We start from the raw sequence: 144,179 nt of genomic DNA on the forward strand, positions 1-144,179 counted from the left end.
CATTGAGGCCTCTCTGCCACTGTTGCTGGAATGCTGGTATCCCTCCTTCTCTTTCTCTGAAATGTCCTTCAGCACTCTCTGTAGGGTTGGGTTGGTGGCCACGAACTCCCACAGTTCCTCCTTGTCTTGGAAGCATCTTATTTCTCCATTAATTTTGAGAGAGAGTTTTGATGGGTATATGTGTTTTGGTTGCATATTATTTTCTTTCAGGACTTGGAATATTTCTCCCCATTCCCTTCTTGATTTAAGAGTTTGTGTTGATAAGTCTGTTGTTATTTTGATAATTTTCCCATTGTAGGTAATCTGCTTTTTTTCTCTGGCTGCTTTTAATATTCTGTTCTTTTTGTGGATTTCTGGAATCTTGATTATTGTATGTCTGGGTGTAGATCTGTTTTGGTTGTAGGTAGCTGGTGCTCTGTATGCCTCTCTTATCTGGATATCATTTCTTTTTGCTATACCTGGGAAATTTTGCTTTAATAAATCTGTGAATATTCTTTGTATTTCATTTTTGGTTGCTCCTGCTTTCTCACTCACATTCTTTATTTTTAAGTTATGTATCCTTTTGTCATCTTCTAGCCTTTGAATTGTTTCTTTCTGGTTCCTTGTTATTTTTAAGAGGTCTTTTCTTTCACAATCATATATGTTAAATCTCTCTTCAAGTTTCAAAAGGCTGGCTTTAGTTTCTGTCAAGGCATTTTGCCAGTGTTTAATGGAGTTTGTAGTTTCCTGGAAATCTCTTTGGATCTGTTTCATGTATTCTAAGCTATGTTTAAACTCTTCTTCAGAAGTTTCTCTTTCTTTTCTGATTTCCTCAGTTCTTCCATCTGTGTTCCCTTGGGCAGGGCTTGTCATTTCTTTAATTAATCTCTCTATATCTTGCCTCACTTGGATCAGGAGTACTGTTTTAAATTCATCTATGAGATCATAGAGGTATTTTTTTTATTTTGGCTGATGCTGTGTCCATTATTGGATGGTTACTGTGCTTGTTCTCTTCAGTGTTTACTTCTCCTGGTCTTATTTTCTCATGTTGGGCAGCTGGAGATTTTTTTTATTTCTATCTCTTGTCATGTTTCTGGTTTCCTTCAGACTGGAGTGTTCTGGGAGTCTGTGGCCCTCTCCATATTGCTTAGGGCCTTTCAGAAGTGTGTTGACTTGAGTTTTTTGCTGTCCTCCCCAATTTGCTGTTATCTGGAGTAGGCAGGGATGCAGGGACAGTGCAGGCTAGCCTCCAGCCTCTGTGCCAGTCAATCTGCAAATTAGGCTGTACTTTTTGGGTGTCACAGAATCATGACTATTTTGTATCTGCTTACTGGGTCCCAGCCAAAGGCTTGGTTCAGCTCCAGCAGGTCCTGCCAGTTCTCTCTGTGCCAGAAGCAGCTGGCTAATGTCACCGTGGCACAGGGCTCTGCCCAATTCCCAGCTGTCCTCTTCCAGACCTCTCTGTGCCAGGAGTGACTATGTAATGTCCCTGTGGCTGCAGGTCTGCCCAATTCCAAGATGTCTTCCACTAGTTCTCTCTATGCCGCTGATGCCAATACAGCGCCGGGCTCTGCCCACTTTCAAGATGTCCTCCACCAGGCCTCTCTACGACAGGGGTGACTGTCTGATGTCACTGAGCCACGTGCTCTGCCCAACTCCAAGATGTCTTCCGCCAGAGTCTTCATGTTATTGATGTCACTGTGGGGGTGGGCTCTGCCCAATTTCAAGATGTCTTCCAGCCAGCCACAGCAGCCACGGGACCCAGTCCCCAGTACTCACCAGGACTCAGTGCAGGTCTTCCTCTTGAGTCTACTGCACACTATGCCGCTTGCCTTCACTGAGTTCCCGACACAGCACAGAACAGTCAGAAAACTGCATGGTGCCCAGCTTCGGAACTCCGGAGCTTCTCAATCTCCTCTGGCGCAGCCGGGCAGCCCTGACTGCTTCGCAGGGTCCCGAGTCTCAATTTCCAGCAGTCACCAAAAGCCAATACACTTTTCCTCTTGGGTCCACTGGTCAGTTTGCTGCATTGAAGGCACGGGATTTGCAGACTCCCGTTATCAGCCATCACAGTCTCAGCACAACCTTAAATCCTCCAGCAATGCTGTCTTGGTTAAAAAGAATCTTTATCGATTTGTCTGGCTCTCTCCATGTTGTCATATTCTAGCATCTAATACGATTTTTCCAGAGAGACTCTCCACCCAATCCCCTAGCAAGCCGCCATTTTTGAAACTCAATGCTATACTTTTTTTCACACCATTTCTGACGTGCAGTCATGAACCATGGACAGCACTCACTACAAGTTGTGACACAAACAATTCTCTCATTTTTTAGTTTCTGGGTGTCAGGTGTTGTTTTTAAGCAACCAGAAAGTTGAATAATACATCATCTCTTCAATCTGTTGTTTCTTGTGTTATGGTTTTAATTTGAGACAGTCCCATTTGTTGATTCTTGATATTATTTCCTGTGCTGTCAGAGTCTGATATGGGAAGTCTTTGTCTTTACCTTTGGCTTCAAGTGTTTTCCTGATATGACGTTCAAACACATTTAGTGTTTCTCATTTTATAACTATGTCTTTCATCTATGTGGATTTAATTGCAGTATGGAGTTAGAAGGATCTCTTTCAGTTTTTGCATATAAATATGCAGTTTTCAGAGAACCGTTCGTTAAAGAAGCTGTCTTTTCTCTACCATGCATTTTTTGCCCAATTGTAAAAAATCAGAGGACCATAGAGGTACATGAATTCATGTCTGTAACATGTATTCTATTCCACTCTTTTATGATTCTGTTTTTGTACCAGTATATTGCTTTTGTTACTGTGTCTTTGTAGAGCAGTTTGAAGTCCAATACTGTGAGACCTTCTGAGTTGCTCTTTTTGCTTGGGGTTGCTTTGCATATCCTGGGTCTTTTTTAATCTCATAGGAAATACAGAATTCTTTTTCTGTACTGTGGCAAATATTGTAGCTAAATAGGGATTGAATTCAATTTATAAGTTGCTTTTGGTAATATGGCATTTTTATATAGTAGTTCCAATCCATGAAGAAAGAGTGTTTTTCCGTTTGCTAACAAATTCTTAATTTTCTACCTTCAAAATGATTTTGCATTTATCATAGAGCTCTTTAACCTCCTTTCTTTGCTTGATTCCTAGGCCTTTAATTTTTTGAAAACTATCATGAATAGAATTTACTTCCTAATTTTTTTCTCAGTGGATTCATTATTGGTATACAGAAATGCTATTGACGCTTGTTGACTGTATCCTGCCACTTGTTTGAATTTGCTTATGTTATCTGGAAACACTTTTTTGGGCATTTCTGTTTAAAGAATTATGCAATGCACAAATACTGATAATTTGAAGTCTTTTCCTATTTATTGTCCTTTCTTTTTCTGCCTGATTGCTTTAGCAAAAGTTTTAAGTACTGCACTAAACATGACTAATAAGAACGGACATGTCATTTCATACCTCATAGATCAAAGGTGGATCCTCAGTGACGATCTGCACACTGGAAAGATGGAAGATCCAGTAGCTGCTTAGTCCAAGAAGCTGAAAGCCGCAGCACAAGTGAGATCAAGGATGCCGCACCAGTCTGAGATCAGACGCCTAAAAGCTTCCTGGTATGAGCTGTTTTGAGAGGCTAAAAAAACTAGAGTCTGATGTCCACAGTCTTGAAGGCAAACAGGAAATATTTACAGACTCAAGCAGCCTGGAGATTCCCAAAAGGCAGCAGACTTCCGCTTTTTTCCTTTCATCCACCTGGGCAGCAAGCCCATTGGACAGAACAATCTCACAACTCAGGGAGGTGCTGTCTCCTATCGTGCTGGCCTGCATGCAGGCACCTGTGGACACAGCTTACTGACACATCCAGAAGCATGCTTTACTAATCTGCTAGCGTTTCTTTATTCTGTCAAGTTTTGCATATCACGATTGACAGTTACACTACATATAAACATATAAAAAGACCAAATGTTGTTATACAAAATAAACTATCAGTATAAAAGAAAAAAGGAAAAATGAAACATGGTGTCTTAGTTACTTTGTGCTCGTCACTGAGACAAAATACCTGATGCCCAAGTTGGGAAAGGAAAGGTTTATTTCTTACAGTTTTTGGAGGTTTCAGTCCATACTCAGTTGGCTCCCAGGCAGGAGGGCATGGCAGGGCCGCAGTTCACAGCGGCTGCAAACAGCAAACTCGGAACCAGCAAAGAGCAAGACACATCTTCTTCCTACCATTGCATCCCATCCTGTCTCCACCCCTATGTGGGTGGAGCACTGATATCATCAATCCAAGCACTAGACAATGAGCCAATCACAAATACACAATGCAAACTCATGAGGCCTGGGGGCCACAGACATAAACCATGACACATGGAAAAACTATAAAGACAAAAGGATAATTGTCCCTGTTTTGTTTATTCATATGAATATCCCAGCATAGTTTTCACTTTTGCTGTCTTTAGACTCCTGTGCCAGGCACTTCTAGTGCTCTCAGGGTTGGTGCTAGGAGTTTATGCTGCTCCATCCATTGATTGTCAACCTGAGTTTCCAGTCTATGTTCTGTGAAGGCCTCAAAGCAACCTCCACCTGGTTCCCTGGCCTTTGGAACTTCTGGCTGCCAGATGGCTCTCAGACACCTCAAAATGTTTAGATTCCCAGGGGGAAATAATGTGGCGGAGGAGGCTGTTTCTCTGCATCCCCAGAGCTCAAGGTGCCCAGCTGCCACAGACGTCTGAATCTCTCTCTGGCACTTGCTTCACATTGTGTGTGGTGCCAGGGAGACCAAAGCCCAAGATGCGAATGTCCAGTCCATCTGTCACTGCTCCTGGTGCTCTCTCATCCATTAGGCCTGATTCTTTTTGGTCTGTGGTTCACTTAGAGTCTGGTGCCAAGGAGAAGGAAGTCCAGGTGTGGACTGTCCGGGTTCTCTCCCTTACCCCATCCCTAATTTCATCCCACAGCAGCCCTCCAAATTTCAGTGTGGTTAATGGCTCCCATGTCTTCTTCCAATTTCAGGAGGCCCGTGCAGGAAGAAATTTGTTTCTTCAAATTTCTCAATCAATAAGATTCATTTTCAAAGCACTCATTAATGTTGCTTGGGATTTGAGTAGTATCTGTCCTGATACTCTTCTTTGACCTTTAATTCCTCTGTCTCTCTCTCCCTCTCTCATTACTTTTTCTAAAGGATACTTTAAATATTTGTGTCATTCTGGCTAAGCTGACATAAATGTTTTAGTTTGTCCTTATTCTGTGACATCTTTATTTCCTCTGCTTTCTAACTTTTACTGGACATAGTTATCTATGTTGGGAATTATTTTCTTTCAGGATTTGAAGACTATTATTCCATTCCCTCCTGGAATTTATATACCTTTTTCCATGAGAAATCGCTGTTACTAAGATGAGTTTATGGGCTGACATTTTTCAATTCCAGATTTCAATATTTGACCTAAACTCTTTACAATTTAAAGATATTATGAGAGGAGGAGATTATTTTCTGATCATGTGTGTTTGGGTTCTAGTTGTCTTCTGTCTATATTTGTCTGAAGATTTGAGAAATTTTCTGCTATTATTTTACTGAATAGATTGTCTTTGACTTTAATCTGTATCTTAGTACCCTGTCCCATTCTAAAACTCACAGGTTGGTTTTTAATTTTTTCTCAGAGGTCTTGGATATTTTGTTAATAATTTCTGCTTTCTCTTTTGCTGTCTGAATGATACTTCATTTACCTTCAAGTTCTAAATTTCTCTTTTTTGGTATCATGTAGCCTATTGGTGGGGCTTTCCACTGAATTTTTAAAATTTGTCTTACTGAAATTTTATTCTAACATTGTGTTTGCTTTTCTTTAATGGCTCCATGTCTTCATTAAATTACCTTTTAATACCCTACATTGTCTTATTTATTCTATAGAATTGTTTATGTCAAACTCTTTGAGATTATCTCCATAATAATTTAAAAATTCTTTGATATGTTGTCAACTTCTATATCATTAAAATCAGTTTGTGTGAAGTATTAATTTTTGGATGATCCATGTTCACCTCTTTTTTTCATATTTCCTAAGTTTTTATGTAGAGATGTGCACATCTGTTGAGATGAAATTCTCTTACTCTGTTATGTGAGGGCTTTCTTAGAAGGGCAGGCTTCTCCTGGTGATGTACCCTGGCATACTGATCTGTTGCATAAAGCTGACTTTAGCTCTAAGTGAATTTTTCTGCATGTTTCTCCCAAGGCTTCTTTGTGCATAATTGGTAGGGACTGACACAGTGCATTCTGCTATAGCCTGAGTGCTCTGTTTCTCTGTAGAGCTCTCAAGAGGAGGCTATTTCTGGTAGCTAAGTCAGATGTAAAGTAAAGTGTGTGTGGGCCCTCTGTCTATAGTTTTCCAATTTTGTCATCACAGTGTGGTTTGAAAAGTTATAGACAACTTCTGTTAGGGTAATTTGTAGATATGGTACCTACAAAGATTTTTTTCTTCTTCCTCTTCCTCTTTTTCATCTTCTTTTTCATCTTCCTCTTCTTTTTCTCCTCTTCCTCTTTTTCTCCTCCTCCTCTTCCTCTCCCTTCTCTTCCTCTCCCCCCCTTCTTTCTGCTGAATTATATGGATAAAACTGCAGAAGGAAGAATTCAAACCTTCTGTATGCATTCCTACTTTGGGTCACTGTTGTTTGGCTAGGGGCTTTCATTTCTCCTATTATTTAGGTCCTTGTAACCAACAAGATTGAGCGGGATTACACTGTGGCTGGACTAAGGTAAACTTCCTCTCAGCTCTGTTGAGAGTGTAGCTCAGACACACAGCACTTTGCTACCACGTTTCTGGCACCTGAGTGGATCCCCAGCACGTAATGCTTGCAGACTGTTTTCCCTGGCCCCAGGCAAGGAGTCAGAGTTGTAGGTATCAATTTCTCTATGTTCTCTGCATCACTTTTCCAAATCTCTGCTACTTACATTTCCTTTTTCCTTTCCATTGTTTCTCAAAACGCTTCCTGAAGTTCACTAAAACAGTTTCTTCTTTGTTTGGCTAAATCTTCTCAGTCACAGAATCACAATCATCTGTCTCCCCACCCTTACATTCCCTTTTGATTTCCTTTAATGTGGCAATAATGCTCTATTGTCTGGATGTACCAGTTTATCCATTTGCCTATTGAGGGACACTTTTGCTGTTTCCAAGTTTTAGCACATTTGAATAAAGGTGCCATAAACATCTCCAGGCAGGACTTATGTGGATGTGTTTTCATATCCTTTGATAAATAGGACTATGAATTCTGGATCACATGTCAAGAACCTGCTAACCTATCTTTAAGTGGTCACACCATTTCCATTCTTACCTGTGTTAGTTACTTTTCTTGTTACTGGGACAAATTACCCTGACACCAAAGTTAAAGGAGGGAAGGTGTATCTCAGATCACAGTAAGTAGACGTTTCAGTCCATATTCAGCTGGCTCTGAGGCAGCACAGGCCAGCAGAGGGTGTCACAGGTGAGAAACAATTCATGGTGTGGCAGGCAGAAGGAATCAAGCAGCAGCAGCAGCAGCAGCAGCAGCAGCAGCAGCAGCAGCAATCAGCCAGCCTACCTGCCTGCTGTTCCCTTTTATCCCATGCAGGGCAGCAGTCTTTTTGGTGGTGCCACTCAGAACTATTGAAATTTGAAACAGTGGATTGATTTACTACCACACACTCTTAATTTCAGTGTCACATTCCAGCTCCAAAAAGTCACACCTTTGAGTGCATGAATTTTGAGGGGACATCTAGATCCAATCCATAACATCACCAAAACTAAGAATTTCTATTGTTCTATATTTCCACTAGCAACTGACTTTGTGTTTTCCATTTTTGTCTTTTTAACAGGTGCAAAGTGCTACCTCCTTGTTGTTTTAACTTGCGATTCCTTAAGCCTATCTGTCATGTTAATAATTGTGTCTTCCTTGATGCAGCAAGAGTACGTCAGGGTTCCATGGCATCTGGGGATTGATGAAGAGCACAGAATTAAGGAAGGCTGTAGTGCCAACTCACTCTGTGGTAATTACCTTGCATGTTCAACTGAGATTCTCATATAAATCACTCTTTTCAGTCAAGTTTGGGAAGACCTATCAAAATGCCCACAAAGGTAATTAAAATGTTAATCTGCATGTGTAGATTAAGAAACCACCTTTGTTGATTATCTATATAATGTCTTTCAAACACATTTGGAGTAGTGGAACATTTTTTCTCAAGGCGAAAGCTCACTCAGAAGTGCATTACACATGCAGGGAAAGTGGCCTATGTCTGGCTGAATGAGTGGGGCTTGAAATGAGTTCCTTGCCCAACAGGCACCTCTCATGCTTTCTGTCCCCCAAGGTGGTACACAAAAAGACACCTGTGACACCCAGAGCTCCACAGAGCAGATCATAAGTCACAGGTTAATCCCTTCATTCTAGAATCAGAAACCTAGAGAGCTGATGTGAGTTTCCCATAATCCTAATGTTACTGGCAGCAACAGGGCTAAATTCCAGCTCCTTGAACAGTAGTACAGTAGCTTTCACCTGTATTCACCTACAGACCTGAATACTGAAAGCCATAGAATCAGTTTAGAAAATAGCAGTGAGGGTTCCCAACTGGGAAAGAAAAGTCAGGGGATCTGGAAACAGAGACCTTGCTTAGAATTTTGCTTCTCCTCCAACAGTGTGGACCTCTCTTTTCATTTGGAAGCCATTTTCAGCCTATCTGTTGTAATAGACATAAAGAGACAAGACTACTTTCTAAATGTATTTATTTAACAACTAGTTTATTGATTTGAATTTTGAAGCATTAGAGAAAAGTTTTACCCACAGGCATCATAGATTCTCTTGGTGAAGAGCTACATGGTTCTGTCTGGATATATAAGACTTTTTATACATATACTCAGTCTCATGTCTTCAGTGAAATTTAGTTTAAATATATCTTATCTGGCACAACTACTAGTTCCATATCCATATGGATCCATATCCACCATAGCTCAGACAATCTTCTCAGTGCAGAAGGGAGTTACAGCAATGCACCACCTGGCATCCTAGCACACGCTCAATAGATCCTTTTAGTTAAATAAATGATCTTCAGATATGAGGTATCTAGCAAATATAGTTTAAGAATATATTAACTTGATTTTCAATAACATATTGAGGTGGGTGGACTGCATTTGAGCCATATGCAATTGTTATATCCCAGGCATCAATAATTCCCACATTGAGATCCTGGAAAATGTCCTTTATAACCAGATACTGAATGTAGCCATGAAAGTCACTAAATCTTTCCACATCACTGTTCAGCTCCCTGGTGTTTTCCAGCTTGATGATAACCATAGTGTCTGGGCTTCTCAGAAGAAGACGCTCAACAGCTTTGCGGACATTGAGGGCTCTTCGGATGAAGACATCTAGGGGAAAGGGTCTGAAATGCTGGCCCAGAGAAATTACAATCACGGTATTTTTATCTCCTCCAGTTCTGTCAATGGCCCGGGCAATGTACTCAATCTCTTTGACTGAATAGACCAGTGAGCCAATCAAGGGGAAAGCATGTTTTTGCCACTGGATGTTAATATTTCTATCCAAGTCCACGGCGAGTTGATGTTGCAGTTTTCCAGATTCATGTAGATCTACTAACCGCAGTGCTGATGACAAATCCGCAATCCCAAGAAAGAGAATAATGTTACAAAGATTGACCAGTTTTAAAGATAAGAGAGAAGATTTGTTTTAGAATTAAATAGACTAATCATGCCTGATTTATTATAGGGTTAACTGAAGGGATAATTTTGAAAATAACTCAAAAAATTAAAAATGTTATACAAATGTAAGAGATCTATGTATGCCTTCTTACAGAATCATGCAGACCAGCTGAGACTAGGAATGTTAGGACACTGAGATACCTTCACTGGAGAATGATACAACCAGTTTTGTAAGCATTTTTATAGTCTGTGTTAACTATAAACTAAGCTCACTTGAGAATAGTTCTTGATTTTATTTACATTTTAAAAATAGGGCTGAAGATATATAGTTCAATGAAAGACCACTTGCCTAACGTGTGAGACTCTGGCTTTATTGCTTGTAAAACATACAATGAATAAGTCAGTGAATGAATAAACAAATAAATACATAAAATTTAAAAAGAAACAAGTGAGCCTGATTCCTAAAACACTGCAAAATGCTATATTCTGTGTTTTCTTTCATGTGCATGGGATGGTAGTATATATACTTTATGATATAATAATACTGTTACCACTCATTTAAGAAATATGTTACAGTTTATAAACCATTTATTTTAATGGGCAATCTACCTTAAATATCCTTTTGTATTTTTCAAAAGAAAAGAGAACATCACCTGTTCAGTATTACAGTTCATGATGAAATCACGTAAGACTGAAGTTACTCCCAATTCTTGTGAACATGGTCAGTCTGATCTTTACACTTCTGAAAATAATCTCCTATGAACAAACTAAACTCAAGCTCTTCCAGTTTTCATCAGTTTAATTTCATTCTTACCATATTATGAAGGTCATGTATTTTCTAGCTAGAACTTCTGAGGAATGTATAGCCAGTGATTATAAATACTTTATAGCATGTGTCATCTTAAAAATAAGTGGTTAGATTTAAACTCTTATGCCAGTAAGGTTGAAAAATAGAGATGCTGGAGAAATAGTTGGAGGAAAATGCAGAATTATTTTCTGCACTCTGTTTCCAATTTACTTTCGTTTCCTTCTCCAAAGCACACTCTGATCAAGAAGTTAACTTTTAGCAAAATGCCTTAGATTGATTTTCCTACCAGAATTTACAAGATAAACTCAGGAGGATCAGTAGCATAGTAACTCGGGACTAACAGAATGTGACCCGGAAGGATATCTGTAGCCTTTCATTTTGTAGCTGAGACAACTGAGGTCCAAAAGAGCTCAGTGACCTTTTGGAGGTCACGACTGAAAACCTTCTCCTGTTGAGAATTCTCCTTGTAACTAACCTGTAGTTCAGGTCTTACCAATTTTCCAGTTTTTATGGAGAGGACCAGCGGGAGATCACAAAAGTGGCCTGATATAGAAAGGCCAAGAGTCACTGCCTCTTGGTTATTCTTAGGCATAAGAGTTGGGGCCCAGGGGCAGAGAGGGATAGGTAGTGATAGTTTTCTACGCTGGACTGCTAAGATCTATTATTGATTCTGAGTTATTACTGTTGCCCTCTTGGGTTTAGGAAATAGGGTGAGTTGACTAGGATTGTCATAAACTGCATTCTAGCCCTAAATCTGACACTAATGAAAATCATTGCTGTTGTTTTTTGGGCATTTTCTATGTGCCAGCGTGCCTTACTATGTGTTAAATGCTTTATATCAATTACTTCAAATCATCTTCAAAATCCACAGCATTTATCCAATTGCTGTTTCTGGTTGAAAAATGAGGAGACTGGGTTAGAAAAAATAAGGTGCTCAAGATCATTGTTTCTGAGTAGAGCCCCACAGATTAGATCTGTTAGACTCTAACATGCTTTTAGCACATTGTGCCTGCCAAGTGCTAAGTCTGTCCCATTATCAGACAGTGATAACAAAGCGAACTTACTTTGCAACACACAGTATTGAAAATATACCATATGTACCATTACCGTTTTACTAGATGGGTGCCCTTTAACCTCCAGGGGATAGAGGGACAAAACGGTTTTGTAACTTATCCAAATATAACAAGATAGGATGTGAAGTCCAGTTTTCAACCCAGGCCATCTGAATATAAAATTTATACACTTAATCACTGTGCCAACTGTAGGAGAGAGGAAATGCAATGTCTTACATCATCTTTAGCTCTATTGATAACTTTCTAAGGCTGTTGTGCAAATAGTGAAGTATGAATTCTGCAGGGCGGAGAAGTAATGTTTTCTATACTGGCCCTGTTCTAGTCAGATCCGTGTGTGCTTTCAGAGAAAGATAATCCTTTGTGAATATATGTGGTATTTCATGATTAAGTAATATATAAATATGAAATGACAAGTCTCTTAAAAGGATATATATATATATATACATATATGTGTGTATATATGCACATATGAATAATAGCTTAGAGTGAGGCATACTTTGCATTCTGGTTTTGAAGTACTCTATCCACTGGCGGACTGTGGAATCTCCCAATAGATATATGAGTTTTCCGCTCAGGCAGTCTTTCATGCTGACTGGAGTCAGAATGCAGGACACAGGATTCCATGTATATTTCCAGACATGTCCACTGGGGACTGTGGATATCAGTCCAGGCTTGCATTTCTCTTTCACTGCTTCTGTTTTTGCTGCAAAGAAACCAGGAAGACAGGATCCTCTAAAACATCAGGTTGGCCATCAGTATTTGTTAAGAGACGTATGTCTTTCCTAAAGTATCCTCTTAATATAGAGTAAACGTGGCAGTGGAGGAAAAGCCACACTGAAGTATCTTCATAGTGGAACAGCTAGTTTCCAGTAAATTTTTCTGTGATTTTAGTTTCCTAACTGATAACCATTAATGTTCATTACAAGAACACATGTATTTCCCAGAAGAAAAAAAAAAAACGACCTTCTGGTAGAATTTAAGTACTTGTCAATGTTGCTTTCAAAGCAACATCATCAGTTCTTACAAAGCTGAAAGGTCATTCATCGTATCACTTTAGCCAACTCTGCCCCTCTGTTTGTCACACACTATCACAGTGCCTTAAATGTCACAATTAAACTATCCATTGTTTTAAGTAAAATGGTGGGTGATACAACACATATCACTTGGAAACTGGCCAATATGAATGCATTTGCATGTAGGTCTGGAGGTCCACAAAGGGCCAAGTATTAAACCCTTAGTCACTGGCTTATGAATAACTGAGGCGGCTGAAATGGTGAGGTGACAGCTTTGGGGCAGTGATGGTTCATCATTCGAAGAACAGCACTAAGTATTAAACAACTGCCATGAGTTTACCCACATATATTTCTACATTTGATGCAGAGAAGTATAATTAGCAGTTAGCAAGATTTAAATGTTGAGCTGATGTAAATACAAAAGATGTTTCCTTAAATCATCTTAGATGGAACTTCCCTGGGCTGTTTAGAGTCAAATAGTTAAAAAATGGTAAATAGGGGGCAGGGATTTAGCTCAGGGGCAAATGCACCTGCCTGGCAAACACGAGGTCGTGAGTTTAATACTCAGTACAAAAAAAAAAAAAAAAAAAAAAAAGAACCAGTAGATACAAATGTAGAAGTTCTACATTGGATATTAAAGCTGAAAACTGACAGTCATAAGGTGAGAATCAACTCCTACACATCAGGTTTGATCCCTCTAGATGCTGATGCTTGGGCTGGAAAGGGAGGAGGAGGTAGCCATAGTGGTAGCATGTGGAAGTAAAGAACTAGGTAAAGAACTGGGAGAAAGAGTTTTAATGTGCATAGGTTACTGTATAAGGTGGGCAGGCAATCAGTTCCTGCCAAGTAGATTGCTGATGAGAGAGACAGTTACTCCCATAGGCTACTCAAGTACATTTTAATGATTCTAATCATTCACCTTCTTAGGTACCTTAGACAGCACAGATGAGTACTAATAGGCCCAAAGGTGAAAACCCCAGGAGGAAGAGGAAGGCCTTTGGCTGGGTCTGGTCCTAAGCACCTAGCAAATTCAGAACACTTACTGTTACATTTTGTCACACGGATCACATTGGAGTGTTTCATAATCTCCACAGCCATATTTGACCTTAGAGAGACAATATAGAAATGAATCTGCAGGTGGCCCCAAATAAGGAAATAAGAAGCCAGATTATGCAATACTTCCATTATTTCTTGTTAAGTTGGTTACTGTGCCCACATGTTCACATCGTTTAGTAAATTTCCATCTTTTGACCTATTATTTCTTAGGATATAGTTACTCAGAGGATGTGCAAGGTGATGTATTGAGGAGCACAGATCACATATCTGCACATATGTGCAGAGTCTGCCAAACACATTTACACACACTTCAGCAGTTTTCCCTACTCATAAATGTCTGGAGGCTCCTGGTCACCACTTTGAGCACCTCTTATAATTATAGAGGCCAAAGGCAACTGTATTAATCTCATGATATCTCAATATATTTAGTATCAAAATGTTTATGCAAGTTTTTCTTTTCCATATATATATATATATATATATATATATACTCTCTATTCAATTTTAGTTTTTGTTCTGCCTATATTTTTTTATTTCTTTGATGAGAATTAAATATCCAAACCATTTGGGGACTTCTGGAGACACTGTCTTTAAATGAATTCATAGTTTCTTTCCCAAATGATTGTTCTTACAGAGAATCAAAGGTGATATATTTACAGGACTTTTCTTTAGATTGCCATATCAGATAAACACCATAATTGCTCAGATAGTCACCAGCAATAATTATTTACCTTTCAAAGAGGTTCATTTCTTGATGGCTAAGATAGGAAACTTGCTTGTTCTTAGAATACATGTGAGTAAGTGCAGCACAGGACACATGAGAAGGTTTCACACAGTAGAAGGCTTCTTGGTCTTCAGCATTCAGGTATCTGCACAGTTCAGCACTTGAGTTCAAAAACAGCCCACAATCAGTATCGACCCGGGAGCTGCCATTGACAAACTGGCCTTTGAAGACCACTCTGTCGTAGCCTTGGTTCCGGGCCCTCCAGAGAGCCGAAGCCCCTTCACTGGGGTGCATGAGCAGCACAGACAGGGAGACCTCGCCCTCCCAGAACAGAGTGAAGCTGACGAGGTAGGTGCCATTGTTGAAGTCTGTCACCTTCCCCGATGCACCTGCCTCCAGGTCTGGGGAGGACATCCTGGCCCTGAGGAAGTCCCCACCATATTCCTTCCTGCGTCCCAAGTGGTCCTTCATCTGTAGCAGGACATCCAGCTGGTCGCCCCTGCAGTACGTGATTTGAGGGTTGAGGATGGAAGCTGTGCTCTGCTTGGCACTGCTTGTGGTGTATATGTGGGTGAAGGGCCTGGGTGGGATCAGCTGATCCATCTTCTTCAGTATTTTCCTGATCTTCAGGTCAGTCTCTGCTGCAGAAACTACTGAACATGGTGATGCTTCACTATCCACGGCCTTCCTAAAGGAATTCCAGTGAGGGAGGGAGTCGGGCCACTTGAGTGCAGTCCACTTCTGAAATGATGAGAGCTAGAATAAGGAACATGTAAAGTGTTCCTGCTTAATGTAACAACTTTGTTTGGTTAGCCAAATTTTGTCTTTTATAAAAAAAGCCTGGCCAATTTTCATTGGCTAGTTTATTTTGGAACACCTGTTTAACCCCCAAAGAGTTCTGGGGTCATCTTCTGAACACTGTTAATAAAATCTACCTTACTGGCAACTGTGAAAATCAAATGAAAAAATATTTTAACTGCATAGTAGAAAATTAGTGCTTATTGTTCTTTTATTTTTATCTTACAACTAAATTTTGATCAAAAGTGTTTAATCTTAGACAAAAGTCTGTGCTGTTGAGAAATGCTAAAGATCAGTTTTCAAACTGAAATTAAAAGATGCTAATTAGTATCAAAAAACATAGGAAGCATGAACTCATCGACAAAGTTAAATGCATAGTCAAAATTACAATACTGTAGTGGTGGCATATAAACCAGTTGTATTTTTGTATGAAGGCCTCCAGAAAGCTGATGATGCCCTTCCCTGGGGTGCATGACAGGAAAGACAGTGACACCTGGGCTTCCCAGAACAGAGTGAATCTGACAAGGTAGATTCATCAAACATAATAGCTACAGTAGTTCATTAATTATTAAACTACACAACATAAGAGATGTAACACCAAAAATTTAAAATACAGCATGGGGTGGAGTAAAGGTATGAAGTTTTTCATATGATCAAGCATTAGTTATTATCAGCTTATAATAGGGTTTTATAACTGTAAGATTCCTTTATAGGACTCACGGTAATGAAAAGAGAACATCTGTAGTGGATACATAAATTATAAGAGTATGGTATTAAATTATACAGCCAGAGAAAGTTATTTGTTCAGAAAGGAAAAAAACAAGAAGGCAAGCACAGAAAGAAAGAATAAATAACCCATGAAACAACTAGAATGCAATTAATAAATTGGTAATAATAAAAACTTTCCAGACAATAATGGCCTTGGGTATAATGAATTCATCAATTAGAAGACATACAGCAGTTGATCTGAAGAAAAAAATATAGTGAGACTCAACTATATGCTGCCTTCAAGAGAGGCACTTTATCTGTAAGAACACACGTAAGCTGAATGGGACAGAACAGGAAAAGACACTCGATGCAAACATAAATACAAACTGAAAGAGAACATGAGTTGTTATATCAGGCAAAATAGACTAAGGCAAAAACTGTAAAACAAGAAAAAGGTTATTATCTGATACTAAAATGGTCAATTCTTCCTCAAGAGGAAGATGTATGCATCGCCAATGCTGAAGCAAACGTTAATAGATTGGAAAGGAGGAATTGATTGCAACACAGTAATAGCAAACTCTATACTTCATTTTCACTGATCACACAGGCAGAAATTCAATAAACAAACATCATAATGAAACTGTACTTTACCTAGATTGGGGATGTAGCTCAAGGGTCAGAGCTCTAGACTCCTGTTCTAAATGCCTGGGTTCAATCCATAACATCAAAAAATATAAAGCGAGAGAAGATAACAACAACAATAACAACACACACACACACACACACACACACACACACACACACACACGCATGCACGCACAGCCCAAAGCTATTATTGAAACCAAATGAACTTATGTACCAAATATACACATAGAATATCCCTTCCGTATTCTCCATGCTAGATGTATGGTAGGCCACAAACAAATCCTAACAAATTAAAATTAAAGTCACATCACGTATCTTTGCCAACCACAGTGGTATGAAATTAGAAATCCATAATTGGAAGAACTTCAGAAACTTTAAAAATACATGCAAATTAAATAACATGCTCCTGAACAACCAATAGGGCAAAGAAGAAATTTAAAAGATATATTGAAGCTGTGTGTAGTGGTGCGCTTCTATTATCCTATTACATGGAGGCTATAAGGGGAGAATTGCAAGTTCAAGGCCAGTCTGGCCAGTGTGAAAAGACCTTGCCAATAAATGAAAAAGACAAACCAGAGAGAGAGAGAGAGACAGACAGACAGACCAACAGAGACTGAGACAGACAGAGACAGAAAGAGATTGACAGACAGAGACTGAGACAGGCAGAGAGACAGAAGGATAGAGAAACTGAGAGACAGACAAAGACAAAAACAGAAAACAAGACAGAGACACAGATAGAGAAATGAAAAAGGACACACTGTGTGCTGGGAGGAGAACCAAGAAGCTAACCACTCCCGTGAATTAGACAATAAAAAGTAGTCACTGAAGGTAAGTGTTGAGTTTTGCAAATGTAAACTGAGAAAACATTAAATAGGCTAAGACAGAAAAAAAGAGAAGATATAAATAACTAAAATTAGAAGCACAAAAGGTATAATTGGGAAAGGTTACATTACAAAGGATATCACAAAGTTCTACTATGAACAATTAAATGCCAGCAGACTGTATAATCTAGAAGAAATGAATAAATTCCTAGACTCATGCAACCTACCAAGCTGGAATCATGAAGAGAAAATCAGTAAGTGAGGAGATTTTATCACTAGTATATCTTCCCAAAAGGATGATTATGTTCACCACATCTGATCACACAGTACTGGAAATCCTAACCAGGCCAATCAGTCAAGAGAAAGAAAGAAAAGACATCCTAGATGGGATGGAGAAAGTTAAATTGCCACTATCAGCAAATAACACAATCTTATGTAGAGAGAGCCATAAAGGCTCCACCAAAAAATTTTAAAAATTAATAAACAAATTAATTGAAATTATAGTAGGATATAAAAACAATCTACAAAAATCAGTAGCATTTTCATATACTACCTGCAAACTATCTGCGAAAGAAGCCAAGGAAACAATGTCATTTGCAAAAGCTAACAAAAAGTTAAATATTAGGAATAAATTTAACCGCAGATGTAAAGACCTGTATGCTGAACACATTATAAAACACTGACGAAGCAAATTGAGCAATATACAAACAAGTGGAATGATAATTCATGTTTATGGACTGGAAGAACTAATATTAATCTGCTACACAAAGCAATCTGCAGATTCAGTGAAATTCCTATCAAAATACAAATGACATTTTCACAGAAATAATAAAACCAATCTCAAAACACACAAGAAACTATGAAACATCTTGAGTAGTCACAGCAATCTGGAACAAAAAGAACAAAGCTGTAGGCCATGGTACTTGACTTCAATTACATTCCAAAAGTCTAGTAATCAAAACAGCATAGAACAGACACATAGACCAATGGAATAGAGATCCCACAAATAAATCCTTAATAACAGTCCCTTGACATGCTAAAACACACATGGAAAATTATTGTAATTTGCTTGAATAGTCTATTTTTTAGTATTTTCTCACAAAAGCTGAATTATTTCTCGGGTTCTTTAAAGTACATATAATTATTTAAAGTAAAGACTGTAAATTTGTAATAATACGACAAGAATAGCAGAGAATAGGGTGAAATATACATAGGACAAAATAGATTTTGAAAATTATACATTAAATGAAGTGACATTTTAATAATTCTAAAAACTAAGACTCGATATAATGTATAGAGAAGTTGCTAACAACATATAGAAACTAAAAGAAAATACTAAAAATTTAAAAATTCAGTTAACTCAAAATAAACCACCTATATTAAAAGGTTAAATGTCAAAAGCAACATTCTAAAGGTTTAGTAGAGTGCTTACACAGATCTGATGTTGGAGTGGGGAGAAATTTTCCTTCAAAATGCACTAAATATTTTTTAAAAGATAAAGTTTGCTACATAAAAATGCTTATTTTCAGAAAGTCCATTAATAAATGTTTAAGAACTACCAATTATCTTATTTTTTTAATGCTGTGTAAACTGCTAAAGCTAGACTGAGGACCAAATGCAAGACCATGCACTTGCCAGGCAGGCCACTGAGCTATACCCCTAGCTAAAACTAATCTATAGGTCTCAGTTTGGACTTTCCCAGAACAGAAGAAGTGAAAATACAAACATACTTTTATAAGACGAAGAAAATAAGCAATTCCTACCTTTATAGGGCTGCGGAAAACTGTAAAACTGATCCACAAGGTGGATATAAGCAACAGTACCAATAAGGATTTACGGTTAATCATAGCTGTTCTCATAATTCAGGCCCTACAAGAGGCAAAACAAAATGCACACTCTTAAAGCAAAACAAAACCAAGAAAAACATGGAAACATATCATATTTTCTACCTCTGATTGTTTTTATCCTCCATAAGTTACTCCCAGGAATTAGCCTTGGCCCTCTGGGCTGACCCTGATGCTCCCCAGCTGCTGTGGTTGGATACTGACTTTACATTCCACAGCAGATAAACTCCCAGAGCTAACTGTGGACTCTACTAACCCAGAACAGGAAGCAGGCAGGGTTGCTCACGTGCTGTTAATGTCATCTGGTATTCCCATTTTTTCTCTCCTTTAAGGCAAAAAGCAGAGATAATGTTTCAGCAAATACTGATGCTGAGAAACATGTTATTACTGTGCCCTACTAGCATAACTGATCTTACAGTTTCCTTAATCTCTGTCTGTATATATTTCACTTTCTTGTATTACTAACCTTTCTAATACTCTTCAACCTTGAAAAACTTATTTTAAAACTCATTTATCACTTTATTTTAAATATTATTCAGGTTTTATCAATGTTTTGTCTTTAGTTAATATTAATATTTATCTTTCAATTGGAATTTCAAGTTGTCTTTTCAAATTGGTTGGTCTAAGGTTGTAACTCAGTGGTACAGCACCTGTCTAACTTGTATAAGCCTCTGGGTTCAATCACTGGACCATCAAATAACATAAATTAAAAACAAGGTAATGTAAGATTGAGTGAATGCTGCCTTTTAAAAATTTTCCATCTCTTGAAATTTATTTCCCCTAAAAGCACCCTCTGCCCCACACTCCCATTTTATACAAGACAGAGATTTCAGCACTCAAGAACAAATATTACCACTTTCCCTTACCCATTGCATTTTGTCAATATTTGCATACCTTAGTGTAAAGTCTTAGTCCAATTCCATATCTAAGAACTTCAGTGAGCTGAATGTGGAGGTTCGATTCCGAAGCCATGAATATGCTAATAGGGTACTCCTTCTCTATATCAAAACAAACCACAGCCATACATTGCAACTTCCATAGCTTGGATCTGCAGCTTTCTCCAAGTTTCAGCTCAGAAGTGTCAGGTACACCTGCTTTAACTTAAGGAAGGACCTGAATCACACTATAATTATGAGGTCAAGTAGATTGAGGAAGAGGAATGAAATGATTTACGTAGCAGACACACTGATTTCATTATCTCAAGCCTTAAGGAGTCCAATTTTAGTAAGCATATGATACATATCCAGTAAGAAAAAATTGAATAAAACCAAACGTTTGAGTGATTGTGAGTTGTCATCTGCGAAGAGTTGAACTTTTTACTTTCCATCTCAGTTCTGTTATCAAAACCCAGCTGCCGGGATTCAGCACATACTGCTTCATACATAAACACACTCAACACAATCTGCAAGGAGGAACCAAATGAAGCACAAATATAACGAAGGCAAAAAATAATACTGATTACCTTTTTCAGATAGGGAGCATGTCCGCTTACGGTCACAGGTTGAAACCATCTGGAGTTTGTATCCCTGATCTGATAGAAACAGTGCCAGAAAAAGCAGGTACACACAGGAAGCTGCAGTGGGCTGGCTCCTCAGATGGTTTCGTCAGTCTCATTTATTCTGTCCCATACACATGTCCATCAGTCCTTCATGTCTTTCTTGTAAGCACGAATGGAGAGCCATTTCAAAAGAATCTTACAGATTTTAATCCTTCCCATATCCTTTGCCATGCTATACCAAACTAGCCATAAGAAGCATATAACTTTATATGATGACGGTTAAAAAGGGTGTGTTGACCTTGTATGACTGGATCTAGGGAAGGTTCAATGCCGCTCTAAAAACCCTGTAAAGGAGGAAATACTTGCTGTGGGTTTGGTTTGGCTGTTCCTTGGGAGACGAATGCCAACAACCAACCAAGTTCACGTCCTACACTGAGAGACAGAGATTTACGGATTTTACTTTATTTCAGTTATACAGATACTGGCACTTAATGTGACTCTGGAAACTTTTCAAAAGGCAAGTGTACTAGTTGTGCTCGACAGAAAGAACTGAAGGTGCAGAATGGAGTTTTAATACTTAGCCCAGATCATCTTGTGAGATATAGAACTGGGCAAAGCGCAGGAGTCCAGTCATTTTAACCTCTCATTCAACTACTTTCCAGTACTCAGCATGACTCCAACATCTGTGATATAACCAAATACAGGTGCATCCTGTGGTCCATGCATTTATTTCCATTATAGTTAGTAAAAAGGGCTCCTCTTCCTTTTGACCATATTTTTCTTCAAATGGTTCCAAAAGTTAGTGTGAACAAGATAAATGGTCCTCCGTAGTGTGCCATCCTTGAAGTTAACGTGTTTCATCATCAGCTTCGGTAGTGTGGTTTCCTTTCCCTTAAATTAGTCTCAATAATAAGGGAGTCCACACGTGGGAGCTTAGTCACAGACAGGACCACAAAGCTCCGAGTTCATGTAATTAAATAAAATCCAGGCCGTCAACAGTCCTTTGATAGAATAAATAGAGTAAGAGCAGTGCTGCCCAGATTCTAAAAGAGCACAAGCAAGATGAACAGAGCTCACTGGGCAAGTCAAAGAGCAGGTGTTCAGAGAACAAGCACTGCAGTCTAAGACATAGTTAGGAAGATGGTTCCTGTGGTTTCAGGAAGCAAATAGGGTGCGCTGTGTTAGCAAAGGCACCCCGCATTTCCATGGAAAGGGAAAATGGGGCACAGGATGCTGAAACCACCAGCTAAAACTCATTGCTAAATCCATGGTCACTAAATGGGGGAGGCAGACCTTGAACTGAGATCTCCAGAGCTGCATTTTTTAGCCCCTGTTAGGTTTTGCCAGAAACCATGAGGCAGCAAAATCACGGGAGGGAGAGTAGAGATTAGATGTTAACAGCAGAAATAGATGAGGCAGGGACGGAGAGTGTCATGTGCCTAAAACAGTGGACCCCCACAGTACCCTGGGTGTGCACAGAGGACATCGCAGCTCTCACCAGAGCCCCAGCGCTGCTTACATACTCTTTGCTCGGTTCCTCAGCAACACTTGAGGTCTGGGTGAGACCTACAGCATGCTGCGGGCGGGAGAAGAAGCATTTTATCTTCCTCCCTGATTCACAGACAGAACACTAACCTGCAAAAATGATCACAATTATGCATTCCAGCTACATGTATTGTACACACAAGTCATTATTTTAGTTTACTGACTATATAAAAGAAAATATTTCCATAGCAATGAAAAACGAGACAGGAATACTGCTAGGAGCATATTCAAACCCACTGGACTTTAAAACTTTAATAACATTAACAGCACAGATCTGATGTTTTCTATTATTCTGCAAAGGTACATTCCTTACAAATAGGTCAAGAAATATGCTTTTTTCACAGTGATGTGATTGGTCCCTTAACCTTAAAGAATGTGCACCTTGAAATGAGAACATGGACACCTGGCCATCTGGTCAACTTCCAACCAAATTTTGTATAACAGGTTTGCCTAACAGATTTTTATCCCCGTGACTGAAGGAGGAGGAACTTATTTTTAGAATTCCCAAGCAGTCTTGCCCTTCAGGATTGACTGGACTGCCTCAGACACAAAGGTCCTTCCGGTCATGTGACTGTGAAGCAAGTGTAGGCTCCTCATTCCTGCAGAAAGGTGAGTTAAGTGGAGTAACTCAAATGCAGGACTTAGGGTGGAAAGTACTCCACTTCATATTGAAAGTGGGCCCATAGTTAAGGTGCATCATTGCTCCACAGAACATATCACTGCTCCAAAGGTAACCTTGTCTGGTTCTCAGTTTGGACCTGAATTGTTCCATATGTGTAAATTCCTGCTTGTTCTTTAAAGGTTTTTTTCTGTTCTAATTCAGACATCTGCTCAGGGTCAATTGGGAATGGAGATCCTGGTCAGCAGAAAACAGAAATGCAGCTCAATTTTCCAGCCACCTCTGACTCACGGATTAGGTTTATCTAACAGAAACTGAATTGCACTATAGATGCTTGTGATTTTGTATATAGTTTGTGACTGAATAAATCAAATTTTACTAATGTACTGGTCATGCATTCTTGTGCAACCAACACAATAATTAGGAAACGAAGTAAGTCAGGTACCTGTCTATAGAGTCTGGATTTTATTCAAGGTAAAATTTTCCACTCTCATTTATCCTAGAAAGAGTTCTATCCTATGACAGGAACGTGCAGAGCCTTGGATTTTGGAAGGAGGCAGCTTCCTCTTCTCAGTGGGGCCTCAAGAATCAAATTGGTCTGTACTTCTAGGAAAGGAGTTTCAGGAATTCGCTTACTTTTGAAGGGTAAACTTATGTTGAAGTGTAAACTTACGTGATGGTGAATGCAAAAGGTCTAGTTTGGGTTTTGAATCTCTGAATGTAGTAATATTTAGTAGAACTTAGGAATTATTTTTACTTTGTAATTCCTTGCTGTTAGTTCTAAACTACTAACAACCTCTTTTTTAAAATTATAGGCTTATCTCAGCTATGCTTGGAAAAATGCAGGTTGTGCACGAGAATGAGCAAACCACAAAGAAAGCGCTCCAAAGCTTATTGAGAACATCTAAGCCATGATGTCCCCTGCCAAACACACACATCAGGATCACAAACATTGAGCAAGAACAATCTCTACAAGTGAATTGGTGAACATTGAAAATGGAAGACCCTCTCTGCAATGCAGCACAAAGGGAAGACCTGATTAATGGAACAAACTGCCCTTCACTTTAAACATTTTATGTTGCTAAAGGGATTTGAAGCCGTTGCTAGACTGTGATCAACCAGAGTAATAAAAACTTCGAGCCCATTGTCAGCCATGGTGGCACTTGCCTGTAACACCAGCACTTGGGAGACTGAGGCAGGAAGATTGTGAACAGAATGTCAGCCAGAGCTACATAGAGAGGTCAGGTCCAGCCTGGATTATGTAGCAAAATCCTATCTCAAAAAAACAAACCCAGACAGAAGGTTCAGGTTCAGTCCAATTCTTGCCTGAATTAGCTCCCTGCACTAAAGACCTTCCAAGAGGAAACACATATATATTTTAACACATATCTCTGTATAAAATATCCCAATTTTAACAACAATAAAGAAGTTTAAGGAAAGATTGGCAGCAATATGCCACATTCTGGGATGGCCGTGTAGCCTAGGAGTAGAGCACTTGCTTAGTGCTAAGGCTCAAATGTACAAAAAAGGACACATTTGTATAAAACAGGGAAATTAACAGAACAAGACAGGCAACCAGCAGCACATACTGGAATTATCAAGCAGAAAATTAAAATAACTATGATTAATAGGATAAAGTATAATACTGAAGACAGGCAAATTTAAACTGCTGAAAACTAAAACAAAAATCGCAAAAGTGGCTAGGGAAAGAGACAAATTATAATAAAAATTACAGCAGGATATTTATCAGAAACCATTCAACTGCAACGAAATCTTTAAAATGCTGAAAGGAACCTTATGAACTGAATCCTAAATCCAGCAAAAAAACTCTTTCAACAGTAAAGTGTAAATACTGTCTAAAATGAACAAAATCAGAATTTATTACCAAACGAAGTTGTTCCTTTAATATGAAGGAACATGATACAAAAAGAAACAATCTGCACAAATAAATATAGTGTTGAAATTAAATATGTGAAAGTAAAGTTTAATTAATTTCCTATGCTTTTTTTTTTTTTTTTTGGCTTTTTGAGACAGTGTCTCATTATATAGTTCAGGCTGGCCTCGAACTCACAGCGATCCTCCTGCTTCCCAAGTATGTACATTACAGACATATGCCACCATGCTTGGCAATTTTCCATTCTTTTAATTGCTCAAAAAATTAGATGACTCCATCAAGTAAAAGGAGTAAGCACTGAACTATGTGTTTATAGTACACACTAAAATAAAACATGTGATAACAAAAAGCACACAAGATGGAAAGTAGGAAGTTGGAAAGTTGAGCCGGGGATATGGCTCAGCAACATAGCCCCTGCATGGCAAGTACGAGGTTGTGAGTTCAATTCCTGATACCAAAAACAAAACTAAACTAAACAAAACAAAGGAAGTTGGAAAAATCTATCTTAAAGTCCTTGTACCATAAATGAAGTAGTAATATTAGTTGACAGTTTATTAAGTAAGAAAAATGGTGCAGGGCTCTGTATGTCTCACCATGATGTTCTGCACCACATCGGGACCTGGCAGGCAAGAAACCCACTACCAAATGCAGCTTCTCTACCCAGGACCAAGCTCCTGCCTTCACCCTTGGTGCCTTCATCTTAGTGGCACATGTGGTCTGTGGCTAATTATCCCAAAGGATAAGAAACAAAGCCAGGTCACAGATTGATTTCTGAACATAGTTATAGGCCACAGTCTGATCGTATTTACCCATTTCAGTGTCTCTGATGACTTTCAGGCCAGGACATCAGATCAAAGTCACTTTGTAAGGCACCCATTTAAAGGCTTTGCCTTAGAAGCTCGTGACGCTGAGGATTTGAATTGGTTCTTTCACCCTGATGTACTGTCAAGGATCACGACTTCTGACCTGTGAAGATATGTAGGGAATCAGCAATGGGTCCCGTAAGTTTTTTCAAAAACTCATAAATTTAAGTCCACTTCAGATTAAAGTCTATTTCAATTTAAAATCTGCTGCAAACACTGTGTCAGATGGCATATAATATATGTTGAGAAGCATAAAATCTATTGGGTGAAACCACCTGATCTATAACCAAATAGAATTTTGTAGCACATACAGCTGTAATAATACTTTTCTTGGTGTTATCTCTAGTCTCCTATTTAATCAGATTAGCCAGTGCCTCAGGTGGTTGGAGTGTTAGACGTTCTTTGGGTGTGCTCATAAACGGTATATACCTGTGTCTTTTTTGTCTTTCATAAGAGATGACCAGTTGGTGATGATTGAAAGAACAGTAAAGTTTGTGCATTAGTCACATTTTTTCATGAGTCATGGGTGAGCAATGATGCACGTACATATATTTTTTTTAAATTTTATTTAAAGAAAGACTAAACAAAACAGAAAATAGGTAGAGATAATACATGCATTCAGAGAAAAAATAAACAGTAAGAAATCACTGGTTGATGTTTACATATTGTCATTTTACAAATAGTTATTCAAGATACAAAAATGGAACATGTAAAGTGAGAATTCAAACAGCGAGACTGCAAACAGTTCTGTTCAACTGTCCAATAAAAACTTAGAAATATGGTTATCAATCCTATGCACTTAAACATACATGCAGTTATCCATATCTTAAATTGTGTTGAGATAGAAAAAACCCAAGCAGGCTAATATCACTCTGAACAGAGAATAATACTATTGCTGGGTTTCACATTATGACACACCAGAATCAGCACTGGGTTCTTTAGTGACTCTTTTTCCTCAAAGTATCTGTTCATTTCATCATGTGTCATAAGATCAGCTCTCATAAACTGTTTATAGATTCTACACATGCATGAGTCTTAACATGTATTTCTGTTCTTTCTATAATAGAGGTAGAAACGAAACAAAGCAAGACAGAACAAAACATATTCCTATAAGCACATGAAACAAAAAAGACATATAAGACCATTGTGCAAGGACTTCTACTATAGTTCCTGTGTTGTCTCTTGTTATCTTCAATAGAACTGGCTATATCATCAGACATAGTATAACTGAATATATCAGTATATCAAAGTATTAATAAAAACACAACTTTGTATATAGTGTAGAACTTCAAAAACGGGCAGTTATCAAACCAGAATGTATATCGTAGGGTCTTGTCTTCTTCGGTGTAGTTGTCTATAATCCCAAACTCGATACTATCAATCATATTAGTTTTTTATTTTATAGAATCTGAAAATGATTTTATAAGTTCATATAAATTGCACAGAATAGTGGATTACATTTTGGTGTACTGCAACTTACATATAATTTACATGGATTTTTTTTTTCCGGAGGTATTGGCTTGGCTTCCCAGAGTCCTACGTTCCAACATGGCGTGGATCTCAGGAGACACTGCTAATTCTCCTCCTGGAAGGGCTGCAGTGGGCCATACTACCACTGCTTACCAGGGAGGGCAGACGCTGGCTTGGCCTCCCAGAGTCCTAAACTCCAATATGGCGTGGATCTCAGGAGACACTGCTAGTTCTCCCTCTGGAAGGGCTGCAGTGGGACACACTATCTCCGCTTACCAGGGAGGGCAGACGCTGGCTTGGCTTCCCAGAGTCCTAAGCTCCAACATGGCGTGGATCTCAGGAGACACTGCTAGTTCTCCCCCTGGAAGGGCTGCAGGCTGCCACCCTGCCTCCACTTACCAGGGAGGGGAGGTGCTGGCTTGGATTCCCAGAGTCCTAAGTTCCAACATGGTGTGGATCTCAGGAGACACTGCTAGTTCTCCCACTGGAAGGGCTGCAGGCTGCCACCCTGCCTCCGCTTACAGGGAGGGGAGATGCTGACTTGGCTTCCCAGAGTCCTAAGCTCCACCATGGCCTGGATCTCAGGAGACACTGCTAGTTCTCCCCCTGGAAGGGCTGCAGTGGGCTAAACTACCACTGCTTACCAGGGAGGGGAGGTGCTGGCTTGGATTCCCATAGTGCTAAGCTCCAACATGGCGTGGATCTCAGGAGACACTGCTAGTCCTCCCACTGGAAGGGCTGCAGTGGACCACACTACCGCCTCTTACCAGGGAGGGGAGGTGCTGGCTTGGCTTCCCAGAGTCCTAAGTTCCAACATGGCGTGGATCTCAGGAGACACTGCTAGTTCTCCCCCTGGAAGGGCTGCAGTGGGCTAAACTACGGCCGCTTACCAGGGAGGGGAGATGCTGGCTTGGCTTCCAGGAGTCCTAAGCTCCAGCATGGCGTGGATCTCAGGAGACACTGCTAGTTCTCCCCCTGGAAGGGCTGCAGTGGGATAAACTACCTCCACTTACCAGGGAGGGGAGATGCTGGCTTGGCTTCCCAGAGTCCTAAGTTCCAGCATGGCATGAATCTCAGGAGACACTGCTAGTTCTCCCCCTGGAAGGGTTGCAGGCTGCCACCCTGCCTCCGCTTACCAGGGAGGGGAGGTGCTGGCTTGCGCATGTACATATATTTATGACGACCGCATTGTGCATATATATCTTTTGACAGGACAAAGTTACCTAGAATGAACACTAGAGACATTCTCGAGGCTATAGATAATGGTGATGAAATATATACATATATATATATATTCAACAATTTTTAATTATACATAAGAATATGATGTGAAAGACTATCCAAAATAAAATGATGACGTTGCCTTTACTCCTTGTAAAAATGATGTTGCCTGAATGTTTGGAATATGGATGACTACTGTTAGCATTGGAGGAGTCCCAGTTCTTCGAAGATGTTTGATAAAAGCTTTCCTTTTTTGGTAAACTATTTGGTTTCAGTCACATCAGATATTCGTGCTCACTGTGCCTGTGCTCATTGCTTTGCTTTTGTTATCTTACCTGTTATATACATAGGAAGCCAGAGATGGTACGCAGCCTGTCACCCATACCTCACTTGTTTAGTGATGGCTTGAATACTCTCCAGCCCCTTCTGGCAGTCTTCAGGGACCTTTACACCCCGCCCCCCCAAGGGGAAATGTTTCCCTGGGTTCATTGGCACTTATGGGAAAGGGTGTTAGAATAACAGCAATGGCAACAATGTTATTGGGAATTTACTAAGATTAAATCTTTCTGATCAATGGAAAAATCTATGTGATAACTGAATTTATAGTCTAGCACATGAGGACTGAGATTGTTCTAAAGATACACATTTATTGACTGTCTCAACATATTGGATATGCTTAGGATTTAGGGCCTATCCTCATTTACTCTAGCTGAAACAGAGGATCACGCTTGAAGAAGAGAGTTGTGATTTATGTTTGGAAATGTGCCTTTTTCCACCATATTATCTGCTGTCAACCACCTATGTACAAGCAAAGGCCTTGGCTTTCGCAGGTTAGGTAATAATTATCATCAAAGAAAAGCAACTTGAAGCCTACACTAATTCACTACCTGGAGTACAGTCATGAATTCTCACTTGGAAGCCCAGGACCATGTCTACAGAGGAGTTCTGAAGCCTGGTCTCTAGAGACTGTCACAGCTGTATTCTGGCTCATAGTTTCAGAAGTTTTCAGTCCCTGGTGAGAAGGCTCAAATGCAAAAATGGCAGGTGGAAGGGCTGGCCATGGAGGAAAGCTGCTCACATCATGACGGCCAAAACGCAGAGAAAGAGACACAGTTCATCCTTCCAGGTCATGACCCCAGTGACCCCTCTCACCAGGCCCCACCTCCTAAGAGCACACTCAGCTATTGAAATGATTAGTGGGTGAATCTGTTGATGAATATCATGCCCTTGTGATCCAATTAACTTCCAAAATCCCAACCTTTGAATGCATGAGTTTGTGGAATATTCTAGATCTTCATAACAGATATTTGACATCAGTAACACATATCAAAATCATTTCTATAGTGTATAAAGTTATGTCAAACACTTGTGTAATTCTGGGTCCTCACAGAAGTTGTGCTTGAGGGGGAAGTGACTTTCAAGTATTCTTTGCTGAGATTTTAAGAGCATTAACACTTAAGAAAAACCAGGCATGGTGGCACACATCTATAATCCCAATACCGAGGTGACAGAGGCCAGAGGATCACTGCAGAATCGAGGCCAGCCTGAACTACACAGCCAGACCTTATTTCAAAAAACAAACAAAACAAAATGAGAGTTAAGAATATGAGCCTGAACAAAATGGAAAAATATTAAGGTAAATACACTTAGACTTCCATATCTGTTGATTGTGCAGCTATAGATTCAATAAAACATTGATCATAGTTTTGAAAGAAAAAGTATTGGATCTATACTGAACACATACAGACTTTTTTCTTGTTATTGCTGTGGAAATCTGATATCAACTCAAATGGAAGACCCTTTGCACCAAGGGGTTGGAAGACATCTATTTATTATGCTAATGGACTGGTGGGATCAAGGCAAAATTACCAGCAGCAACTTAGAACAAAAACTGATACAAATTATGTAAGCAGGAAGTACAAAAGCTGATAGCTGGTTGACACTTACTTGATAACATGAATCAGGTCATAGGTTGTCAGATAGGTTTGTTCTGGACAGGTTAGACAGATGGGTTGTTTGTCATAAGGCTGGAGAAAATGGGGATGAATCTGGGGCTGAGGGGTGATTGGACTAAGCATATCCCTGACTAGTTTATTGCCATTGGACAGTCCTTGAAAATTGAATATATTTATACGTCAGACAGTACAGGCAGTCCAGATGGACGTGGTCACATTGAGTCCGGACCATCTCCCAGCTGCAACTGAAATGTTCCTTAAAGGTTAATTCAGTGTAATGGTTTATTTGGCAGCCTGGGTGAGTACATTCTGTCTTAACAGAGCCTTAGACTGTTGATATCTAACTTTTCTGTTACATTATCATTACCATTTTTTAAAGTATATTGTAAACCTTTGTTCAACCACTAAATTTCTTTTTCTTATTTTTACAACTTTTTTGTTAAAAGTGGTATAAATTATATATAAAAAACAGATTAAATGGAACAATGGAAAATGCTCAATTAACCCAAAGAATTGAAAGAAGGGAATACAAAACAAATAAAAGGTAGAAATCACCTATCTAGCTAGCAGTTTTAAATTCAGAGATAGGCATAGAGAGATAAGCAAACGTACTATATAAAAAACCAGATAATAAACATTTTAGGAGAAAAAAGTTTCAAACAAGAAAACTGCTATGGTATATTAAAATGAACCTCGTGGCATTTGATTGTAATTAGGTTTTTACCTTTCCTCCACTCAATTTCATGTTTATGTATCTCAAAAGCATTTCCTCTGCCACAGATTTTGTCAGTCCTTTGGCATACCAGTGTAACATTTTCCTAGTTTTCTCTCTCTTTATCCCCCACCCTCCACACTTGCTATGTAGTTCGAATTGACCTTGAACTTATTGTATAACCCAGGATGGTTTGGAATTCAAACTCACAGCAATCCCCCTTCCTCAGCCTCCTAAATGCTGGTACTATATGCGTGCACCAGCACGTCCAGCTGTCCTCATTATTTTAAAAATATTCCTGGTGTCCCATGTACTATCTCTGCTTCTGTAATAACTTGAATTATTTAAGTGTTATTTTTCTCTTGACCAAATTTACTGGAACGTTGTCAAGTGTTTAGTTTTGCTCCATGAAACAGCTCTTCATTCTGTTGATCATTTTGTTGTTTCTTTGTTTTACATGATGTTCATATTTTATTCTACTTGTGTGATCTCACTTCTATTTTCAGACTTACTATGTTCTGTTTCTATTCTTGATTAGTCTTCATTTTCTTTATATTTAAGAGCTGCATTTGTAGTCATATACTCAGTATAATTGATCGGCATCACATAATGGTTGATATAAAGTACTTTCATTGCTATTTACTGTCCAATATTTTGCAATTTCATTGTGATTTACATTTAAATGATGAAAACACAAATTAAGATTTTCTTTGTGCCTCAGTATGTGGTCTATATTTTTATTTTTACATGTACTGGAAGATAATACATTGCTTCTCATTGTTTCCTTGGTTTTGCCCCTATCTTTCTGGAATTCATATTAAATATTGACATTGATTTCTTTTATTTTGTTGCTTCAGATCTTTTAACTTGCTTTTCAGATTCTTTCAACTCTGCATTTCTTGATAATTCTGGGAGAGTTAATTCACCTGACCTCCCAGCTCACTAGTTTTTATATATATTTTCTCATGTATGAGACTATTATTTATTCCAGTTGTAAATTTCAGATTAAGAATTTTCAATCAATGTTTTTCTGACTGTTTCTTTCTGCTTTACTTTGTCTATATTTCTATATTATCTTTCTATTAATGTTTAGCCTTAATTCTAATTCTTGCTCTGAACAGTCTATTACTTTTTTCCTTTCTTATATAGATGTTAGTAGTTACATTCTTCAGATGTCTTTTTTTTTTTTTTAGTTCACCTTCACCTGGAATTTTCTAATACTTTAATGGTATTGTATTCCAAGGAGAATGAACCAAATTCTAAGCTTTATATTTTGTCATCGCAAATGAACTTACGGAACTAGAAGGATTTCTCACTGCTCAGAGCCTGTTTTGTTCTGATCGGAACCATTTTCTGTGCTTTTACTCCCTGACAAGTGACACTGACCTCTAGTCACACATCTGTATTTCAGTCCCTGAAACTGAGCTCTCCTTTGTTTTCCCAAGGGCTGTTATCTTCTTGATATCTAATCATGTAGGTCATAGGTTCTCAATCAAAGGTGGTATTTAGAAATATGTGAGGAAAAATTGAAATTGCTATGACAGCTCTGGGTTTCTACTGGCATTTAAGGCAAGAGGCTTGATAAGCTAACCATCCCATAATGCATGGAAACCCCCACAAAATAAAACACTGTATCAAACAAAATGATGAGTCCTTCAAGGTTGTGATGAGAGAGGAGCTGAAGTTTAGGAATGGCTCGTTTATTTTCACTTGTAGATTTCTTCTCTCTACTCCCAACATGTCTGATGGTGACAGAGGCCAAGACATTGCCTCCAGTTGGTACTGCAAGAAAAGGACATTTCTCTGTCCACCTGACAGTGGCGAGGTGGCAATAAGTGTTCCCACTATCAGGGAATTAAAAAACTCAGAATACTCTCTAAGCCCTTTCCTTATTCTGCTTCTAAGATTTTTCTTGTGTTTATATTGACTTGCTCTTAAATCTTTACTCCATTATGCACAACTGAGCCCAGTCATCTAGCACCTCCTGGGACTTCTCATTTTTGTAAATATCAGAAATGTATCTCCTCCTTTTCACTCTCTGGCATCTCAAAGGTAAGATCAAATGAAGACATTAGCATCTTCTATTAATATACCTCTATCTTGATACCTTACTAAGAGTGCTTTCTTAAAGCATATAAGACAAAAGGTACATGGATTTGAAAGAGCAACAAGAGGGTTTGCCATAAACCAACCAGACTGAAGAGCTAAATTCATGTGGAGATGGTAACTTGATGCTCTTAAAAACATTTTTGAATTTACACTAAGCTATATCCACAAGCATTAAAAAAATGTTGTTTTGTGATGATATCTTTAAGTGCCCCAGCTGGACTCAAACTTGCCATCTTCTTGTCTTTTGGTTCCCTCTTGACTCAGTCTCCCAAGAGTGTTGGGATGACAATCTGGAGCCACCACACCAGTAGAACCTTGTCAAAGGTTTTGAGTGGATCCTGCATTTGAACTTTACTGTATGGTGTTTGTGAATCTAACAGTTACACATTTTGTGGAAAATGTTAAAGAAGCCAGTTGTCTTAGATTTCAAAATAGTATATGGAAAAATCAAGGGCAGAAAATTGAGTTTTCCATCCTTTGTAAGTAGTTTTGGATCCATTGTCACCTGTCTGAAGACTGAACAAGCCAATGGAAAATGATCTGTCTGTAACTAAGGCTGCAATTAAAAACATATCCGCCCTTGAACATGAGCTAACTTTTCTTTGCCCTCAGATTGCTTCCATTGTGAAAATGTAGGAACTGAGAAATGGTTGAAATTCTGACTCCTTTGACTTGAATAATGTGCTCAGTGGTGTGGGACAAATTCCATCATCAAGGTCTGTTCAATTGTATGTGGAACCAACAGAACTGTTTCCAAACTCAGTGTGGTTTTCCTTATTTTCTGAGACAAATATCCAGGTTCAATGACTTAAGGAGGAGGCATTTATCCTGGCTAATATTTTGGTTCATGGTGGGCTGACTCCAGGCAGGAACAGGATGGCAGAGAAGAGGAAGTGATACTCAGTTCATGACGGCCAGGAAGCTGAGACAGAGAGAAAGGAAGAGCCAAAAAGGGAGAGAAACCCTTCCTATCACATCCTGTGACTCATTCATAACCAGGTACAGTCCCGTAACAACAAGTGAGCTATGAACTCTCTTGTAGACTAGTTCACTGATGGGTGCAGCTTCCGCATAATCCAATCACCTTATAAACGCATGAAGCTTTCAGGACATTTGGATCTAAGGAATAATGCATGTTTTCTGCTTCTTCTTCACCAGCTCATCCTTTAATCACTAGCAATTTCTTTCATTGACTCTTGTATGCATAGGGTAAGCCTCTTTTTTCTGTAAATCTGTCATTTTTCTGTTTAAATTAAAATCCTCTGGTTAATTAAGAGAGTAGATTAAAAAGTGGTCATTTCAACTGATGCTAAAAAGTGTCAAAAACATGCAGCATTCATTCAACATTTTAAGAAAACTAAAAATAACCTTTCAATTAGCTAAGAAACAATCATTATAATTCATAAGAAAGACATTAAAATTCTACATTAGAAACATTACACTGATTTGTGAAAATTTAAAAGAATTCATAATAAAATTAAGAACAAATTAAAGTTGTTAATCATTACAATTTTAATTCAAAGTTTTTCTGCAGTTGAAGAAAAGCTAGAAAGGCCAAGAAGACAAAGGAATGAAAGAGAAAGAAAATGAGGAAAAACCGTCATTATGTGGTGATGACATGAAAGTCTACATATATGACTCACCAATTATTAGAAATAATGAAACAGATCGAGTTGTTTGATACAGATTGGAGGTTAGGCACAATGAGGACCCCTGCCATTCATGTCCGTCCAGATCCATGCCATGTCTCTGGAGATGTGATTAATTGAGGATCACAATAGAAAATTACCTTCAAGGTTGCATGGTCCCTAAACCCAATGACTTATCTCCTTATAAGAAGGAAAGAAGACACAGAGAAATAGAGAAATGCAAGAATGGTGGCAGATACTGGAATGATGCTGCCACAGCCAAAGAATGGCTGAGGCCACCAGACAGAGAAACTCCGGCTAGGACTGCACCAATTTCTGATGTTTTAAGTCATGCAGCCTGGAATCTTTGTCATGACAGTCCTAGCAAACTAATATAAAGATCAGTATCAATACAAGTTGCTCACAGTGAAGAGAAAATTTAAAGACAACTTAATGTGAACTCCTTGAACGTGGAGGGGCTGCTAGACTTGACTGCCTTTGGTGGCTAACAAAGCAGACACCCAAAATCTATTCAGTTCAGTTTTTCCCACTAACTGGACTCCTGACAAGTTTTTACATGTAGATAACAATAAGCAAGCCACTTTTGATATCAGTTTGATTGATAGATAACTTAAATCTTTTATGTAAATTAGCCCACTGATAAACTGCATGAACCAAGATCATTAAGCCATATACCTAAATATTTAAACCTATGTAGAACTATTATCCATGGAAAATCCCTACACCCCCCCATCCAGTAGACACAATAAAGGAAGAAAAAGAAATTATTGAGCTAAAAAAAAAAAAAAAACAACAACCAGGATTTTTCCTTTTCTTTTCAGACAGAGCAGCTTCACGTGTTGTGACCGGTCACTTGCACTGATTGAGCAGACAGATAAGAATACAAGACAACAGCATTCAAATCACAGTGCACGTTCAGGCACATACTTGCCATGACTCTCTTTAACTGTAAGAGCACTGCAGTGCGTTTCTTTTCTTTCTGACAACTTTGTCCTAATTTTGTGTAGGTAACAGGCTGAACTCTTGTTTATTCTGAGTCTCTCTTTGATGCAATAGAAGAAGCACAAAGGCACCTTTCTTCAGGATGTGTTTCACAGATTCACTGAGGTTTGGGCGAGGAGCAAGCCTCACCCCCTATGGGGCTATTTACTTTGTTAGCTGTAGCTATCACCCCTAAAAGCCCTTTTCCTGTCTTCTTCATTAAGAGTTGTAGTAAGGAGAAACCTCACACCATCCCAAGTTAACCCAATAGGGAAGTTATGCTTTTAAAAGCTCTTCTATAGTTATCTGAGTCAGCAGTTGGACTTTCCCGGTCTCATTTGATTATTCCCAATTTTCAGTAGCAATGAGATCTATCTTGGTCTCTCTCTCAAATTGTTTCTAATGGGCAGCACCCTACCAAGAGCTATGGGGCTTGTCTCAGAGGAAGGGGAAACAGGGCCTTGGCTCCCCTGTCCCCAGGTAATTCTTTCACCTTGACCCCTGGCCCTGTATGAATCCTGGATTCCTAGCAGTCAGTCTAATAAAAGATCAAAGACTTCACCTTAAGGAACTGGAGGTCTAAATTTTTCCATGGTTGGAGAAGACTTTCCAGAGGAGAGTGCAGTAGAGTAGCTGAAGATTAACTCCACTGTAGCAGGGTGAGAATAGGCAAAAAAAGAAGAAGAGACTAAATTTTTTAAGCTGAAGCCTGTCTTCCAAGTGGCCAACGGAGGCAGCCCTTTGCCAAGCATTCCTGAACAAATTGCTCCCTCACTGGCATCTGCCAGTGGCCACTGACTGGATGAACCTGGACCCAGGAAACCAGATCCTACCTGTTTCATGACTTAGCTCCACTGAAGCCTATAGCAGAGGAAATTCCCTTTATTTCTGCCAGGGCTGGGACTGAAATAGTTTTTCTTGTATTCCAAATAACACTGCTGCTATCAGTTTTCAAAAACACATAATTCTCAAATGGTTCTTACGGGCCATAACCCAATATTCCAAGAGGAAACAAATTTATCAAATCTCTAACACCTGAGGCAAGTCAAAGGGGTCTCCTGACACTGCCTTCTCTAGAACTCAGAAAGCCTTTAATGTCCTAACTGAGACAAAATATCTGGGATTGCTGGAATATGGCAAAATAGGTGACAAATCAAAGGGAGAAAATTGTTCTGAGCAAACCAAGGAGCTGTGAAGCCTAATGGTGGCCTGACAAAAGGGGCAAGTAGACATGGAAACCCTGCCCTAAAAATAATATGTCCCCATGTGAAAGTCAGGTTAGAAACAGTCTGAAGGAAATGTTGTCCTCAAACGTGCAGACAGAAAGGTCTCTGGGGCATGCTGGGATTCCTATCATTCCTCCCTTCTCACTGAGGACACTGACTGGAACTGGGTCTGAAAGATCTCCTCTTAGCATAGGTGTTTGGGAACTTTACTGGATCCATCACTAGGTTATAGGAGGGCAAAGTTCAAGTCCCGCCCTTGAAGAAGAAGGCTGCACTCAATTCTCTCAGGATTCCCAGCTCCCAGTTGGAAGCCCAGCCGGAAGACTCTCCTCCCACTTCACTTTCCTTTAGGCTGGATATATTGGGCAGGTGGTCTTGGATGGTGTTGTTTCCATCTCAGGTGAGTCCCCAATTTATGTTATATCTGGTGGGCCTGGGGTCTGGGTCCAGGAGATCCCCAGACTCATACTTTCTGGGCTGTCTTGTGGAAAGAACGGAAATCAGAGAAGACCAGTGCAAAGTGAAAGCCTTTTATTATGGGCACTGCAGGAAGCTGTACAAAGCCACTCTGGGGAAGAGAGGGGTACTCAGAGCTGAGATACCACTGAATCTGGGTGGTGGTCCTGTGTTATGGTTTAGGGGTCCCGGCTTCACCCCCTTGAGGGTTAACACTTGACTGATTGAATAGTGTGCCTGTAACACTAGGGGTATGGTCTTGTGAACTTTATAGGTAAATTTGGCAGGCAGGCACCCTGTACTAGGTGGGTCATTGTTACCTACAGAGAGGGAGGTGCCAAAATCTTAGACTGTCAGTTTCAAACCACAAATCTGCTGAAAACTGCTTGCTGATCTTAGCCATACAGAGACTGGATTTCCCATCCTCTAAAAAGAGCTCAGACCTTTTAATCCTTCTGAGGGTCCCTTCTGACCTTAGATAATGTTTCACTTAGAATTTTCCTACTGAGGTTCCTAAGGTGAATGGGTCTACAATTTTCTCTTATTTTACTGTCAGTCTAAATATTTGGTGCAGTTTTGAGGCTTGGCACTAACAGGACTTTAAAGCAGTAGGCTGCTTGCTCAGGTCAAACAGTCAGGTCAGAACAAGCTACTGAGATGGATTTGAACTCACGTAGTCCAACTCGGGACTCCAGGTGTGTAAGTGAGGCAGGGAGCTAACAGGCCTTTCAAGTAGCCACTGGCTGGGAAACGAGCAGGCAGCTACACTTTGGAGGATGAGAGAGGAGAAAACGGATCTTTTGCAAATGGGAAGGGGACCAAGAGATGGAGGAGAGAAGGGAAGGGGAAGTAAAGACAATTAAAATGTGTTATGAATATGTACCAACTCCCCACGATAAATGGGACTATTGTATATGGCAAATGTGTACTAATAAAATATAAAGAAACTTTTTTTTTTTTTTAAAGTAAGTAGTTAATGACAGAGGCAAGTCACCACACTTTGAAAAGAAGGAAGCAGGATGCATAAACAAACGAAATAAGACCATACAAAAAACTGAGCTCCACCCTGCCCAGAGACATTTATTCCTACTTTCTAAAAATTCCATGAATAGTTAATGACATACCTTTTAAGTTCATAAAAATAAAATTCTCTTGTGCAGTTCCGTGTGTGTGAAATTAGCCAACTTTCTGTCCTTTCCCAGGCTGTCTGCTGCCTGTGTTTCTTTCTTAAAATAAATTTGCGTTTTATTTTAGTGTTGGAAACAGCAGCTAAAAATTCATGCCAGCCAGTTACAGATTTCTGGGGCTCAATGTGGGAGTAGATAGGTCTTCCTGCAGGACTCAGTGGACGGCTCAATTTAAGTAAGCACAGGCAGTGTTGGAAACAATACACAGGAGAGTTTAGAGTCAGGAACACCAGCCCATCTTCCATGGATTCTGCAATTCATTCTTTTCCCCACTCCTTCCCTTGGATTTTCTAGGTGGAACTAATTTAAATAGTTGGGATCTGGTACTTGGAACTAATTGGGTATTTGATAATAAGGCACCAGTGACTTGGCCCCATTGGTTGTTGATTTACAAAGATCTTGGCTCTTACTTTAAAAAAAAAAAAAAACAATCTGGAATGAAGTTGAACCTTACTTTGGGTTGGGGTGCAAAGCCTCGTGGATTTTCCTGTATTCTTTCTGGAAGTTTCCTCTTTGCTTTGGGTCCACAGTGGCTATTGTGTGTGATCTCAAGCCCCCTCCCTCCTGAGGGTCTGCATTGCTTTCTTTCTTTCTCCTCCCCCATTCTGGCTCTTACTGGCTTAACTCTGTGATTTTAACTAGCAAGAAGGAAGTAAAGTACTCAGAAAAGCCAGAGTATTAAAGAAAATATGTTCTGATTCACGTAAGAATGATTCTATCTTGGCCTCCCTGAGAAATTCCTGGGCAATGTATCTACAAGTGCTTTCTGGTTTAAAGCAATTGTTTTATATATATGTTTGTGTAATAGTCTAGCCATGAATCTGTGTGTATTAAAATTAACTCAGTAAAAACCCCAATTTTTTCTGATAACTGGTAGCAGTAGTCCTATTGAAATGTATCTCGCATGTTGACATTTTAACTGAAAACACTTTCTTTAACACTTGGGGAAATCTGAATTCAAAAACCAGGCAAGTCATCTGCTCCAAATTTCCTGGAAGCAACCTTAGCTAGGGTACCTGTGGCTGCTTCAGTTTGCGTGTTTTGAGCCCCTCTTTTTTTTTTTTTTTTTTTCTTACTTTGATACTGCATACAGCCTTTGGCTCTCCATTTGATTTTCTTTTTGTCTTTACTAGAAAAACCAGGCAAGTCAGGACTGTTTGGAGATTATCAGAGCCAACCTTTGAGCCCTGGGTGAAACATAAGGTTCAATTAGGGACTAAAGAAAAAAATTTAAAGTAGGAGATTGTTTTTATAGCTGAGCTACACCCATGCAAAGCTTTTGACTCAAAGCCTTCCATGAAACCTGTCAATAAGAAATTTACATTCTGAGTTCGGGTTGTTCTAGAGAATTATCAAGCTCAGGAGGGCAGCACAATATCTTAGCTTATAGTAGACCAGTCAGAAAGGTGGCGCCATGGAACTCCAACTAGGGAGGGTGTGGGCAGTCTGGACACACTGAGCATTAAATATGGTGGGGATGATCTGTACTAACTCCTCATTGTTAGTGTCAGTTGAATTAACTTGTTATACAATTGGTTTTAGAGAGTTGGATAATTGATGTATGGAAAACTGACACATATTTGATGTCAGAAAAAAGCTCACATGCATTCTATTGCTTTTTCGGTTCTCTATTGATGCTGACTTGTTAATTGGAATTGTCTCTGTACTGATTTTTTAAATTCAAGAGTTATCTAGTTAAAACTTCAGTTTAATAAATATAAAATAGAAGTTGAATTTTCTTCTGGTTGTACGGGTTAGGAGTTATGGCATGTGGCACCGTAGTTAGTTTTCTGTGCTGAATTATGCCAACATTTTACTTAACACAGCAAAACTGAATGCATTTTTTCTACTATCAGGAGAAAGTCTGGTCTCCTACCTCTGCTATTACCATTGCATTGGAGACTTGGGAGATTCCTTTCAAGAAACACAGGGTTCTTTCAAGTGAAAGGAAGTGGCTTGCTAAAGCTGAACACAGGATAGTAGAGTTGTACCTAGTTGCTCTGAAGCAACCTAAGCCCACACAGGCTTATTGTGGTGGCTGCCAACCGTGGGGAATGAGGAATAATTGAGAGAGATCTCTCCTGAGTACTTCAGACAGCTGAGTAATGAGAGGACTGTCACCGCCTTCTGCCACACTTCAGACTCCTGTCCTCAAGTTCCAGGAGTGCACAAGCCCTCCAGTGCACATCTCACTGCCTTGCTCATGAGCGCTGAGCAGTCCCCCAAAGGCTGGGGGTGCAGAGGAATCCATCAAAGTGTAGTGATTTGGGGGAGAGTGACTAGAAGCCCCCAGAGATCCTTAAAAGCTACCAGCATGATTTGTATAGCTGGTAGCTGATCCCTAAATTAGTATGGAAGGATGTAAGAGTCTTAAGCTCAGATCTGTGTTCTACTGGGGGAAGCCCTGGCACTACCCTTAAAATATTTGAAGTAAGTGATTAACTGATTCAAGGTAAAAGTATAACAAAGTCAAATGCAGCTCAGTCAGAGGTTAAATTACTGTAACTGTGCACATCAGCAACTCGATGGAATGAGGAGCATGGCATTTGGGGGGTAAGTAACATTTCCTTCAAAACCTCTTATTTGTTTAAACTAAATGTCTAAGAGAGATTCAAAAATTATAAGTCATGCAGAGAAGACCCAAAGATGGCCTTTTTGTTGGAATTATTAGAGATTTAAGCATAACTATGGCATTTTTAAACTGGAAAATATGAATGGATGGAAAATTTTAGCAGAGAGACTGAAGTAGCTTAAAAGAACTAGATAGTTTTTTAGTGAGACATCTAGATGGAAATGCTAAAAGTGCAAAGAAAAAAATAAAAACAAAATACAGAGATGAAATATTTATTTGAATTAGGGTCCACCAGATCTAGAGGGTATCCAGTACTATTGAAGTCAGACCAATAGTAGTTGTTTTGGTTATTTTTCTCTCATTGCTGAGACAAAATAACTTACATCCAAAGTTAAGGAAGAAAAGATTTATTTACCTCACAGTTTGTAGAGGTTTCAGTCCATGATTAGCTGGCCCCACTCCGTGACTACATGAGGCTTTGCAGGACATCTAGATACAAAGCATAACCGTAGTTATCTACAATGAAAACAAAAGGAAAATATAAGAACAAACTATATAAGATTTGTGGGATTATATGTATGATAATTATAATATTTTTATATTACATTGTAACTCAAAATATTGTATATTATCATATTAGATATTATAATTCATTATATATTATCATCTATTAGATTTACAAGTAATGTCTAATAGATTATATAATAGATTATATATTATGATCTATTATAGATGATATATCATACATATGTAATATAGCATGTATAATATATATGCAATTATGTCATGTAAGTATATACTAAATACAGATTAATTATATAATTATAAAATATAATTAAAATATAATTGATGTATTACTATATAAATTAATTATATAATTATATTATATATTATGAATATGTTATAAGTATAGCATTACATAATTATATAGGTTATATATTGTATAATATACAACATCATACATTGTATAATACACAATGACATACATTATATATTATATAGATAATATAGCATTATAAATATAGTATTGTAATTGATTAATAATTATATATGAATATAATATAGATTATATTCATATATAAAAGTTTTGCAGTGAGGCATTGAGACACAAGCCAACATTTTCTGCATCTAAGATTGAAGTGGGACATGGAACTCAATTGGATTGCAAAAGGATTTGTCACCCAACTGTTAGTTACTAACTTTTCCCACCATTTATGTCAATATTTCAGATTTTCCTTTTGTTTACTGCCTAGAGTTCACTGAAACAGTGCTCACCAGTAAGACTCCAGGTGGGTGAGAGATAGACAGATTGAAGCGAAGGATTAGACAGGGTTTTGGGGACCTCGGTTGAATTAATAGGTGAATTTATTTATGACTCAATGTTTTAGAAGATGAGCATCTAGAACAGCATCCTGCCTCTTTCTGCCCCCTTTGGAAAGGCTCAAGGCACAAAGACTCTCTGTATCTGAGCTTACAACTCTACAGATTGTGATGTGCAGGGTTTGAGCACAATACCTAGCCTCAGTCTGCTGTGGGCAGGATGTGGGGTCTTGAACAAGTGTGAGTTTTTTGTGTCTCATTTTTCTCTGCTATAAATGAGAGTCATGATGACATTTATTGCAAAACACATATAAATATTTAACATAGTGCCGCTCAATGTATGGTATCTATATTGATAATAATATATATGATCCTCATAGTCATCAAAAGATAATAAAGTGTGGAATCATTCTTGAAGTTAGACTGGAAAGGAAGAGATGGAAGCTAAGGTTGGAATAGAGACTGCACTGAATCACTGACTAAATATGAAGGAGAAGAGAGAGCGGGGTCAGGAATCACTGTGCTCCGGCCTAGGTGCTGGTAGGGCGATATCATCCCAGGGTCCCGGAATGCCTGATTCCATCTTCTGCAGCCCACTCTGTGTAGTATGGCAAACCCAGTGGTGGTGGTAATTATTCACTTTCTCAATTAAAACTGGAAATCCCGAGGATTGTAGGAAATTAGAATTTTTAGTATTTTTCAAAGTCTAGAGCAAAAACAAAAAGATGACTGTGAGGGGTGAATTTGCAACCTCCAGTGGGGTCTGAGAGGCTGAGCTGCTGCAGACCTCGTGACTGGCTTCAGCGCCTTTAATCTTTTCACCAGCTCAATGAATACATTCTCCAGAAAAGTTTTGTGAGAAGTGATTGTTCTATAACTTTAAACTTATACAAGTGTTTGGAGAAAAGGATTTTAAAGTGTAAAAGCACTCCTAAATTTAACAATCTAAGACTTAGAGTTGCAAACGGAAGTGTAAACCAACATTATGGGCTTACAAGGAAAGAACTGTCAACCCGTAAAGGACTGTTCCCAGGAGCAGGAGTGTTACCAGCCAGTTTTATGGTTCTTTTATTTTACTTGCAAATTTGACAGTCTTACAATGGAGGCAGTAAATGGCTTTCTTCTTATATGTTGTTCTGACCCAACAAAGCAGCTTTAAAAACATTTACCCTTCGCTGCTCTTATCATGTATTGCATTCTCTGTTGCTAAGTCTGGACTTGTCTTGCTTCGTTTTTAGATTCTAGCTTTCCTAAACTAGGCACACAATTTGCACTAGTAAATTAGAGGGCAACTCTCCAGGCAGCCTTGAAAGCTATATTTCATTAGCAGGAAGAGGAGGTACACTGAACATTTCCAAACTGATTTGCTTGCCTCCACCCTAAATGCTGTCTGAGTTTGGGCGTAAATAGATTATCTGCCAGTGGTCGCCACTTTTTCATGGTTTTGCTTTCAGTTACCTGTGGCCAAATGCAGCATTGTACCATCTTGTATTGGTTTAGATCTATAATGTCCCTCCAATTCTTGTATAGCAACAAATATTAAAAACCAGCTTAATGACTAGAACAGGTCCACTTTTCTCTCCCACCAGTGGCTTAGGAGAAGATGCATACACATTTCCTTACGTAAGTGCTGTTTTTGTTAGTTTTATGTGTTATAAACTGCATGTCTGACCATAAATTTTAAAATTATGGGTCACACAAAATAAGACCAAAACTCCACCATAATGCATGGCAAAAAACACAGGCATTTAGTAGAAGCAGAGATAACCCAGTTGTTGAGATTATCAGAGAGTTGCTGACACGAAGTATGCTTTTGATCAGTGGGCTTAACAAAGATGAAAAGGCAAGTAGTGAATGTGTAGATAAGTCAGTGAAAATATCCTGATGAAACAAAAACAGAAAAAATGCACAAATATTGAAGAGATGAGGAATAATACCACATGTCATAAAAAGATATTTGAAAAATGTACAAATACTTTGAAAATAGATCGTGCAGTTCTAAATAACTCTGGACAAACAGGAAGTCACAAAGAAGTTAGTTTTTTTGTTGTTGTTGTTTTGGGATGAGGTCTTGCTATGTAGTTCAGACTGGGTTTAAACTCCCTGTATTCCAGGTTGGCCTCAAATTTGTAGAGATCCTCTTGTCTTAGCCTCCTAGGATTACAGCATGCACAACCATGTCCAGCATAGAAAATATTTTTAATGGCTTGAAGGGGAAAGCACATGTCAAAGTATGTGTGATGCAAGGGCTTGGAGGAGAATTCATTACAGTAATTCTTTTATCAGAGGAAAAGATACCGAAAGTCACTTACTCATTTTTCACCTTTACAAACTAGAAAAAGTACAGTAACTTAGCCTCTAAGCATGGGAAAAAACATTAAGTAAGAATAGTAAATGAAATGAGAAACAGAAACACAATGAAGAAAATGAATGAAACCAAAACTTGATTCTTTGTAAATATCATTATTATTTGCCAGGGTAAGAAGAGAAAATAGCACACTCCTATAATCTCAGAATTTGGGAGACTGAGGCAAGAGGATCACCTGGAGTTCAAGGCCAATCTGGGTACATAGTGAGCTCAAGGCCAGCCTGAGCTACATGGCAAGATCCCGTGTCAGAGAGAGGGAGAGAGAGAGAGAACAAGAGAGAATACATTTCAATATGAAAATGATGTGTTGTTATATATACTGTATTACATATTATTAAAGCATATTAATAAGGGAATATTACAATAATTTTACATTTATGACAGAAAAAAAGATGTGTTCCTTGAGAGACACAAACTATTAATGTTCACTCAACAAAAGAGGATTAGCTAATGAATTCTATATCTGTGAAAGAAATTGTATTCAGTCAAAACTCGGTCTCCTCTAGGAAAATACCACCACCCTAAACCTCTCCAGGAATATGTAGTTTCATTTGCAAATTCTGCTAGACTTTTAAGGAATGAGTAATACTGATCCTGCAATTTTTTTCTAGAAAATAGAAGAGGCAGGGTCATCTTGCAGTTCATCTATAGAAAAATATCCTGCCAGGGACAGCTCAGCAGTATAAGTGCCTGCCTGGCAAACGCAAGGTCCTGAGTTTGATTCCTGGTACAAAAAAAAAAAAAAAGAAAGAAAAGAAAATTCCAATTCCAAACCAGAATTAACATAGAGGCAAACATCCTCAGCAAAATGTCAGCAAATTGAATCCAGGAGCTTATAAAATAGATAATATGTCCTAAAAAAGTGGTGTTTATCCTAGCACTGAAAACTTTATTTAACACTTGAAAATAATTCAGTGTACTCACCATAGCATTAGCCTGAAGAAGAAGAGCTATCCAGGAAGGCTGGCCCCAACCTTCAGGGAAGCTGCCTGACCTTTCCCTGTGCAGGTAATATGACACCTGGCAGCTGAAGGACACTTTCTCCCAGGAAGACTCTTTTCTGAGCTCTATTCTCTACATGCCACATGGATCACTGAATGCAAACATTGATTCTGGGAGGAATTAAAATGCTGTAAGCTCGTCCCAGACATTTTCTTCTCGTCACAGGCTGTTGCATTCTTGGTACGTTTTGCCCAAGAATCAAACAAGAGGTAGGGAGATATGGATTGGCCAAGGCCATCCAAGGAACTGTTCTTCAAAGCCTTGTAGACTTCCTATAAATCTACAGTAGTCAGGACAATATGCTGTTACTGAAAAGTTAGGCACAAATCTAGAGAAAAGAATAGGCCTCACAGATACTGACGTGCAGTGTATGCGTGATAGATGTTTGATGCAAATGTAAAACATTTTTATTTTTTTCAAGAAATGATGCTGTTCTGAGATAAATACTTCTCAGATGAAAGAACACAAATGTCAAATAAATATATGAAAAATGTTCAATATTATGGGTCATTTGAAAGATGTAGATTAAAACAATACTGAGATTTCATCTCACTCCAGAATGACTATCATCAAGAAATAAACCAATAACAATTTCTGGTAGGCCTGCCAGGAAAATGGAACACTTTTCCACTCTTGGTGGGCATGCAGACTGGTACAATCATTGTGGAAATCAGTGTGGAGATTCCTCAAAAAGCAAGGATTAGAAGTCCCATTCGACCCAGCTATTCTTCTTCTGAGTATCTTCCCAAAAGAATTAAAAACATCGTACTGCAGTGATATATGTGTGCCCATATTTACAGTGGCCAATCCATATCTCCCCACTCTTTGCTTGATTCTTGGGCAAAAACGTGCCAAGAACACAGTTTTAATAGCTAAATCTTGGAAATAACCCAAATGCCCATCAGCCAATGAATAAATAAAAGTGATGTGATATTTTTATACAATGGAGTACTTCTTAGTCATAAAGGATAACCCTGAAACTTCCTATAGGTAAACACAACTTGAGACCTTACTCTTAAATGAAATGAGACACGTGTAAATACCATAGTGTCTCCCTGGTGTGAGAAACTGAAAATGTAAATAAGGTCTAGTATTTCAATTCTCTTTTTTATTAAAAGTGCTCAAAATTATTTTTAAATGTTTTCAAAACACAACTTGAGAAATTTCATATTTAAAAAAGAGTAAATAAGGTACCAAGTGCACAATAGACACTGAAATGGAAAGAAATTGTTCAAAAGGAAAAAGGAACTGGGATGGAAAAAAGGAGAAAGAAAGGATGGGAAAAAGGAGAAAAAATGCCAATTAGTTACGCTGGTAGTATCTCATAGTTCATAGAAGAGAAAGGTTGTGCTAATATCGATTGGAGAATTTTTTATGCCCATGTCTTGTAATCTGAGTAACAACTTTAAAGATAACAATATGCATTATATTAACTATTGTTGTCCCTCTATTATCATGTTATGAAATTTTGTTTTACTTTTTTGCATAAAATAAAAAACTAAAATAAAACCTAATGATGCTGGAATCTTTGAATATCCATATACAAAGAACTGAAACGTAATCCATATTTACACATGTACAAAAATGAACTAAAAATGAATCATAAATCTAAGTGCAAAATTTTAAAAATAAATGGAAGAAAATCTTTGTGATATTGAATTATGCAAAATTTTCTTTGATATATCACTATTAACACAATTTAAAAGAGAAAAAGTTAATAAATTAGACTTTATCAAATGAAAACCTGGTGTTTTGTTTTGTTATTGAGGCAGAGTCTCACTCTGTAGCCCAGGCTAGCCTTAAACTCAGAGCAATTCTCCTGCCTCAGCCTAAAAGCTTGTTTTTTAATACGTACCACTATTAAGATATTTTTTCTTCCAGCCACAGGTTGGGAGAAAATATTTGTAAATTACAGGTATGATAAAGGGCTTGTTTCCTGAAAAAAGTTTAAAAATTATGTATGTATGCATGTGTATTCGTATTCACAGATTCAATAATAAGAAAATCGTGTAACAGTTTGAACATTCCAGCAAACAATATACAGATGGTAAACAAGCACATCAAAATGTGTTCCCTATCATCTGCAGTAGGGAAGTGAAGGTTAAAATCATGGTGAAACCTCATCACACGTTGGTCAGGTCAACTCATATCTTGCTGGTAGGCTGCTAAAATGGTGCACGTTGTGAAACAGTTTGACAGGTTCTTTATAGCATTAAAATAGACCTACACCATCCTAGAGAAAAGAAAACTGTTTGCATAAAATAAGTAAGTGTATACTTATAGTTTCTACCCACCGCTGCCCCAAATTGAAAAATAATCAAAATGTCCATACACTGAGTAAACAAGCTGGGATACAGTCATACAATGGAATACTACTCAGAAGGAAAAAATCAGACACCCAAATAAAATACAGACACAGGCTAAAATGCTTCGTGACATGCTAGAAAAGACAAAGCTATAACAATAGTAACAGTAAAGAGATTTAAGGGCTGCTAGAGCCTGACGTAGAGGCAAGGACTGATTAGGGAGTAGACGGCGGTACTGTTCTGTAGCTTGGGTGTAGTGGGTTATGCTACTGTTAAAATTCATTGAACTACATGGCAGAAATGGTGACTTTTACTGTTCAGAAATTATACCTCAATATGGCAGATTAAAAGCATTCTGGGCAACACGTCATTTTCCGCCTTTCTCCCTGTTAGTCTGCTCTGAAAACACTGAAAGGAAGGAGCTCCATGAAAGTGCAAATTCATTAAAGTGACAAACACGCAATTTTGTATGCCTTGAAATCCATCGCATCATGTAGTATGTTATATTCTTGTCGCCAAACAAAATGTAACCTGCACTTCATTGTTGATGCACAAACTGCCTTTGCTAATCTCTTCCTGTCTTCTTCATAATAATGCTGTGACCTCAGCCAAATACAGAAAACAATGTGTGTGCAGGGTACATTTTGTTAAGCCTTGTTCATCTTGACGTATTTTCTCATGCAGTTATATGATAAATGAGTTGAAATGCAGATTTCCCCCAACAAGTTTCCTAATTACAGTGCTACCATTATAAACCTATCATATCCTGATGATATATTAATAAAGATGTCATCCTGGGGCTGGAGATTTAGCTCAGCGGCATAAGCGCCTGCCTTGTAAGCAGGCAGTCGTGAGTTCGATCCCCGGTATCGGTAAAAACGAAAAAGACAAAAAAAAAAAAAAAAAAAAAAAAAGATGTCATCCTGAGTTTGACTTAAATTTAAAATTGCTATGAACATTGGTTTTATACCATTGGTAGTTGTGCTTTGAGAAAGTTGTGTTTATATAGTCAGTATTCAATATATCAGAACTAAAAATGAAGAGTTTTCAAATCAGGTGTGCTGGGTCAGGCGTATAATTTCAGTACCCAAAAGGCTGAGGCAGAACAATCACCATGAGTTTGAAGTGAGCCTGGGTTATATGGTGAATTCAATGCCAACCTGAACTACATAATGAACCCTATCTCAAAAAACCAATAGATAGATAGATAGATAAATGGATAGATAGATAGGTAGATAGGTGATAGGCAAGAGAGTTTGAAAAATGTGAAAGCCTCAAAGTATACAGAGAGATGTGTAGCTTTTAAAATACTTCAGCTACTTCTTTTAAGCCCACATGGTTAACATAAGGTGTCCACAGGACAGGACTTGGACAGCCAGAACTGATTCCTAGAATCAGTGTAGGTGGAGGACAGTTCAGCATGTGAAAATAATTCATAATCTGGCTTCAGAAAGACAGATCATGTAGATGGCAAATGTCCCGTAATAAAGTCGAGTCCAGAAGCCAGGGACTCAGATAGGCTAAGTAATATTATACAGGGTAGAAGTTCCTCCTGGGAGCTGATCTTTCTCCATCGCTAGGATGTGATGCTAGGATTAATTTACAGTGTAATTTAGGATTAAGGCTGCCTCACCCCGGGGGTGCGTGCTCCCAACCCTCCCATAGCCTGGATAGGATGGAAGGACGGAAGGAGGGCTGCTGCTTGCCGCTTTGCTGCCTTCTCTCTGCCATGGATCGTTTTCTCATCAGCACTGATGCCACTCTGCCATGCCAGGCTGCTTTGGAATCAACCAACTGTGTGTAGAAACCTTACAACTATAGCCAAGTAAACCTTTGCTCTATTAACTTTGGATATTGAGTATTTTGTCTTAGCAATGAGAAAAGTAACTCAGACAGTTAACATTTAAGGAACATTTCCAGTGCACTAGGACCTTGGCTTACCCCAAAATATTCATCTCCATGACATAGCTTCGTGTAATTATTAGCAGTCTTGTTTTATAAGTTAAGAGACCGAGCCAGTGGCAGGGGTAGGAGCTGAATCCATGATTTCTTGATTTCACGGTCTTTACTTGTTCCATAATCACCTGCATCTCCTGAAAAACTCCCTGGCACGCGGGCTTCGTCAGTCCTAGTGTGCATTTGCCAGAGTTCTGAGACTGCCCACGTCTTTGAGAAGCCATTCCACACTTTCCCCTGGCGCTCTCTCCCGCCTCAAGCCCGCCTCTTCTCCTCTTTGCCTTTAGGACACCTATGCATTTGCTGAGAGCAGCCTCATACCTCCCTAATCATCACCTTCCAGAACACAGAGTAGCACTTCCCCTTTGACAGGATTCCGCTCTGGCCTGTGGCCAGTGCCCGGGCCTTTGGCAATGAACGCTTCCTAGATCCATAACTGCTCTTCATTTTGAAGCGGGAAAAGCTTTTACTTTAAAAGTAACTCAATTTGATTGTTTTCAAAATCTAAAATATGTATACCCAAATCACTTTTGAGTTTTTTCCTGGTATTGAGGGTTGAACTGAGAGTCTGCACACTGAGCTAACTTCCTAACTCTGTTTTGATTTTTAATTTTGGGACGGGATGTCACTAAATTGCTCAGTTGCCCAAGCTGGGCTTACATGTAGAATCCTTCTGTCTCTGTCTCCCAGACTGCTGCAATTATAGGCATAAGCCACGATGTCAGGTCCTACTTTGTTTCAAAATGTTGTTAGCTATGAAATTTCAATCAAAAGATATTTCCTTTCTTCTTCCCCCACCCTGAAATGATATAACTGAAATTCACTGAAATGAGAGTCAAGAGGTGTTCTATCCTAAACCTTTTAAATAGGCTATATGTCCTTAAGTCACGTCATCATTCTGTACTTTAGCTCTCCACCTGAAAAAAAAAAAGCAGTCATTGTTTTAACATATACTTTCTAGAGGCCTTAGAAACGGATTCCAATCACTGGTGTATGCATATAATAAAGTTTTACAAGCTTTGAGTATCAGCTTGTCCTAAATTCCCTCATAGTGTATGTTCCTTGTAATCATAGCCTTTGAATTAAATTCTTATGTTAATTGTAATGGGCACAGTTACCAAAGGAAATACCAAATACACCTCCTTGTAAAGTGTGTATACATACAGCACACCTACACAATATCACATCCACACCCACAGTGCTCTGAAACAGAGTTCAATACTAAAGAACAAGGAAGTTCTCACCTACAGCCTGAGTCCTTATTTATTCTTTCATTCATTCAATAAAACTTTATTGAGTATCCATTAAGTTTTTCAATGTTGGTTTACCTGTGCTATGATAGCCATATGGTTCAATGAGTTAAGTATCCAAAGGTATTTACAGCAACTCTATCTCCTGATTGACAGAGCAAGGAGCTGTTTTTTCTTTTCTAGGACTTGTAAGACTCTTTCTGAACATTTCTAATTCATTCTTTTCACCTTACACATCTGGAAACAGAGGGAATATAAAAACACTAAGCAGAACGATTATAAGTAAGAATTTCTTGGTAAGTACAATTGTAATTAATAACTACACACATTTAATCTAAAGTACTGAACTAAAGCTTAATTCTAATGTAACATAGTTTGAACTGTTCATTCAGTAGATTACTCATTAATTAAAATATATCCATAAATTGTCTAATAATGCTCCTTCCATGAGGTGAAGCCTGATTCCCTTCCTCCTGAGTAGTGCTGGGTTTGACTTGCTTCTAACACATAATTTGGTACAAGTGATAGCACGGTTTAGTCATAAAAGGCAGTGCATTGTCCTTGCTGCTTTCTCTCCAGGATTTTTTGTTTGGGGGAAGCTAGCAAGACAGTCAAGCAGTCCAATGAGGGTTCCACATGGTGAAGAACAGAGGTCTTTTGCCAGTAGCCAGCAAGGAACTGGGACTCCCTGACAGCAGTCATGTGTGTGCACCATCATGGGAGTGGATATTCAAGCTCAAGTCGAGCCTTCAGATGATAAATGCATCTCCAGTACCATTTTAAGAGCAACCTCATTATAGACGCTGAGCCAGAGGCAGTTAAGCCAATCCTGAATTCTCAAGCACACAAACTATGAGATAATAAATGTTGTTTTAAACCACTAATTTACACAGAAGCCACTATTACACAGAAGATCTTGACTTTAGAAATACAGAGCATACACAAAAATAAGCAGCTACAAAAATTATAATAAATGGTGTGATAAAAAGGAAACCAAACCCTGTAAATCAGCACCATGTGCAGCTGCCAGGGGATAGCCAGATGCCAGCCACTTGTGGCTGGAAATAAGAGGCAACCTCCTCCTCCTGTCAGCAACCGAGGAATCGGGGGAAACACAGGCTCTGACGACAGCTATTGAAGTAAAATACAACTTAACTTCCAGTGTTTAGCATTTCACTGACTTTGCAGGTATAAGCCAGTAAGCAGTCTGCTATTCAGAGGATAGTGGCTTCTATGGGGATCTCCTTCTGAAGGTAGTAGCCATTGTTAGTTCCCTATTGTTTTGTTTTAAGTCCTGTATCATTCTCATTTTTTTTTTTGGTTGGGATAGGTTTTATTCTGCGTGTTTTGTTTGATTTTATTATATCTGATGGCATGGACAGCTATTTCAAAGACAGCAAGGTATATTATGGTAGCCATTTGGGATTTACTATTCTCTTATTTTGAAGTCTTTTATAACATTCGTTGTTTTGTTTCTATTGGCTCTATTCTGTTCTGTTTTGTTTGATTTTTACTATGTCTGAAGGTATCTGTAACTTTTTTTTAAAACAAGAAGAAATATTATGGTAACCATTGTTGATCTATTGTTTTGAAGTTCTATGTCACTTACATTGGTTTGTTTTAATTGGCTTTATTGTTTTATGTTGCTTTGTTTTATTCTCTTTAAAATAAAAATAAAAAAATAAAAACATAAACTAAAGAAGACTAGGGTTCTATGGGTACACAAAGAAAGAATCCCAGCCTGGATCAGGGTGAGAGAGATGCAGAAAGTGCCCATAGAATTGAATTTCAAGTAGCGCAGGGCAGATAGGTAGTGTTCCTAGTATTGAGCTATTGTCTTTCAACTCCAAACTACCTTTCTATATTTAGCTTTTGATTGTGGGGCTGGGACACCGTGCACCTTAGTGGTTTTCACTGCGGTTTGCCATTAAGGAGCACTACAGACAGCTTTGAGGCTGAAGGGAGAAGATCAGAGAGTGGTCTTTCCTGTCTGCTTCCTGCTCCTCGGTGTGAGGACCCTGTTACTCTGGTTCTCCAGAGAAACAGCACAGCGTAGCTGGGAGTCGGTCAAAACACATGGGAAAGAGAACAGGTGTGGACAGAGACTACGATTTGTCTTGATACTGTCTTCAAAAATTATCAACAGATTGTCAGTCTTTAATGAATATTATAAAGTCAGATATTTAGGGCTGAAAAGATGAAATAAGAAATTTGGTAAATTTTTCCCATAAAATAACTGGACTAAGTTAGTTACAAAACAATTGTTTCAGAAATCTGAGAAGTAAGGACCAGGGAAAAAGTTCAGTGGCACAAGTGCCTACTAGTAAGACCAGAGTCATGAGTTCAACTCTCCATACAAACAAAAAATATTGAAAATAAACAAAAATATGCAACAAATTGAACAGCATTTTTATGTGAAGGAGATGTAGTTATTTTACCATTAGATATCTGTTTCATCTTCGTTCCTAGCAATGCTGCATACGACTCCATTTTTCTAAGAAAAGATTCCGTACCGTTCAGAAACAGTTCAAATCACTAATAGCATATGCTGCATTTTATAAGGGTTTTATGTCTGAATGAGTCAAAGATGACAAAACTCTCTATGTTGTCAGAAACCATGAATTGAAAGAGTCTTTTTTAAATTATAGTTTCACTTTATTCTTTTTACTATTTTCAAAGTTTCAAAAATAGCAGCAAAATTATATAATCTCCTTTTAAAATCTTTTCTTTTATATTAAATGTTCCATTAAAAATCATAGTTTTGAAGAACATGGTTACACATCTTATTCCAGTTCAATTTCTGTTATGTTATAATCAGATTGATTGAAAAGTGTGATGTTTGAGGAGTAAGATTCCATATAATCTTTATTATGTATTATTTCATCATTAGAGAAAACCTAAGAGTATTCACTTCTAAATGTGTAAGCAGCTAGCAGGAGAACAAGAACTAAAAAAAAGATTTTTTTCTTTCCATAATCAAGCACTTAAAATCAGTAAATGTTACCAATAATTGTTGAATAACTTTTGCTTGTTCTGTGCTTAATTAAATGCATCTTAAAAATATTTTTTAAAATATAAAGCATTTTAAATTTTGCTGATGAAATCACCGACATAGTGAAAAGAAAACACCACAGAATGGGAAAAAAATTTAGCCAACTGTCCCTCAGACAAAGGACTTTTATGTAGAACATGCTAAGCATTGAAAAAGATCAGGCTGCCCAAATTCAAAAATACAATGAAAACAATGGGCATCTGAGCTGCACTTTGCAGATGGAATACAACTGGCAAATAAATATATGAAAACGTGTTCAACATCACTGGTCATTAGAGAAATGCAAGTTAAAACAACACTGAGACTCCATCTCACTCCAGAAAAAATGGCTAACATCAAGAAATCAACCAATACTAGTGGAGTTGTGGTGGAAAGGAACCTTCTCCACTATTGGTGGAAGTGTAAACTGGTGTTACCATTGTGGAAATCCGTGTGGAGGTTCCTTAGAAAGCTAGGATTAAACATCTCATTAGACTCAACGATTCCCAGAACAATTGAAAACATCATACCACAGTGATCAATACACAGACATGTTGTAGCAATAAAATCTGTAATAGATAAATGTTGAAAACAACCCAAATGCCCATGGGATGGACAAGAAGGTGGTATTTTTATGCAATGGAGTACCATTTGGCTATAAATAAGGATAAATGAGCTTTTATAGATAGGTAAATGGATATAACCATAATCATAAGTGAAATAAATCTGACTCATGTGTGAATATTGTATTGTCTCTCTAGTATACACAACTTAAAGAGCAAATAAAATTAAAAATATACAATAAATATTGTGAAAGGGACAGAAACTGCTCAGAAGGAAAGAACAACTAGCATAGATGAAAAGAGAAAAGAAAGAAAGGGAAGGGTTATATATATATATTTATATATGTATACACATATATATGACAGAAACTAGACTGCTAGTCACTTTCAGATCTTCAAAAAGAATGGTTCCCGCTTCCATTTCTTGATTTTCTGACCATTTTTCATGTCTGTATCTTGTAATCTGAACAACTGTTTTGAAGATAATACAATATATTGACAATCGTTAATCTCCCATTATTTTGTTTTGAAATTCTGTATCATTGTTTTTATTTCTTTGTTTTAAAATAAAAAATAAATTTTGCTGGAACTCATTTAACATAAGTGTAAGATTTACTTGCTAATTTGATAATAAGATTCCTACACTGGCTTTGAGATGATGTAAAGAAGTACATCTGATTAAATTAGCAAGCATTCTCTGTGACACTGATAGAAACCAATAAATTCATTTCAACGACAAAAAAAATTTCAAAAAAACTAACAGAAGCCTTGCTTAAAAAAATAATGGGAGGCATGTTGAGAGTATCAAGTCAAAATATTATCAATAAAAGAAATAGAAACTGCATTTAATATAGAAATTATATTCTAAAAAGTAAAGTAAATATATATTTCATACGTTAATTATATTTTTTTAAATGGACAAATGGAGTACAGGTGGGGTTGCTTAACAGGAAATTTGAACTGACAAAAGAAAGAATCAGCAAATCTAAAGATAGATAATAGAAAAGATGAAATTTGAGAAACAGAAAGAAAAATTATGAAAAAATCAACAGATCCTCAGAGAAATACAGTAAGACTTTATTCAGATGTAACTGGAGAATTGGCAAGAGAAGAGAATCACCTCCACCTCGGGGCTGGAGATCTAGCCAGAAGGCTCAGCGGCTGACATGGTGACCTTATGTCAGTTTTGTAGCCCCTCTCTGTGTCCAGGGTCTCTGTCTATCACACGAAGCAATATCATGTAACTGACATGAGTTCATTATAACTGTGTATGTTGGATTTGTATTGCTATGCTATTCGTGGTTACAGTATAAAATAACTAAGAACACACACATTTATTACCCTTTATGGGCTCAGTAGTTTCACTTAGTTTTAGAGGGCAGAGAAATCTCACAGAATTTCCGGCTGTGGTTGTACGTTGTCAAAGTGAAGTCAGCATCAGCTCTAAATGATGTGTAATTACCATCATATAGTTTATATCAGCTTCATGATAACCACAAAGAAAACACTCAGAAATTTCACAGGGAATAAAGAAAACAATAAAAGCATGCCACTACAAAATAAAAATCATCAAATTAAAGCTCATTTGTAATCCCAGTATTAATCCCAGGGTGGGGAAGGAGGATTTCTAGTTGAGCCCAACCTAGGCTACATACTGAGTTCAAGGCTAGCCTCAACTATGATAGTGAGACCTCTTCCAAAAAACAAATCATCAAATCACCAAGGAAAATCAGGGTATAATAGTGGAATGAAGTCACTAAAAAACAGCACCATAAACTAAATGGCAGTACTAAATTCTCATCCATCAGTAATTCCTTTGAATGTAAAAGTAAGGGGCTTACATTTTCTAATGAAAAGACAAGGAATAACTAAAAAGCTTGAAGGTAAGATTCAATCATATACTGCCTACGGTGAACTCATATTAGTTCAGTGAAATAATAGAAAAATGTATCCCATCCCATGCAAATGATAACCAAGAAATCAGGGGTAACTATGTCACACAAAGTAGGCTTGTCAGAATATGTTATAATCAGTATCACAAGGAAGGGGAAAGATGGATGTTGCTGAAGATGGGGACAAAAGGAGATCTTATCCATTGTTTGCAGGATTGTAAATTAGTGTGATTTTTATGGAAAGTAGTATGGAGCTTCCTCAAAAAATTAAAAACAGGACTATTATACGATATAGCGATTTCCCTGCTATATGTCTTCCCGAAAGAGTTGAAGGCATCGTATTACAGTGATACATGCATATCCATGTTTATAGTAACACAACTCATCATAGGTAAGTCTTGGAAGTGGCCTCCATGTCCATCAATAGATACATGGATTCATGAAATGTGGAATGTATCCACAGTGGTGTACCACTCCATCACAGCATGAGTAAAGCTTTAACGTTATTCTTCCTCATTGAAGCATTGGAGCCCGTGACCCCCCATTGCCTCCTGTCCTCCACCAGTTCCCAGCAACAACTATTCTACTCTCTACTTCTATGCATTTGATGCTTTATATTCTACAAGAATCAGTGAGGTTATGCGGTGTTTGTCATTCCACGTTTGGTCCATTTCATTCAGCACGAGGTTCTCCAGGACATACATGTTACTGCAAATGATGATTTCCATCTTTATCACAGTTTCTTTCTTCATTGATCTGTTGGTGGACACAAATTATTTCCATGTCATGATAATTGAGCTGCAATGAATATAAGAAAGCAGATATTTCCTGGACAGGCTAACTTCAATTCCTTTGGATATTCACTCAGTGGTGGAACTGTTGGATCATCTGGTGGATTCTCATGCTTTAGTTCCTGGAAAAAATACTCAAAACCATGGAAGAATTGTTGGGACTTACTGTTCTTTCTCCTTTCTGGTTTTCTTGGGAGTTGGGAGGTTTTTCTTTTTGCCTTTACAGGTAAGGGAAGAACAGTGCATCACTAGTAAATTTTATTGTTTTTTTCCACGTTTACGTTTTTTGCGTGTGAATGCTGAGACCCGCCCTAGCTTTCCTGTTGCGTGTGATGGATCAGTGGTGACTGGCCTGGAGTTGTATCTTTCCATTCACTCCCAGTTTCCTCACACTCTGAGTTATTGCTTTCTCCACCTAGCTTTATGGTATGTGGGTTTATGTGGTGCCCCCTCCCCCCACACCTTGCGCCAGAAGTCCCTCTTTCTATATACGCAGGCTCCGGCAGTCGTCCAAGTCAAGGTGCATCACTGGTCACGTTGGCAGATGGAAAGTAAACAGACCACTGAATTCCACGCTGCAAGCAGGGCAGGGTGTGTGACAAATGGTCTGCTGGACTTAATGGCAGCATGCCCAGGACACTGCAAAACCCACACATGACGCTCCTCGCTTCTCAACACAGAGAAATGGGTTCCCAGGTCCCTCCCAGCCTGAGTTTAAACTTCCTAGGGGGTCTGCATCTAAACCAACCCTCTCCATGACTGTCTCTTGTGACTATCTCCCATCCAGTCACTGTCATACGGTGACCCCAGAAACCCTAAGTGTAGTCACTTGTAGTTATCTTGTCCCTCAGCCTTAAACAATTAACTGGTTCCCCAATGGCTCCTAATGAAACGCTCTCAAATGTGGTGGGTGCCACCTAGGTTTCCTCTCTAACTCTAACCCGTGGGAAGAGTTCCTTTACAGTAAAGCACCCTGGTGTTTCTTCAGCTTACAGTGACTGCAGGGTTTTCTTGGGGCTAACACTACTGGTGCAGTTCATTGTTTTTCCCAAGAGCTTTTTCCCTTCACCTGTTTAATTGGTTTGAGCAGAGTAGAACCCGCTTCCTGAGAGCCCAGGTAAGTGTTTCACTGAAATTGGGAACCGCTTTATTCCTTTCTTAGCAAATTGTTTTCAATTTCCCTGTAGCTTCAAGTTTTCATGTTGTCGCTTTCTTGATTCCCAGAGAACTACCTGTTTTTTCTTTTTTCTTGACTAAGCTATAGTTTGTCTCTCAATTGCAGGTCCTAGAGAGGCTGTACGTTCATGCTGGTCTTTACCAGCCAGCAATATTAATAGTCAGTCTACATTTAGTCTTTCACTAGGCAACAAAATCTTAGGAGACTACAGTCGCTGACTGGAAGGATGTTATGTGGTACCTGACTGTAATCTAACAATACTACATGTGGCACATGGTAGTACGCCTTATAACAGGGAGGGAAGCATTCACAGAATTTATAGCTCTTTTAGTTTCTTAAATTCCTATGGAAGTAATCTAATGTACCTCTGTTGATTTCTAGCATGTTGTGATTACAGTCATGGTGTGAATATAGTATGATTACAGTCATGGTATGAATATATGAATATAGTTATATGGATATATGTCTGGAGGAATTGGAATAGAAGCAAATAAACAAATATGAGTATACATGAAACACATAAGTACATATCTAAAGTTAGATACCTATTGCCTTTGTCTGTATACAGACAAGTTAGCTATAGAGACCATTCTGCTGTGTGAGGCTTATGTCACAGAGTATTAGGAGACGTCCTGGTCGATAGCAGCTCTGTGACAATTTATTAACTTTAATGACACATATGTACTGTATTCTCTCTTATCTTACATGTTACAGTAAAATGTAGACCAGGACTGCTCTTTTTATCATATGAGATAGACTTTGACAAAACCATCATGGTCAATGCATGCTGTGGTTTAGAGTAAGGGAAAGAAGTTTATAAACAAAACACTCCAACCATTAATTCTTAGCCATGCTAAGCTGTTTACCTTCTTTCCAACTTTTTAGATTCTTCTCCCAATACCCTGGAATTGCCTGGCTAACCTGTTGCTTAATCAAACAAAGGCGTGAGCAAGCGAAGTATATAAACCTGCAAATCTTCACCCAGAGGTGACAAATCTTGCCTTGCCCTTAGAAGTCCATCTTCTAAAAGCAAACTTCAGAGTGTCCTCCTGGCTTCTTTCTCCTGGCTCTGTGGGGTGAGCAGGAACAGGGCACTGAAAAGGAGGTTGGTGATACCAGCTGGCATGCTGGCAGCCTTTGATCAATGAAGCTTAAAGGGAAACTGCAAGCCTGAAATAAATGCAAAGACTGCTTTAACCAAGGAGAGTCTCTGGGCAGCGGTGGGAGACAGTAAGAATATGATGGAGAGGACATACATCTCTAGGTGTGTACCCTCTGATCCTTACTGGTTGGCCTTAGTGTCAGGGACAAGCGGGGCAACCCTGTGCTAATCAGCGCTGTGCGTGGCTGAAGAGTGCAGACAGGAAAATGATTTTGTTTGGGAAAGGGAGCTGCTTTAAAATGGGAAATAATGCAATAAAGTATTAGAAAATAATAGTGCACTCCATACAATAAGTATCATTTCATGAGAATTGTGATGTGTACTTTTGGGTGTTCATACGTCCTTGAATTTGTGTGTGATGTTTTCCCCCGTGGGTCCCATTAAAAATGTTTGAGGAACAGTGGCATAATTTACCACTTAGTCACTTAATTTTGAGTTCCTGAGTATGAAAATTAAAAGTAAAATTTTGACTACTAACTCTGACCTTTTCTAAATGCTATAAGCATTTCTGTTTGGGGAGCTATTAACTATTTCAGCATGATGAGCTAAGAATCTGATGTAGAAGCAAGCCCTGAGCAAAAAATAATAGGAGATTTCTAAATGAGCCTCTGCAGATAAGTAAGACCAGAGGAGGACACGTGTGTGGGGGCAGTGAAATTTAGAGACTGAAATTTATTGCAGGGCACTAGAACAAAAGTATTCCTTTCAGCAATGACTAAAATCCTGCTGGTCACACTGAGTCCTGGATGAGACAAAAAGTTCAGAGAACTGATGATCAACTGGAAAGTGACAAACCAGAAATCCTGCAGCTAGTTTTGTTGTCTGCCTCAGGGAAGAGCCTTGTTTCTGACTTCTAACAGAACATATGAAGGAACCCTGAACACTCAGGGACCATCACCCTCTTCTGGACACTACTGGGGGGAACCAGCGTCCACGCTGATTGACTGAGTGTGTGATTGTTTCTCCCATCCTCTCTCCTAGGATCCTTGCATTGTTTCCAAATACCATAGTTCGCAAATTATTGCTGATGCTGATTTTTAGCTTACTATTCTGGGTCATTTACTTGGCTTCAAAAGACCAAACGAAGGTAGGTATTGTCTTCTTTCTAAGAATCTCAAGGAAAGTAACAGTGTCTTTATTTGAATGTTTCCTGTACCAAGACAGGAAACACAAGTTAAAAGTATGCCATCTCACCAAAGACTGCGGGTGAGGGGCTCCCTGTGGATCATTATTCTGTGACAGTGTATGCCATTGTAGTATTTCAGTGCCAGAGCATCTGAGGTTGTCTGTACCACCTGGAACTCCTTACAAAGCTGCCTCAAGGTTTTCTCCTCCCTTGGCACCTGAGACCCTAATCCAACTAAATCTGTTTCCGTTTTCTGCCTTCTCCCCAGGGTTTTAAAAACTTTTTTGTGTAATCCAGTTACACACTTTTCCATAACTGAGCATGCTTCCGGTTTCTCGTCCTCCCATTGGTGATGGCATCTTTCTTTAGTACTAGATGCAAGCCCACCCCAACTTCTTAGCATTCCTCCTATGCTGTTTGACTTTTTTTTTTGCAACTGCATTGTTTACTTCCTAGAGCATACTGTATAATGTCCTGACCACAATGTTCCTTGATCATTGTCTGTCTTATTCAGTACATGGTGACCTCTAGGAGGGCAAGGATTTTAGCACATATTATTTGCTGACATATTTGTAGCACTGAGAACAATGCCTGGCATGCAGTAAATGCGAAATCTATAACTGCTAAAGACACTTGCTGAGATTAATTAAAATAAGTAAGTCAAGAAAGAAAGTTCATGCAGCCTTCCTAGGTGGTAAGTGATGGTGACTTGAAATGAGGTACTAGTATTGAGAAGGAGAAACGTCAGTAAGCACAGGAAACAGTTGACAGCAAGAGTGATTGACACGTGGGGGTGAAGAGCTGGATTGACCAGGCCTTAATGCTGGGGTTGCACAAGTTCATGGCTGGTGATTCCATTTACTGAAGTACAGGCAAGAGTGGGACAAGTAGTTTTGGAGAACAAAAGGCATATTTATATTTTTAAAAGCCTGTGATAGAAGCTGTTAAAGTCATCCAAATGGATGATACTACTTCATCAGCCTGTGGGATGTACAGATCTGAGACTGAGAGAGAGCTGGCTTAGAAAACGTACCTACAGGAGCCTTAGGGTACAGATGGAGGCTGAAGGCTTGGAGGGTAAAGTCTTTCCTTGTTTGCACTGCAGAGTGAGGAGGAAAAGCTGCTAATGATGAAGCTCTGTGGACGAGAATATGTACCGGGCTGCAACGTGAGTGGTGGGAGAGACATTGAGAAAGGGCTGGAAGAGAACCTGTGGGACATTTAATCCGTAGGAGACTAGGGAGCTTGACATCTCCTTTCTTCAATATGGGAGACACCTAAATGTATATCAATTCTTTTTTTTTTTTTTTTTTGTCTTTTTCATTTTTATCGGTACTGGGGATCGAACTCACGACCGCCTGCTTGCAAGGCAGGTGCTTATGCTGCTGAGCTAAATCCCCAGCCCCTGTATATCAATTCTTACGGGAAAAGGTGAATTAAAAAAAACGTATAAAGTAGCAAAGCAAAGATGTGATTACATTTATGCTTAGCAGGAAGCTGATTTTCCCTCTGACTGTTTTTGAAGGCCTGGGGAGGTTAGGGAAGAAAGAGCTGTGGGTCTGTGAGGTCTGCCTCTGGGAATGTTGCATCTACGTGGAGGGTGTCAGGACTTTTAGGCTGAAGGAGACCATAATCTTTAAAATCTTTGATAAGGAATGAAAGAAGTCAATGGCTGAGAAAATGATACAGAGGAGGAGCAGTATGTAATTAGAGGTGACGTTTGGTCAGGTGCATCATGCAAAGCAAAAGATCTTAGGATTTTTATGAAAGAAAGTATAGAGTTTAAAAATGTATCTATACACACGTAAGAGAAATGAGTGATTACATGTGTGTATAACAGCTTTCTTTTAGTCTGTTTGGGTTGTTCCAACACAGTACCACAGACTGGGTGTTTTATAAACAATAGAAATTGATTTGTCATAATTGTGGAAGCTGGGAAGTCTATGAGCAAGTCCAGAGCCAGGCATGGTGGTGTGTGTCAGTACGTCCCCCAGTCTGGGAGGCCAAAGCAGGAGAACAGAAGTTTGAGCATCTGGACAACTTAGTGACTCAGTGTACAACTTAGTGTAACCCTGTCTCAAAATAAAAATAAAATAAAATAAAATAAGCTCTTGGAAATAAGCTCAGTAAGAAAGCCATGGGTTCAAGTCCTGGTTACCTCTGCCACACACAGGAAAGAAAAGGAAAAGTTTAATAGCTAGTGAGGCTCCATTTCTTGAGAATAGATGTCCTTTTCTCACCAGGTCCTTACGCAGCAGAAGGGACCTAGGGCTCTCTGAGGTCTTTTTTTATATTTGGGAGTGTCTTCATAACATTTCTAATCTCGTTCATGAGGACCCTCCCTCCATGACCCAATCATCTCCCCAAAGACCCTGCTTCCTAATACCATACCATTGGGAGGTAGGGATTCCACGCTTCAACATGAAATTTTTTAGGAGAGAAGCATTTGAATTAAGCATAGAAATCGTGTGTGTGTGTGTGTGTGTGCGCGCGCTGTGGCAGGCTTTTAACTTAATAGGGAAATTTGGCTAAACACGAAATTGAATACACAGGGCTGACTCAGGCCTTGCTATGACAAGGGTATTTTAAAGACAGCTGCCTCTTGTTTGTCTAATATTAAGCATCTTATACTAACATGCTTTTGATCATATTTATGTCTCCTATATTGTGTGATTCTTTTATAGAACATTCGTGCCATGACAAAATTGTAAACATAGAGAAAAAAATAAGTGACTGTTTCTCAAGGGTTAAGCTATGAGAAGGAATTATGTATATAAGGAAAAAGGTTGGGGAAATTTTTATTTATTTATTTGTTTGTTTGTTTCTTTGGTTTTTGGTGGAAACTGGAAATCAAACTCAGGACCTTGTGCTTGCAATGCAGGTGCTGTGCCACTGAGCTCTATCCCTGACCCTGGAGACTTTAGTGAAGATGGCGCTCAAATGAACCATGTCCTAAAGTGATGTGTGAACTCTTGAGCTCAACTGTTAGCTGGGCATGTGCTGACTTCCCTAAACAGTGTGTCACAGGTTTTGGGACTTGACCTAGTGAGTGGGCCATGGCCTGCTGCCAGATTGGCCCCTGAATGCCATATACATAGAGGCCTGGTAACCAGCCAGTTTGAAATAGCACAATGAAGACTCTGAGGATCAAACAGACTTGTAGCTAGAGCCCACAGAAGATGGACTGAAATTGTGGCATCATCACACTTAGGTGAAAAGCATTTTTTAAAAAAATATACATTCTCCTTAGGGTTTGAACAAGACTCAGGATTTCTTTATTATCTCTAATATTTGAAATATCTAGAATGTGACCTAAAATTACACAGTTTATGAAGAACTAGAGAAATCATAAGTTGAGAAAAGAGAGACAATAGTCTCCAACCCAATAATAGCAGAGCTGCTGAAATGACTGAAGGCTTGCAAACCACTCTTAATTAGTTTTCTATTGCTGCTGTAACAGGTTGCCACAGCTTTGGTGGCTTTAGGAATGTAAATTTGTTGTCTTACATCCCTGGAGGTCAGTGTTCCAGGACGGGTCTCACTGGGCTGACCTTGAGAGATAGCAGAGGGCGATCTCTTCGACAGGAGGCTCTGGGGGACAAAAGACTCCCTTCCTGGCCCTTCCAGGTTCTGGAGAGTCTGCTTTCCATGGACCTTTGGTCCTGAAAGCACCAGCGCTGGCCCAGCGCCTGCTGCTGCTGTCTCCTGAGGATTCTTCCGACGGCACTTAGCGCACAGCTTTTCCCTTTTAAAAGTGCTTTTCCAGTGTCTATCTCATTCATGCATGCAAGAAAAACATTGCTAAAGAACAAGAAAACTAGATGTTAGTTTTTTAAAAGTGCAAATGGTTAGCTAGACTAACAGATAAACTGACAAGAATCAAGTAAATAAAATCAGAGATTTTAAAAGGTGACATCATGACCAACAACTTAGAAATACAAAAGATTATAAAAGACCAGCATGAAAGATTATAAGTCAACGTATTGGAATAGCTAGAAAATGGATAAATTTCTAGATGTATACAACCAAACATGTCTGCAGAAATAGAAATTCTGATCTATGTAATAATTCAGTAAATAAATTTAGAAAATAAATCTCTTTCATCAGCAGAACCTTTTTCATCAAGAAAATCCTGAATCCCAGTACTCTGGGGATCTGAGCAAAAGGGTTACAAATTGAAACCAGCATGGGCCATTTTGAAATTGGAGTCTAAGTTTCCAAAGAAAAATATTTTTTAAAGGACTAGAAATTAGCTCAGTGGAAAGGGCCTGGGTTTACTTCCCAACATGAAAGAAGGAAAGAAAGAAAGAGAAAGAGGGAGAAAAAGTAGCAAAGTTCAGGATCTGAAGGCTAAACAACTGAATTCTCTAAAAACATTTAGAGAATTAATATGTGGTCTTCTAATTTCACATATTAGGAATAATTACTTCCAAACTTATTTTACAAAGTTATCGTTATATTGATAACAAAGCCTGAAAGGTACACTAGAAGAATATAGACTCAAGCCAGTATCCCTGATGAACATAGATGTAAGAATTCCCAACTCAGAATCACGTTAAAAAGGACATTGATATGATCAAATATCATTTATTCCGGGGATAGAAGCATGGTTCAACACGTACTAATCAATCAGTCACTCACAAACTTATATATGCCACTTTAATAGGATGACTCATAAAAGCCATGCAATCATACCTACAGAAGCACAGGAAGCTGACCAAATGCAACATCCTTCCATGACAGTAAGTCTTAACAAATTGGGTAAAGAAGAAAGTACCTCAATGTAACGAAGCCACATATGTACAACTGGCCCACAGAGTTAGGGGTGGAAGCTAAAAGCTTTTCTTCTAGGATTAGAAATACTCAAGAGTTCTCAGCCTTACCACTTCTGCTCAACGTGGTACTGAAAATGCCAGAGCAATTGTATAAAAACAGGCAAACAATAAATAAAGTCATCTATATTGGAAGGGAAGCTATTAGGTTATTCCTATACGCAGATGGCATGATCTTATATGTAAAACACTGTAAAGACTGAGCCACAACACGTTTGACCTAGTAAATAATTCAGTAAATTGATAAAAAATCAACATATACAAATTAGTGACATTTTTATACACAAACACAAACTACCCAACAAAAAAAAAACCAAAAATAATCTCATGTACATTAGCATAGTAAGTTTCTCAGGTATATGGTAAACCAGGTAAAAGACTTATACACTGAAAATTGCCAAACGTTAAGGTGCAAATTGATGAAGGCACAAATAAATGAAAGTTACCTATGATCACTGTTTATAAAAGCTAATACCATTTAAGTGTCCATAGTGCCCAAAATTATCTACATATTCAATACAGTCCCAATCAAAATTCAACTGACATCTTTCATAAAACATTTTATATATGGAACCATAAAAACTCTGAATAACCAAACATAACAAAACTGGGAACATTACAGGGTTTGATCTCAAAACTTATTATAAATTATAATAATCAAAATAGTATGGTACTGGGATAAAAACTGATAAATATAAATGGAGTAGAACAGAAAGTCCAGAAATAAAACCATGGATTTGTAACCAATTATTCTCCTAAAGAGATGCCAAGCACAAGTGGGGAAAGAATAGTCTTTTTAATAAATGATGTTGGTAAAGTAGAACTCCACTTACAGAAGAAGGTAAGTGGATTTATCCCACACCAGGCACAAAAGGCAACTCTAAATGGATTAAAGACTTACATGTAAGTTTTAAAACTCTGAAATACTACAAGAAAACAGAGTGAAAGTTTTTTTAACAAAGAAAGCTTAGAGAAGGTTTTTAGCTCCAAAAGATAAAAAAATCAGGGCAAAATAAGACGTACATGATTACTGCCCAGGAAATAATCAGTGTAAGGAAGAGACAGCATTTGGAGCTGCAGAAAATGTTTGCAAGACACTCATTGGATAAGGATTTAATAATTAAAATCTATAAGAAATTCAAAACTCAATGGCAAGAAAACAATTTGTTAGGAAATAAAAATTTTAAAACATTAAGGGGCTGGAGGTTTAGCTCAGCAGCATAAGCGCCTGCCTTGCAAGCAGGCAGTCATGAGTTTGATCCCCGGTACCGATAAAAAGGAAAAAGACAAAAAAAAAAAAATAATGAAAGAAATTAAATAAGACACAAATAAATGGAAAGATATCACATTCATGGTATTGAACACAGGGCCTTCACACTGAGTTACACCCCAACCCTCCCCTCCCCTCCCCTCCCCTCCCCTCTCCTCCCCTCCTCTCCCCATTCCCTTCCCTTCATTCCCCTCTCTTTCCTCTCCTTCTCCTTCGTTCCTCCATCTTCTTCTTCCTCTTCCTTTTCTCCCCCTCCTGCTCCTTGTCCTCCTTCTTCTCCTTTTTCTCTTTCTTCTCCCTCTCTTCCTCTTTTCCTTTCTTCCTTTCTTCCTCTCTTCTCTCTCTCTGCAGCTCTCATTTTGAATTTTGTAATTGGATGTCTTAGCCCCCCAGAGTACTGAGATTATAGGCTTGTACAAATACATCCAGCTTAAATTCTTTTAAAAGCCAAGTAATAAAGTGGCAAAAATATTTATCTGCTAAACAGAGAGTAAATCCTGGGTTCGGGGAGAATGAGGCAAGAGAATTCCAAATCAAAGCCTAGTCTGGAAAGTTTAGCAAACTAGTGAGATCCCCTCTCAAATAAAGAATTGTTATTTAAAAAAAAAAAAGATTGGGAATGTAGTTCAGTGCAGGGTTCCTAAGTTCAATTCCCATGACTACCAAAAACAAACAAACAAACAAAAAATATCAATGAACGAACAATGGTATGTTTCCAGATCCGGATTTCCACAAGTTGCTTCAGTCTGTTGTCACAAAGGTCCTCTGGTTAAATGTGCTTCTGCAATATGACTGTAATAGAACCTCAGCAGATATTTAGTTGGTGTCAATCAGCTCCTCCAGGTAGTCTCCTCTGCTGGGTCATATGATAGAATGCATTGCCAGGTGATTAGATGTTCCATTTGAGCAAATTTGCTTACTTCAGTAAGAAAATCTGAGTAAGAAATATCACACTTTGCTAAAAGGACTAAGGAGACATCACCCTCCCACATTTTATGTGAAATGGATCACAATCTTTATAAAAAGGGGATAGATAAAAATTAATAATGAAGTAATACATATTAGTTATGTCTGGTAAATGATTTAAATCAATGACATCCAAAGGTAATCAGCTTCTGGCTGTAGAGGAAGCTATATTCTGTCGAAATTAATTTCTATATATCCGTAAGTGAAACCTAGTTGAAATTCATTTCTGATCATTTCCCCACGCTTACATATACAAAATGAAGCCTACTATTTATATTGAAAAGCAAGCTCTATTATCTGCTGAGAATATATACACTAACTATTTTGTATAATAAACATATCCTTTCCCTCTCCACACCTCAGTTCTTGCTCCACCTGAGAAGCCCCTTCATCCCGAATGAGTGGAGCATCTTCCGAAAGTTTTCACACTCTGAAATGCTTCAGAATCCAACAGTCTCACCAACAGAAACTGAATCAAACATCAGGGAGATCCTGGAGAAAATGAACCAGCTGATCCCACCCAGACCCTTTACACATTTGAATGTCACCACCAGCGCTGCACACAGTGCGGCCACCATCCTCAACCCTCAAGACACGTACTGCAGGGGGGACCAGCTGTATGTCCTGCTGGAGGTGAGGGACCATCTAGGACGCAGGAAGGAATATGGTGGGGACTTCCTCAGGGCCAGGATGTTCTCCAAAAACCTGAAGGCAGGTGCCTCGGGAAAGGTGACGGACTTCAACAATGGCACCTACCTCGTCAGCTTCACTCTGTTCTGGGAGGGCGAGGTCTCCCTGTCTGTGCTGCTCATGCACCCCAGTGAAGGGGCTTCAGCTCTCTGGAGGGCACGGAACCAAGGCTACGACAGAGTGATCTTCACAGGCCAGTTTGTCAATGGCACTTCTCATGTCCTATGTGAATGTGGCCTGACCCTTAACTCAAGTGCTGAACTGTGCCAGTACCTGGACACTCGAGACAAAGAAGCCTTCTACTGTGTGAAGCCTCCACACATTCCCTGTGAGGCCCTGACCCACATGAGCACCAGGAACAGGGGCGTCTCCTACCTTACCACGGAAGAATGGAGACTTTTCCAAAGGTAAAGCTGTATTCACATATAATAAACAAAATAGGAAGGTAGACTTTGAATCCTACCTAACTCTAATCAAGATGTCTTATATCAACTCACATTGATTGAATTATAATCAGATCCAAACTTCCCAGTCAGTTCAGCCAGTGGTGTGCTCCTAAGACCCGTGAGGCCACCTGTGGAACTGTTTCCTAAAAGTAATGGAGCCAATGAAGCTCTGTACATAGTTCATACCTTTTGCTTTTCAATGTTGTTTGTAATACTTCCAGATTCAGTAATTTTATAAACCTGCATTTACTACGATGTTTTACATGAAATGCTAGTCCTACAGTGTTAATAGAGGGTTTGCCAAAGAAGTGAGCAGTATCATTATTGAGTATACTTTGCTGTTTAATTCAACGAGTCATCAAATTCTATAAACTGTCAGCTATAGTTTATCAGCTACCTTTACCTTTGCATAAGCTATCATCATACCTCAATTAAATTATGTGACAATCTCGCAGCTGGTTTCTCTGCCCCATTCGTATTTCTTTCAAGCTGTTTCCTACACTGCACCTAAACTAATGTTTCTGGAATACAAATGTGATTTTTATCTTTCTTTGCTTAATGCCTTCAACATGACCTCTTGTTTCAGGGGGAAATAAATTCAAACTATATTATGTTTACAAAGGATTGTTTAATTCTACAGGTATGGTGAGTTGTCTAGTTCTCACAGGTATCCTGAATTGCTTTTTGTTAGCCAATTTATACTCACTTTATTTCAAAAAATGACAGTATTTTCTTTCAGTTCTGGAATTTCTCAGCCCTTGGTGTAGAGTCAAGTCCTCCAGGAAGCATCCACATCACTGAAGTACCGACCAGTGCTATATTCCTTCGTTGTATTTTGTTCCTTCTCAGCATAACACTTATAACACCATTAAACTTTCAATGTATATCAATTTAGTCTGCCAAGTTTAAAGCCTGGAAAAACAATAAGTATCGTTTTCTTTCATTTAACTTGTAAAGAATCATCCCCTCTGTATTCCAGACTCAGACCTAGGAGTTAGGAGTTAGCATTTTAGAGAAATATAAAGACAAAAAATAGAGAGATTTCTGGCAGAAAGTCATTAAATGAAGGATTGCAACGGGTGGCTGATGTTATTTTAAAAGGATGGTCAAGCAAGGCCCTCCTGAGCAGCAACCTGAATGAAGCAATGGAGCGAGCCATGGGAATTCTGAGGAGAATCCATTCTCAAGAGAGGGGGGAGAACCTGAGGCCAGAGCACACCGGAGTGCGCCCAGCATCCTGAGTGGGAGCAGGAGGCCTCAGAGGGCATCTGCTGGGCTCAGGAAGCCTTTGGGGCCGACAGCACGTCTCACAGGCCCATCACACGACACCAAGAAGGTTCTCAGCAGCTGCTGAGTGGAAGAATAAGTGGACGGAAGGGAAGATACTGAGCACACAGGATTCATTGCTTGGATTCCTCAGGAACTTTGATGCTTTCCAGCAGGGATAAAATATTTTCCAAGCTTCTCTGCCTGCGAAATGCTTACTTTGTGGGTCACTTAAGAGATTTTGGCTCCACAGTTTGGGAACTACTGCTATTCACGTGCTTTAGTTTTCTGGCATATGTTCAGAAGAGCAGATTGATAGAACACCATCCTGGTAATTCAAGTTCAAATTAATTCAAACTTTGTGATAACAGAAGGCGGAGGGCACCACTGATCCTACATCTCTATGAGATTTCTCTCCTACCTTTACCTTACCTCCACTTATTGATTTTCTCACTGAGATATGTAAATATCCCTTTATCCTAAGGCTCATCTAAAAGACATTGAGCTTTTTCAAATAAAGTTTTATCAATAAGCAAATGAAAAACGATCATGGAGATATAGAAAGGCAGTCTGATCTTAAAAGTCTCAGAATCACATCATAACTGCATGGAGGCCACTTTTACTCAATTTCACACTTCCTGTTGGCCATTTCGTCATCTAGAGATGGTTTTCATCGAAGCGTGGGTTGGAGAAAGCTTTCTGGTAGTCTCCTGTTATACCTTAAGTAACCCAAAGTTGCTGGTGTAGCAGATCTTCATATATTGTAAGCCCTAATTATGACTCTCAAATGGGCTGTATTCATGACAACAATGTGTTTTACTTCCCTATAGACACATTACCTTCCTAGATCCTCTACTCCATTCTAAAAATTTTTTCCCAGTGCATGGAGATATAGCTGTGTCTACTTATCTGTGACTTGGTGCATATGCAAGGAGTTGGTTCACAGGTGATTAAATAACCAAGAACTCTCATGAGCATTCTGCTGCTCTAAGCTCTAAGGCCCAGTCATAGACCCAAGCGGGTTCTTTGACATCTTTTCCCCGCAAGACTCTGGAAACAGCCTGTTTCCCTTTCATCTGTAATGCAGAAATACATTTTAAAAATAAGGTTCTATCTTGTAGCTACAGTATTAGAAGTGTTACCTTCTCAGCTACTCATATCTTTTTTTTTTTTTTTTTTTGGCTTTTTCCTTTTTATCGGTACCAGGGATCGAACTCATGACTGCCTGCTTGCAAGGCAGACGCTTATGCCGCTGAGCTAAATCCCCAGCCCCAAGCTACTCATATCTTTAAAGTTAAAAGATTTTGTTTTCTTTTTAAGAGTTGGATGAATAAGCATGATAGCAAAGTAGGTGACATTATCCTGTAAAGAAACATTGCATAGGTCACAGCTTTTCACAGTTCTTATAGTTTTTCCAGTAGTGTTGTATCCACAGTTAGCTATGGTAGTGCAGCGGAGTGTACTTCTGAGAGGCTAAGAAATACTCGGAGATGGCTTCTGAAATATAAGACTTGCAACTAAGGACAGAAGACAGGGTAGTTGTCACTAGCAGGAGAGCATCCACAAGAAAGCACAGGGGCCTAACAGTGGCTCTCAGAAGGTTCTCAAGAGTTGCAGAATGTCTCTTCAACTGTGCTATTGACAAAATCCCATGTGAGATGAACAGTCAATAGCAACACTGCTCAGAAAAACCCACAGGAGACAAATACTGGATAATAATGTTGCTGAGCAAGTTCATGAAATGTAACAGCACCACGCAGAGGTCCAGAGGTAATGAGGGTGGGTGATGAGGAGGGAACTATCCACCAGAAAGTGCTCCACTTGTGCAGTGGTGACCGGCTGGCCTACAGCACTCCAGTGCTATCATCCACACCTTACTGTAAGGTAAAGGGTTTTACAGCTCAGGTTGCTTTGGCAGTGGCATTATTAGCTTGCTTTGTTCCACCGTATGATAGACCTCGCAAGGAACAGCTGACTTAGCATACGGGAGGAAGGCAGCTTTTACAGCTAGTACTAGTCTGCCCAGTTCCCACTGTTGCTCTGATAATACTGCCTGGGACGATCTAATCTGAGCACATTTACAGTGTTCCTTTTGGTAAGAAACTTAGAATTGTAAAAAGGGGCATATTAGGAGCCTCTGAGGGGCCTCTTAGGGACATGGTGCCAAATACCTTAGCACTTTTTCAAGAATAATACATATGATCTAACATTAGGCATCTTTTTCTAAAATGTGATGTACTACCCCCACACAATTATGAAGACAAACATTGTTAAATGAATGCCAGTACATTATCAATACAGATTATTAGTGCTAATTTTAATGTACCATGAAATTCGTTAACCAACTTTGGATTTCCTACTGAGATTCCCATCAGATATAACCTTTAGCATAAGAGTAAAATTTGTCTTACTAGAAATTGGAAGCTGGTTAAACAATTCTTCTTCATCTATCCCAGGTAAGGTTGGGGATGGTAAAAGAATAAACTTGATTTGGTTGGGTAGAGTCATCAGTTCAATTCTTAGCACAAGTATATGAGGCAATGTTATTATATTATAGTGAATAAGTGGCCTGATTCCTAGTTTCAAGGCTACAGATAGCAGACTGTGGAAAACAGACTCCTGGAGATTTCTGAAGGTGAAGAATGGACGAAGATGAAGCTGCAGTGTTAGACACACAGAGGAAGTTGTGAGCTGCTTGGCCTCCGTCCTGTAGGTGATACAGGCCAGTGATACAAACATCAAGGAAAAAGTGTGCATAGTAGAATAGAACAGGCAGCATAGAGTTTGCACTCAACCAAAGGAGCAGAAAGGTGACATGATAATTTAGGACCAAAAATCTCACAATAATGTCCTCGATCTGGAAGCTTCCACTTCACCCAAGATTTTACTAGAAATTCATTCTTAAGCCTCATCCTGAACCACTGAAACAGAAAGAGGTCTGGGCTGTGAGGCTCATCAACCTGATTTGTATCAAATACTCTATGTAACTGTGATGGTTGCTTGAATTTGAGAGTACTGACTTCATGAAAGTTGATTAGAAGATGGATATGGTGATGCATGCCTATGAACCCAGCCCTCTGGCAGGCTGAGGCAGGAGGATATAAACTCAAGCCAATCTTGGGTAATTTGGTGACTTAGTGAGACCCTGCCTCACAATAAACAAATAAAAAGGGACTACAGATGCAGCATGGTGCGAAGATCCTTGATTCAGTCTCCACTGCTGAGGTGGACCCAGGGACAGTGTGAATTACCACAGGTCGCTAATTCCTAGATTCACTAGTATCCGCTAGGGATAGGTTTCCAACACTCTGACCACCTTATTTCCCAAGAATATCTTACATGAAGGTAATCAAAATATGTTATCCCATGCATGAAAATGCTACAATGAAAACCATTACTATTTAATTAATATGCACAAATAAATAATAGAGAAATTTAAAAGAAAAAAAATGGATCAAAATAATGAAAATAATTTTTCAGCATTAAGAATGGTTCAACCAATTTAAACCAATGAGGCATTCTTCCTGTAACATCTGGATAAATGTTAGACTAAGTTATTTTCCCATTTCTTGAAGGTCCAACGTAGGGAATGAAATGATGAAGAACTTTCCCTCCATCAAAGTTGTACCATGTAACAGTAAGTCTAACATGCTTTCACTGTGTAATTACAACTTATTCATTTAAAGGCATATTTGTTCTATATTGGTCGCTTTGATCTCTTATTTCCAAGGACAAATGATTTGTATATCAACTTTCTTAGGTTTTATTTGTTTATTTTACTTTAAAGAGAAAGACACGGAAAAATCAAAAAGGAATCAAGCAAACAAAAAAGCAAAAGCCAACTGACAACAACAACAAAAAAAAGTGATACAGGATTTCAAAACAAGATGATAGGAATTTAACAGTGGTTGCTATATTGCAAATTGTTGTCTTCAAAACAGTTGCTCAGCTTACCAGATACAGGCATGCAAAACTGATCAAACAATACGATTTTCCTTTGAGTAGTTTCTTTCCTTTTCATTGTATCTATTGTAACTGTTAGATTTTTTTTTTACTTATTTCTTTAGGTTTTAAAAAAGAGATTTGATTTTTTAACATTATTTTCATATCTCTTTAAGCCAATTTTCATGCTGGGTCAGATATAAAAGTCCTAGAAAACCATTAATTTTAGCTGCTTTTTTTTCAAAATGTACAGGTTATTTGTATTTCCATTTATTCCCCAAAAGTCAAATTTGGTGGTGACACTATATAAAGAGCTGCACAGATTCAGAGTTTAGAGGTATCTTGGTGGATTCTCATTTCTCTTTCAGTCAAATCATCTCACTTAAAGTTCTGTGAACTAGCAATTTCTGTGGATTTTTTGTCACATGAAATTTAGTGGTTAACCAAATCTCATCATGTTACTAAAATGATGTTTCTGATATACTGGAATTAAAGTTAATTTCATGAAATCCAATGACATTCATCATAACTCTTTTTAAGTAACATTTTTATGAGTACATGTTTGTAGTACATAATGATTCCTTATCCATGGGGAGTTGATACACGTACATATGCCAACTTTTAAAAGTTCTCTTCCCATCCTTCAACCTGTTTCACTCTATTTCTTGCAAAAGACCAATCTTTGTATTTTCTATTATAGATCTTACTGTGTTCTTTATATTTTGGGTTTCTCGTAAAAGGATTTTGTAACTTTATCAAAGATCAGGTGGCTGACTGTGTTTTGAGTTGTTTTTGCATCTGCTATTGCATCTGTTAACTTTGAAGTACTCTATAATTTGAAGTCACATACTGAGATGCTTCCTGCTTTGCTCTTGTTGACCATTTGCTATCTCCATCCTCCAAAACAAGACCCAACCTTAAGATAATCAGCCTTGTTTCTTTGAGAAAAGGTCTTGCTGTGTAGTTCACATTAGCCTTAAACTCACTATGTAGCTTAGGCTGGCTTTGAATTCACGGTGATCCTCTCTGCCTCAGCCTCCCAAGTGCTAAGATTACAGGTGTGTGCCACCATGCCTAGTTTTGTTATTGGTTTCATCATGAATATATCTTGGATTTTGCCAGTGTTTTTCTGAGTCAAAAGGGAATCATGAGATGGTTATGTGATTTTTATCCTTATTTCTGTTTATGCGATATATTTATTAATTTTTGTGTGTGGAACTATGCCGCATCCTGTGATGAATTGTACTTGGTCATGACGTAGGATCTTGATTATTTGGTGCACTGTTTGTAGGATCTTGCAGCAGATTTTGTATCAATGTTCATTAGAGAGATTGTCCTACAGCTCTATTTTTGCTCAGATCCCTTTCCAGTTCTGAAATCAGGGTAATGTTAGCTTCCCTGATTACTCTGGGAATATTGCTTCCTGTGTTCTCTCCCTAAGGGGTTGGCAAAGAATTGGCGTTCGATCTTTCCTAAAATTCAGGGGTGACTCCACTAGGCTTTTCTTTGTTGGTACCTTGTTTATTACTTCTTCAATCTCATTACCCAATATTGAATTACTCAGGATTTTTATGCCTTCTTGGTTCTGCTTTGGTGGTTCATATAGATCTAGAAATGTACCTATTTCTTCTAAATTCTCCATTTTATTAGGGTACAAGTTAGCCAAGTAGTTACTAATAATCCTTTGGATTTCACCTTTTAAATTTCTAGTTGCATTCACTTAAATCTTTTCTCTCTTTAGTAAAATTGGCTAAGGGTTTGTCTATGCTTATTGTTTCAAAGATCGGTTCTTCAATTCATTGATATTGTTTTTATTCAAATTTTATTAATTTGTAATCTGATGTTTATAATTATTTTACTAGCTTTGAATTTGGATTGTTTTTAGTTTTTAGGACCTTGCGGTGCACTGTTATGTTATTTACATGGGCTCACTCTATTTTTCTGGTGTGTGCATTCACAGCTATACAGTTCTTTCTCAAGCCTAGTTTCATTGTATCCCATATACTCTGGTAAATTGTATTGGAATTATTGGTTGATCCTAGCAAGGAATTTCTTTCTTGATTTCATCTATGACACACTGATCATTTAGAAAGTATTGTTCAAGTTCCATATGTTTGCTTAATTCCTATGATTTCTTTTGTCATTAATTTCCACTTTTTTTTCCTGGAAAGTATTTTTTTTAATTTCCACTTTCATCGTGTTGTAACCTGATAATATGCATGGGATAGTTTTTCTTCTTTTGTATTTACTTCAGCATGCTTCGTGGGCTATTATGCAGTCTATTAAAGTCCCACGCAGTTTGGGAAGATGGCGGAACAGTAAGCAGCAGAGTGAACAGGCTCTTTGAGAGAAACAGTCCAGATGCTGGAATGCAGCATTCTGGAGAACACAAGAAGGAAAGAAGCCGGTTCCCTCAACCCAGAAGAAACTAAAGTGAGAATTGTGTCCTTTTATTGGTGAATCGAGGCCATCCATATTAGTGATTATAGCCAACCTTCTTTCCTTCATCTCTGCCATGTTATTTGTCTGCTGTTGGTTGTCTACTTTCCCCTTCATTCCACTGTCTGCCCCATTCAGTGAGTCTCCTCTGTCACTGTTGCTGGAATCGTGGTCTTTTTTTTTTTTCTTTCTCTCTCTAGAATATCCTTCAGTATTTTTTGTAGGGTTGGTTTCGTGTGTCCCCCAGTTCCACTTTGTCATGGAAGTATCTTGTTTCTCCATTAATTTTGAGAGACAGTTTTTCAGGATACATCAGTCTGGGTTGGAGGTTATTTTCTTTCAGGACTTGGAATACTTCACTCCAAGAAACACAGGCAGGGTGAATCAGGAGATAGGGTCTATCAATATGCTCTATATAAGAAAAGCAATTAACCTGAAAGAGGGTTTATAGACTGAAAGTCAAAGCAGAGAAAACAATGCTCTGTGTGACAGGGAACCAGTTAAAAGTAGGGGTAGCTTGCCCATCAGCTGCAGATGGCTAGAAAGCCATGACAATTCTATGCAATGGAAAACTACTCAGCTATAAAGAAAGAAATCCTTGAGGCTCTTGTAGGTAAATGGATTCAACTTGAGATCATGCTCAGGGGTAAAAAGTTCAGAATCACTTAGGTGAATAGCAGGTTGCCTGCCTAATCTAAAAACTAAAGGAGTTGTGGGATGCAAACTCCTTTGAAACCCTGTGAAACTGAAAGGGGAGGAATTGTCAAAAAAAGGAAGGCGGTGGCCATTGTTAATCTTTTATCATGATTTAAAACCCATATTGTTTTTGTTGTTGTGTTTACTTTGGTTTTATTCTGTTCCAGTTTGTCTACTTGTATTAGTTTGATGGCATGGAGACTATTTCAAAGATAGCAGGATATATTATGGTAACCATATTTGATTTCCTATTAACTTGATTTGAAGCCCTGTATTGCTTTCACTGTCTTGTTTTGACTGGTTTTACTCTATTCTGTTTTGTTTGATAGTATCAAGTCTGAGGGGATAGGCAACTACTTTGAAGACAATAAGATTCACTGTGACACCTTTTCTGATTTGACTATTATCTTCTTTTGAAGTCCTGTAATGTCTCCAATGTTTCATTTTTATTGATTCTGTCCTGTACTGCTTTGTTCAGTTTTATTATACCTGATGTATGGACAATTCTGTTGAAGATAACAAGAGACATTATGATAACCATTATTGATCACTTTGTATTTTGTTTTTACATCATGTACTGTGTCCATCCTTTTGTTTTGACTGACACTATTTTGCTTTTTCACATTTGGTTTTATTCTCTTCAAAATAAAATAAATAAATAAAATTAAAGTTCTATGAACTGCTGAGATGAATTTATATGCTATTGTTGGGTTGAACACTGCAAGTATCTATTAAGTTCATTCGTTTGAAGGTTTGTTCAACTCTGGTAGTTCTTTATTGGTATTTTGTCTAGTTGAGTTGTCTAATAGTGATAAAAGGTATCGAGGTCTCTATTTATATAGTATTTTTTATTTTGAAAATTATTTTGTCTATTAATTTATCTATCTATAATATCTATTAACTATCTATTATATATTTACATATAATATCTATTAACTATAAGCTGATTGGTACATTTTAAATATACATAATGATCATAGTCACCATAGGGAATTTGTAACTCTACATGACGTATTTTTAATTCTCTTTTTTTCCTAATCCTCTCTCCTCCTTTCAAGCCTCTCTTATTCTCCCTATTTACAAGGATTTGTTTCCATTTTATGCTTTTTAGAAGTTGTTTATTTTTCCTTTATTGTTCACTCCATTCCCTCTTCACCACCCCTAGTTTCTCTTTCATTTTGAACAATTTCTTCTCACGTCACAATTTCTATTGTACAATTTGTTTGTTATTTACTCTTTTAGTTTCTCATAACAGAGAGACAGTTCGGTACTTACACATGTGAATCCCATTTGTTTCACTTGAGTGTGTGGACTCAAGTTGCATCCATGTTTCAGTTTTATTCTTCTTTATGGCTGAGTAGCACTACATTGTATTGAAAACCACATCTTTTTTGTCCACTCCTCAGTTGATTTGCTTATGGGTTCTTTCCAAGATCTAGCGATTACAAACTGTGCTGCTATAAATATGGGTGCACCTATATGATGTTTCTAATTCTTCTGGGAAGGTACCCAGAAGATAAATACGTGTGTCAAATGGGACTTCTAATCCAAGTCTTTTTAGGAATTGCCACACTGATTTCCACAGTGGTTGCACCAGTCTACACTCCCACCTGCAGCATTTGCTGTTGGTTGATTACTTGATGACAGCCATTCCTTCTGGACAAATCTCAGCATTCATTTTAATTTACATTTCTCAAATGACTGGTGGTATTGGACATTTTTTCATGTATTTATTTGCCACTTGTATTTCTTCATCTAGGAAGAGTATATTCATCTCAGATATCTTCAAAGGTCTGATTTTTTTCAGTTATTTATATATTCTAGAGATTCTTTTTTTATTTAAAGAGATAAAAGAAAGGAAATAAAATTTAAAAAAACAAAGCAGTAAAAGGGTACAAATAATACAGAATTTCAAGGAAAAAATACAGTAAGATATCACTAGTTAATAGGTTACATACTGTCATCTTTGAAATAGTTGTCCAAATTATAAAATTAAAGCATGTAAAGTGAACAATCATATAATGAGATCGCACACAATGCAGATCAATGATCCAACAAAAGTTCAGTAATATGGATTTCCATCCTACACACTCAAACATACATGCAGTTATATCCCTTAGACCATCATCCTTTCCTCTCTTTTTAATAACAATTACACTTTTTGGGTTTTTTTACTCCCACAATTCTTATTATTTTTTGGAGAGAATAAAACCTAACATGGCTAAACAAAACAGAGTCGGTTAGAACAAAAGGATGGGCATAGTACATGATGTAAACATAGAATATCAGGTGATCTAAAATGGTTACCATTGTACCTCTTGCTATTTTTTTTAAAAAGTTGCCCATATCATCACATATAATAGAATTGATCAAAACAGTACAGAACAAGACCAATAAAACCTACACTGGAGACCTTACAGGACTTCAAAAACGATAATAGTCAAACCATAATGGGCGTCATAGTACATATTATTACCTTCAAACTGGTTGCCTATACTTTCAAACTTGATGCTATCAAACAAAACAGAATATAGAATACTCAGAACAAGATGGGGAGAGCAATACTGGGGTTCAAATCAGGTTAATAGGAAAACAAAAAGTTACTATAATATGTCCCGTTATTTTTTAAATTTAGTTTTCCCTTAATTGAAAAAAAATAAGAAAAAATAGATTAATTTTTTAAAAAAGGATGGGATTGAGGTAAAAGAGGACATTGTATTAGAGCAACACAGGTCAGAACCGAGCTATTTAAGCATCATTGTGTTTCATCCCCAGATAATCTAACATAATAGTAGTCACCATAGTTCCTCCTTCCTTGAATTATTTGAGTATAACTTCATATACTATAGCATCAAGCATACCAAGTCAGTCTGAAGCTATTCAGGAGAATGAAGAAATTACTAGTTAACAGAAAACAAACAATGGTTTCTATATTATCTCTTTGCCTATAAAAAATTTTTGTTTATACTATCACATATAGTAAAATATAGTAAGATACCACATGTTAAAACCAGTGGAAACAGATATACAACAGTTTGATGGGGCTTCAAAACAAGATGATATTAAATCAGCACTAGCTTTTATGATGTGTTGTTTTCTTCAGAATAGCTATTTGTACTATTACCGATACTAATATCAAACAACCCAGGTTAAAACCATTGCAATTAATGAGTGATAACATTATATGGATTAAAATCAATATGATTGGGAATCATGTTTACCATATAATTTTATGTATTCTTATCATTTCTTACAAGCTGCGTCAATTTATTTATAAATATCTCAATGTGATCATTGTTTTTAGCTGAGTAGTACTCCATTGTATAAAAATACCAAAACGTTTTTATCCATTCCTCAGTTGAGGAAACACTTAGGTTGTTTCCAAGATCTGGCTATTACAAATTGTGCTGCTATAAACATGGATGCGCATATATCACTGTGGTATGATGCTTTCAATTCTGGGAATATGCCTAGAAGTGGATTAGCTGGGTCAAATGGTGCTTCCAGTCCCAGCTTTTTGAGAAATCTCCAGACTGACCTCCACAATGGTTGTACTAGTCTACACTCCCACCAACAGTGTAGGAGAGTTCCTTTTTCCCCACAGCCTCTCCAGCATTTGTTGTTGTTGGTTTTCTTGATCTTGGACATTCTTTCAGGAGTGAGACAAAATCTCAGTGTGGTTTGAATTTGCATTTCTCTAATGACCAGTGATGGTGAGCATTTTTCCATGTACTTATTTGCCGTTTGGATTTCTTCATCTGAAAATTGTTTATTCAACTCAGATGCCCATTTTTGGATTGGATTTTTGAATTTTGGTGCTCTGATTCTTTTTAATTCTTTATATGTTTTAGACAGAAGTCCTTTGTCTGAGGGGCAGTTCACTAAGATTTTTTCCCAGTTGTGGGTTTTCTTTTCAGTATGTTGGAGATTTCTTTTGACATGCAGAAACTTTTTAATAAGAGGCAATCCCAGTTATTGACTCTGGGAAGTATTTCCCATGTGGTTTGAGTCCTGTTCATTAATTCTTTACCTACTCCTATGTCTTCAAGGTTTTTACCCAATTTGTCTTCCAATAGATTTAATGTTTCTGTTTTAATATTTAGATCTTTGATCCATTTAGATTTTAATTTAGTACATGGCAATAGGCCTGGGTCTAGTTTTAGTTTTCGGCATATGGAGAGCCAGTTTTTGCAACACCATTTATTAAAGAGACTGTTGTTCTCCCAGTGAACATGTTTGGCCCCTTTATCAAAGTATGGTGGTTGAGTGTGTTTGTAGTTGTGGTTGTATCTTCTAATCTATTCCACTGATCTTTGGCTCCGTTTTGGTGCCAGTACCATGTTGATTTTACTACAATTGTTTTGTAGTATAACTTTAAGTCAGGGATTGTGATGCCTCCTGCCTTGCCTTTGCTGCTTAGAACTGTCCTTGCTATTCTAGGTCTCTTCTCACTCCAGATGAATTTTAGGAATGATTTCTCGAGTTCTATGAGGTATGTTGATGGAATTTTTATCAGGATTGCATTGAATCTGTATAAAAGTTTTGGGAGAATGGCCATTTTCACGATATTTATTCTTCCTATCCATGAGCAAGGGATGTTTTTCCATTTTCTGAGATCATCTTCAATTTCATTTTTCAGTGTATTATAATTTTCCCTGAATAGGTCTTTCACTTCTTTTGTGAGAGTAATTCCTAAATATTTCATTTTTTTTTTTTGGTTGTTAGTGTGAAGGGTGTTGTCTCTCTTATTTCTCTCTCTGTGGCTTTGTTGTTAGTGTATAGGAATGCTATTGATTTTTGAGTATTGATTCTGTATCCAGCTACATTACTGAATTTATTTATTATATCTAGGAGTCTTTCAGTGGAATTTTGGGGAACTTCTATGTAGAGTATCATGTCATCTTCAAGTAATGATAATTTAACTTCTTCTTTTCCTATCTTTATGCCTTTTATTTCTCTCTCTTGTCTAATTGCTCTGGCCAGCATTTCCAGTACTATATTAAATAGGAATGGTGATAAGGGACATCCTTGTTTTGTGCCTGATTTTAAAGTAAAGGCCTTCAATTTTTGGCCATTTAGTATGATATTGGCTGTTGGTTTGTCATAGAGGGCCTTAATTATATTGAGGTAAAGGCCATCTATTCCAATTTTCTGTAACGTTCTTATCATAAATGGATGTTGGACCTTATCAAAGGCTTTTTCTGCATCTATCGAAATGATTATGTGATTCTTACTTTTGGCTTTATTGATATGGTGGATTACATTTATTGATTTACGTATGTTGAACCATCCCTGCATGCCTGGGATGAATCCCACTTGGTCGGGCTGTATGATCTTCTTGATGATTTGCTGCATCCTATTTGCCAATATTTTATTGAGGATTTTTGCATCTGTGTTCATTAGGGAGATTAGTCTGTAGTTCTCTTTTTCAGTTGGGTCCTTCTCTGGTTTTGATACTAGAGTAATATTTGCTTCTAGGAACGATTGAGGAAGGACTGCTTCCCTTTCAATTTCATTGAAGAGTTTGAGAGAGTTGGTATTAGGTCATCTGTGTATTTCTTGTAGAATTCTGCAGTGAATCCGTCTGGGTCTGGGCTCTTCTTTGTAGGTAAAGATTTAATTACGTTTTCAATTTCATTAGTAGAAATTGGGTTATTCAGTAGTTTTACATCTTTATGACCTAGCTTTGGTACTTTGTATGCTTCTAGGAATCTATTTCCTCTGTGTTATCAAACCTTTGAGAGTAGAGGTTTTTGAAATAGATGTTGATGATCTTATGTATTTCTATAGGGTCTGTAGTAATTTCGCCTCTTTAACTCCTTATTGTATGAATTTAAGCTTTTTCTTCTCTTTTTTAAAAATAAGGTTGACTAGGGGTTTGTCGATTTTATTTATTCTTTCAAAGAACCAGCTCTTTGATTCGTTGATTTTTTGGATTGTTCTTTTGGTCTCTATTGCATTGATTTCTGCTCTGATTTTTATAATTTCCTCTCTTCTTTTGGCTTTGAGCTTGACTTGCTCTTCTTTTTCTAGATGTTTGAGGTGTAACATCAGGTTATTTATTTGTATTCGTTCTGTTTTCCTAATGTGGGAACTCAGTGCAATAAATTTCCCTCTGAGGACAGCTTTCATTGCATCCCACAAATTCCGGTAAGTTGTATTTGTGTTTTAATTTGTTTGTAGGTATTGTTTAATTTCTTCTTTAATTTCCTCTGTGACCCACTGATTATTCGAGAGTGCGTTATTCAGTTTCCATATGTTTGTGCGATTTTTGTAGTATCTTTTATCATTAATTTCTAATTTCACAGTGCTATGGTCCGATAGCATGCAAGGGATAATTTCAACACTTTTGCATTTATTTAAATATGTTCTGTGATTTAATATATGATCTCTTTTAGAGAAGGACCCATGTACTGCTGAGGAGAATGTGTATTCTGTTGTTGTTGGGTGATACACTGTGTATATATCTATTAAGTCCATTTGTTCACAGGTGCAATTCAGTTCTTTTATTTCTTTGTTGATTTTCTGTCTAGTTGATCTGTCCATTGGTGTCAATGATGTGTTAAGGTCTCCTGTTACAGTTGTGTTACTGATACTTTGATTTTTCATTTCTGTTAATACTTGTTTTATATAACTGGGTGCTCTGGAATTCGGTGCATATATATTTAAGATAGTTATCTCTTCCTCTTGAAGTTTTCCCCTAACCAGTATGTAGTGTCCTTCTTTATCCCTTCTGATCATTATTGGTTTGGAATTCAAGTTTTCTGCAAACAGAATAGCTACCCCCGCTTTTTTTTTTTTTTTTTTTTTTTTTTGGTTCCTGTTGCATGAAGTATTGTTTTCTATCCTTTGACTTTTAGTCTGTGAGTATCCTTTTGGGTTATATGGGTTTCTTGTAGACAGCATATGATTGGATTCTGTTTCTTGATCCATTCTGCCAGTCTGTTTCTTTTAATTGGTGCATTGAGGCCATTTACATTAATGGTTATAACTTTTATATATTGGCTTGTTGTTGACATGTTATCTTTTTGCTGTTGCATCTTTATCTTTCTGCTCTGTTTAATTGTCTGCTTTGTTTAGTGGTTTTTTCCTAAATGTATCTAGGCTGTCTTTCAGTATTCTTTGCAGTATTGGCTTGGTGATCATGAAGTTTTTCAGCTATTCTTTGTCATGGAAGTATCTTATTTCTCCATCAATTTTGAAGGACAGTTTTGCAGGGTGCATCAGCCTAGGTTGGAAATCATTTTGCTTTAGGACCTGGAATACTTCACTCTATGCTCTTCTTGACTTTATTGTTTGTGCTGAGAAGTCTGCTGTGATTATGATAGGTTTTCCTTTATAGGTGATCTGTCTTTTCTCTCTGACAGCTTTTAATATTCTATTCTTCTGTTCAATTTCTGGATGTTCATTATTATATGTCTGGGTGTAGATTTATTTTGGTTATGGCTATTTGGAGTTCTGTATGCTTCATTGATCTTTATATCAGTTTCTAATCTCATGTTTGGGAAATTTTCAGCTATTACTTCTCTAAATATCCTCATGACATCCTTTACGTTGTCCCCTTCTTTTTCATTTATCCCTATCAACCTTATGTTGTTCTGCTTTGCATCATCTTGCAGGTGTTGAATTGTTATTTCCTGATTTCTTGTTATTTTTAAAAGATCTTTCCTTTCCTGTTCACAGGGTGCAATCTTGTCTTCGAGGTCTGAGATTCTATCTTCACATTCATTGAGGTGGTTTTTACAACTTTCAATGGAGTTTCAATGGATTTCCTATATATCTCTTTGCATCTGCTTTATGTATTCTGTTTGTTTCTTATATTGTTCATCCAGGGATTCTATCTTTCTGTTTAGGTCCTCCAATTTAACTGTGTCTTCTTTAGATACGTTCAGCATCTCCTTCATTTCTTTTATCATTTCTTCTTTTACCTGAGAGATTATTTCTAGTTTGAATTCCTTTAAGGTTTCCCAGAGTTGCTTCTTTATTTTAGTTTCTATTATTTCAGGTATTTCAGGTATGTGAAATGTGTTTTCTTCTATGCATGTGGCTCCTAGGCTTTCTTGGGATGGGCTGGATGTTTGATGTTGCATTTTGGTCTTTTGTTTTGTCATTTTCCTATTTTTTTTTTCGAGCTTCAAGTGTTGTTCCAAGTAAGGGAGAGAGTTCCCCCAGACCGTGCCTAGGCCTGACAGGTTAGTCCCCACAGGAAATCGCGCGCTGGTCCCCAGGCAACAAAGAGAGTTCCCGTGACTGGGGCGGGATTCTGTGCCTGCTGGACTCCCTGGTTCCAGCAGGAAACCGCAGGCAGATCCCCAGGCAAGGAAGAGAGTTCTCCCAGACCAGGGCAGGATTCCTGGGGCAGGATTCCTTGCGTAGACCCCACTCACTGGTCCTGGCAGGAAACCACAAGCTGGACCCCAGGCGACAAGAAAGTTCCCCTACACTCTATTCTAGAGATTCTTTATATGTTTAAGAGACTTCCATTCTTTTTATGCTTAAGAGACTGTTTTCTGGGAACATGTTTGGCTTCTTTGTCAAACATAAGGTGACTGAGTATGTTTGAAGTGGTTCCTGCATCTTCTAATCTGTTCCATTTTTGGCCAGTACCATGCTGTTTTTATCTCTATAGCTTTGTGGTATAATTCCAAGACTGAAACAGCAATGTCTCTTCTTTGCCTTTCTTTCCAAGAATTGTTTCTTTGTTATTCTAGGTCTCTTCTGGTTTCTAATGAATATCAAGAATGTTTTCTCTGGTTGTTTGATGTATGCCAATGTTATTTTGATTGATGTTTCATTAAATCTGTATAGCAGTTTTGGAAGAATGACTATATTTTTACTATGTTAATTCTTCCTATCCATGAGCAAAAGATATTTTGCCATTTTCTGATACCCTCTTTGATCTCCTTTTCAGAGTATTGTAATTTTCAATGTATAGATATTTTACTGCCTTTGTTAGATTGATTCCTAAGTATTTGATTTTGGTGGCCCCATTGTAAAATATATGGTTTTCTATTTTGTCTGTCAATCAGTTTGTTGTTTGTGTAAAGGAATGTTATTGCATTGGGGATGTTGCTTTTGTATCTAACTATACAACTAAATTGGTTATTAAATCTAGAAGGTTTTGATGAAGTTTTGGGGGATCTTCTAGGTAAAGTATCATGTCATTGGCTCATAATAATACTTTAAATTCTTCTTGTCCTATCCTTATTTCTTTTATTTCTTTTTCTTTTCTAATTTCTCTGGTTAATATTTATGAATAGGAGTAGTAATAGTGGACATCCTTGTCTTGTTCCTGATTTTTAGAGTGAAACCTTTAGATTTTTGACTATTTAATATAATGTTGGTTGTTGGTTTCTTATGGATGGCATTTATAAGAGTCAGGTAAAGAGTATTGCAATTTTCTGTAGGGTTTGTATCATGAATGGATGCTGGACTTTGTCAAGTGCTGTTTCTGCATCTATTGTGATGATCATGTGATTTTTGGTTTGATTCTGTTAAAATGCTATATTGTATTTATTGATTTGTATATGTTGAACCATCCTTACATCCGAGAGACTAATCTAACTTGGTCATATTGCATAATCTTCTTGATTATTTACTGCATTCTGCTCTCCAGGGTCTCACTGAGGATTTTTGCATCTCTGCTCATTAGGCAGATTGGTCTGTCATTTTCTTTTTTGGTTGGGTCTTTCTCTGGCTTTGGTAACAGGGTAATACTTGCTTCTAGGTATGATTTTGGAAGTATTGTTCCCTTTTCAATTTCATTTAACAGTTTCAGAATTAGAGGTACTAGATCTTCTCTAAATTTCTTGTAGAAATCAACACTAGGTCCATCAGGATCTGGACTTTTTTTGTTGTTAAGATTTTAAATACATTTTCAATTTCATTGACTCATGTAATTTAGAATTGTTATATCTTCTTGTTTCAGTTTTGACAGTTCATATGTGTCTAGAAATCTGTGCTTTTATTCTGTGTTTTCCACCTTCTTAGAGTACAGATTCTCAAAGTAGATATTGATGATCTTCTGGATTTCTGCAGGATCTGTTGTGATTTCCCCCCGTTATGTTCCTAATTCCTTGAATTTGAATCTTCCTCCCTTCTTTTTGATAAATTTTGCTAAGAGTTTATCAGCTTTATTTAATCTTTCAAAGAACTCATCTTCAGTTTATTGATTTTTTTGTATTGTAATTTTTGTTTCAAATGCATTAATTTCTGTTATGCTCCTTATAATTTCCTCTTTCATACAAGCTTTTGGTTTGTTTTGGTCTTGTTTTTCTAAAAGTTTGAGTTTCAATCTTAGGTTGTTTATTTGAGCTTGTTTTATTTTCCTAATGTGAGAAGTCACCATTATAAATTTCCCTTGTAGGACTGCTTTCATTATGTCCCACAAGTTCCCTGTATATTGCATTGGCATTTTCTTTTAATTTTATATACTGCTTAATTTCCCCTTTGATTTCATGTGTTATCCGTTGGTTGTTTAGGAGGATGTTGTTTAATTTCCATATGTTTATGGTGGTTTGTAGTTTCTTTTACCATTGATTTCCATTTTCAATGAACTATGGTGAGATAATATACATGGAATAATTTCAATTTCTCTGTATTTATTTAAGCATATTTATAGGTTAATATGTAGTCTACTTTGTAGAATTACCCATGTGCAGCTGAGAAGAATGTGTATTCTAATGTTGTGGAGTGGAATACTCTGTAGACATCTATTAAGTTCATTTGTTTATAGATTTGGTTTAGTTCTGATATTTCTTTGTTGATTGTTTTGTCTAGTTGAACTATCTAATTGTGATGGCTGGATGTTAAGGACACAAATACAATTGTGTTATTGCCTATTTGATTTTTCACATTTGTTAAAACTTGTTTTATGTAATTGTGTGCACTGGCATTTGGTACATATATATTTATGATTGTTATCTTTTCTTGTAGTTTCCCCTGAAGTATGTTGCTTTTGACCAGTTTCGGTTCAAAGTGCACATTGTCTACAAATAAAATGTCTATTCCTACTTTTTTCTGGGTTCTTTTGATTTTCTGTCTACAGATTTCTTATTGAGTTAATGAATTTCTTGTATGTAACTTATTGTTGGAGCTTGCTTCTCAATCCATTTTGCTGGTCCATTCCTTTTGATTGAAGAATTGATCCATTTACATTGTTGATTATAACTGATACATATTAGCTTTTTCATATTATTTTCCTGTTGTTGGTTCCATCTTTTTTCTCTGTTTAATTGCTTTTCCTACCTGGTGATTTCTTTCTATTCATGTTCTTGGGCTTCTGCTTTTTATTTTCTCTTTATGAAATATCCATTATAGCATTCTGGAGATGTGGTTTGGTAGTCACAAATTTCTTCAGTTTTTCAGGTTACCATGGAAGTATCTTATTTCTCTGTTAATGTTTTTATTTCCTTAATATTTTTAAAATTTTATTTTAAACAGAAAAAAAGTAAAATAAAACAGAATAAAGCCAATCAAAACAAACCAGTGCAAGTGACACAGGACTTCAAAACAATTCAAAATCAACAATGGTTATCCTAATGCCTTTTGCTGTCTTCAAAATAGCTGTAGATACCTTCAAACTTAGCAAAAAATCAAACAAAACAGAACACAAAACACAAAACAATGAACTCAGGAAAAGATTTCAAAATAAAACAATAATAAATCCAAAATGGTTACCACAATATACCCTGCCATCTTTGAAATAGCTGCCCATGCTATTGAATATAACAAAATCAAACAAAACAAAATAGAATAAAGCACAACCTAACAAAGCAATGAAAATGATTAGAGGACTTTAAAATAAGATAATAAGGAATTAACAATGGAAATCACATTCAGAAGGAGAGCCTCCATAGATGCCACACTGCATACATTGATCTTCCGAATAGATGATCAGAACATTGTCCCTAGATCTGCCAAGTCAGTGAAACACCAAAGCACTTCAAGCATCACATTGCATTTCACCTCAATAGCTATCATTGCAGCCTGTGTTCTCCAGATCAGCTGGTCACTTATCAGGGGGTGCTTTTGGGGGTTGGAGATTGGCTCTCCTTGCTTCCCACCCCCACACACTGGAAGAATCTGGGGTCTAGCTGTACCCCGCCACTATTAGTGACCTGTGCGTGGTGCTGGTTCACAGAGAGGGCTTGGTTCTTGATGAATTCTTGTTCTCTTTCCACATAGTCCACAAATGGCACTGATTCATGAGAAAACACTGGGGTCTGGGGTCTTCTCACCAATGGTGGCCTACATATGCCACTAGTTTGCAGGGCTTCTTGGTGAATTCTTGTTCTCTTTCCCTGAAGTCCACAGATGATGCTGACTCACAGGGAAAAGCTGAGGTTGGGCTGTCTCCCCACCACTGGCAGCCTCGGAATGATGCTGGTTTGCAGGGAGGGCTTGATTCTTGGTCAGTTCTTGTTCTCTTCCCCTACAGTCTGCAAATGGCCTCTCTATTGATTTTGAAACAGAGACTCTTGTGGAATGCATCAACCATGGTTGGAGGCTATTTTCTTTCAGTGCTCGAAATACCTCACTCCAAGCTCTTCTTAATTTGAGAATTTGTGTTGAGAAGTATGCTGTAATTTTGATAGGCTTTCTTTTGTAAGTGATTTGTTTGTTTTCTCCAATCATTTTTAATATTCTATTCTCATGCTGAATTTTTGGGATTTTGATTACTATATTCCTTGGTGTAGATTTATTTTGGTCATGGCTATTTAGAGTTCTATATGCTTCACTTATTTGTATGTCAATGTCTTTATCCATGTTTCAGAAAGTTTCTCCCATTACTTCTGTGAAGAGGCTTTTTAATAGCATATGTACTATTTACAGTTTTCTCCTTGGCTCAGATAAATCTTAAGTTATTCTGGTTTGCTTCATTTTTCAACTGTTGGATTGATTTTTCATGGTGTTTTGCTATTTTTAAGATACCTTTCTTTCTTGGTTACTAGCCATAATCTTGTCTTCTGGATATGATAGTCTATCTTCCCCTTCATTGAGTCTGTTGCATATAATTTCATTGGAGGTTTTTAATCTCCTGGGTACCTGTTTCAATCCGTTAGATGGATTTCTTTCCTTTCCTATGGTCTGCATTAATGTTTTTCAAAACTTCCCTATTTTTTATCTGTGTTTCCTCTAATGTCTTTTATTTTGATCATTTTTTTTTACCTAAGGGATTACTATTTTTTTTTTAAATTTTAAGGGGAGTAAAACAACGGTAAAATGAAACAAAACAAAACACTGGTAGAGCAGTAGGAAATCCACAATCTTTACTCTATTGCATGCTGTTGTCCTCTAAATAGTTTCTCAGACAACCAGCCCCAGCTTGCAAAGTCAGGAAGCAGCATAAATGTCAGGTTGCTTCCTACTTCAGGTATTAGCATCTCAGCTTCTGTTGCATCCAGCTGCTTATGGGGGCGGGCAGGAGTTGCAAGTGGCTTCCCTGCTGGTTCTCACCATCCTACAGGGCCTCACCAGCACACAGAGAGATTATTATTTCTATACATTCTTTCATTTTTTTCTCTCTTCTTCTGCTATCATTTCATAAAGTTCTAGTGGGCGGCTTCTGATTATGTTTAACTCATTATGTTCTAGACTTGTCCTGCATTTTCTGGGGTTGTATTTTGCTCCTGTGTCTTATCCTTTTCTATTGTATTTTGTTTTCTGTGTTAACACTTGTAGGTTTCTTATGGTAATAGTGCTACTTCTGGTACTGAGGCTTCCCTAGTAGATGTCTATTCCTCAGGGATGTCTTTCCTATGGAGGTGGTTCTTAGACTTTGTGTCTATTTGAAGAATATATCTCCCCAATTTATTAAGGATGAGAAGTTTTTTATCAACTCTGCTCAGCACCTGGTCCTTTGACACTGGACTATAGTGATGGTTGGGTCCCTAGACGATAGCAGTGTGGTCATAAAAGGGATAAAAATTGATCATAGCAGGGCAACCTGACTAAAGCAGTATTGTTAGCAATAACAATAGCATCAAGCACAACCTAGCTATCCACAAGCTACTAGCCTGACACCATTAACCTAAGGAGCGAATTTGACAATTATATCATAAAAATCCCACATACACAAGAAATTTGTATGTAAAGATTTTTCCTCTTAGTAGAGTGATTTTTACCCTGTGGCAGGGTGGAGGAAGTGGCTAAAAGGAATTGATGAACAAGATTGAAAGCTGACTGTGGTAAAATACAGTAGTAGCAAGACAGGAGGGCAAAGGGAGTGCCCATGTTTTGGAAAACTAAAGAACAAAGCAGAGAATGAAAGAGAAAGTGAAGGAGTACTGAAGTGAATCAGGAAGAGAAGAAACAGTGTCCACTTACATGAAAATATCATAAAATCAAGAGAAATAGTTAAGGAAAGAGAAGAATAGAAGAAAACAAATATAAAAGTTAGAAACCTAAATACTGACAAAGAAAAGAAAAGAAAAATAAGACAGGAAAAAGAAAAACAATCCAACACAGAAAAAAAGAAAATTATCCAAATTCCTCTGGTGTCCACAGCTCTGTGGTAGTGTCCAAGTCAGACACCAAGCACTCCAGCCAAGTTCGCAATAGGCTTTGTGCTAGATGTGGGAGCTGGGTCTGGTCCTGTGTTGCCGGAGCTCTCCTAAAGCCTTTTGATATAAAATGACACCCTGCCCATCAACTTCTGTTCTGAACGTCTGCGTGCTAGAGCACAACACCGGTTCACCTGAATCACCAACTGCTGGCTCACATTTTCACTGCTGCTGTGGACTTTTTTCAGACTCCTGGTCCTGCCTACCAGGGCGCACCACACCAGGCCTGCTCTTTCTGAGCCTTCTTGCCAGGATCCGTTGTGTTGGTATTTACCTGATCTTTTTTTTTTTTTTTAATGTCCAGTAGTGTTTGTTTTCGAAGGTGGGAATGCCAGTGGTTGGTGCACATGTATTTATAGTCATCTTTTCTTATCAAATTGTTCTCTTAAGCAATATGCAGTGATCTTTGCCTCTTAGGACCGGTTTCAGCTTGATATCCACTTTGTCTGCAATTAGAATAGCTACTCCTGCTTTTTTGTGGGTTCCCATTATATAGAACCTATTATATTGTTTTCTATCCTTTGATTTTTAATCATGTACTTCTTTGGGTTAAGTGTATTTCTTGTAATCTGCATATCATTGAATTTTGTTCTTGATTGGCATTCTGCCAATCTGTATCTTTTGTTTGGAGAATTGGGACCATTCACATTAAGAATTATTGCTGAAAGGTATTGACATAGTCTTATCATTGCATTATTTTCCTGTTGTTACCATCACCCCCTTAACTACTGCTCAGCTTGCCTCAATTCTATTAGATTGTTTGGAATTATTGGTTTCATTGTCTATTTGTAGCATATACTTGAGAATGTTTGTAATACTGGTTTGGTGATCATGAATTTTTGAGGTTCTTGGTGATGTAAGTAACTAATTTCTCCATAAATGCTAAAAGATAGGCTGGCTGGATAAATAAGTTAGGGTTGACATTTTTACCTTTTAGGTTTGAAACATTCCACTCTAAGCTCATCTGGCCTTTAAGGTTTGTGTTGCGAAGTCTGATGTAATTTTGATGCATTCACCTTTGTAAGTGATTTATTACTTTTCTTTAAAAGTTTTTAAGATTTTGCTCCAGTGTTGGATTTTAGGTACTTTGATTGTGATATGAAATAGGTTCTCTTTTGAGGATGTCTATATGGGGTTCTATGTACATCACTTATTTGTGAGTTCAATTACCTCCCAGGACTTGAAAAGTTTTCTGCTATTATTTCTGTAAACAAAATTTTTAAAGGGAATTATGCTGTCTTCAGATTTTTGACTGATTTCTGTTTATCTTAGTTTAGTCTTTGTTGTGTCATGTAGTAGCTATTGTATCCGTTTTTCCTGTTCTTTTGTTGTTTTTAAGGTATCTCGAGTAACTGATCTTTGAAAACTTCCTTATCTTCTAGTTCTAACATGCTGTCTTCACATGGTTGATTCTGCTGTTCATATTTTCAGTGTAATGTTTGTTTGGAACATTTCTATGATTTCTTTTTTTTAAAATTTTATTTAAAAGGGGAAAAAGAAAACACAAAACAAAAAAAGACAAAACAGTGTAAGGGTACAAGTAGTACAGGACTATAAAAAAAAAACAAGTAAGAAATCACCAGTTAATAGATAACACATTGTCATCTTAGAAATAGTTGTTCAAGTCACAGGGTCATACAAAGTAGACATTCAAATAGTGAGACTGCAAACAGTTGTGTTCAGTGATCCAACAAAAACTCCGTAATATGGTCATCTATCCTAACACATCTAAACACACTTGCAGTTGTATCCTTTAGAGCACATTTTTTCCTCCCTTTTTTTTTACAACAAAATTTACACATTTTGGGTTTTATTACTCCCATAGTTCTTATTACTTTTTTTGGAAGAACATAAAACCAAATATGACAAAACAAAGCTGTCAGTCCAAACCAAGGATATACATAGTACATGATATAAAAACAGAGTACAAGGTTATCAACAATGGTTACCATAATGCAACTTGCTTCCTTAAAAAGAATTGCCCATATCATTAAGTATAATAAAGTGGAATAAAACAGTACAGAACAAGACCAATAAAACCTAAACATTGTAAACATTACAGGACTTAAAAAGAAGATAACAGTCAAACCAGAATGAGCGTCATAGTGAACCTTATTGCCTTCAAAGTAGTTGCCTATACCCTCAAACTTGATACTATCAGACAGAAAGGAACAGAGTCTAATCAGTCAAAACAAGATAGTGGGAGTAATACAGGACTTCAAGTCAAGCTAATAGGAAATCAAAAAAGTTACTATTATATATGCTGCTAATTTTTTTGATTTTTGTCCCCTTAATTGAAAATAATAAAAATAAATAAATAAATTTTTTAATGAATAAGGGAGAGATGAGATAAAAGAAGACATAACAACATAACAATTCAGGTCAAAGCATGACAATTTCAGCAACCTAGTGCTTCACCACCAAATAACGCGACTTAATAATAGTTACCATAGTGTCTTTTTCCTTGAAGTATTTGAATATAACTTCGTATACTATAGCATCAGACATATCAAGACAGTGTGAAAACATTCAAGTGGATGAAAGTATTACAGGGTATTTAGAACCAGCTAACAGAAAACAAACAATGGTTTCTATATTATCTCTTTGCCTATAAAGGTTTTTGTTTATACTATCACATATAATAAAATCCAGTAAGATACAACATGATAAAACCAGTGGAGACAGAAAAGCAACTGTTTGGTACGGCTTCAAAACAAGATGATATTAATAGCACTAGCTATTATGATGTCTTGTTTTCTTCAAAATAGCTGTTCATTTCATCACAGGCAATAATATCAAGCAGCCGAGAAAAAAGCCATTCCAATTAATGAGTGAAAGCTTTATAAGGCTTCAAGGCCACATAATTGGGAATCATGATTACCACATACTTTTATATATTTGAATCCTTTCTTACACTAGGGAAAATATTCGATATTCACACATGTGAGTTTGATTTATTTCACTTATGAGTATGGTCTCAAGATGCGCCCATTTATTTATAAATATCTCAACATGATCCTTCTTTATAGCTGAGTAGTACTCCATTGTATAAAAATACCACAACTTTTTTATCCATTCCTCAGTTGATGGACACTTGGGTTGTTTCCAAGATCTGGAAATTAAAAATTGTGCTGCTATAAACATAGATGCGCAAATATCACTGTGGTATGATGCTTTCAGTTCTTCTGGGAATATGCCTAGATGTGGAATAGCTGGAAAAAATGGGGCTTCCAATCCCAGGTTTTTGAGAAATCTCCAGACTGACCTCCACAATGATTGCACCACTCTACACTCCCACCAACAGAGCAGGAGAGTTCCTTTTTCCCCACAGCCTCTACAGCATTTGTTGTTGTTGGTTTTCTTGATCCTGGCCATTCTTTCAGGAGTGAGGTGGAATCTCAGTGTGGTTTTAATTTGCATTTCTCTAATGACCAATGATGATGAACATTTTTCATGTATTTATTTGCAATTTGTATTTCTTCATCTGAGAATTGTGTATTCATCTCAGATGCCCATTTTTGCATTGGATCTTTGAATTTTGGGGGTCTGAGGTTTTTTAATTCTTTATATGTTTTAGACAAAAGTCCCTTGTCTGAGAGGGAGTTAACTAAGATTTTTTCCCAGTTTGTGGGTTTTTGTTTCACTATGCTGGAGATTTTTTTGACATGCAGAAACATTTTAATAAGAGTTGGTACAAGTTATTGATTCTGTGAAGTATTTCCTGTGCGGTTTGAGTCCTGTTCATGAATTCTCTACCTACCCCTATGTCTTCAAGGTTTCTACCCAATTTGTCTTCCAATAGATTTAGTGTTTCTGTTTTAATATTCAGATCTTTGATACATTTAGATTTTAATTTAGTACATGGTGATAGGCATGGGTCTAGTTTTAGTTTTTGGCAAACCATTTATTAAAGAGACTCTCGTTCTTCCAGTGAACCTGTTTCGCTTCTTTATCAAAGATAAGATGGTTGAGTGTGTTTGTAGTTGTGAGTGTATCTTCTAATCTATTCCACTGATCTTCAGCTCTGTTTTGATTCCAATACCATGTTGATTTTACTACAGTTGCTTTGTAGTATAACTTCAAGTCAGGGATTGTGAGGCTTCCTGCCTTACCTTTCTTGCTTAGAACTGTATTTGCTATTCTAGGTCTCTTCTCACTCCAGATGAATTTTAGGAGTGATTTCTCTAGATCTGTGGGGTATGTTGATGGTATTTTTGTTGGGATTGCATTGAATCTGTATAAGAGTTTTGGGATAATGGCCATTTTCACAATGTTTGTTCTTCCTATCCATGTGCAAGGGATGTCTTTCCATTTTCTGAGATCATCTTCAATTTCTTTTGTCATTATATTTGTATTATAATTTGTATTATAATTTTCCCTGTATAGGTCTTTCACTTCTTTCGTAAGAGTAATTCCTAAATATTTCTTTTTTTTTTTGGTTGCTAGTGTGAAGAGTGTGGCTTCTCTTATTTCTATGTCTGTGATTCTGTTGTTAGTGTCTAGGAATGCTATTGATTTCTGAGTATTGATTTTGTATCCAGCTACATTATTGAATTTATTTATTATATCTAGGAGTCTTTCAATGAAGTTTTGGGAGTCTTCTATGTAGAGTATCATGTCATCTGCAAACAATGATAATTTAACTTCTTCTTTTCCTATCTTTACCCCTTTTATTTCTCTCTCTTGTCAAATTGCTCTGGCTAGTATTTCCAGTACTATATTAAATAGGAGTGGTGATAAAGGGCATCCTTGTCTTGTGCCTGATTTTAAAGTAAAGGCTTTCAATTTTTGGGCATTTAGTGTGATACTGGCTGTTGGTTTGTCACAGATGGCCTTTATTATATTGTGGTAAAGACCATCTATTCGAATTTTCTGTAAGGTTCTTATATAAATGGATGTTGGACCTTATCAAAAGCTTTTTCTGCATCTATAGAGATGATCATGCAATTCTTACTTTTGGCTTTATTGATATAGTGAATTGCATTTATTGATTTATGTATGTTGAGCCATCCCTGCATGCCTGTGATGAATACCACTTGGTCATGGTGTATAATCTTCTTGATTATTTGCTGTATTCTATTTGCCAATATTTTATTGAGGATTTTTGTATATGTGTTCATTAGGGAGATTGAGCTATAGTTCTCTTTTGTAGTTGGGTCTTTCCCAGGTTTTGGTACTAGAGTAATATTTGCTTCCAGAAATGATTTAGGAAGGATTGCTTCCCTTTCAGTCTCACTGAAGAGTTTGAGGAATATCGGCATTAAGTCTTCTTTGTACTTCTTGTAGAATTCTGCTCTGAATCTGTCTGGTCCTGGGCTCTTCTTTGTAGGTAAGGACTTAATTACATTTTCAATTCATTAATAGAAATTGGGTTATTCAGCAGTTTTACATCTTCTTGACATAGTTTTGGTACTTCATATGTTTCTAGAAATGTCTATTTCTTCTCTGTTATCAAACCTATGAGAGTAGAGTTTTCAAAATAGGTATTGATGATCTTCTATATTTCTACAGAGTCTGTAGTGATTTCACATTTTTCATTTCTTATTGCATGAATTTGAGCTTTTTCTTCCCTTTTTTAATAAGGTTGGTTAGGGGATTATCAATTTTATTTATTCTTTCAAAGAACCAACTCTTTGATTCATTGATTCCTTGGATTGTTTTCTTAGTGTCTATTGCATTGATTTCTGCTCCGATGTTTATAATTTCCTCCCTTCTTTTGGCTTTGGGCTTGACTTGTTCTTCTTTTTCTAGATGTTTGAGGTGTAGCATCAGGTTATTTATTTGTATTCTTTCTGTTTTCCTGATGGAGGAACTCAGTGCAATAAATTTTCCTCTGAGGACAGCTTTTATTGCATCCCACAGATTCCAGTAAGTTGTATTTGTATTTTCTTTTGCTTGTAGGTATTGTTTAATTTCTTCTTTAATTTCCCCTGTGACCTACTGATTACTCAAGAGTGTGTTATTCAGTTTCCATATGTTTGTGGAATTTTTGCAGTATCTTTTATCATTAATTTCTAATTTCATGGTGCTATGATCCAATAACCTGCAAGGGATGATTTCAACTCTTTTGCATTTATTTAAATATGTTCTGTGAGCTAATATATGGTCTATTTTAGAGAATGACCCATGTACGGCTGAGAAGAATGTGTATTCTGATGTTGTTGGGTGGAACACTCTGTATATGTCTACCAAGTCCATTTGTTCACAGTTCTATTATTTCTTTGCTGATTACTGTCTGGTTGATCTGTCTCTTGGTGGCAATGGTGTGCTAAGGTTACAATTGTGTTACTGATAATTTGATTTTTCATTTTTGTTAATACTTGTTTTATATAACTGGGTGCTCTGGAATTTGGTGCATATATATTTAAGATAGTTATCTCTTCCTCTTGTAATTTTTCCCTAACGAGTACGTAGTGACCTTTTTTGTCTCTTCTGATAATCGTTGGTTTAAAGTTCACATTGTCGGCAAACAGAATGGTTACTCCTGCTTTTTTTTTTGATTCCTGTTGCGTGAGGTATTGTTTTCCATCCTTTGACTTTCAGTCTGTGAGTATCCTTGATTGTCTTATTTATTACCTCTATTGTCTGATTCATTATATTTTCTGTGAATCCACTCAGCGGCTTATTGGTCTATATTTTGATCTCCTCTGTAGTCGTTGGGAACAGTATGGCTGTGTGTCTTGCACTTTCCTCCCCTTTGATGCCCCTTGATCAGCTCTGGGGAAATTAGGAATTTTAAGAAGCATTTGTTGCCTTGTCTTCCCGTGTTTCAATTTTTGTTGTTGTTGCTATTGATTTGAGGTTTTGTGCTTAGGCTGTGGTCACTGATTGTGACTTTGCTCCTAGTATGGAGATCTCTTTAATTAGTCTACATTTCAGTGATGTGCTCAGGTATGACTAACTGTAGTCCTTTTTTCCTGTTCCAAGTTCTGACTGCCTCTGTTAATATAGATTGGGGCATGCGATTCAGTGTAATTGGGAAAATGTCCGATTCTCTGTTAATGGACCCCAGTATTGTTAATGTCACAAAGGTAATATAGGTATTGCCACACAGAGAAAACCTATTAATAACTACAACAAGTTGACCTTGGCAGTATCAAATAAATAAGCAATAGTAAGATCTTCCAAGACAAGCTGTATGTTGACATGAGTACCAGTAATATCACCCTTAACCTTAGCAAAAATATTTACAATTACAATATAAATCTTAACTGACACCTGCAATATAAATCTTAACTGACATCAAATACTGACATATAGGGACCATCTACTAATGTGATAGCTATCCGTCTATTAATGTTAGAAAAGAAGTCAAAAGTGGTGTCACAGAATTAACTATTTAAAGATTAATAAAGCTGAATGGTTAATAGCATTAAAGATAAATGGTTGGAAATGGGAGACACCAAGAAGAAGGATTCAAACAATTGAACAATGCGAGTGGAGAAGGAGGAGAAAGGTGACTTTTAGAAATTCCATTATGGTGTAAAAAGATATTTATAGAATTTGATAAAAGGGACAGGAAGGATGCGGAATAGAAGACAAAAAAACAGGGAGAAAATATGGAGAAGAAAATAGGCAAATTAAAAGGAAAAAGAAAATAGGAAATAAAGTCCAAAAACAGGGAAGTCTTTTTTTCTCTGCATTTTTAAGGGAATACATTTTTTCTAGTATCCACAGTTTTAGAGGGATCAAGCCTCAGTTTTCTCCACCTACCCTTACTCCAGAGACCCCTATTTTAATCCCAGCTTATGACAGTGTCCACACTGAGATGTATCCTCACTCACATTGGTGGTAGGAAAGGCAATCGGACCTCAGATCTGTGGCAGATGTAGGCAGCAGTGTAGAAGTTCAAGTACTTAATGCTGGTAGCTCTTTTAGTCCCATTTGTTTCTGAAGACAGCTCAAACCAGGACTGGCTTCTCACTGTGGGGCACTGGACTTGTATCTTTTCCAGCCTTAATTTAAACTGTTGGGGGGTCTCACTCTATCCTGCTTCCTGTCTGTGGCTGTATCCTGTGGCTGTTTCCTACCCGATACCTGGGGAGACTAACACTAGGGTCCCTGAAAGGAGGTTGTACTGAGTTATTTTGAGTCCCAGATTTCAATAATGAACCCCTTCCTGAAATGGTACTTGACTAATTAGTATTTGCCAATAAAGTGAGCCCACACTTAAGCCTGTTTCTAGCTACTGCTTACCGAAGGAAAGCAGTCCCCTCAGAGCAAAGTCCCATGTCCTTTTGCAATTCCCAGTGGTCATGAGCTCTATTACCACTTCACCCAGGATCTCCTAGTAAGTGCTTACCTTACTTCTGAAGAGCTAGATTCTCCTCCTTGTGAGCCTCAAGAGCCAGGAAAACAGTCTAAGTTATTTCCTTTTTTTTTTTTTTAATTTTGTGAATGGTCTTTCCAACTTCTCCACAGCTTCCAATACATCCTTCATTTTCTGATGATCTACTCTTTCTTTTTTTCTTCATCAATTTGCCATTTCAAATCTCAGAGAGGCTGATTTTTGCTAGCATTTTCTTTCTTCCTATAACATTTACTAGGTATACCTTTACTCACTATTTCTTCTTCATGCAAATGTTTACTGTAGACCTACTGCATGCAAAGCACTCCACTAAATGCTTGGAGAACACACATATAAACAAATCAAGAACCCAGACCTAAAACTCAGAGTCTGTGAGAAGGGCATCACTTTTCTGCCCGGGCAACCATCGTCCCTGCCCAACTTTTATACCAAAGAAGTTCTTAAGATTCTTGAGGCAATTCTTGATTCTTCATTATACCTTTATTGCTTCTCTTCCGCTTGGATAGTAATTTCTACTATATCAGGCAGTTTGAAAATTGTTTGGATTTTTTTTTTTTTTTTTTGTAGCAGGGATCAAACTCATGACCGTGTACTTGCCTGGCAGGTGCTTACACCACTGAGCTAAATCCCTGGCCCTACCTATGTCAGGCAGTTTTTAAAAGAGATTGTTATATTAATTTTTAGAAGCCCTAGATCTGATATAATTCAGTGTGAATAAAGATAACGTCCTGAACTTACACCTCAAATTTCAACAATGCACATAATGACAAAAATGTGCCTTTGGACAGAAAATATACAAGTGACTTCAGTCTCTCACCTGGGAGAAAACTCAAAAGGAATTGGTGATCAAAGTTTAGGTTATTTTAGTAGTGGAGCATTTAGAACAAAAAGTTATGGTCCTAATTTTTTATTTCCACACTAGTCACATCACAATAAGAATAATGATCTTGGAACACACAAAATAAATGTTAACAATAATTAATATTAAAGTCAGTATATTAACAAAAATGCTAGCTCATTTTATAAATATTTTCAAGCTTCTTTCATGGGAAAATAGTTTCAGGAGGAAGAGAGTTAAAGTTAGCAAAGCCAGTGTCAATGGTGAATGTTCAGTCAGATGACTGAGCTCTGCTATTTCATGGCTACATGTTTTCTTCTAACTTCGGTTGGCTGTGACAAAGTTGAGTGACCTTGCAGGTCAGGTGGACGCCAAGGAGGCACTGTGAATGCACAGGGTAAACTGACCTCTACTCCATACAGAACTATTCAGTGAGAACTTTAAATTCATTCCCCGGACATGATTCCATTAAATAAATATTTGTGCAACAGTAGTTAGGAAAAGACATGAGAAGAAGGCTGAAAAGGAAAAAGAAAAGGAAGGGGAAGTGAGAAAAGTAGTTCACCAATAATTTACAGTAATAAAAATGACTTACCTGGGAATTTTTATTGCCAGAGAACGCGAAGGCAGAACAGAAATGCCAGGTGGGAATGAAGAGTCCTTTCCCCAGCGGTTACACTTTCAAAGGAAGTTGGATAACAACGTTTTGCAAACAAACCAAGTTCAATACTGCAAAAAGTGTAAATGACTGCTTGCAAAGAAAACTTATTTACCTCATGGGAGATTCAACACTACGCCAGTGGATTTACTATTTTAAAAAAGTTATTCAAAGTATGTATTTTATTTTTATTTTGAAGTAATTGTTGATTTTTGAAGTTCTAAAAACTAATGATTAGAATTTTTTTTACTTTCCTTTTGTGATCGTTGTTATGTCATTATTTTTAATTTACCAAACGTGGCTTTGGGCTTATAATAAAAAGTTAAAATGTATTTTTTCAATCACAGATGTTAACATAGATATTTTTTTCTCTTCATGTATTCTGTAAAAAAAAGATCAGAATATATTATGATTGCAATTCTTCTAGTAAAATTTTCTACACTGCATAAGTAGCGATTCTCTAGTAATGATATTGGTTAGAATTTTTCAAATGTTCCATATGTTTCAAAGTTTTTCCTTTTGTTAAAAGATTTATTCATTTGTTTTCCATCAGCCTTACAAACTTTTGACCATCATGGAAGCGGAATCTTTAAAACACATATTCTTCTGGATGTTAACAGACACATTTTGATTCAGTGGAGAAAACACAGTCATCCGTTTGTTACGCAACAGGTATTCTCAGTGAAAGATGAAAACTATATCCCACGAGAAATTGACCAGGTGGCAGGAGACAGAGACACAGCAATTGTCATCACCATCGGCCAGCACTTCAGACCTTTCCCCATCAGCATTTTCATCCGCAGGGCAATCAATATTAGAAAGGCCGTTGAACGTCTACTCTTACGAAGCCCAGAGACCAAGGTGATACTAAAAACTGAAAACACCCGAGAAATACATCGAAATGCAGAGATGTTCAGTGATTTTCATGGATATGTTCAGAATCTTATCCTGAGGGATGTTTTTGCAGATCTCAATGTGGGTATTATTGATGCCTGGGACATGACAACTGCATATTTCACTAATGATGTGCACCCACCTGAATATGTTGTTGCAAATCAGATTGGCATGTTCTTAAACTACATCTGCTAGAGAAAAAACCCAGAAAACTAGCACTACCCATTCTCATTCAGCAATCTCACATATGCTCTGGAGATAGTTCAGTGAAATCCAAGGTATGAAAAAATAAAATTCTTCAAAAAATTTAAATTGTAGTGAAGTATGTATAACATCAAATTTAACATTTACACCATCTTAAATGCACTGCTCAGGTGGCATTAGTACATTTGCAGTGTTGAGCAACCATTATCTGTTCCATCTCCAGAGACTTTTTAATCATTTCCAATAGAAATTCCATGCCTATTAAACAACATTTCCCTTATCTACCTCACCCCCAGGAACTGGAAATGCTATTATATTTTCTGTATGTTAGTTTGACTACTCAAATAAATGGAATTATATAAAGCATCTGTCTTCAATACACTTTTCACTTAACAGAATGTCCTTTGAGTCATCCATGTTGTAGCATCAGTCAGAGCTACTTTTTAAAAAGAATTAATGTTATTCCTTTGCATATAATACATTTTGCTTATTTCTTCACCTGTCGAAGGACATGTGAGTTGTTTTCACCTTTTGGGTATTGTGAATGATGTTGCTATCAACAAATGTTGATAGCATTTCAACATTTGGGAGGAAAACAAATGTTGTCATTAATTTTTTGTGCGTATTAGCAGAAATGGAACACAGGGCACCACACACACTAGGCAAGTGTTTTACCACTGAGCTACAGGCCCAGTTCTTAATGTTTAGAAACGTCTCCCGTGCTGAGCTTGATCCCTATCTAAATATCATGCTATCATCATCCCATAATTTAACTTTAAGGAAAGTGCAAATCATAAATGCATAACCTAAGTTATTCAAGTTGAGAGAAAATGTGATTTATTTAAGACCATAATAGTTGTGATTTTGCTTAGAAAAATATTTGAAACTTGGTAACTGGTTGTTCTCTAGATTCAATTAGGACTCATGGATCACAATCCAAAATATTGACAGAAACTAACTTATGATTATGATTATGATCATGATTTTGGTACCATGAATCAAACTCAGGATCCTATGCTTGCCAGTCAAGTGTTGTGCCACTGGGCTGAATCCCTAGCCCATAACTTAGTAGTATTAAGTCAGTACACAGACTCTGAAACCTTGACATTTACTGACTCTAAAAGTCTGATGGAATGCTAGGGGATCCCTGGAGAGGGCTTCAAATGGTTACATAAACTTTGCCCCTGCATCCTTCTCTATTGTAAAAGTAACCAGCCTTTCCATTAATATATTCTGACTATTAAGAGATAGAATATTGTTTTCAAGAATGATTCGTGTCTGTTTCTTTCTTTCCTTTCTTTCTTTCTTTCTTTCTTTCTTTCTTTCTTTTTTTCTTTCTGACTTTCTTTCTGCAGGGTGTTGCTATGTAGTATGCAGCTCAGGCCTCCTTTGAACTCACTGTGTAGCCAAGGCTGGCCTTGAACCCACAGAAATCCTCCTGCTTTAGCCTACTGAGCCCTGGCATTATAGGTGCACCACTGCACCTGGCTGGACTGTGTATCTAAGTGAGGGGAAATGAAAGTGTAGTACTATAACACTAGTGCAAAGACAGGTCATGCTACTTTGGACTGCACTCTGTAAATAAAGTAACTTCACTTAGAAACAAGGTAATGTACATTACAAATTCATTGTGCACATCGAGCTACCCTTTGGTGCTAATTCTTCACACAGTAAACTAAAATCTGTTTCTCTAACCATTTCAATTTTTATTTAAAAAAAGGAGATTAAGATGAAAGAGGACATAACAACATAGGACAGAACAGAACAATTTAGGCAACACAGTGTTTAACCACAAGATAACCCGACATAACAGTATTACTATAGTATATCTTTCCTTGAAATATTTGAGTATACCTTTGCATACTATAGCATCAAACATAACAAGACAGTGTAAAACCATTCAAAAGGATGAAAGTATTACAGGATATTTAGAACCAACTAACAGAGAATGAACAATTGTTTTTATATTATCTCCTTGTCTATAAAAAATTTTGTTTGTACTATCACATATAATAAAATCCAATAAGATGCAACATGATAAAACCGATGCAGACAGAAGAACAAAAACTTAATGGGACTTCAAAACAAGCTGATATTAAATCAGCACTAGCTATTATAATGTCTTGTTTTTTTCAAAATAGCTGTTCATGCCATCACAGACAATAAAATCAAACAACCCAGAATAAAGTCATTCAAACTAATGAATGAAAATATTATAAGGCCTCAAAGCAATATAATGGGGAATCATGATTACCACATACTTTTATGTATTCTTACCATTTTTTACACTAGGGAAACTTCGGTATTTATACATGTGAGTTTGATTTATTTCACTTATGAGTATTGTCTCAAACTGTGTGCATTTATTTATAAATATCTCAATGTGATCATTCTTTATAGCTGAATAGTACTCCATTGTATAAAAATACCACAACTTTTTTATTCATTCCTCAGTTGATGGACACCTAGGTTGTTTCCAAGATCTAGCTATTACAAATTGTGCTGCATAAATATGGGTGCACATATATCACTGTGGCATGATACTTTTAATTCTTCTGAGAATATGCTAGAAGTAGAATAGCTGGAACAAATGGGGCTTCCAATCCCAGCTTTTTGCTAAATCTCCAGACTGACCTCCACAGTGGTTGCACCAGTCTGCCCTCCCACCAACAGTGCAGGAGAGTTCCTTTTTCCCCACAGTCCCTCCAGCATTTGTTGTTGCTGGTTTTCTTGATCCTGGCCATTCTTTCAGGAGTGAGATGGAATCTCAGTGTGGTTTTAATTTGCATTTCTCTAATGACCAATGATGATGAACGTTTTTTCATGTATTTATTTGCCATTTGTATTTCTTCATCTGAGAACTGTGTATTCATCTCAGATGTCCATTTTTGGATTGGGACTTTGAATTTTGGGGTCTGATTTTTTTTAATTCTTTATATGTATTTGACAGAAGTCGTTTGTCCAAGTTACAGTTCATTATGATTTTTTCCCAGTTTGTGGGTTTTCTTTTTATTATGTTTCACAATGCTTTCTTTTGACATGCAGAAACTTTTTAATAACAGGTGATCTCAGTTATTGATTCTGGGAAGTATTTCCCATGAGGTTTGATTCCTGTTCATGAATTCTCTACCTACCTCTATGTGTTCAAGGGTTGTACCCAATTTGTCTTCCAGTAGATTTAGTGTTTCTGCTCTAATATTCAGATCTTTGATCCATTTAATTTTTAATTTAATACATGGTGAGAGGCATGGATCTAGTTTTAGTTTTCGGCATATGGAAAGCCAAATTTTCCAACACCATTTGTTAAAGAGACTGTCATTATTCCAAGGAACATGTTTGGCCCCTTTATCGAAGATAAGGTAGTTGAGTGTGTTTGTAGTTGTGGTTTTTCTTCTTATCTATTCAGTTGATCTTCACATCTGTTTATATTCCAGTACCATGTTGATTTTACTACAGTTGCTTTGTAGTATAACTTCAAGTCAGCAATTGTGATGCTTCCTGCCTTGCCTTTGCTGTTTAGAACTGTCTTTGCTATTCTAGGTGTCTTCTTGCTCCAGATGAATTTTAGGAATGATTTCTCTAGATCTGTGAGGTATGCTGATGGTATTTTTATTGGGATTGCATTGAATCTGTATAAGAGTTTTGGCAGAATGGTCATTTTCACAATATTTATTCTTCTTATCCATGAGCAAGAATGTCTTTCCATTTTTGAGATCATCTTCAATTTCTTTTTTCAGTGTATTATAATTTTCCCTATATAGATCTTTCACTTCTTTCATGAGAATAACTCCTAAATATTTCATTTTTTTGGTTGCTAGTGTGAAGGGTACAATTTCTTTTATTTGTCTCTCTGTGATTTTGTTGTTAGTATATAGAAATGCTATTTAACACCAAGGGACAGATCAACCAGACAGAAAATCAGCAAAGAAATAACCGAACTGTGAACACACTTGTGAACAAATGGACTTAATAGAAATATACAGAATGTTCCATCCAACAACATCAGAATACACATTCTTCTCAGCAGTACATGGGTCATTCTCTAAAATAGACCATATATTAGCTCACAGAACATATTTAAATAAATGCAAAAGAGTTGAAATTATCCCTTGCATCTTATTGGATCATAGCACCATGAAATTAGAAATTAATGATAAAAGATACTGCAAAAATCCCACAAACACATGGACACACTCTAGAGTAATCAGTGGGTCACAGGGGAAATTAAAGAAGAAATTAAACAATATCTACAAGCAAAAGAAAATATAAATACAACTTACTGGAATCTGTGGGATGCAATGAAAGCTGTCCTCAGAGAAAAATTTATTGCACTGAGTTCCTCCATCAGGAAAACAGAACGAATACAAATAAATAACCTGATGCTACACCTCAAATATCTGGAAAAAGAAGAGCAAGTCAAAGCCAAAAGAAGGGCAGAAATTATAAAAATCGGAGCAGAAATCAATGCAATAGACACTAAGAAAATAATCCAGGGAATCAATGAATCAAAGAGTTGGTTCTTTGAAAGAATAAATAAAATTGATAAGCCCCTAACCAACCTTATTAAAAAAAGGAAAAAAAACTTCAAATTCATGCAATAAGAAATGAAAAATGTGAAATCACTACAGACTCTACAGAAATACAGAAGATCATCAATACCTATTTTGAAAACCTCTACTCTCATAGGTTTGATAACACAGAAGAAATAGACAGCTTCCTAGAAACATATGAAGTACCAAAGCTAGGTCAAGAAAATGCAATTCTTAGGTGGCTTCATTTTCAAGTAGGCTGGTAACATGTAGCAACTGAAAAGTTGCATGAACCTTGTGATTTGTGATTCCAGAGTAATACAACCTTCTCTTAGTGCCCATATATATGTTTAAGAATCACAGAGAAAATTCTAGGTTTCCCAGTTTGAGTCAATGGTCTATGTTGAAATAAATTACTGCATAGATTATTTTTATTATCAAACTTACACCATATGCTCACCCTGCAGTCAAATTTTATTGCCAAAAGTGAAGGGAACTGTAGATATAAAATATTTATTTTCTGATTCAGAGATACTTGATAAAATCACATAAAAATAATATTCAGAGAGGTTGGAGATATATAGCTCAGTGGCACAGTTACCTGCCTGGCAAGTGCAAGGTCATGAGCTCGATCCCCAGTACCAGAAAAAACTTAACAAACAAAAATCACAAACAATATACTCAAGGGTCTAAATATCTTAGCGATCCGACACAAATTGTCAGAGAAATGTAGATATACTTCTCTTCTATATTTTCTTTTTTACTTAATTGCATAAAATCACCACATTTACATATAATTAGAAAAGCAGTTCTTCAATTTATATTTAAAAGGTATTTTTTATTTTAAAACAAAAAAGACTAAAAACAATAGTACTGAATTTCAAATCAACATAATAGGAGATTAACAATGATTACAATATTGCATATATTTATCATCAAAGTAGTTGCTCAGATTTCAAGATATAGACATGAAAGTATGATAAAACACTGAAAGCACATTCTTTTGAGGAACTAACAGAGACTAGTAATATGATTATCTGTCATATATATATATATATATGTGTGTGTGTGTGTGTGTGTCAAATATTTTCCTTTCTTTTCTCCTCCCCCCATCCCTATTGTTCTTTCCTTTTGAACAGTTTCTTCCCCTTTCACAAAATCTATTGCACATTTTTGGTCTTATTTATTCTTTCAGTTAAAAAGTCACTTACGAAACAAGAAGCCAATCTGCCCTTCCCATCAGCCAGAGTCACCATGCAGTGCTGCAAAGAGAAACACAAAGCCACTCAGACTTGTCTGTGAGACAGCTGGTGTGTGATGCCCCCCCCCCACGCCTATATACTCCAGCCGATTTGGAGGATCACAGGCTGAGTTGATAGAAACTGAGGAACAAAAACAACTTAATTCTTGTGTTCTTTGATTGGATTTGCAGATCTAAATCTGGAAGTCTAGACATCTATTTAGAGGGTAACGATACTCAATATAACAACTATGGGTGATTTCCTTCTGTCTTGCTTTGGAAATCCAGTATTCTCATTGTTTTGCTTTGCCTCATTTTATTGTTTTATTTTCTTCAATGTTCTGTTTTGATTGGTTTTATGCTGTTCTTTTTTGTTTGATTTTATTATGTTTCACGGTATGAGCAGCAAGTTTGAAGATAATAAGAGGCATGATGGTAACTATTGTTGATTTGCTATTGTTCCATTTTGAACTTTTACTTTTTGTTTTGATTTGCTTTATTTTGTTTTGGTCTTATTCTCTTTGAAATAAATTTTTTTAAAATGTTATTTAAAGCTGGTCTATTTACATTAGCTTCCAGCTGCATTTACATTCAATAATATAGTCTCAAACCATGAGCTGTATTCCCAGATACACATGGGTCATTTTGGATCAAAATTTAAGTTCTAATTTTTCTGATCTGTTTTCTACATTCCCCTTCTTGCTACAAGCTCGACAACAAGCATCCAGAAGTACCTATGCCATAGTTTGAATGTTGGGCTGCATTGAGGTTTTCTGCCAGTCCACCCCTGAATCTCAGTCTCCTGAAATGCTTCAGAATCACCTATCAGATTCAGTTTACAGTATTCTCAGGCTTTTCTACTTTGTGTTTCCAAACCTTTCTGAACTTCTCCCACAAATCAGTTCCATAGGTTTCTAAGCCACACGGTAAGTTTAGTTATGGCACTACCACGATTCTCTGCATCAATTTTCTGTATGAGTCAGCTTTCCCTTTACTGGACTATAATACCCAATACCCATGACTTGAACAAACAGAGGTATAACTTAGCTTGTGTTTTCAAGGGATTTGGTACAAGGACCATTTGCTTGTCAAGATTAAGTGAACGGATTCTGCAATTTAGGCACAACCTTTAAGAAAGAGATTTTGTTAAGAATATAAATTATGAGACTTTCATAGTCCAAACACAGTTCAAACTTATGAAATGGAAGTAATAAAAATATTCCATTTTTCCCCAGACCAAACACCTTTTGAGTCACGATAAACCACAGCAAATCACACTGTGAGAAGAGTGTGTTATACGTAGAGGACACTTTCAGGGTTAGCGTCCCCCATCTGCCTGAGAAGTTGTTCTAACACACGAATTCCCAGACCCAATTTTTGACCAATCAAGCAACATTTTTCCCAGGTAATGTCCACAATCTGTATCTTTTTAGACTCTGAATGGAAATCTAATATACCTACTCCAGCACTTGGCAATTTTATAATGTTACTCTTATTTTAATTTCTCTCTTCCGTATTCTCTATGGGCAAACAGCTCATTTGTTCATGCACCTTTCCTGTCTCCATATGCCTGCTGGATCCTCACCTAAGCCTAGAACCTGGATGAGTCTTCACCGGGGAATGCTGTGAGAAGAGCAACCAAGTAGCTTCCAAAATAAGTAATTCACAATTTTGCAGAGGCTTTGTCATCAGCCTGATTACCAGGCAGCCTGTCTCCACCTTCTTCTACTCTGGATTCAGTGAAACTTTTTATATTCCTACTAAATTTCATGAGAAAAACGTATTCTAACAATGAATGAGGGTCATTCCATTTCCTACATATTAATTACTCCATGAAGGCAGGAAAACTGATGAGGGATGAAATAGAAATATTCTAGAATAGAGGTTATTCTAGAATATTTGTTATTCTATTGACTCAAATATGTTATTTGAAACCTTTACTCAATTTTATCTTAATTATCTAGATTTCAGAGATATTACATGATATATTCTTGCAAGGTGGGACCCAGAAAGAATTGTGAACTAGTCTTCAAGTTTATACGTGATCAGCACCTCTAGAGAAGGCGAATTGAAGGTGATGCAATAGTAAAGCCAAGAAAGTTTAGTGACACCTTACTGTCCTAAGCAGTTCAGCTCTGACACCAAAGCCTCATGTTCCACTAAGCTAGTGAAAACCCTGATCCTCTGCTCCACTTTTACCTATGAAATGTTGGTTCTTCTTCATCTGTGTAATTATATCTCATTCTTAGATTTTAAATGTTTCATGAGATTCACAAGGGGTAATTGTTATAAAACAGAACGTACTGATGTACATAAAGATTTGGGGCGTTTTGATCATGTCTGGAGACGATGGTGTGGGCCTTTGCTTTTCCTGAGTACCTGATGGGAGGCACGAGCACTGTGACCTTGTTGCCAGCCTCTATCTCACCTTTAAACACAGCCTTATTTCTGACCTTTCCCTTAAACATTTTACTGCCAGTTTTATGATGGTTAATTTGCTGCTAAATCCTGCAATTAAGTTTTGGTTTTATAATTAAACAAACAGGTTTAGAGTATGGCACCAATTTGTGGTTTTCAACAGCTGACACCATAAAATACCTAATGTTTTGAATGATCTTGTGTTGGGAGAATTGCCTTTTTCCATTAACAAAAGATTAGGCAATATTGTGGGGGAATGGCTTGATGCCTTCAATTTCCTCTGCATAAAAACAGAAAAAATAATGTTAGTAATTCATTAAAGTATACAAAAGAAACAAAAGGTAATTTTAGAAACAAAGCATTAAACAAGAATTCATATGGAGTTAAAAAGCAGGGTAACTCTCAGAAATCAGGTGTAGGGATAAGGTGGGGGTAAGGGACGAACATGGTAGTGACTGTGATCCTATATGAGAATTTTTATAACTAAGTTTTTTCTGTCCCTCCCTCTTCCTCTCCCTCTCTCTTTCTCTCATTTCTGCATCACTCAGCTTTTTTTTCCTCAGTCCCCCTCTCTATTTGTACCTTTTTCCCTTTTGTTGAAGGGGTATATTGACTACTTGTAAATATTGAACTGTTATCTAAAAGCAATTGCACCTTGATTTCATGTGCGTGGGAAAATGGCCCAAGGCTATTTTGTATTTTCTTTTGATTCGTTTATGTCTAATCCCTTCCCATCCCTGAAATGTCTATTTGACATGTTCTACAGTATATTTATATTTATATTTATCTTCAATGACATTAACCTTCTTTTTATACTGGGAAGTAATTCTGAGCTCACCTTTGCCCTAATTTTTTCAGGCTGCCCAGCAGCTGTGGACAGTCATACACACAATGCCTAGTTCCTTTTTTGTAACTGGAGATTGTTGGGTAAAAGGGAAGTTCTTAAACATTTATGGAGCCTGAAAAGGAACTCAAGGGGATTCCTTTGATCAAACATGGGACAAATGACCACTGAAGGGGAAAGAATTGTTGTTATTATTTAAAATATATTCAGTGTGCATATTTATGTGTTTATGAGAGAAAAAATGACACAGAGAGAGAGACAGAGAGAGTCTTACTTTCCATCAGGAAACAGCTAGTGTAGACTCGTTCCTGTGGTCTGAGTCCCTTTAAATTTCATATGCTGAAATCCTTCATGTGAAGTACTCTAGTATTAACACAATGATGTTAACAGGCAGATCTCTGGGCAGATGACTAAGTCATAAGGGCTCCGCCCTCGTGAATGGAATTAATGCCTTAATAGGAAATGGTGCAGGACACTGCCTTCTGCCCTTTCACCATTTGAGGACAGAAGAAAAAAAGGCTGTGTTGCATCTTTAAAATTAAAAGAAGCCTATGAACTAGGAAGCAGGCCTTTACCAGAGTCCAAAACTATTAATGCCTTGAAAATAGACTTTCAAACCTCAGACTATGAGTATTAAATTTCTATTTGTGAATTTCTCAGTCAAAAATATCTTGTTACAGTAGCCCAAATGGATTAAGACACTTAGCTTACTGTAAAAAGTGATCATTAAAATGAAAGAGTTAATCATTTGTTTTGTTTTACCTGTATAAACTACATGTCAGGAATACATACAAAGGAACTCAAACTGATAAAGAAAATCCTTAACCACAGTGTTCCAGTGGGAATGATTAGAAAAAAGTCACTATTTTCAACTCCTAGCAAATTTTTCTAATTAAATAGTGATCCTTAATTCATGCTAAAGTAATTACAGATATTTACAGGGTGCCATAACACATAGATTCTTTGCTGGTACATGAGACCACATCTACGCAGTGGGGAATTTCACAAACTGAGGAATGGATAAAAAGATGTGGTCTTTTTTTTTTTCACTGCCATTTAGAACCACTTAGCATTGCTGAAATTCTGTGCCTTCTGATGTGCAGCTATATGAAGTACTTTTGTCCAAAAATATTGAATCCAAAATCTAATAGGCTTCAGATTAGATTTCTAGTTTGCAGAAACTTAGAAACATAAAGGAACAAATTAAATAAAACCATGAAAGAGCAGTAACAAAGATCTGAAAGATAGGCTGTTCTGCACAACAAACTGCTCCATTTTCCCTCAGCTAGTCACTGTCAAGAAAATAAAGGCAGCTGAGATGTGACTCGTAGATTAAAAGAAACTTGAGGGATAGAGTGAGAGCTGCTAAAACCTGGGGGAGAGGGAAAATGAAGAATTGTTATTCTACAGGCATGGTTTCATCATTGAAGGTAAGTTCTAGAAATCTGCTATACCTCACAGTCCTTGTATTTGACAATATGGCATTGTACTGTTAATAGTTTAAAATCTAAGAGGAGACATTTCTTGTTAAGGCTTTTAACAGAGAGAGAGAGAAAGAGAGAGAGAGAATCGGAGACAAAGACAGAGACAGAGACAGAGAATAGAGGTGCTGAGAGAAATTCTGGAGGTGATGCATATGGTTATTCATGACTGTGGTGATAGTTCACAGCAGGAGGAACATGTCCAAACTCACCATATTCTTCACATTACATACATATATATTTTATATGTGAATTATATCTCAATAAAGTTGCTGCTAAAAGCAATATCTGAGATATAACTTCCAATTATTTGATTCTGTGGCTGTGTATTAGACATAGTTGCTGCCTCCACCTGACACAGGTAGCTCCTTTTAGGCCTGACATACATAGCTGGAAATCCCAGATGTATGTAACTCCTTACTTTTTGGCAGAGCTGTAATTTGCCTTAACTGTGTAGCCTGTTGTTTCCTTATCTTACTGACTCCAAACCTAACACACTCACAGTTATTGAGCATAATGAAATGTAATAGTTAACACAAGAGCTACATATGTAAGTTTTCTCTTCACAATGCTTTCTTTTAACTATCCAATCCACACCCTGAAAATACAGAAAGACCTGAAGTACAGTATCCATGGGTCTTCATAAGTTGCGATCCCACAGGTTCTCCTTCATTTCCCACCATCTGAGTTCCCTGCTGTCTCTGGACTCTCTGTCAGTCTCTGATCAGCATAAGCAACACATGTCTTCAGTTATATGCATTTCCAGCTCACCTTTTCATTGTGTCTTATCTGATATGCACGCGGACACCTCTGCCCCACCATTAACCTCTGCTAGTGAGTGGCTGTCATGGCTTATGACCAGGCTGGGCAGAGAGACCTCAAGATCAAATTAGAAAGAGACTGCAACAATAAAAATCACAACAAAATGTTTCACACATTACAGATCTACTGATAACAAATTATTTTATTTTATCTGAAAAGTGCTTTGTGTTTCCTTCATTCTGAATATAGAATTGCACTGACAGTCCCTTTCTGTAAGCATTTTGAAGATGTCGCTCTTTTTCCTGGCCAACATTATCTCTGAAAAGAGATTAGCCGTCATTTGAATCACTCCTCTTGTTAATATCCATCTGTCTTCTTTAAAGATGTTCTCTTTATCTTCAGTGTTTCGTGCTATATTAAATTGTACTTAGGAGGTTTTCCTCAATGTATCCGGTCTAGGGTTCTATGAAATATTTGAACCTATAAAATTAAGTCTTTGTTAAAGGTGAAGATGTCTTGGGTGGATCGTGGTTTTTAAAAACCTATTTGTAGGGTAAGAAACTACTCAAAGAGGAAAAGATAACTCAGACAAGAAAAAGGAGAAAAGAAGGAAGAGAAATAGAATAAGATATCAATTTGTATAAATACACTTAAGATTACTAAAATGATTGTACTACTAATTCTATTAGTTCTTGTAACAAAACAGATAACACCTGTAGGATCATGTCAATTTTGCATGACTATATCTGATAATCTGAATAAGATATGAAGATAACCATTCAACACAACAAAAATTGTTATGATCTTACCACCTTGTTTTGAAAGCCTACACTGTTACTGTTTTGGGCTTTTAAATACAATTTTTTGTTATTTTGTTTTTTTCACTAATATAGAAAGGATAGATGTACATATATAGGCTTACATACGCCTAAAACTTCACCTAAAGGGTTTATAAGAATTGATTTTAGTATGTGTGATAGTATGAACAGCTACATTGAAGAAAATGAGACACCACGGTAGCCGATGATTTCCTTTCAAAAGCCAATAATGATTTTATTCTTGGTTTTGATTGGTTTTAGTCTGTTTTCAATTATTTGATTCCAATATGTATGAATATATGGACAGCTGTTTTGAAGAAAATGAGAGACATTATGGTAACCATTATTGATTTCCTAGTGTCTGGTGTTGAAAGCCCTTAAGGCTCTCATTCTTGGGTTTGGATTGCTTTTATACTATGTTGATGTGTGTTAACTTATTTTGTGGGAAGGTATGGACAACTATTTTGAAGAAAACAAGAGACATTATGGTAACTGTTGTTGATTTCCTGCTGTCTTTTTCTGAAATCATGTGTTATTTGCATTGTTTTACTTTGTTCTGCTTGGTTCTGTTTTGTTTTGTTTTATTCTCTTTAAAATAAAAAATAAAAAAAACCCTCTTTCTCTCTGTTCTCTATACTCCTTTTGGAACTTTAATTGTTTTTAGATTTTCTAATACTCTCCCTGAGGCTTTGTTTATCAACAGTGCTTTTAATTACAACAATTAATCTTGACATTCACGGAGTATCCTCCACCATCTTCATTATACTATTAAATCCATCCAGTGATTTAAAAAAAAAAAACTTGCCATTGTAAACAACTAGTTTCCATTTGTGTGCCAATGTTCTCTTTTTTCATGTATCATATATGTATTTTTTATGTTGAGAAAATTTCAAATCTGATATCTGAGACATCCAGGATTTCATCTCCATTGAATGTCTTTTTATGGTAAATTAGCCATGGTTTTCTGATTCTTCATAAGCTTAGTAATCTGCAATTGAATATTGGATATTTTAAATATTCTGGGTTTGGTTATATTCCTCTGGTGAGTATTTTCTTCTATTCTTTTCTTAACAGGCAACTTGCCTGGTTGAACTCAAACTGTAAACATTGTTCCTTGAGAAGCAGCTCAAATCTCAGCTCAGTTATTTCAGCATTAGCTGGGAAGCTTAGAATCTTCCGTGTGTGTGTGTGTGTGTGTGTGTGTGTGTGTTTGTCCAGGGGTAGCCAGAGCTTTGGTTAGAGATTAGACATGGGATTAGGGGTTTGCCATCTCGTCCAGTTCTAAACTTTTCCTCTCACTTTTTAATGATTTTCCAGTGAAAATCATTCTTCACTCCTACAAGTCATGAGATGAAAAAGTAACTATAGGAATTAATACATTCAATCACTGGTTATGTATGTACGTGTCTGACCAAAACAGAACCAAATAAATAAAAATCACAAGCCTTAGTGGGATTTATTTCTTTAATTATAATGATGCAGCCCCCAAAAAATCCCAAACCTAGCAAAAACAATGTCCATAAAATCTTAAGCCTCAAGATTTATTTTGTGCTTTTCAGACCTCCCACAATGCCAGTGTCACTCCCACAATGCTCCGGGCCTCGCCCGTGCTGTTGTGATTCTCTACAGAGGAGGGATCAAACTCCCACAGCCCACTGAGTAGTCCTGTCCTTGAGACTCTACTGGGTACTGGCTCTACCCTCTGGGTCTGTGCTAAGAGGGGCAGTGCTCATGATCTCCAAATAATATTTGAGGTCCTTGTTCATGTTTCATAGAGAAGAGTGTGCATTTCCAGCTAGCTAATTTTATATTTTGGTCCTGTACAGTTTAACAATATTTTTATTCTTTTTTCTCTATTTTTAAAAATTTTCAACTGAAAATGTTTCTACAGGTATAATCCCAATTCTATTCCTAGGTTTTGTTGATATGGTTAAGCCCATAATTCACATTCTGCCCAATCTCTGCTTTAAATGTTGGATTCATCATATTTTTATGATTTTCTTTGAAACACGCTTGTGATATTTTCTATTTTGGAAAGGTTGAGAATTTTCAAATCCTGAAATTATGGTTCCTTTTTGCTTAATAATCGCATATTCAGTTCATTTCTATACTTTAACATCTTACTATCATAGTCAAGGTAAACAAAGGTGCTCCTTCAACATTTTGTTTAGAAATCTCCTCAGTTCAATACCCAATTACATTGCTTGAAAATGCTACCTTCCAAGAAACACTACGAGATGAATGCATGATTTTATCACCCAAGATTTTACATTACGACATGCATTACCTTTTTTCCAATTCATATCATTTTCCTTGTTTTCATCAGAATGGTTAATGCATATGTACATTTCTTTGCATCATAATGTCTAAAAAGTGTTTTTTTTTTTTCTCCTACAGGTCACTTCTTTTCTTTCTGAGCTTCTACCAAAATTGCTTTTACAAGTCATTCGTGATAATCTAAATTTTTGTAGCACACACATCAGAACTCTTCCAGGCTTTCTATCAATTATTTAGTTCTAAATATTCTCTTACATGTTTGGAAACTTGTTACAACAGTACTGTGATGGCTTTCATCTAGTTGTTTCCCTAAAGTCTCTTGCGGTCATGTGTGGGCTTTTCATAGGTGGCTCTGTCTTGAGGGTGGGATGCTAGTATCAAGGAGGAGTGATTGCTAAATTAGTCTATTGATTGGCTTGGGATAGTACTGGGTAGTACTTAGGGGGCTCTGTTCTGAGTGGCAGTGAGTACCCGGGATGGAATATGAGGAACGGAATCAGGGTCACTGCTTGTCACTTGCTGCTTGCTGTCTTGCTGCCTCCTGCCTGCCATAAGCTGTTTCTCCTCTGCAATGCCCACTCTGCTCCGCCACCTTGTCTTAGAGCAAGTCAAATGTGAACTGAAACTTCTACAAACTGTGAGCCAAATTAATCTTTCTCCTTTAACTTTGGGTGTTGGGTATTTTGTCTTAGCAATGAGAAAAGTAACTAAGACAACATATCTACTTCTTCATGTCAATTTCTATTAGTTTAGGCTGCTATAACAAAGTAACATAGTCTGAGTAACTTACAAATGATGGTAATTTATTTTCAGAAATGTGGGTATTGGAAATATGATTCCAGGGTGTTAGCATGGTCAGTTTTTGATGAGGGTCTTTTCTGGCCTTCGGCCTGCTGACTTTTTATATTTTTCACATGGCAGATTAAACACAGATTCCTCTCTGGGGTTGTTTTTTTAAAAGAGCACTAACCTCACTCCTATGGGCTGCAACCTTGTGACTAATTACCACTCAAAGGCCTCAACTTATGATACAATCGTGAAAGGGATTAAAATTTCAACCCATGAATTTGAGGTGAACAAATTCTTTTCATAATAAACTTTAAAAGTTATTTGTATTTTTTAAATCAAAATCATATAGCTGAATTGATTAATCATGCACAGTATTATACAACTTGTTAAAATAGCAATCTATATCTTTGCTTTTTTCTTTCTTAAATTCCATTCTCTAAATCCACTTTCCTAGGTGAATTTCATATTTCCATTTGGGAAATTATGCACTGGCTTACAATTTAGGAAGGCGTATGATTATTTTTTCTGACCCTATCCCTCACCTATACATAAAGACACATGTTCGCATCCCTTCCTTTCCTTTAAGAAGATCACAGTATCAGTTAACTACTCAGTGTTTTATATTACCAAGTGAATCTACTGGTTTTCTGGTATAATAAATTATCATAAAGCAGTGGATTCAGTCAACAAAAATGTATTGTCTTGGAGCCTTGAGGTCAGAATTCAAAAATTAGTCCCCTTGGCCAAAGTCAAAGTGTTAGTAGGGTTGATTCTGCTTGGAGACTCCAGCAGAAAGCCTGTTCCTCTGTCTTTTGAAGCTTCTAAAGAACACTTTGATTCCTCAACCCATGGACTCCTTGTCCTTGTTCAAAATCAACAGAAGAGCATTCGTTCTTGCCTCCCAGACCCTGACTTCTGCTTCAGTTACACATCTTCTCCCATGCTAAGCCTACTGTCCCTCTCTTAGGAGGACCCTTGAAATGACATTGGTTTCATCTGAATAATCTTCTGTCTCTGGAATTTTAACTCGATCATCCAAAACACCCGTTTCCTGTGTAGAGTAACATGTCACAAATTCTGGAGATTATAATGTATCCATCTGTGGAGGAAGGGAGATCTCATTTTGCCTTCTACATTAGGATCATGTAAATAATTTTGTAGGTAAAACACATGGTGTATTATGACTGAATTTTCATTCTTCACACAAGTATTTCGTTTACTTTTATATATCTACACAAAATTTTCTAAGTTCCTCATTAATATTCTTTATAAAAATATTCTTTATAAAATGAAAAAACACATTGATAACACTATTAAGCTTATTAACACTATTAAGCACTATTAAGCTTATTTTTTCACTGTTAGGTTTATTTTCTTTTCTAGAAATCCATTTTCTGGAACCCTATATACTACTTCAATTTTCAAGTTTTTCTTTAAAAACCTTTAAACAGAGATCCATGAAATTTTCTCTAGCTGGCAAGATAGTAAATATTTTAGGCTTTATGAGATATCTTACTACTCAACTCTGCCTTCAGAAAGCAAAAGTGTAATAGAAATACTAATACTATTGATAGTTCAATGACTCATCAGGGACACGCAAATTAACAGTGACACATTACTACATAAATATGAAATAATTAAAATATTTTTAAAAGAACAAGGTTGAATGCTGGCTGTCTTAGTTACTTTTCCTCTTGTTGCTGAGACAAAATACTTGACATCCAAAATGAAGGCAGGAAAGATTTATTTTTCTTACAGTTTTTGGAAGTTTCAGTTCATACTCGGCTGGCTCCAAGGGAGGACGGTGTGGCTAAGGGGCAGCCCCTCATGGTGGCTGAACGTGACAAGAGTAAAGAGGACGAAAAGAGGCTGGCACGCCTCCTTCCTTCCCTCATGGTGTACGCCAGCTACCTGCACCTGCGCAGGTGCCAATTGCAGTGCTAGACAAGGAACCAATCACAAATGCTAGACTCAGTGGCCTCCATGACTGCATGAGGCTTTGGGGGAGACATTTAAACAAACCTCAACACCGCTGAAGATTGGTGAAACTAGCTTATTTATACACACACTACTGGTGGAAACTCTGGAAAACAATTTAGGGATTTCATATAATACCAAATATGCTTTTGATTACCTGGGCCAACAATTGTGGGCTAGAATATTTGTACTAGAAAGCTAAAAGTATATTCACATAAAGCCTGAAACTTCACATGAAACTTTATGCAGCTTTAGTGGTAATAATCCAAAGCAAAAACAATCCATATATCACTTTGAATAGATGAAGGTTTAGACACATTGTGCTAAATGCATATCATGGACTATTACTCACCAATACAAGGAGCAAGCTATTGTTGCATAGAGCAATTTGGATGAATTGCAAGGGAATCATGCAGAGTGAAATAAAGGAAATCATAGAAGTACACATATTATATAGTTTAATTTACATAATATTCCTCAAATAAAAAAACTAAAATGAAGAATACAGTAAATATTGTGGTAATGGATACACAAACAAATTTTATAGAATTAAATGTATGTAGGCAAACACACAAAAGACTTATTCAGACTGGATAAATTGGAGTAAGTACATTTAAGAGTACAGTATAAGTAGCGGTATCCTGATTGGGAAACTGTACTATAGATTTGTAACATGTTATCATCAAAGGGAGATGTGTAAAGGACACTGCATTGGTGACTTCCCTGTCCTTGCCTGACACCTGCGATTTAAAGGAGCAGGTATTTGTTTATTTGCCTTATGATTTCAAAAGTTTCAATCAATGGTCACCTGGCTCCAAGGCAGGAATGGCACTGTGGAATGGCCTGGTGGAGGAAAGGTGCTCAGCAGAGAAGGAGAAGGGAGGAACTGGGGACAAGAATATACACTTCCAGGCCACACCCCACAGTGACACACCTCTAACCAAGTCCCAGCTCCTAACAGCACGTTCAAGTATAAAGTCACTGAAGGATACACCCACTGATGAGAGAAGCACCTCGGTGATCTAACATCCCCAAGCCCCACCCTGACCACATGAGACTTTTACAGGTACACAGTGTCTCTGTGTTACTTATCACAACTCTATGTGAATCTATGGCATGATTATCAGTCTGCTCTAAAGCAACCTTAAACTCTCATCTTGAGACTTCACTACCTCTCTGAAATGTTTTCCATTTTTATTTTTTAGGACTTCTTTTAGGAAGCTTCTATTTAGATGCAACTTATATGCAGTAAAATTTACTAAATTAAAGTACATAACTAAATTCATTTTGAAAAACGTATTATCAATAATCCTACTGTAGTACAGTTCCCATAAGCTAAAAATGATCTCTCATCTCCTATGGGGCTGTTTCATTTTTACTAGAATTGTGTTAAAATGCAACCACATTTCTGAAGGAACGTATAGCAGTATCAGAGCTCTCCATAAGACCCACCGAGGCTACCATTTCGACTGGACCCCTATTCAGCTTCTCCTGCCACCAATCTTGCTTCATTTGCCATCTCACGAGTGTCGTCCCCTAAAGCTATCCCTGAAAAACGTTTACTTACATAGCCCAGATTCTGAATTTGCTACAGTGGGAACCCAATCTATGACACCAGTGTTTTAAGATTTTGTTTATAAGCACCCAGGTTTTGTGATTTGTGTCTTGAATGCCCCCTCCCCAAGGCCTATGTGCTAAAGGCTTCACTGCCAGTCTGTGGTCCACTGGGAGGGCTCAGACCTTGGGAGGTGGCACCTCGCAGCATCCACAGCCATGGCCACCTGTCCCCAGGCTTCTTACATGGTTTAGGTTGTGGTTTCTTTTGTTAATCCAACCCCATGTGTATACTCTTTCCTCCGTAGATTCTTCATACCTACTGGCATATTATTTTGTTTTATGGCGATTTTATGAATATATGCCTCTAAAGACTGTCTTTTCTGCCTTTCTAAGGATTTAAATCAGGAAATGGGGGCAGACATTTGTGTTCAATTCATTCCTCAACATTTTTGTTTAAGTTCTGGAATAATTTGAGTAGTATCATAGCTATTCATTATTGAATGCTTTGATAGACTTTACAGAAGGAAGTCTTTTGAGCCTGAGTTAGTAATAAAGTTTTGATTATCTGTAATTTTTCTTCCATGAATGTAATCCTTCGTAATCTGATATAGTGGGGTTACTGAAAATTAAATCCAGGGTTTTCACACTTTCTTATGTTTCTAATTTTAGCTATGATCTAAGTTACTAAATTGCCAAGGCTGGGCTCAGACTTATCCTCCTGTCTCAGCCTCCAAGAGTGCCACCAAATATTTATCAGCTCTGATAAATATTTGACGTTGTATAATCTCATAAGTGGAAAACTCTATACTATGCTATAGGTCTTAGAGATAAATTTCCAAACACTGTTCACTTGTGTAACAAGCAACTTTTGAGCAAAGATGATTGATCTTTTTTCTTCTAGTATATGAACATAGTGTGTTAAATATTATTTGGTTGGTTTTCTTTGTAATCCTTTTGAAAGTTCTCATTGCACTGTTATTGGTCATCATTCAGAGAATAAGAGTTTTGCTAATATCAAGTATATAACTACTAATTCACTCTTATATAGTGTATATTTTTAAAACTTTTTATATGTAAGTGTTTACTAGATAGACATAATACATGTATGTAAGTATTTACAGATTGGCTTATGATGGATGCCCACAGAGTTGGGTGTGGAAGAGTGCAAAAGGTCATTCTGTGTACTGTGAATCCGAAGGATCCAGTCAAAGTCCTGGATCTAGAACATGGCATCTAAGGTGAATCACTCTGGGGACAATCCTCTTTAGGTGGGACTTCCACACTCAGAACTATGCTGAGTCAATTTATTTGAGCATTGTTTACTCAAGTTGACACAATCAAATATCACAATCTGTCTCTTGTCACCTTGATACCTGAATACATTTCTTCAATCCAGAGTCTACAGATACAAAGACAAGGTTATAGCTACACCTAACATATTATAAGCATCCTATGTACCCACAGAAACATGCTAACTCCTTCCCCAGAGAGAAGGCCAACTTTCTTTGGGTTATGCCTATTTTTAGCATTTCATAATTTGAACATTATGGCATAAAGTTAACAATATGGAGTCTATCAACATTATATTACATTGGAGTTGTAGTAGGAACAATTATCACAAATATAATGCTCATTTCTGTAGCTGAATATGGGGTGGTAGCTTGCATTTAGAGCTACCTTTGCTACTCATTCTATATTTCCATGGCTTCAACAAGCTCCTCAGCAGGTCTTGGTTCTTTCCCTGGTGGAGTGACTCACACGTCATTCCTGAAGGTGTGGATCATTTGTTATTGTGCCTGAATTGAGTTGCTGTGGTTTCTTATTGACGTTAGTAATAGGACTTGGTAACATCAGGACATGCCCTCAAAGAACTCCTGCACTCTAAATATATTCTTCCTTTCCTCCAGTGTGGAGTTATGGTCCAGTTTCCCCTTAATAGTCCAGGTCAATCACCCCTGACCACACTGTGACTCACTTCTTAGCTTACTTCCTCAGAACCATGAGGATATCAAAATGACCAGGAGGGAGTCTTAGCTTCCAGTCCAAAGGTATCATTGTGTTTCCTGGGACAAGCCTTCCATCTCTGGAACTAATATGTCTAGGCTAGCAGAATATAATGTCATAGGAACTGGTAGCAAACATTTTGCTAGTGAACCACTTGGGGTAATGGTAAATGGTACCATTCCCCCATCAACTCCTTGACTCCTGGACCTGTGAATCCTACCTATGGGAGACACACAGTACTGTGTAGTGAACACTGATGTAAAGCACCCTGTCGCAGCCCACAAGCTATTGCCACCTGTAATTGTACTTTCAAAAAGTGACTGTGCCTTTCTAAAACCTAGTTGCTTCTGGATGATGAGAAACATGGTAAGACAAGCGACTCTCATGAGCATGAGTCCACTGCCTCTTCTTTGGTCATGAACTGTGTTCCTTGGTTAGAGGAAATGTTGTATGGAATCGTGACAGTGAATAAGACATTCTGTAAGTCCATGGATCATAGTTTTGGCAAAAAGAATTATGTGCTAGGAAGGAAAATCCATATCCAGAATAAGTGTCTATGTTCTTAAGGACACAGCACTGTCCTTCCATGATGAAGGTGGCCCAATATAATCAACCTGCCATCAGGTCCCAGCCTGGTCACCTCAGTCACCTGCCATATTGGAACCCCATGTAGGTCTCTACTGCTGGCACCTCAGGCATCCAGCAGTGGCTGTGGTCAGATCAGCCTCGATGAGCAGCAGCCTGTGCTACTGAGGCCATACACAGCCTCCACCCTGCCCCATGGCCACTCTTCATGAACCCTATTCAGCCACAAGGGTAACAAGGGTGGCTGGGAAATGAGGTTGACCACTATCCACAGAAAGGTTCATCTCATCCACTTTATTGTCAAATTCCTTTTTGGTTGAGGTCACTTTTTGGGGAAGATTTACATGGGAAACAAATTTACATGGGAAACAAATACTTTTACATCCTTTGCCCATATGGAAGGGCTATCCACATAGCTCTTCCCCAAATAACGTTGTTACCAATTTTCTAGTTATGGTCCTTCCAAGATCCTGACCACCCTGACCACCCAGCCAGACCACTAGCTACAGCTCTTGTGTCAGTATACAGTCACACTTCTGGCCATTTCCCCTTCCAGGCAAATGTGCTACCAGGTGCACTGTCGAAGTTCTATAAATGGGAGACAAAGAAAGTGACACACACATGACCTTTAGTTTACTTACTTCACTTACTTACTAACTACTTCTGTCCAGGGCATGTTATTTATAGCTTTATAAATTAGTGACTATGAGAAGCTGGCAGACTCTAGCTTCTTCCAGGATATAAGCTCCAGAAAAAAAAAAAAAAAAAAAAAACACTTGTCCCTTAAAGGGAGTCATTAATAACCATTGCACATCTTTCCCTCCTTGTGGTGCTTGAGGAATTTTTCTTAGTATTTCTGAGAATAGAAAAAGTTTTATTTTTCAGCATGTTCCAATTAACCTTCTATAAATAAAGTTTCAAAGCTAATCTTTATTTCTAAGAGTCTCAAGTCTTTTCTGGTGTTGGGATCATTCAAAAATCTACTTCTTAATGTTTTATTAATTACATTATTAATCTACTTCTATTATTAATCCATCAATAATTAGTTATTATTAATCCACTTCTTATTAAATGTATTTTATAGGAGAATTTATTATATTTTATCTAAGAATTTTTCTTCCCTTCAGGTTAATGAAGTTTATATCCCATGTCTACCAGTTACTAACTGTGTGAATGTGGACCAATCACTTAAGCTTACTGAACAGTTTCCTCAGTTGCAAAATAGAGGAGTTAAAATTTTATCTAGATCAAAGGATTGTTGTGAAGTTGAAAAGAGATACTGTATGTTCATTGCTTAGCTTGCTACATAGGGACCAATGAATATTAGGTGGATTTGTCCATCATTATAATCACCATCACTATTCATCCAATGCTTCCCCCAAAACAGCATGCAAACTCCAGCTTAAACTTGAGTCGATATGTGGAGTGATTACCTCCACCAGAAACTAACCGTAGCACTCTTTCCAACAGGCCCCTGGTACAGGGACGCTAGCCTAATGTGCTAGGCACTCTCCTAAACCCTTTTTTGGGATTATACCATGTCTTAGGGCCCCTGTTACAGACTCCTGATTCTACCTACTGGATTTTTACATGGGCACTGTCAGCCAGTTCGTGGTGCTTCTAGAAAGTGTACTAATACCTGCTTACTGTCTTTTTGCCTCTGCAAGTGATAACCCGCCAACCTCCGGGTGTAGCAATTTGCAGTGTATTGATTTACCTGACTCTTGCGCTCCTTCCTGGAACACACACACCCACTGTAAAACCTGTTTCTTCCTTTATACAATTGGATTTCTCTTACATTCTATGTTCTGACAATAGTCCAATTTCGATCTTTGCCCTGGAATTTTAGTGCTGTGTTTTCCTTTTAAACTACTTTCAGCACGATATCAGCTAATGCCCCAAACTCATCTCTACTGACATCACCTAATGCTCACACCCATCTTCACTGATATCAGCTAATGCCTCAAATCCCTCTCCACAGAGATTCAGGAGGAGAAGAGTTTGGGCCCTAAGCAGGTGTCAATGCTGCAAGAATTGATTTAAAAGAAACAGTAATAAATTTCTGCAGCAAAGATTAAAATTATAATTGTAAGAAAGCATGAAAATAAATTGAAAACATTAAATTATAAACATTATAGTTAACACTTTTCAAGTTCTTACAATGTGCTAGTCACTCTGCTAAACCCTTTTTTGGGATTATACCATGTCTTAGTGTCAAGGACCCTGGAAGCAGTTTCCAATAGTAACACTAGTTTGCAGATACGAAGTTGGATTGAATCACAAACTCATGGTCACAAACATCTGTTGAGCAATGAATCCTAGACACAATTCTGGGACTTGAGGGATTCCTATAAATTACAAAGAAATTCCAAATGTATTCTCTGCTGGAAATCTAAACCAACTGAAAGGAAGACAAAGATCAAAAGATTTTTTCTCTTACAATGATCTAAATTCGATTAGTAAATAGGCATATAGCAATAATTGTCTTCCCACACGTTGTAGTCAGGGTTTTCAAGGAAAATGATTTAATTCAGGACCATAATTATAGAATTATATTACAATGGTCACTTGAAGAGTCAAATACATAGGAAGAGTGCAAAAAATCTGTACAAACACTTTGAGTTTTCTTCTAATACCCAAAGAATCCAGCTGAGGGCCTGGAATCCATGATAATATATTACGCGGGTTCATCTGAAGACCTAAAGTCCAGGACAGTGCCTCTCATGAGTTCAGCTGGATCCCTGGAGTTCATGACCATATATCGTACAAGTCTGTTTTGTAGATCTGCACTAGGAAGGCCCAAAGGTCAGTGGTGGAAGCTAGGAAGTTTGTGCCAGTGAGCTGAAGGATCTATACCAGTGGGATGAGGCCTCTGCACTGGAGCCAGGAAGCGATGCTCAAAATAAGGACCAAGCTCCTCCAAAGTGAACCACAGCCATTCACAGTCACAACAAGGTCCCGAGTTCCTCTGAAGTTGAGAACGGTCAAGTTCATATCAGGAAAGAAGCTCAACAGGCTCCTCCAGGAGAACCAATGGCAACAGCAGAACCAACAACACTACCTCTTCCCTCTTCCTATTCATTCTCCTTTCTATGCTGGCAACAAACCTCAGGTGAATCATCCACACTCAGCACCACGCAGCTGATGCTACAATATGACCACTAGTCATCAATCCACCACTCCACTTCTCAGGGTCCTCAGTTTTAAACCAGGGGAAAGCAGACCCATCTCACAGACTGCAGACTGACACAGATGGCTCCAGGATGGGAGTGACAGAACTAGAGAGTGAATTCCTGCATGTTGTGTTTATATTGATGAAACTGAATTGTAAGGCATGGTTTAACAGCGTTTCGCAGGTTTCTGCAAAAGACAAGATCTTCTTTCTTTTAGTGGGTGAACATTTGTGTACATATACACCTACATGGGTATCCATAAGTAACATTTTCCTTACCAATTCATCCATTTCTATGAGTTAATGAATGTGGCAATACAGAAAAATACAGAAAAATAAATCTTTGACATACCAATTCAACTTCCTTTTAATGTTTACCTCGAATTGTTGGTGGATCATGTAATGGTCTTATTTTAAATTTTTTCAGGAAGCACTGTACCCTTTTGGGTACAGGCTGGACTAATCTACTTCTCTACTAACAATGTGTAAGTGCTCCCACTTTTCTATATCCTTACCAACACTTGTTATGTTTTAATTGTTTGATAGTAGAAATAAGATATCTTGCTGTGGTTTTGACTTAGAATTAGCTGATGATTCATGATGTTTAAGCCTCCTCTCACATACTTGTTGCATATCTTCTTTTGAGAAATCTCTACTCAGGCCCTTTGCCTGTTTGTAATCATGTAATTTTTCACTATTGAGTAGTGATTTCACAGGTATTTTAGATAGTAATGCTTAGCCAGAAATATCATTTGCAAATATTTTTCTCATTGCTGACTGTTCCTTTTATTATATGGAAACTTCTAGCTTTATGTAATTTCACCTGTTTTTTTTTCTTTTACTCTTAATGCCATATAAAAAATTGGCAAAACTAATATTTTGGCTATTTTCTCCTGTGTTTTCTTTCAGGAATTTTATGGTATCTCATTTTGTATTTCAGTCTTTACTCCACTTTGAGTTGATCTTTGTATGTGGTTTAAAATAAAAACCCACTTTCATTTTGTTTCCTTTATAGATATCCAATTTTTCCAGAAGTACTGTGCTTACTGAAAGGATTAACATTTCTCAAGTGTGCATTGTTGCTTCTTTAGTAAACCACTGCTTGAGTGTGTTTGCACAGATTTATATCTGGGTTTTCTGCTGTCCTGTGCTGTGAAGGAGCCTATTTTTAGGCCAGTCCCATATTGTTTAGATTTCTATAGCTATGTAATGCAATTTGAAATCAGGAACCATATTACTTCCAGCTTCAGGATTTGGTCATTTAGGTGTTTTTTTTTTTTGTCTCATATGAATTTTATAATTGTATTTTGTTGTCTGAGAAAAGGCAACTGGGATTTTGATAGGACTTATGTTGAATATGTAGATCACTTGTTTCCATTTATTCATACCATTTTCAATTTCTTTAATTGATGCCCTATAATTTTTCATGTGCAAATTTCTTCCCCAACTGGCTAAATTTTTCTTAAACATTTGGTTCATTTTATGTTATTGTAAGTAGCATTGTTTTCTCAATTTTCTTAATAAATAGTTGCTAATGTATGGAAATGCAACTGATTTTTAATAATAGAATTCATACCACAAACTTTACTGAATTTTTTATTGTAACAGTGTTTTAGAGAATTTTTAAGGTTTTCTGTATATAAGATTATGTAATAAGAGAGACAATCTTGCCTATTTCCTTTCGGTTCTTTCCTTCTCTATCTTACTGACAACTATGGTTGGGACCTCCAGTACCTTGCTGAACAGAAGTGGTGACAGTGGACACCCTTTTTTGTCTTGATCTTGGAGGACAACCTTTTTGGCTTTACTCCTCATGTATGTCAGTGTGGACTTGTCACATCTGGACTTTATTGTGCTGAGGTACCTTCCTTCCATACTTAATTGGTGGAGTTCCTTTATAAATCATGAAAACGTGTTGAATCTTGTCAAATGCTTTCTGGACAACTGTTAAGGATGATCATCTTTTATCCTTCATTCTGTTAATATGGTGAAGCACATTAATTGACTCATGTATTTTGAGTGTTCTTTGCATACCAGAGATTATGGTTGACTGATGTGTATGATACTATTAATGTGATGTTGACTGTGGTTTGCTATTATTTTGTTGGAGGTATTTGCATCTAACTTCATCAAGAGTATTATGATTTTCTTGTAGCTTTGTTTAGCTTTGATAACAGGATAATGCTAACCTCATAAGATAGTTTAGAAATACAATATTGTCTTTTCTTTAAATTCTTCAATTTTTAAAAATTTAGTTCAGGAAAGATTGATATTAGTTTCCTTTAAGTGGTTGATACAGCTTGGAAGTAACCCTATCATATCAGGGCTTTTCTTTGGCAGAAATCTTTTTATTAATGATTTTACTTTCTTACTCTTGATTGATTCAAATTCCTTGCCTGTTGGTTTTTTCCTGTTTTCTATGTCTACATGATTATATGTTTTTAGTTTGTGTGTTTCTAAGAATTTACCCATTTCTTCTAGGTTTTCCAATTGGCTGATATGTAATTGTTTATGGTAGTCTTCGGGATTTATGGTATTTCTGTGACATCAGTTGTAATACCTTTTCTCTGATTTTGAGTCTTTTCTGTTTTTCTACTCTAGTTGAAAAATTTTCAATTTTGTTCATCTTTTTAAAATCTATTTTTAGTTTTCTTGATATTTTCTATTGCTTTCCCATTCTCTATTTCATTTATTCTCACTCTGATCTATGTGATTTCCTCTGTTGTTGCTGAACTTTGGGCTTTATTAGTTCTTATTTTCCTAGTTTTATGTGGTGTAATGTTGAGCTGAGATATTTCTCTTTTTTCACAGAAATGCTATAAAATTTTCTCTTGCAACTAATTTTGCCATATGTCAAAAACTTTGGTTTATTGTATTTTGATTGTTGTTGATCTTAAGATATTTTTTTGTGTTCCCACTTTGCTTTGGACCAAGTTGTTCAAGTTCCATGTGTAAGTGAACTTTTCAGTTTCTGTGCTGCTGACGTTCTCTAGTTTCATACCAGTGTGGTTGGAAAAGGTGCTTGTTGTAATGTCATGTTCCTTAAATTTATTCAGACTTGCTTTACGGCCTAATGTATGGCTTACTCTTACATATGCTATCCCACGTGCACTTGAAGAAAATGTGTATTCTGAAACCACTGAACGTACAGTCTGGACATATTTGCTAGGTACACTTAAGTTCCGGCCTGCTGTTTCTTTACTGTCTCTCAGGATGATCTACCCACTGTCAAAGGCAGGTATTGAGGTCTTCTAGTATTATTTCATTGCTATTTCTCTCGTCAATTCTGTTAGTATTTATTTGACACATCTGGATGTTCTGATTTGGGTGCATTTGTATTTAGAATCCTCTTGACTAGGTGACCCTGTTACCACTATATACAATCTTTGTCTCTGTTGGGAATTATTGACATTTTATCTCATATATATTCTCTTTTTAAATTCCATTTGCATGACATGTTTTTCTTGTTCTGTTGCTTTTAGTCTGTGTGTCTCTTGTAGATAGCATATGATTTGGTCTTTTTCTAAAAAGAAAAAAAAAAGTCCATTCATCCACTTTATATTTTAATTGGAAAATTTACCCCACTTACATTGCAGTCTGTTGTTTTTCAATCTTTTCTTTTTCTTCCTGTATTTCTGTCTTCCTTTGTGATCTAATGATTTTCTGTGTTGGTATACCCTTGGTTTCTTTCTCCACCTCTTTTGTATCTACTATGATATTTTACTTTGTAGTTTTAATACTACAATGTAGTAGTATTAATACATAAGTACTACTTATGTATTAATACTTACATAAAACACACACATATAATTAAAATAGCTCATTTTAAGTTTTGCTTGTATACACAAATGTATACTTTTACTCCATCTCCTGTTTTATGCTCATGACATCACCACTTAGCTTTTTGTACTGTGTATTAACAAATTATTGTAGCCATAATTATTTTAATTATGGTCTTTTAACCTTTATACTAGAGCTGCAAGTGATTTATACACTACCATTACAGTTTTGGAATAATCTGAATTTACTATCTACTTATTTTTACTATTTAGCTGCATACATTTTTTTAAAGGTTTTTGTAGTACTGGGGTTCCATGACCTTTCTGTGTTGCTCCCCATCTCTCCCAAACGCATGTCAATGGCCCCAGGTGGGCCAAGAAGAAAGTGGGTATCGTGGACAGCATCCCATTGGGTTTGCAGAGCTGCACCTGTCTGGTGCTCTCATCCTTCTTCACCTTTGGAAAAAATTACAGGCCAAGAGGGTCCTTCTATGTACTGAGCTGTTCTTTTTCAGGAAGAAGTGACACGGTACAGTGAAACTACTCTTAGCTTCTGCAGTATATCTATTCTCAGAATTTTTTCTTCTGCAAAAGTGTGCTGAAACTTTCCACTGGACTCCTACGCTCCTACACAGGAATTTCCCTGAAAAATTGCCCAAACAAATACTTCTATGGCAGGATGATATTAGGAAGCCCTTAGTCCACAGACTTGTGAAGTCACACTGGGTGCATTCTTGAACCCAGCCACTCCCCAAATTGGTCCAAAACACAGCTCTAGGATGGCTGAGTATTATCTGCTGTGTTTATGTGAATCTGACTGATTCCATCAGGCCTCTCTTGTTTCCACAGGTCACCCAACTCACACTGGTGCTCGCCAAACTCAGTATGACTGACTCTGTTTGCTGCTATAAAGACTGAGTGTTTGACAGTTTTTGTTGCTTGCAAATGGGTCATCTAGTAGAATAACTCTGACCTTTTTTTTTTTGGCACATGGTTTCACTAGGTAGTTCAAGCTGGCCTGTAACTCACTGTGTAGCCCAAGATAGCCTCAAAACAGCATCAATCCTCCTCCATCAGCCTCTCAAGTGCTGGGATTACAGGTATGTGGCTCCATGCCACTAATTTTGTAATGAATATTTAAACAACCAGCATAAAAGTACTTCATCAGGATTTCTTTTTCCAATATTTAGTCAGCTTTATGTCTTAAATCTTGGCAACTTATTTAAATAGAATGAGAAGATTCAACATGGAGTTCATGTGGTTATCAGGCAAAGCTTAATGTTTTTGCACCACAGATATTAACTTCACAAACATGCCAAGTCCCAGACTCAGTTTTGTATGTTCTCAAATTTTATCATATATATATGATACTATGTAATCTCAGCTCTGTGCCTTAGTATACTGAAATATACGATGGAAATGACAATACCTATAAATATTTAAAATGAAATATGATGGATAATCATGGTTAGCATAGTATCAAGCAAACTAGAGAGGTGAGAAAGGGAGCAGGATATTTGATGAAAAACTTATCCGACAAGAATATTTGCAATCTATTCTATGTAAAGCGTAGGAATTTTCAAAGCTTTCCTGTGCTTTATAACTGTATATAAAAAGGAGCTCAGGCTCAGGTCTATTGCCTGTCTTGAAGCTGATATAATAGTGAACAAATAGCAGAGATAGAGAACCCAATTTTGCCTCCTAACCTATTTCCATTCTTTTTTTTATTCAGCTTTCAATTAGATATTTAGAGAAACTTGCTACTTAGGCAATGTAAGTTTTTTTTCTTTACCTAGATTAGAGAAAGGCACGCTTTCCTATCCCTTCTCTGTGCTTTGGACTCTGCTCCCCTGCAGACCCAGCTCACTCCATACACATGAGCTGATTTAATAAGCGAGTAGAGATTGGCTTTCTCATTCACTGCAGCTTGGGAGGAGGTGGTCTTTGCCATTCATCTTCCTGTCAGTCTCATATAGCAGAGATTTCTCTTTCAACGTGCCTTTTGCAGAAACAAAGTTTAACTTTACCTGGGAGTTTGCTGGTTGTGGTGGTGCATGCCTACAATCCTAGCACTCAGAGAGACCAAGACAGGATTGTGAGTTCAAGTTCTGCCTGGACAACTTAGCGTGTTCCTATCTCAAAATAAAAAAAAAAAAATTTAAAGGGTAAGGGATATAGTTCAATAGTAGCATGCCTTGGCTTCAAATTCCAGTACTGCCAAAGGAAAAAAAAAGAAAGGAAGACAGAAAAAATTTATTATTCAGACTTCTCAAGAGGCTCAGCTTTTGGAGATCAAATCATTCAGATATGTTTATTCATAATTATGTGGTATTCATAATACCAGCATCATTTGGGGTTATCATTTTATTTTTCTTGTTTAACAGCATAAGGCATATGTACATGCTGTATTATTCAGATTTACTTTCAATATTTTTAATAGAAGTTAACATTTATGTTACCCAGAGTGGAACCTTTTTATATATGAAAATTCTCAGTCCATTAAACCTATGAAGGAATATGAATTACTACAAATAAAAATAGAACAATAATAATTATGAAGGTTATTTACTTCATGTACAAAACAATTAAGTTTAAAATGACTAAATAAATAAGGGTACAAATTAGTAGCTAACACAGAAATTAAGAGAAATCATACAGCTGTTCAGTTCATTACTCTTTCTCATCAAATTTGAAGCAAAATAATAAAATATTGTGACAATTTAATATTTGTACTATTATTACTGTACATTAAACAAAATAAACTTTAAGGTTATTTTTAAATTTTAGTTATGTAATTGTACATATACCATAATTCTTCCAAGAACATTTTCTTCAGAGAATTTTTTTTATCTAAGTATGAATTAAAAACGTCGACTTTGCGATCTCTAAATTTCATCAGAAGGGAAAACTCCAAAGTGACATAAAAAAACTAGCTATAATAAAGAGCAGTATAATAGAAGAGAACATTAGAGGAAAAACTAGAGGCCCCCAAATTTAATGAAAGGAAAATAAAGCGCTCAAAAGGATAGAACAACTGAGAGAGGGGAAAGGAGAAAAGAAAGAAGGGAAAAAATTATGTGTATGCGTGTATGTGTGTGTGTACATGCATATACATATGTACATTTATATGCACAAGATAAATAACTATATGACTAATCTCTGTTAGTTCATCAAAAAGAGCAGTTTGTGTTTTCATTGCTTGACTGATCATTTTTATGCCTAAATCTTATAATCTGAACAACTATTAACAATACGCAACACATTAACTAATGTTAATCTGTTTTTTGAAATTCTGTATCATGTTTATACTTTTATTTTGTGTGTGTCTAAAGTGAAAAAAAGCATTTAAAAGAATTAGAGGCCCCTGAACTTTCTTCTTCTTCCAACAATTTTAATCTTATTTAATCTTACTAACGTGCTGTGTAAAAGCAGCGAAACAAATGGCATGCTTGAAATTTTTCTCTTGAAAGTGCACTTATGAAATAGCAATAATAACAATAAAGTTTAAGTATATGGTAATAATATAAGCAGTATACTTTCTAAATAGCATTTTTATATAAATGTAGAATATATGTAATATACCAGAACATCTTTCTCTGATGGCTGTTTTCAGCTTTGGCTTGACTTTATCTGAATATTGATTAACTTGGTCACTGGATGTTTGAATAAACTATATATATACAATGATCTTCAGCACAAGCTGCTGTGTAACCATGGCACCCATCAGAAGTGAGACGCTTTCTTTAGAGTAAGTTGTCATGGCAAACACTTGTGATACTAGCATTTGGGTGAATGAGGCAGGAAGATCACTGTGAATTTGCGGGCAGCCTCTGCCACACAGTGAGTTCAAGTCCAGCCTGCACTACATTGTAAGACCCTGAAAAACAAAACTAAACTCAAAAATGAAAGAAGTTCCCTAGCACGCAGGCTAGTCATGGTGATGAGTGCCACGATGGTATTTTTCTGTCAACAGAGGCAGATGTCTGTCAAGGATGCCACATAAACTGAAAATAAAGTGAACAAAAAATAACTCTTAAAGCATCTAATAGAAGTCAGGAATTATAAGAAAGTCAATTTTCCAAATCCAGAAAGAAAAACTCTTTGAAGATTGTTACCAAAACCAGAGGTAGATGAGAAACCAGTAATCCTGCTAGCAGGAGTGCTTTTCAGGAACCAAGAAGCCCAGCACCTAGAGGGCTAGGAATCAGAAGCAAAAACTTTCTCCTTTTATGTAGCTCAAAGGCTAAAGGAAGAAAATGTCTGTCTTGTTGCTATGTTGGCATTTTTACGTGAATCAGAATGTCTTTTCTTCTTCTTCTTTTATCTCCAAGGAGACACTTATTTCTTCTGCCTTCACTTTGCCCAAATATCTTTTGTTTTGCATGATCTATCGCTATAAAACAGATTATACTAGTAATGAGCAGTGCTGAAATTTAGTGGCTTACTCTTGGAAGAAATGTCAGATTTTACTTTCCAACAGATGTCTGATCTATGGTGGCACTCAGGCCCAGGCTAATAGAGAATCCACCCACCATCTTGAAGCTGCACGATCTGCTGCATGTGACTGAAAGGGAGACTGGAGAATAATATTTGGACTTTTCACCACCTCTGTACAGAAGTGATGTGGGCCTCTGCTCACTTCGCATTCACTGAAACAAGTCACTAATAATGGGCTAATAATGTCAGTGTTCCTTGTACACAGAAGGACAGCCAGATTTTAATAAATACTATGATGATTACCACCATCTCTCATTCTGCCACCAAATAGTTTTCTCTCCTCCAAGTGAAGTAATTTAAAAGTCCCTTCCAGCCCCGACCCTGAGCTTACGGTTCAGGACTGTCATATGAAGTGTCATCCTTTCTTCTTCAGACTCAGACCTGGTTCCTCTCCATCTAGAGATTTCTGAATAAAACGATGTCACTTACCTTACCAGGTGCCCCCTAGTCAACATCCAGCGGGGACAACAGCGGCTCTTTGCTGCAGGAATTCTTCATTCCCACTTGCAGGCGTGGTCAGGGCACTCCTCACCGGAAACTTCTCTTGGCCCTGGTATTGAGTGATCTTTTCCCTCCTTTTCTATTTTGCTCATCAGCCATAACCAAAGCTGACTTTGGGAAGTAGTCGCTAGGGAAAGCATGCAGATTTCACGGTCCTTCTGAATAGAAAATGTTGGGAGCCAACCTTTCCTTCCAAAACACAGGAAGATGTTTCTGTTGTTTTTTACCATCTTCATGTGCCAGAAAGAGCACCGTCATTTTTCTTTCATGTTTTTCCACTTAAAATTATTCTTTTGTTTTGAAACAATCTAAAACTCAAGAAAAGTGGCAAGTGTGGGGAGAAAAAAAAAAACCTTTCTTTTTCCTGAGGCTCATTGAGACTAACTTGGTGGTCTGCTGCCTCTTTGTCCCTGGTATGTACATCTTCTAATAGGATGGGCATCCTTCCACATAGCCAAATGCAGCCAAAATACAGCCTCTGCAACAGGGAATGAGCACGGGTATATCACTATGACTAATCTTAGACACATTCACATTTTTCCAGATGTTTCAAAAATGTTCTTAAAGCTGGTGCACCCAGTTCAAAATCGGGAGTTAATTTCACCTCCGTGTCTCCTAGCTTTCCTCGTTCTGCTTCTGTTCATCAGTGTTCGCTTGACTTCTGTTACTGTGACACTTTTGAAGATCACGGACCAGTTGCTTGAGACTGTCTTCTTATATTTGCATTTCTTTCATGTTTCCTATCACTAGATTCAAGCTGTGGATGTTGGCAAGAATATCACGGAAGTGATCTGTGTTCTTGTTGCCTGCTACAAGGTGACTTCGGCATCGATGTTTTCTCTTCGGTTCTTTGGATGAGATGACAGCCTGCCATCCATTTCACTGGAAAGCTGTTCTTTCCTCCATTTGCAATTAATGAGGATGGTGAAGGAGTTCCTTAAGAACTGAGTACATGGCCCATTAGATACTTCATCTTATTCATCTTCTAACTTGCGTCAGGCATGTGGATGCTTCCTTTTTTATTTAGTGGATCATAACCTGTTAGCACCAATAATTGTTTAATCTAGATTTCATTAGAAAGTGCCCGTTTACACAGAATTCTGTGTCCTTTTGATTTTTATTTATTATTTTTCAGCCATTTCTTGTTTTCTAGGACAAGATATTCCAAGCTCATCTTATAATTTTATTGTTCCAGCTCTGGAATCCATCAGTTCTTCAAGGACTCCTGGTTCCTTTAGGGAGAGAAGTGGTACTTGGAAGCCATGATCTAAGTGCCTGGCTTGTTGTATGCTATCGGAATGTCGTTATTCCCAGAATATCTCAAAGGCTATACATATACCCATATATGAGACTACACATACATATACAAAAGGGTGATTGAAATACGGATGAATGTTTAAATTTTAAAAGAAATGCATTACAGTAAAAGCCACATTCTATCAGTCTCACTCAATCAAGATATTCCCCTTACTCTGAATACACCCATCCCATTCTTCTTGTCACTTTCTGAAGTACTTCTGGAAATCCTTCTGAGTGCCTATGTAAGGTATAGTAAAAAATACAGTGATTGCTGCTAATGAACTCCATCCATTGGAAAGGCAGACTACTAAAACCATCACAGTTCCCCTCACCCACTTTATTCATAGTCTCTGGCACCAGGAGACTTCTCTTCCAAAATCAAACGCCAATTCAGTACAGTAAGGCAGCCATGCCAGTGCAACTAAAAATACCCGAGAAAGGAGTCTCAGATCTGCTAGGGAAATTGGCAAAACAATAGGTTAAGGGGTCAAAGAAGGGTGGTGCCTGCAGTGGGGGTTAATGCACCAGGTCTTTTACTTTAACAAATTCTTAAAATGTGAATACACACCGTGTTTTTCATTGGAACTTTGATATTGACATGGATGCATCACAAAGCTCATTCTTGTTTCCTCCATTTCATTACTTTAGAAGCATCTTTCTCAGATGATGAGAAGCCTTCTTCATAATCAGCTTCCACTCGCCCTTCTCCACATAAAATCCTCTCCCTGCAACCAGGCTCCTAACAGCCTGCAGTCTTGGTGGTGCCCCCTCACTTGCTATCCAAGTGCTCGCTCCTCTCCCTGCTTAGTTTTGAGCACCCATGCTGGGCATCGTCTCTCTAGCCAGGCTTTTCCCCCTACTCAAGCTTACAGCTCCATGACAATGTCACCACCATGTGGGAATTTTACTCACTATGCTGAATTCGCACCCCTCTGTGCCGGATCTCCAATCCCACCTCATTGTGGAAGCTCCCCTCAGCCTTCAAAGCATTGTATCTCTATGCTGGTGTGAGCTTTCCACCGAGAAGCACACTGACATCTATACCAAGTCACCTTTCATGAGAAGCCTCTCCTCACACTTCTCAGCCTCTGATGCCGCTTGCCAAGATGCTCCCCAGTGTTCGCCATGAGACTCAGACCCAGGCCGCTGTGCTATTCAGGTGCCCTCCTCATTCAGCTCCCTTTCCACTGCTCTCCTCTGGAGTACTGACACTCCCCACTCTTGTACCAACCACAGAGGTCCACACCGCTCTTCTCTACCAACGTAATGGCAGTAAGATCAAATTCTGAGAACGGCAGGGAGAAGGGAAAACCTGGCCGCTCCTTTTGAGACAAGTTTCTCATAGCTTATATGTTTTTTTGGCTTTTTTTTTCCTCCCCCGGCTCTCTTTCTCCAGGCTATCACACTTTTGTGGACAAGTTTTACCCTTAATCTCTGCCATGAGTAATTTTATACAATTGAAAAGATTTACTGAGCAATATATCCTTAATATGATCCTTGCCCTTCGGTAAAGTAATCTATTGAAAGATTTTATTGGTATCTGCCTTAAAATTGCTTCTTGACTTAAGTTTTACTATGTGAAATCCAAAAGCAATTGACTTTTTCAATCCTGCCAAGTTTCAGTTCTTAAATTTCTCCATTTTCTTTCATTTGTGCTTTCAAACTGGGAAATTCTTCCCTGGGCTTGTTTCTCCTAATACCTAGCCAAACATGACAAATATCACTAAACAAACACTCTCACATTAGGTTTTCCCCTCGAGCACCAGTTTCACTTCTATCCTGATCGCCTTCCAGGTTACATGAATGGCAGTTTTACTAAATATTTAATCACTGTAAAACATGAATCATAACATTTCTAGCCTCCGAAATTAGTTTCCTTGCTGATGGCCATCCGTGAATTCAGTGTCACGTATTCTGGGAGTGAGTTGTTGCTACAAGGGCACCTGACTTTTCATAGCAATCAGAAAACACGATGTTCTAATAACAGTCCAAAGTTTTAGTGTCTGAACACAACACAAGCTGGCTCGTCGGCTGTGTTATGTGGCCCACCTCAGTGTCAGAGCGGGGAGTAGAGGCTCTACTTGGCATAGTTCCTCAGAAATCAGGCTGCCAAAATTTTACCTTCTCTAAAACTACTCCTCTCTAGTTGCTTCTGTAGGAGAAGAAATGGAGAAAACAAAACAATATTTCCATTTGGTTAGCAGATTCTATTTATGAGTCTTATTCTACTACATGTTATTTATGAGTCCTTTACACTTACTCATTAGACATGCTGAGTACTGTATTATGTTGTAAGATAGTCTTCTAGACATCATCTATCTATTATTATCAATCTATACATCATCTAAATATTGTAGCAAATAAAAATGATATATCCCACTCATTGTATTTCTAATGGATATTTCTAATGTGTATTTCTAATGTGCTACACAAATAAATTTTAGATATACTGTGTGTGAGATATTAGTTAAATCAGAAAGATAAGGTTTTTAGCATTGGGGGGGGGGTTTGTGAGCTTAAATATCTCAGTTAGAAAAGCCTGGTAAAGAGGTCATGTGCTAGGCTGAATAACAAGCACCTTAAGTATCCATGTCCTAATTCTTACATTTTGTGATTGTGTTACCTTGGATGGCAAATGGAACTTTAAATAGGTAACTAAGTCAACGATCAAATGATGGGTACATTTTTCCGAATTATCTAGGTGAACTCATTGTAATCACAATAACCTTCACAAAATGGCAAAATATTTCTAGTGGGAGAGTTAGAAACAGCAATGTGACACAGAAGCAAAGAATGAGGATTTGAAGATGCTGTAAGTTGGCTTCATGCATAGAGAATGAGCTGGGAGCTTAGGGTAGCTTCTAAGTAAGTAAGACAAGGACCTCCAGGAGATGCAACAGACTTTTGACATTTGACCGCAGCACTTCGGACCTCTAGAGCTATAAGATAATAAACATATTGAATTACAAATAAATATGATCTGTCTTATATTTTAAAGGAATCCCTATTCTTAAAATAAATGACAGTAGAACATTTACTTTAAAATAAATGACAGTAGAACAGAATCAGATATATCAATGAGCAGGTATTGCAAATAACCCAGGTGAACATGATGATAGACCAGTCCAGGTGATAAAAGAGGAGGTGGAACGGTCAGGTTCAGAGTCTGCTCTGAGAATAGATCCTACGGGGTTAACGGATAGATTGGACTTAGGTTGTGAAAGAGAAGAATCAACATTGGCTCCAAAATTTGTGGTCAGAACAATTAAATGGATTTACCAAGACAGGGAAGACTGGAAGTTTGAGAAGATCAAGAGCTGAGTTTTAAACATATTGGATTTATCATGCTTTTTAAGCACACCCAAGTTGGTATCTCCACTTGTATAGTTACTAGATGTCTGGTGTCTAGAACAGAGTTAAAATTAGAGATGTTCAGTTGCAAGTTTCTAGAGTGTGGAAGATTGTTAAAGCCATGATGTTGAATGACATGACCAAAGGGTACAACATAGACAAAGAAGAGAAGAGGTCCCAGAACTAAACCAGTATACACTAAGGTTGAGATCAAGTTGATGGGGAATAACTATCAAGGGAAATTGGGAAGTTGCCATGGTGAACTAGGAAGGAAATAAAACAGTATCTATTAAAGGTAATTTTAAAACATTTTAAAGAGTCTCAAATACTGGTAAATGGTGAGATGAGAGTCAAATATTAACAATTAACATAGTTAAATATTAATGTAAAGATATATGCAATTTATTTATTTATGTATTTATACTGGGGATTAAAGCCAGGTCTCATGTATGCCAAGTACATGCTTAACCACTGAGCTACACTTCCAAGTTCTCTTTATACTTCAAATAAGCTAATTTGCATATACCATAATTCTGTTGTATGACATTGTTGTAATTTAAACAGCATAGTTGTACGACATAGTCATGTAAATTATTAATCAAACCTTTGCAATGATTTTCAAATTTTATTAACTTTTAGAAACTGTTTATTCTATGAGGCTGTCCATAGCTAAATGATAACCCTGTGTGAGCTGTGTATTGACAAAGAGAACAGAATCAAATGTACTAAAATAAAAGTTCCCTGCAAACAGCCATGGATAATTTCAAGTGTCAAAGTAACATCAGTAGTTCTAACCATGGCGCTAAATTCTCCAACTCCTCTTGAAAAGCAATTACATCAAAAATTTTCTGTTCTTCCCAAATCTTGGATTTTATTGGGTGCTGGTATCACTGAGATTTTTGTGTATTAAACATTCTTTATTATCAACTAAGTCAAGAAAATCATATGGGGATGTCATATTTAATCAGATAGAAGATGATCCTTCAGGCAAAACAAGAATCAGAACACAAAGATGGTAAAAGCATTAGCCATGTGCCAGGCTAAATTTGAATTTTAGTTCTTCCATTAAGTTTAATCACCTTGCTGTGCCTCAGTTGTCTTATCGGTAAAATGAGGAACATAGTCTAGCAAATGAATTCACGTTGGCCAAACATGGAGCAAATGTTATGTATAAGTGATCGCTCCTCCTTTATTAATATTATTGTTCTTACTTTTTGTGAAAGAGGAATAGTTGGCAGATTTTAATGAACCTGTGAAGCTAAGAGGAGATGAAATCCAGCAGTGACACACACTCTAGAATCGCTGACCTCAGATTACCTCCAAGGGCGCCATCCTCTTGCCTACTTGTTCACCCCACTTCTCCATGGGGAAGTCCAAGAAGGCTATAGTCCTACGTGGTCATGTGGAACTGACATCAGGGTGAGCACCAGCAGCACCAAGCATGATAGTTGTCATAGTTTTTGTCTAGAAGTGGCCTCCACAAAGCCTCATGCAATTGTGGGAGTTCAGACTTTTCAGAGGTGGCTGAAAAACAGTGTGTGACTCTGGGAGCAAAGGTGTGTGAGCAGTTCACCGATTGGTTTGGTGCTAACCCAATCCCAGCAGTCTAGATAGCATATAAAAGGGCAGAAAGCTGTTGTTCAGGTTCAGCTGTCCATTTTGTCCCCTGTGAACTGTTCTCCTCTGCAAGCTGATTATACACTGAAATCCCTATAAACTGTGAGCTAAATACATCTTTCTTTACTTAACCTTGGGGATTGTTTTGTCTCAGCATCAAAAGAAAAGTAAATACAGCAGTTAAGCTTGACTGCCAACTTGCATGACTTGAACACTGCCCAGGGGATAATAAAGCACACATGTGGGTGTATTCTGTTGGCTCATAAAGGTACAATCTTGGGTTCGCTATATGGCCCCTCATCCTTTCCTCTCTGACTCTTCTGCTCTGCTTTCTGACCACCGTGAACAGAGCAGCTTTGCTCTGTTGTTCTCTTCACCATAATATTCTTGCCTTGAAGCCAATGGATTGAACCCTCTGCCACTCTCAACCAAATAAACCTTTCCTCCTTTTAGTTTTTGGTATTAGGTACCTTGTCATGCAGTGGAATAGCTGACCAACCTACCAGGTCACAGATTTGAAGGCAAAATGTGTTGTGGATATCAACTCGCTTCCATAACAGAGTCACCAGGAATGCTTGGTGCCAGTGACTTGGTCTACGAGAGCCAGGAAACAAGTCGAAATCACAGGAGCTGTGGTCAGGTAACTGGCATTCCAGGAGCATGGTGGATACTGAGAAACCTCCAAAGCATCATCTACTCAGTGACCTTTAGGGCTTGGGTTGGTATGTGAGCAGGGCATGGACTAGTCTCCTTGCAGGATGGAGGCAGGCACCGCAGTGTCAGGGAAGGAGGACTTTTGAAAGTGTCACTGGCATACTCGTTTGACCAAAGAGAACTGAAACTGGCCTTGTTCCTGGAGCAGGGACCAAGAGGCCCTCTGCAGTGGTCAGGATCAGCTCTGCTTTCTGGGCTCTGGAGTGGTAAGGAACAGGACCCAGGGAGTTGTAGTGGTTGGCAGGGGTACTCAGAGGACTCAGAAATGTGAGTATTTATCAAAGATTTAAAAACTTCCAAAGCCAGTAGAGCTGTAGCCATGCATATAGCTAGATGTCTGCTCTACTGTTAGTTCAGTGAAGCTGAGCGTGGACTACTTGATTCTTGTGAGATGGAGGTCACTGATGTTCTGGCGGGCTGGTGAAGGCGTGACCCCGCCTGAGTGGGATCAGGTCAGAGTGTGAGGAGAACTCATAGCTCTCTCATGAGGTTTGGATACACAAAGATGAGAGAAATAAATGACACTGGAAACAGTGGATCAAAGGAGGATTTTCTTAAATTGGAAGAAAAACCCAGCGTCTTGTACACTGAAAAAGCTCTTGTACAGAGATAATGCCTACCTGTGTATAGTACCCAGGGGTGGTGTGTGGGGTATACTAAAGCTACATGTATTATTTTCAGATTTTATTCCTATAATTTCCTCTAATGGACATACCTCATATATTTTTTTCTTCTCTTGTTAGAGATGCTGTTTTGATTCATTTCTGGGGAGTTTCCTTTTTGTACCTCAACATTTAGTGTAAAATCTGCTTCATAAATCAATAAGTACCCACATAGCCTGCATATGCTAGATGTACACTCTTCTCTCTGCCAGGAAACTAGTATCTCAGAATCTTAAATATGGTCCAAAAAACCAAATACC

The 144,179-nt window shown here is 37.5% G+C and overlaps 2 protein-coding genes across 11 annotated transcripts; one reads left to right on the forward strand and one right to left on the reverse strand.

Annotated features, from left to right (window-relative positions):
- Window positions 1-8,701: 8,701 nt before the first annotated feature.
- On the reverse strand, window positions 8,702-45,851 carry LOC100731209 (NXPE family member 4). 5 transcript variants are annotated; one of them, XM_063255799.1, is made up of 9 exons: window positions 45,702-45,851; window positions 41,505-41,605; window positions 20,027-20,130; window positions 19,389-19,457; window positions 19,052-19,157; window positions 14,324-15,072; window positions 13,580-13,641; window positions 12,020-12,226; window positions 8,702-9,588 (listed from the first exon to the last, which is right to left on the reverse strand). In XM_063255799.1, the coding sequence occupies exons 5-9, from the start codon at window positions 19,145-19,147 to the stop codon at window positions 9,053-9,055; spliced, it is 1,650 nt and encodes a 549-aa protein (XP_063111869.1). In that variant the 5' UTR covers window positions 19,148-19,157; window positions 19,389-19,457; window positions 20,027-20,130; window positions 41,505-41,605; window positions 45,702-45,851; the 3' UTR covers window positions 8,702-9,052. The 5 variants fall into 5 exon arrangements, with proteins under 5 accessions (XP_063111869.1, XP_013011136.2, XP_003472864.2 ...); XM_013155682.2 differs by lacking the exons at window positions 41,505-41,605; window positions 45,702-45,851 and adding an exon at window positions 20,595-21,075; XM_003472816.3 differs by lacking the exons at window positions 41,505-41,605; window positions 45,702-45,851 and adding an exon at window positions 20,595-21,063 and having other exon boundaries at window positions 14,324-15,057.
- Window positions 37,023-103,410, forward strand: LOC100733520 (NXPE family member 2). Of its 6 annotated transcripts, XM_063255795.1 has the most exons (9): window positions 41,012-41,070; window positions 51,475-51,587; window positions 59,631-60,009; window positions 60,889-60,994; window positions 62,139-62,201; window positions 68,465-69,198; window positions 74,079-74,140; window positions 101,906-102,121; window positions 102,502-103,410. In XM_063255795.1, the coding sequence occupies exons 3-9, from the start codon at window positions 59,984-59,986 to the stop codon at window positions 103,035-103,037; spliced, it is 1,743 nt and encodes a 580-aa protein (XP_063111865.1). In that variant the 5' UTR covers window positions 41,012-41,070; window positions 51,475-51,587; window positions 59,631-59,983; the 3' UTR covers window positions 103,038-103,410. The 6 variants fall into 6 exon arrangements, with proteins under 6 accessions (XP_013011114.2, XP_063111866.1, XP_063111865.1 ...); XM_013155660.3 differs by lacking the exons at window positions 41,012-41,070; window positions 51,475-51,587 and adding an exon at window positions 37,023-37,274; XM_013155658.2 differs by lacking the exon at window positions 51,475-51,587.
- Window positions 103,411-144,179: the final 40,769 nt, after the last annotated feature.

The sequence above is a fragment of the Cavia porcellus genome, unplaced genomic scaffold (assembly GCF_034190915.1).
Source record: "Cavia porcellus strain 051 isolate PalLab524CR breed Dunkin Hartley unplaced genomic scaffold, mCavPor4.1 scaffold_9, whole genome shotgun sequence".
In the NCBI taxonomy this organism is placed as follows: domain Eukaryota; kingdom Metazoa; phylum Chordata; class Mammalia; order Rodentia; family Caviidae; genus Cavia; species Cavia porcellus.

What these genes read in the sequence shown, in the direction of transcription:
- LOC100731209 (XM_063255799.1), bottom strand. Translation starts at nt 19,147, where the DNA reads ATGAGAACAGCTATGATTAACCGTAAATCCTTATTGGTACTGTTGCTT. An exon ending in CCGTGTGACAAAATGTAACA is followed by an intron (nt 12,227 to 13,579) that starts GTAAGTGTTCTG and finishes GTTTCTTTGCAG; the next exon opens with CAAAAACAGAAGCAGTGAAA. An exon ending in CTTCAAAACCAGAATGCAAA is followed by an intron (nt 9,589 to 12,019) that starts GTATGCCTCACT and finishes ATTTGTCATCAG; the next exon opens with CACTGCGGTTAGTAGATCTA.
- LOC100733520 (XM_013155660.3), top strand. Translation starts at nt 59,984, where the DNA reads ATGATGGAGAGGACATACATCTCTAG. An exon ending in CTTCAAAAGACCAAACGAAG is followed by an intron (nt 60,995 to 62,138) that starts GTAGGTATTGTC and finishes TTTGCACTGCAG; the next exon opens with AGTGAGGAGGAAAAGCTGCT. An exon ending in TTTTAAAAAAGTTATTCAAA is followed by an intron (nt 102,122 to 102,501) that starts GTATGTATTTTA and finishes GTTTTCCATCAG; the next exon opens with CCTTACAAACTTTTGACCAT.